Here is a 144,179-nt window from a genome sequence, read left to right as displayed (position 1 = left end):
GGCACTGTTCTCCCCCTTGAGATGGCCAAAAATGTCTCCAGACATTGCCAAATGTCCCTCTGGGAGCTAAACCATACACTCCCTCCTCCAGTTTGGTGAATATCCAAGTTTGATGATTATTACCACTCAAACACATCTTCATCCTCTCATATTAATACAGATATTAATTCTCTAAGGCAGCCCACTGTGTGAGCATTCCCATCATGGGAGCAGGGCTCGGTGAGGATGGAGAGCAGTCTTTCCTCTCTTGGTTCATCCTCTGGTTTCCAGGGTGGATGGAGGTACCTGCACTTCTAGACCTCAGTGATCAGGACTTGAAGCTGAGGCCCAATGTGACTTTACAATTTGTTCCAGAAAATTTTTCCCCAGAAAGATAAAGCTGCAAACCAGTAAATAACCTCATTTAACCTCAGCAGCTTATTCTGCTCAGGATGATTGAATGCTCACCTGGGCAAATATCACCTTTCTCAGGACAGTAGATTACTCAACAGGGCAAACACTCTTGCTCATCAAACAACTGTTTACTCATGAACACACCCTTCAGGACTTTCCTATCCTACACTGTTGACTACACCCTTGACCTCCCCTTTCTGAGATACACTAAAACCCTCTCAAGGTGATGTTCTCCCTTACGTGACGAGTAAAAACTCAACTTTGCCTGATAAATGGAGGTCTCTTTGGGGGAACTGGCAGTCCCCCAGAACCTGTCTACTTTAAAGAAAGGGGTACCATCATAAAGCATGGACCCAGTGATGCTTACGAAAAGACCAGGAGGAAATTTTGAAAGAGCAGCTTTTCGGCATCTTTGGCCAGATAAGATTCCTAGTCATGGTGTCCCCACACTGCACTCTATAAGTAGAAAGGAGGTAACAGTAGGATTTATGATTCTCCTGCCCACAGAGTGTGAGTGTAAGTGGAATAGAGTCAGGGTCACAAGTTTTGTTTTGTTTTGCTTTTTGCGGTTCGCGGGCCTCTCACTGTTGTGGCCTCTGCCGTTGCAGAGCACAGGCTCCGGACGCGCAGGCTCAGTGGCCATGGCTCATGGGCCCAGCTGCTCCGCGGCATGTGGGATCTTCCCGGACCGGGGCACAAACCCGTGTCCCCTGCATCGGCAGGCGGACTCTCAACCACTGCGCCACCAGGGAAGCCCAGGGTCACAAGTTTCATAAGCAGAGAAAAGAAGGAAAGCACAGAAACACACATACACACAAACATACATACATACATACTTTGGAATTATGGAATATTTCGTTTTTATACTTTTCCGTATTTAACATGTTTTTCTTAATGAAGATGTCTTCCTGTTCATCAGAATACTTGCTGTTTTAATTTTAGATGAAATAATAAGTTAATATAATTCTCTCCTAGCATATACTGGGATATCCAGGATCTTGGCTTCAAAAACTACTACAGAGCTGGGAGTGTATCATTTGTAGCAAGTGTTAACATGAAGTATGAATTAAAAGAATTGTGATTACTTCTCCTTTTTTTTCCCTTTGCATTTCTTTAACAATCTCATGGCTACTAATAAATGCACTTAGCAGTGAGATGGGATGGGTAACCTGTGGGGCATATGACAGGACACAATGACCAGGCACTAAAATAAGTCATACTGCTGATACCCAGAGACATGGATGGATATAAAAACTGAGGATACCCTTGACCCAATATGTCTCTATAAAGATGAACCCTCTGGGTTTGGCTTCACTTCTACTACTTACTAATTTTGTAACCGTGAGCAAAATGCTTCACTTTTTAGCTACAGTTTCTTTACCTGCTAAGGTGAGATACCTGTACCTGCCCAGTGAGCCTCATGAGTTTTTTGTAAAGACCAAAAGAGATAATGGATATATGCATGTTTAGGAGACAGTTCAAATACATGGTATTATGAGAATACCTCTCAATTTTTCAAACTGATATTAGCATCTATTAACATAAACTCCCACACCCAATTAGAATGCTGGAGCTATTCAGCTCGATGGGATTGCCTGCGGCAGAGATATAGGCGTTTGGGGATCTCCACCTTATCTTAGAGTACCATGGCCTTGCACAGCACCAGGGACCTGGCTGGAGACCCCAACTTGCAGCCTAGTTCCCCCAGGGCTGCGTGGGTGATAGGTACACTCACTGAGAGCATCCCCTGGGGGAACATGTAGGAATGCTTGCCACAGCTACTCACCATCCCTCATGCCTAGCCTCTAATCCACAAATTGGATTTTCCAGGGTGGAGTCAGAGGAATGCAGGAATGAGGGAGGAAAAGATGGATAAACACATCTCCTGCATCCACTATTTACTGTGTTCCCACCACCTTCTGGTAAGTGTTATCTCATAAAATACCCAGAACTGATATTGCTAGTATAAAGTCTGTGTGATTGTACCCATGACAAGCTTCAAGAGTTTACGTATTTTGCCCCAGGTCACAGAGCTCATCAATAGCAGAGCAAGACTTCGCATTCACCTGCATAAATTCCATTCTGCCTTACTCCATCTGAGCAAGGAGAGCCTTCTGGGATTTGTAGATTAGCCCCGTCGGGTAGGATAGCATCAGTACTAGAAGTGAGTTCCGTTAATATCAGACAGTTCCTAGAGCTAAATGCTTTCAGCTTATTTTTTCCTCTGCCACTTCCATATTTTGATTCCAAGGATCAAATAATCTAAGAATGTCATAATCCAATGTTAATTCAATGAGACATGCATGAAATTCACAAAAATAGGTAAATATATTTTTTTTTTCTTTTTTAAGGCTATCTTTGGGTGGTGGGTGAGGATGGCTTTAGGCAATGGCTTCCCACTTTTTTTGATTTTCGAAATATGAACTGGGGAAAGTACGTGAAAATAGAGTTTGATAGACTGGAGAAAAGGTTTTTCTAAAATCCCTACAACCTGTGATGGATATGAATAAGGTCACACTCATTATTGCTTGTTAGCCTACATTCCCACTAGAAGGAAAGGAAGTATTTCCTTTTCTTTTTTTTTTTTTTTTGCTGTACGCGGGCCTCTCACTGTTGTGGCCTCTCCCGTTGTGGAGCACAGGCTCCGCGGCCATGGCTCACGGGCCCAGCCGCTCCGCGGCATGTGGGATCTTCCCAGACCGGGGCACGAACCCGTGTCCCCTGCATCGGCAGGCGGACTCTCAACCACTGCGCCACCAGGGAAGCCCTCCTTTTCATTTTAGTACTCTTGCCACTTCTCCAGATTTTCTAGGAACCTTAGATACTTACTCAGTTCTAGGAGAATCAGTTCTTTAATAAATTTCAAGCCCAGAGAGAAAACTGGGTTCTGAGCACCTGCTTCTTCCTGCCACACAGTGAAGCTGTTGTAGATCAGTCCTGCAGAGCCCTGTGGCTAGTTTTCCTGTCTGCAGTAATGTGCTTGCTGGTCCAGGTCCTTGTCCAGGCTGAAAATCTTACTTGGTCTCCAGAGTAATGGTTCTTTTTAATTACATTCTTAAGCCCAGGCAGTTGTGCCCACCTCACTTCACTCTGCCTGAGTACTGCACTTGAACCAGCTTTCCCTGTGTTGCATGCTAGCTTGTGTTTCCTTTTCCTAAAGGTAATTTTATTCCTGGTGTCTGTTGCCTTTCCCTGGATCTCTGATCAAATCTCAGTGAGCAGCAGTGGAGTCCTCTTGTCACTTCTCTCCCAGAAGACCCACCCTGTACCCCTTATATAACTTGACCCCTCTTTCTCAGCAAGCTGCCTTGTATACAATTGGTCTGCGGAAGTAACAGCTCTGGTGCAATAATACAAGATGCAGTTCCTGACTCTCCTTGCCCCTGAGTATCACCTACATTTACGTAACTCAGGGGTCCCAGAAGGTGTTTTTTCTAAGCAATTTCTTTTTCCATATCTAAATAGAAGAATGACTAGCATAACTTTAAAATCCATCCCTTCAACAGACACCCTGTTTGCTGTCTTGACAGGCACCCTATTGCTGATATATTACATGACATCCTGAAAAAGAGCTTGGGGTTTGCAGTCTGAGCAAAATCGGGCTGTGAAGCCTGGCTCCCGGTCATCACTTGTGTGACGAGGTTATTGTTAACTCAAACCAGGATTGTCTCTCGCCTCCTGTTTCTGCCTCACCAATCCAGCCTCCACGCTGCAGACTGCTTCTAGGATTGATTCGTCTAAATCACCACTCTGTGTAATAGGCTTTAAAAAATCCCCTCTTTTATATTCCAAGTTCTCTGTATTGATCATCCATTCCTTTTGTAGTTTAGAAAAAAAGAATAAAGGAATGCATAAATGAAACATGATGGCATATCCTATAGCAATTAAAACTGAATGAACTAGGTCTAAGTACGACAGCAAGGGCAAATCTACAAATCACTCCAACGAGTGAAAAAACCATGCTGCAAATACGTTCTGAATGTAAATATGTCCTATTTATGTTCAATTTCAGACATACGAAGTATAAAATAAGTTGAGATTTGAAGGATCCAGTAGGTAGTTTTCCCTTCCCTACCAGAGTTCAAACCCATCACACTCCAGGGGCCTCGGGTGGAGCGTTCTGTGTAGCCTCTGGAAAGACCCTTCATTTGGATTGAGGTTGGGGGAAGTGCGTTCCCCTCCCCTCCCCTGTGATGGGATGAGGATGAAGGAAACCAAAGCACCCCGGCAAATTCTTTCTCTATAAAGGCTCCAGTTCTTTGATCTCTTCATCCTCTGGAAGAATGAATCGCAAGCCCTTTCTTAAAGCCTGCAGGTGAGTGACGGGGTCAGTCTGGCCACCTGCCCTCAAGTCTTGACATAGAATGTTCATGCTTCAGAATATGAGGTATTTGATAGGTACTGCTTTGTAAGTGGTCTTTGTGGGGGGTTTTCTACACAAACTCCAAGGTAGTGGTAGATGACGTTGTTCACACTCTTACATTTCATTAAGGCCCGAAGGTTCCACAATCAGGCCCCAATGCTGTTCGTTCAGTGCCTGGTTCTTCTGTGCCCAGCCCTGTACTGGGCACTCGGACATGAACGAGGCCAGGTTCCTGGCTTTGGGGGTTTCAGGGCTGGTTGGAATTACCTTCCTAGTTAGTTCTCTGCAACTGTCTCCCGCAAACAAGCTAAGAGTCATCAGAGCGCTGACTCACCAGTATGTAACCGCGTACTTCCCCGCCTTGAGGCCTTTGCTGTGTGTATCCCTCTGCTTGCAGTGACTTTTCTTCCTCCAGTGAACACACGCTCACCCCAAAGGCCAGGAGACCTTTTTTGATTCCCAGTCTACCATATCTCTCCCATCCTCACCCTCCATGCTTCCTCTGTGCCCTTCTAATCCTTCTCCCAGTGCGCCTGGCTGGCTTGAGCTGTGCGTGTAGCTGTCTCCCCCACTGGATTGGGAGCTCTGTGAGGGTAGAGCCCTTGGCTTTTTCATTTCTGTGTTTTCTAAGGTGCCCGATGCAGTGACTGGCACCTGGTAGAATGGAGGACATCTAAGTGCACTTTGCCATGAGCTATGTGGCCCTCAGTGCATGAAGCTGCCTCCCCTCCTTCTTTGGGGGGTCTCAGGAAAAGTGGCTGTCCAGATGTGTGGAAAGAGCAGTGGGCAAAGCATCACGAGGCTTGGATTTTTCTTCCTGCCTCTCAGCCTCCTGGTCCACGGGCAGTCACTTTCCCTCTCTGGGCCTTGCTCTCCACTTCTCAGAAGGGGGCTTGCGTCTCACTGCTCTGAACATGTAAGAACCTGGTGTTATTTGCTGTGCTTCTTTCAGATCAAACGTCCCCTGTATCTGTGTCTCTTTCTTTTCCCCGTCCTTCCTCTTAGATGCGTAATAAACCAAGAGTTTACAGTAAAATCACAGGAAGAGCTAAATGATGTGTTCTTTTCAGGAAAGTACCTGGTCCCCTAGGTAGCCAGCGGCTGCCTCAGGAACCCCGAGCCTCCCTGAGCTGTGGCTCCCGAGGACTTGCAGTGTAGACCTGGCAACCCACCTCGAGCCTTTGATGTGGCTTTGACAGGGCATGATGCAAAGGCAGCCCTGATTCAGAGCTGCAGAAAGCCTTGCTGCTTTCTGCCACCAGCTCCGGGGATCGAACAGTGGTGGGGGACAGTCAGGGCAATGGCAGAGAGCAAGACTCTCAGTAATCACACCCACCTGATCCCCAGACTTCAGGCGGGACCAACCTTTTTCCACCAGAGCTCTCCTAAAGAGGGAAATAGACATGCCCTTAGAATCGGTTTGCACCCTAAGAAGCCAGGTGGTGCTCAAAGGAAGTCCCTGGAGAGACAACACATTGAATAATCAGCCCCCGAATCTTCGGAGCTCTCTGTGCTCTTATAAAGAACCAAGGACTCTCCAACGTGTTTATCCATGTTTTCTCAGTAGAAATAAAGGAAATGGAGGAGCCTGAAGATATCGTTTCTACTCATAACTTTCATTCAATACATTCATTCATTTATTCACTTACTTAGCAAAGACTTGAGGACTTAATGCCATACATGGCACTGTGCTGGCACTAGGGACACAATAGTTTTAGATAGATAGATAGATAGGTGATAGATATGTGGATATTGATATGGATATAGATAGGGATGTGAATGTGGATATAGACAAATGGAGATAGAGATATCGACTAGACCCTTGCAAAGCTCAGAATCTGGTAATGGACACAGGCATTATACAAACAGTGGCACCAGTAATTGTGGTAACTGCCTGGGGGAAAAGACCCGTGAGCCACAAACCTACAAAATGGGGGCCTCTTGATTTCTTCTGGGGCTCAGGCAAGGCTTCCTACATAGAGTCATTCGAGAGTTGAGCTCCAATGAAAGGAGACCACCCTCCCCCAACCCCCTACCACAGACACTGGTCAAATTAATTGTAAAGTGGGTTCTGGAGTCAGACTACTTGAGTTTCCATCTGTCTCCACTATAAAGTAAGTAGTTTTACAAAGTCATCGAGGACCCAGGCTCCTTCCTTCTGCCCTCGCATCTGCAGCTCTAGAATATTGCTTTCAATTTCAGGTGACAGGATGGCTGCTCCTCCTATAGGCGTCACAGCTGTTTTCAGGTGCCAGGAAAGGAAAGACCAAATGCCAAAGGGGGCATTTCCTTTCAAAGAGGTTAGCCACAAGCTCCAGCCATTGGATTCTGCCCATGTTTCATGGGCCAGAACTGGATCTTACAACTACTTCTAGTTGCAAGAATGTCTGGGAGGGGGCGGGGGGATTTTGAACTGGGCACTTTGCCTCATTGAACCAAATCAGAGGACACTGGGTGGTAAACTAGCTGTGTCTGCCTCCATCTGCAGGGAGCCATCCTTCATACCCATCTGTCTCTGCTCCACTTCCCTCACGTGAGGTGCTCATCCTACCACCGCTTGGTGGACCAAGCATGCACTGTGCTTTCCCATCCCTGTGTTCTCTCCAGATGGAACGCCCTTCCCCAGTCCACCTGTACCAATCATATTCTTCATTTAAGACCTGTGTCAAGTGGTGGAGGCACATGAAATCCTCCTGGATCTACCCCCCTTGTCAAGCTCCTCCTTCTCTAAACCTCCATGGAACCTCATATTGTCTTCTTGGGGTCTAAGGAGTAGTGGGAGGGAGTGGGAAACTAAGGCTTTGGAGACAGACACACTCTGTGAAGTCACTTTTCAGCCTCTCACTAGCTTTATGAATAATTTTGGCAAGTTACTTAGCCTTCTGAAGTCCCTTAGTGTCTGTAAGAAGGATATAGTAGTATACACTTCAGGAATATGAGACAACTCTCATAAAATGACTTATGCCCCTGCCCCTCCCCCGACCACCACTTTTATTACATCTACCACCCACCCTTTCTCTGAGGCAAAGATGGTAGGCAACCTACGGGCCTGACTTTCTATCACTCTTAGTGATCATCTTAGTGATTATGCATTAAGAAATGACACCCTTGTTGGTTATCACTTCTGTCTAGTCTGCAAGGGTACTCATGGCCCCCATAGCAATTTCCTGGCCTCCTGATGTCTGAGTTCCCCAGGGGCCGGTGAGCAACACCCTAGATGTGAATATCTGCCCCATCAACATGGAAATTCTATCTCAGCAGCCTTGCCACTGGTTTATATTGGTAGGTCAGATAAAGGGCATTGCAGGCCGTGTGTGGAAGGGGGAGGATGTGTGCATGTACGGAAGGAAAACAGCCTGGTTCTAGTCATGGAACTGCCTCTTACTCATTGTGCGATTTCCTCAAGTCTCTGGCCCTCTCTGGCCTCAGTTTCCCACCTGTAAAATTTGATAGTGGGAATCAGTCCCTAAGCAGTGTCCACCTGGCTCAACTCTTAGGTCTAGAAGTCTGTTTCAGGGAAGTCAGCTTGGCTTCAGATACCCCATGGTGCTGGGGAGGGGTGATTGTTGGTCATGGGTCATCCTGAACTAGAGGAGTCCAGGATGTGTGTGTGTGTGTGTGTGTGTGTGTGTGTGTGTGTGTGTGTGTAGGAGTAGGGGGACCAGGACCAATCCAGGGGGCTACTCAGAGGATGTGTGACATCAACCTAGAAACAGCCACTGAGAGTTCAGTACCACTTGGAATTCTTGAAGGCACGCTAGACAGTCTTTGTAGATTATCCTAAAGTCAAGCAATTAGCATCCATTGCATGCCTACTGTATACACATATGATACTGACAGGAGTTTTACATTTAGAGTTATATTTTTATAGGGATAGTTGAGTTATATACTCTGTCTCAGAGCATAGTATCATCATTGGAACAACAGCCTCTTGTTACATTTTTATTTTATTAATATTAGTTTCTTCCTTGCACCCTTGATCCCCTCCCTTATCCTCCCCCCACCCCATCATAAGGATATGTGTATACTTTTTAAAGTGTGTAGTAGTCACGGTGAATGTGTAAGCTTTTAATTTATACATATATGGTGCCATGATATATATTTTACTCAGTTTCTTCTCCCTTCACTCAATATTTTATTTTAAGACTCTATCCACCTCCATGATGTACTTGTAGTTGACTTTTCTAACTGCTACATAGTATCTCTGTGGACCCACTACACTGTACTCTTCTATCCTGCTAGGGGTGCTAAGTGTATCGCCTCCAGTTCCCAGAAGCAGTGAGGCAAGTCTTGTCTGCTAGGGTACTCATTGCTTTTTCCCAGGTGCTTTTTAAAGGCAGATACTTGCTGCTAACGGAGACAGCTTTAGGTGCTGCATAGCATAACTATCAGCAACATGGACTTATATACTATATTTCATCATGAAGCTCCTATCAGTTTAGTGCTAGTAGGTCATTGCTAACCCTCTTTGCTCACTAAATTTCTCTTTTTAAATAGATTAGGAGCAGGTCTCAGGCTAACATATTTGCAGGCAGCGCGCTTTAGCTGCAATTTAATTCTGTTGGAAATTCAATTAAAGTGTAATTTAATAAAATCTATTCATTTAAATTGTTCCTTCTATTTTTAATAAGCAACCTAGTTTTTTAAAGAAGTGACATTCCATATATAATAGAATCTAAATGCTGCTGGTTATACAAACATCATTATTGTATATTCCATTAAGAAAGAAATATCATTCTACTAATTGACCATCATACACCATTGAGTATAAGCATGCTGCTTTCAAAGATGTTAAAATGTGAACAAACAGGCATCTGTTTATGTTTTCTTTTACAAACAAGGGTAGTTGGGTAAACAGGAAGGTTGATTTAATGAAAAAAAAATGAACAGTAAATAATTGACAATTCTGGAGTTAAGTGAATTTGGTAGAAATGAGGATGCTGGTGCCAGAATGACTGAAGCTTGGGAAACACTGAATTATCTCATGTGGGTGGTCCTCAGACCAGCTTTGTAAGGCAGGCATGGTTATTCCTGCTTAGCAGGCAGGGAGGGGAAGTGGTCTTCCCCAGGCCACAAGGTTAAGAGTAAACTTATATTCAGGCACATACGGCAAAAGTCCCAGCCTCCAGGTACTAAGAGTCCATCAAACTTGTGACCTGGTTCCAGGGTGGCTCTCTCCTGCCCCTCCTTTTTGAGAAGTCTTGAGGAGTACCTAGATCTTGGCCATTTCCTCCCAATCTTGAGCCCTTCAAAGCACCTGAATGCTTTCATGTTAGCAACCACAATCACTCCCGCCTGAGTATGAATTAGTGTGTGTTCTGGTATCTTTCTCACAATGGCTACATTATCAACAGAGAAGTCAGATGATGATGAGTGGACGTTTCTGATATTGAGATATCCACTAAGGGATGTATATTGAGGACAGAGAATATTCTAGTAATAGCAGAGGTAGTTGTAGTAGCAGTAGTAGTGGTAGTAATGCTTCATTAGTTACGAGTTTTTTTCACTTTTATTTTTATTTGATTCTTACCACCATCCTGAGTAGATATTATCCCCATTTTACAGGTGGAAAAACTGACAATGTTAATTTGCCCAAAAATCTCACAATAACTGGTAGAACTGTAAGTAGATCTGTGAAGGAACTGCCTTTCTCTCTTTTTTTAATTAAACTGTTATTTTGAGATAGTTGTAGATTCACTACTATTAGAGATAAGGTAGACCGGTCCAAGAGATCTGGTGTATTACTGGATTTATCACTTTTCCCCATTGGTAACATCTCACAAAATGGTAGCACCATGTCACAACCAGGGTGCAGACATTGATATAATCAAGATGTAGAGTGTTTCCACGGGTCTGTCCCCTGGTGTTGCCCTTTTATAGTCACATCCACCTCCCTCTCCTGCACCCCATCCCATTCCTGACTCCTGGCAACCACTGATCTGTTCTCCATTTCTATAATTTTGCCATTTCAAATGTGTTACATAAATATCATTATACCGTGTACAACCTTTGGAGGTGGTTTTTTCACTCAGTTTAATCCTCTGGAGATTCACACAAGTCAAGTCGTTCAGTGCATCAGTAGTTTGTTCCTCTTACCACTGAGTAGTGTTCTGCGGTTTATCCATTCAGCTTTTGGATGGGTTGTTTTCAGTTTCCAGCTGTTACAAATAAGACTTCTGTGAATAACCTTGCACAGGTTTTTGCGTGAACATAAGCGTTCCTTTCTCTGGAGTAAATGCCTGAGTGTGATTACTGGGTTTTAGGGCAGTTGCATGTTTTTTTTAACAAGAAACTGGCAGACTGGTTTCCAGAGTGCCTATGCTGTTTACATCTCTCACCAGCAACGTATGTGACCCAGTTTCTCTGCATCTTCACTAACATTTGGTTTTGTCATTAATTTTTATCTTGGCCAATTTGACAGGTGTGTAGTTATATCTCATTGTAGTTTTAATTTACTTTTCCCTAATGGCTAATGATGTTGAACGTCTTTTATGTGCTTGATTACCATCTGTATATCCTCTTTGTTGAAACTTTGCTGCTTTTTTTTTTTTTTTTTTAATAGGAACATAGAGCCACTGAAGCATGCTGTATTCCTGAAAGGCTTTAAATTGCTGTCTGAGTAACACTCTTGAGATGCATTTTATTTTTATTTTTTTATTTTTTTAATTTTTTTTTTGCGGTACGCGGGCCTCTCACTGTTGTGGCCTCTCCCGTTGCAGAGCACAGGCTCTGGATGCGCAGGCTCAGCGGCCATGGCTCACGGGCCCAGCCGCTCCATGGCATGTGAGATCTTCCCGGACCGGGACATGAACCCGTGTCCCCTGCATCGGCAGGTGGACTCTCAACCACTGCGCCACCAGGGAAGCCCTTTGCTGCTTTTTTTTTTCCCCTAAATACCCTTCCATTTTCCCCAATATTCTGTCTTTCAAAAAATCTAATTTTGTAGGTTGTAACTTCATATGCCATTGTTAGAAATAATACAGAGGTCAATAATAATAATATGAAGAACTCAAAAAGTGGGCAAAAGATTTGAAAAGACATTTCTCCAGAGAAATCATACAGTGGCCAATAAGCACATGAAAAGACGGGCAACCTCGTTAGCCATTAGGGAAATACAAATGAAAATTACAGTGAGATACCATTTCACACCCACCAGAATGAACATAATACAAAAAGAGAGAAAATGACAAGTGTTGGTGAGGATATGGAGAAACTTGAACCTTCCCACACTGCTGATGGGAATGTAAAATGGTGCAGCTGTTTTGAAAAACAGTCTGGAAGTTTGTCAAAAGGTTAAATGTAAACATATAATTCAGCAATTCCATTGCTAGGTACACGTTTAAGAGAGTATTTATAGTAAAAGTGTCCATACTAGCCGAAAAGTGGAAACAACCGTATGTCCATCAACTAATGAATAGATGATAAAATGTGGTGTATGCATACAATGGGATACTGTTCATCAATAAAAAGAAATGAAATATCGATACATGCTACAATAAGTGCTAAGGGAAAGAAGCCAGTCACATATTATATGAAATATCCAAAACAGACAAATCTATAGAGACAAAAAGTAGATTAGCAGTTTCCTATGGCTTAGGGGTATGGGGGCGTTGGGGAATGATAGATAACAGAGGCAGGGTTTCTTTTGGGGGGATAATTAAAATGTTCTAAAACTGTGGTGATGGATGTAGAACTCTGTGAATATACTAAAAGCTGTTGAACTGTACACGCTACATGAGTGAATTGTATGTTACATGAATCATACCCCTATAAACTTGTCTTTTCTTAAGGAAATAGTATGGAGAGATTCTGTGTATCCTTTACCCAATTTCCCCCAATGGTAATATTTTGCAAAACCATGGTATGATAGAATATTGACACCAGGATGTTGAGATTGATACAACCCGCTATGTTATTTAGATTTCCCCAAATTTACTTGTACTTCTCTCTCTGTCTCTCTTTTTCTCATTCCCTCTGCCTCTGTGCCTGTGTGTACTGTGTGTGTTGTTCTGTACATTCTACCACGAATGTCACTTTGTGTATCCACCACTGTAGTCAAGACACCAAACTGAACATTGCCTCTTTTAAAGCTCCACTCACCTTAGATTCTGTCTGAGGACGTGCTCTAAAGACCTTTAATTTGTCCTCACTGTTAATAACCCAAAGCAGAGCAGATGCCCCCTTGCCTCCAAGCATACTCCTCCTCGCCATCAAAGGGCAGAAGTCATAGAGGAGCATGAATTCCCACCCACACCGGAGGGACGGAAGGTTGGGATTGCAGGCACCATTCATCTAGATTCTAGAATCACCCACACTTCTGAAAGAGTGTGGAAATTATCTTACCAAAAGGAGGAGCATGAATTCGGGAAGGGGGATACGCCCCCACGTCTCCACTCCCGCTTCCTCCTCCCACCAAGTTCGGAGGCGAGCTCTCTAACTCCCAGGCCTGGTGGGTGACTCGTCAGCGCTTTTGGAGATCCGGTATTTATTGGGTTGCCACTAGCAAACGGTCTCAGGGAGAGGACTGGCAATGATTCATCTGTTCTAATCCCTGTGTTTTCATCAGCCTTGCTTCTGTGAAAGGGGACAGCCCCGGTCGCTCTTCCACATCATCATTGCTTTGGTTTCTCTCAAAATGTTTGCTCAGAAAAAGCCCAGAGTTTGACCCAGGTTCATTCTGGGCTTCCAGGGGAATTTCCCATCGTCAAACTCCATGGGTGAATTTGCTAGAACATCCGCTCCTTACTTGGCAGGGCAGAAGGTAAATCTGGCTCTATCACAGATGGTTTTTTTGGATCAAAGACAAACTTACTAGGATCCCATCTTCTAGGACAAGAGATGTGGGAAGAAATAGCTATTTTTACTCTCTGTCTCTCAACTGTGATCCCACTGCTTCCACATCACTGGTCCTATCACAGCTGACCACGTGCTGGTCTCAGCTCTACCCTCCACCTGGATCTTATAATCCAGCCATGACTTGGTCATCTAACACTTACCTTGTGTCCATCTGGCCTTTACAACCCTAACTGTGACCCTTGAGTGCCAACTTCATCATCTGATCCCCACCTCTGCAAAACCTCAAACTCCAACACTCACAATCCCAGGATCCCAGTTAAATTTTGCACTGTGACTGGTGCTTGGTAGAACCTCCAAAAACAAGTACTAACACTAAGGATGATAATATCTTGATTAGTTGAGGAACTTCGTGAGACTAATGGAAGCTCAGAGATGTGAAATGACTTGTCCAAGGTCACATAGTGTAATAGCGATGAAAATTTGTAAGAACAAATTCACATGTTTCTCCTTTCACCATGGTTTCCTTGTAGTCTCCTACCTCCTTCAAGTTCATTATCTCAGATTACAGGTACTTGTCTTCCTTAGTAAGACCATAGCCTTGAAAACTAGAGGAAAAAAAAGGGTGATCAGCGGGCTGGAGACCCAAGGAACAGTTGGTGTTGTAGCTTGAGTCTGAAGGCAGACTGTTGGCAGAACTCCCTCTTCCTTGAAGGGGGGTGAGTCTTTTCCTTAAGACCTTCAAATGATCGGATGAGGCCCACCCACATTATGGAGGGCAATCTGCTTTACTCAGAGTCTGTTGATTTAAATGTTAACCTCATCTAAAAAATACCTCCACAGCAACATCCAGACATGCTCGATCAAATGTCTGGGTACCATGGCCTAGCCAAATTGACACATAAAATCGGCCATCACATCAACTAAGGCTTTGATGGAAAGGAGACTGGGTGGGAAGCAGAGGGGATTGAAACATCCTGTGTGGGCATTTGACCAAGAAAAGAGAAGTCGTTTAGATAAATGAAGGAAACATCTAGAACAGAAGGTGGTTCTTATTTCCACTCTGTGGTAGTGGAGCCGCCAGGCAGAACTGCTTCACAGGCTATCATACAAATGTAAGGGCAGCTATCTAAGAGTAAACATGGCAGGGAAGCATCTGTGAGGCCAAGAGCCCTAGTCCTTTCAAGCTGCCTTTGGTTCCCATGTGCTGTGCACAGCTGAGTGCTGGGGTGGGGTACTGGTTAGAAGATCTTTCATAGCAAGACCAAGGTAGTTCTGTGGAGAAGGCTGCAGACATAACAAACCAGTTGGTCTGAGGTCAAAGGGACTCACAGCCAGACCTCAGAAAGGTGTAGAAGTGGCAGGGCTGAGTTAGCCAGGGAGCACCCAGACTTTGCCCAAGCAGAGAGAGAAACACAGCAGACCTCAATTTCACCTGTTGCAGACTTCAGTTGCAAGCACTAGCAGGTCAGTCTGCAATTAGGTAGATCAAGGTTGTTACTTCTGACACCAGCCTCCAACTGGCTTTGTGCCTCAGGGCTCCAGCATTTCCCTTCCATCCTAAGGTTCCATAAGCTGGAGGGGCAGGTGAAAACCATCGCTTTCGAGATTGGACCTTATTCTCCTAGAGAAACGGAGAAGTTTCTAAAGAGTTTATTTAAATTATTGGCGTAAGTTAAGTATAAATCATATAAAATTTAAAGTCCACACTTTATCTGCTAACTGGCATGAAGATTAGGCCTCTAGATTCATTAGAGAAAGTAATACATTTCAAAGTTGATGTGGGATTGCATTTGTGACCTTGTTATATTAGTAAGTGGTAAGGAGTGAAAACTAGGTCTTCATCTTTCAAAGTTTTCTGCTGACTTCTAGAAAGTGTTAACATGATGCACCAGAACTCTCCACGGTCCTCCATTACCTCTGACTGACCCCTACCAGCCTTGATCCCGCCCTCTGGCCGTGGCCTTCTGACATCCACTCCAAGGTCAGCTTAGGCTAACTGAAGGACGGATGCTTCTAACACTCTTCTTTGTACAATGCATTGCTATGCTTTCATTACTTTTATTTTGAGAAATAAAAAAAATGTAGAAAGGTATAAAGAATAATATCATGCACATTACCACTATCCAGGTTAACAAATGCTAAGGCCCTGTCATATTTGTTTCTAGTTTTTTAGACACGTGTTTTAGTGAAACACTACAGATGAAATTACAGTCCCCTTTGACCATTATCCCCAGACCCGTTTTCTTCCTACCTTCCCCAGAAGCAACCAGGTTCATGAGTTTGATATGTGTTCTAGTCCACTGGAAAAATACCTTTATATATACAAATGCACACATCCGTGAAAAATACAAAATATTTTGTGTGTGTTTTAAAATCTAATCAGGTGGTACCCACCTGTATCTATAATCCAATAACTGCATTTTTCATTCAATCTTCAGGAGACCACATGCTAATGATTCTAGTTATTCATCTGCTACATTTTATTTACTCTCCTGTTGATAGGCATTTAGTTTTTTTCCCTAATTTTTAGATTTATAGCGAGATTTCAGTGGACAGCTCTGCATGGTAGTCCCCCTTTATCTGTGGTCTTGCTCTCCATGGTTTCACTTTCTGCGCTTTCAGCTACCTGTGCTCAATGACAGTCCAAAAACTATTAAATGGAAAAATTCCAGAAATAAACACTTGGTAATTTTTCAATTGCTTGCTGTTCTGATGGAATCTCGTGCCATTCTGCTCTGTCCCACCCAGGATGAGAATCAGGCATTTGTCCAGTGCTTCTTACCCATTAGTCACTTAGTAGCTGTCTCAGTCATCAGATTGACTGTTGTGGTATCTCAGTGCTTGTGTTCAAGTCACCCTTATGACCCCAAAGTGCAAGAGTAATGATGCTGGACAAGACATAGTGTATAGAGAGTTCGGTATGACCCACGGTTTCAGGCATGCACTGGGGGTCTTGGAATGTATACCCCGAAAATAAGGGGGGAACCGCTGTCCGTGTTTTTCATGGACACACATGTTTATCTCTCTATGGCATGCTTCTAGAAGTGGACTGCTGTATTTCTTGTACTTGTATGCAGTAGTTCACACTAGGGGATCAATAACCTATGTGTGTGTCTGTCTTTCCACCTAGAAGCTGAATTCCTTGAGGTTGGGGGCTGTGCTTTATTCATTTCTGTATTGCCAGCTCCTGACACATGATGTTGAGATAAATGAATAGATACACGAATGAATGAAATGCTCCCCCTGTTTTCCCAAACTAGCTTCTTCCCTCACCCTAGCATAAGAGTAAAGGGAAGTTCCTGCCACGACTTAACAATATGTGTTACTCAAACTAGCTCATTTAATTACCACGACTTTCTGAGATATACTGTTTTACAGGTAATGAAACAGAGGCTTAGAAACGTGAAGTGAATTCCTGCCATCACAGTCAGTTAGGAGTGAAGGCAAGATTTGAACCCAGGTCTGTCCAGATCCACAGCCTGGGGCCTCTCCATTCTCTTCCGCTACCTCTCCAACACTGGGACTTGCTACTATGGAACTGGTCTGATCTTTTGCCTTCATAAACATGTCATCAACTCGACAGTTCTCTCCACTTCAGTGAAATCTTTTTTCCTTCAGAGTCTGGGGAAATCACCTTTGTGAATTATCCCGCAGCTTTGACTAATTAACCTACATCCTTCTCTCTTGGGCCTTGAGAGATCTACTTAGGATTTTAAAATGTGAGCAGGGGCTTCCCTGGTGGCGCAGTGGTTGAGAGTCCACCTGCCGATGCAGGGGACACGGGTTCGTGCCCCGGTCCGGGAAAATCCCACATGCCGCGGAGCGGCTGGGCCCGTGAGCCATGGCCGCTGAGCCTGCGCGTCCGGAGCCTGTGCTCCGCAATGGGAGGGGCCACAACGGTGAGAGGCCCGCGTACCGCAAAAAAAAAAAAAAAAAAATGTGAGTAGGATTCTTTGGTATCAGTGAGGCTGACCCTGTAATTCTCATAATAATGGGAAATCTAGACCAAGGAGCCGAGGAAACGTGCTCAAAGTGACAGTGAATTGGAAGCCAAGCTAAGTTCAGTACCAGGTCTCCTGTGCCTGTGTCTGGAGCCCTTTCATCTGGCTTTTGACTCTTCTCTGACAGGGAGGAGAGCTGGGTGGGGTATGGCTTTGCTGTCTAACTGATTTCAGGGGCAATGCAGAAGGGCAGGGGGCAAGGGCTGGGGGCAGGAACGAATATCCCAGAAGCCAAGGAATGCACGTACAGTGAAGTCCAGCTTGGTACATACCAGATGGAGATGCTGAATCCGCTGGACTCAGGTCAGAGGAGAAAGCCGTCTTGGCTTCATGGGACTGTACTGGCCAGGGCTGGCTAACTGCCGCAGCAGACAACCCCATACGCTCTGTGGCAGAGCACTATACCAATTGATTTCTTGCTCACATCACGGCCCGGTGCTGTTGGGTTTGATCTCTGCTCTCCGGGGTTGTCTGGGGGAGTCAGCCTCCTTGCATCTGCAGACTCTTCCCTCTTCAACCCGCAGCCTGCAAAGTCAGTGTCCAAGGCGAGTAGGGAGCTGTGAGCCAGAGCCAGTCAGGGGCATAGCCTGGGCTAGAGTGGACATTCCTCGCTCTGTGGCCGGGGGCTGGCATTTCTACCACACTGTCTTGCCTCTCAACGTCTCTGATCCTGTTTGCTCCTCTCAGGAGTGGGAATCATGCAGTCTGCCCGTGCTCAGCACTGAGACTTCACTCCCTGGAATATGTTTTATAAATGGGCGTGTGCCCTGCAGAGAGAAGCATGGCGGTGGTTTATTTTCTAAGTGTCAAAGAACTAAGCAGTCTGCCCACCCCGACCTGGAATCCTTTTCTTTAAGGCCCTAAAAGTAGATGACAAATCTGAGGAACGTTCCTCAAGGATGGAAAGACAGCTGCAGTGTGACCGCCTAGGACACGGTCACTGCCGCTGTGATTTAAGGCACAGGGAGCATCTCTCCCCAGGTGGTGTGGTGAACACGTGCTGTGTGTACATGTTGACGCTGGGAAACAGTTCCCACCTCTCCCAACCCCTCCCACCTGCAGCTATCAAGCTTATAGCCGCAGGGTCAATGGTTGACATTGAACCCGGGCTGCAGCACCATTGGAGCCTGGCAGGGTAGTTGGTTGGCCAGAGCATGGAATTTGGAACCTAGAACGTCTGGTTCGAGTCTTGGTTCTAGGGCTTAGTGGGCTCACTTTCCTCATCTATACAATAGGGAGAATGCCTTACACGGTCGTTTTGAGAACGAAAGGGCTCATTATGAAAACTGCTGAGCAGATTGAAAAGAGACAGCAGTCAGGAAAGCTGCGGTTATTTTCATGCCATGTCCAATGTGCTAGAGAGATGAATTCTGGGCACTCGTATAAGGGTTGAGTCAGAACGTTACCTTGCGGCTTCCCAGGTGGCCCCATTTCAATAAGCGGACTTTTGCCTCAGTGTCCCCTCCCTGCCTCTCCCAGTCACTTCCCTGAATCTTTGCGGGCTTCACGCAGGCCAGGTCCAGTCAGGCCAGATCCCCGGCCACCACTGCCACCTGAAGGCCCATGGGCTGGATTCCCGGGCTGGGCTCCACCATCTTGGCCACTGGACAGTGCAGTCTAAAATCTAAAGTTTCTCCATGGCCCGTTCATGGTTTGGCTCGGACTGACCTCACGGACCTGGTCTTACATAGCCCTCCTGTTTCTCACTATAGCCACGATGAGCTTCCACCTCAGCTTATCAGGCCTAAAGCACAGCCTGAGACAAGAGCTTGGCAGGTAGTCCTAGGATGCAGGAGTGAGGGCGTGGGCAGGGTGAGGCAGGGAGCGGGGCAGGACCAGTGTGTGCTTTGGTATTCAGTTCTTGCCGTGGGCAGCCATGGCTCCATCCCACTGGAGCTCCTGCGAGAAGGCCTGCGGGACGTGCCTCGGAGTTGTCCCGTGGAAGGAGAGGAGCCCGGGCGTTCATCCAGGCCTCCCATCCCTCACTAGTTGAAGGATCCCAGGAATGTCCCACCTCCCACTTTGGAAACGTTCCTGAGTTAGATCTGAGTGGGCTTCCCAGGCTCTGAAGGAAAGCCCTGAGGCAGAGGATGGAGAGACTTAGAGGCACGTGCTTGAAGGACAACCTGTCCACTGCAGCCACACTGATGGCAGAGACGATGTCGGATACAGGAAGTGTCTGCTGGACCCATGCTCGGCAAGCTGCAAGCTGCTTCTCACTCGGGGCCTTTCGCTCTTCCTGCCCACACTAGTGGTCCAGGTTCAAAGGTCGCCTTCTCCAAAGGGGCTTTCCTGGCATCCTATCTGTAGACACCTACCTGTGATTACTCCATCCCAATATTTTTCTTTCCATGACTTCTCTGGCAGCCTGGACAGTGTAGCTTAAAATCTATCAGCCGGTACATGGGTCTGGGTGTTGGGATAGGTTCAAACAGGACCTGCACCAGGCTTGGGTTGGGGTCATTACAGAAAACTAGGGGCCAAATGCCAATGCTGGTGCAGGGAGCAGGTGCCAAAGGAATGCTAAAACTTTGGTTGATTATCAGATATTGGGGTAGAAAATGTCAGTCAGGCACAGCAGGCAAGGTAAGCACCAGCAGAAACTAACCAGGCAGCAGGAAGTGGGGACTTAGGAGGAAACCAGAAGGAAGATCCAGTGTTATTTCTGCAGACAGTGTCAGGCTAGCAGGAGTCTCTTGGGAGTGGACAAGATGCACTTCCTGGTCCTGCTTTGTCATTTAAACAGCACCTTCCTGCCTCTGGGTTTCTCTCCCTCAGTGTGGCCACACCAATGATGTCACTAAAGGTTGGGAGAAGTGACAACTTGTGTACACACCTCAATGAAGATGCATTTCTATCCTGTAGGTCATTTTGAAGCCCTGAAGGTGATGGAATTTTAAGACCAGGAAAGAATCTCTCTTTGAGTCTTGGTCCAAAGGGGAAGCATGCTGAAGTGACCCCTAGAATTCTGGAGGCTCTGGAATGCAGACCAGCAGGAGACTGCCTTCCACTGACCATAGTTTTCCGAGCCGCAGGTGAGAGCAGCCACTTCAGCAGCACCAGCTTGCCTGAATACAGTGTGAGTCACAGACTGTGGTCAGAAGCTGGGGAGGCAGGTGTTCCTTTCACAATGACCTCGAGCACCCTGTCTCAATTCTCCACACTGGGGGAAAAGCATCAAGTCAGGAAGAGCCTGCAGAATGATGTGTCTGCCTTGTAGGCAGAGAAAACATTAGGTTGTGTGCCCTTATGTGTATGAATCTTCTTCCCTTCTGACTCAGTTACAGCAAACAACCTCTTGGCTTTTGTTGTTTGTACAGTCAGGTTCCGCAGTTCCTGAGAGTGAAACTTGAATGGTAGAGGAAAGACTTATTCCTTACCCTTATCACCCGTGTCTGTACTGTGTGGGCAGCCTCCACTGCCAGCCTTTGCAGTGTATTAAGTGTCCAGTTGGCCCTTGAACAACACGAGTTTGAACTGTACAGGTCCATGAATACATGGATATTTTTCAGTAAATATGTACTATTGGATCTGTGGTTGGCTGGAGCTGCAGGTGTGGAACCGTGGATATGGAGGGCAGCCTGACTGTATCCACAGCTGTCTTCATGGTTCCCAGTTCATGAGGTTCTAAATTAAAGTGTTCCATTTAATCCTAATTGCATTAAGTAAAGCATCTCCTCAAGAGTGTAGTTTTGAAGTTATCTAACCTTTCTGTGCCTCAGTTTCCTCCTTTGAATAATGGACATAATGGCATTTTTTACCTCCTAGGATTTTTGTGAAAATTACATGAGTTTCTACATGGGAAGCACTTATAACAGTACTTGGCATATATCTGGAGCTGTTTTAAGTGTTTGAAGTTATTATTTTTTAGTATCATCACTCATTTAAAGATGGTGACTCGGAGGGAGAGAAATCAGATATTGTTTTCAAACTAGGGGAACCCACACTGGGAACCTGTGTGCACTTTCTTATTTTAAAGATCTGTCTTACCTTTTTGCAGAAAGATTTGCGATGGTTTATGGATTAAACAGAAGCAAAATCAAATCACTGGGATGAAAAAGAGAACAGAGACCCTTAGAAGGATCTAGAAGGAATAGTTTATGCCCCAGACCTGAGCTGTGATGACTGGAATAGTGGCCAATGAATTGGCCCTTAATTTCCTTGCAGTTAAGGCGGTGAGGGGTCAAGCTGGATGACATATGTTTCTCCTCCTCATAACGGCATCAGATACACATTCATTTGCAGAAATAAACTCAGCGGGGGCAGGGAGGGCGGACCAGACACAATAGGAATTTATTATGTGGTTCCTTTAAGTATAAGTGACTCTGAGTGGAATTTCCTGTGGCTGTGTACCCAGTTTTACTAATGAAAAGCTGTCAGATGTGTGACTCTTATGTGAATCCTCTGGCAGATCCAGGGACTTTGCTTTTTAGAGCTGAAACACTAAATTAAAAAATCATAGTGTGGACGAAAAACACATCATGAGTGTTAGCTGCCTCTCACAGTTAGCAGAGGTATCCTTAAATTTAGGTTTCCTTCTCTCCCTCTGCCCCAGACTCTTCCACGGAGCAGCTACCTGAACCCAAGGCACATGAACTCACCTGTCTGCTCTTCCTAAATTAACTGCAAGCATTCACATCAGCTCCGTCTATACATCAGCCAGGCAAACATTCACTGGTCAGTCAGTGTGTGCAGTGTGGATCTAGGGAGTAGGGAGAGGATACCATTTGCTGAGCCCTAAGTCTGTGCGAGACACTTTCTGGGACACTTTATGGCATACACATTATTATTATTATTATTTGCCTCTGAGTCCTTGTGGGATTTTTTTTTTAATTCAAACAGAAAGTCACAAAAATTATAATCATCCTCATCAGTTCACTCAGTCCCATGTAATTAATCTTTTTTTCATCTTGATCTTCTGTTAGCACTTTTATGAATTCATCAGTTTTCCATTAGAGTTCTGAAAATGCTTACTCATTCAGTTCAGCAGTATAGTCAGTTACCAGAAACCTGTACTTGTCAGAGTCTTTTCCATGAATTCCTTGAAGATGAAACCCTCTTATAAGAACATATTTGCAAAAGCATCAGAGTACACCCAGAACTGTCTGTAAATGACAAAAGACTTAAAAATGACCACGGTTAAAGATTTGATGAAAGTTCATAATAATGCAACTGAGAAGGAAATTTAGTTATTTCTGAGATATACATTTTAAAGTAATAACTAGAATTATGACTTATAACATTATACAAGAACATACAAGATTTTTAGAAATTTCATGTAATGTCTGAAACATTTATATAAAATATTTCCATACAAATAACCCAATGAAAGTTTAGTATTAGTTGTTTTGTTTGTTTGTTTATACTGCAGGTTCTTAATAGTCATCAATTTTACACACATCAGTGTATACATGTCAATCCCAATCGCCCAACTCAGCACAACACCATCCCCACCCCACCACAGTTTTCCCCCCTTGGTGTCCGCATGTCTGTTCTCTACATCTGTGTCTCAACTTCTACCCTGCAAACCAGCTCAGCTGTACCATTTTTCTAGGTTCCACATACATGCGTTAACATACAATATTTGTTTTTCTCTTTTTGACTTACTTCACTCTGTATGACATATGACTGTATGACAGTCTCTAGATCCATCCACGTCTCAACAAATGACTCAATTTCATTCCTTTTTATGGCTGAGTAATATTCCATTGTATACATGTACCACAACTTCTTTATCCATTTGTCTGTCGATGCGCATTTAGGTTGCTTCCATGACCTGGCTATTGTAAATAGTGCTGCAATGAACATTGGGGTGCATGTGTCTTTTTGAATTATGGTTTTCTCTGGGTATATGCCCAGTAGTGGGAATGCTGGATCATACGGTAAATCTATTTTTAGTTTTTTAAGGAACCTCCATACTGTTCTCCATAGTGGCTGTATCAATTTACATTCCCACCAACAGTGCAAGAGGGTTCCCTTTTCTCCGCACCCTCTCCAGCATTTGTTGTTTGTAGATTTTCTGATGATGCCCATTCTAACTGGTGTGAGGTGATACCTCACTGTAGTTTTGATTTGTATTTCTCTAATAATTAGTGATGTTGAGCAGCTCTTCATGTGCTTCTTGGCCATCTGTATGTCTTCTTTGGAGAAATGTCTATTTAGGTCTTCTGCCCATTTTTGGATTGGGTTGTTTGTTTCTTTAATATTGAGCTGCATGAACTGTTTATATATTTTGGAGATTAATCCTTTGTCCGTTGATTCATTTGCAAATATTTTCTCCCATTCTGAGGGTTGTCTTTTCATCTTGTTTATGGTTTCCTTTGCTGTGCAAAAGCTTTGAAGTTTCATTAGGTCCCATTTGTTTATTTTTGTTTTTATTTCCATTACTCTAGGAGGTGGTCAAAAAAGATCTTGCTGTGATTTATGTCAAAGAGTGTTCATCCTATGTTTTCCTCTAAGAGTTTTGTAGTGTCTGGTCTTACATTTAGGTCTCGAATCCATTTTGAGTTTAATTTTGTGTATGGTGTTAGGGAGTGTTCTAATTTCATTCTTTTACATGTAGCTGTCCAGTTTTCCCAGCACCACTTACTGAAGAGACTGTCTTTTCTCCATTGTATATCTTTGCCTCCTTTGTCATAGATTAGTTGACCATAGGTGCGTGGGTTTATCTCTGGGCTTTCTATCTTGTTCCATTGATCTATGTTTCTGTTTTGTGGCAGTACCATATTGCCTTGATTACTATAGCTTTGTAGTATAGTCTGAAATCAGGGATTCTGATTCCTCCAGCTCCATTTTTTCCCCTCAAGATTACTTTGGCTATTCAGGGTCTTTTGTGTCTCCATACAAATTTTAAGATGATTTGTTCTAGTTCCATAAAAAATGCCATTGGTAATTTGATAGGGATTGCATTGAATCTGTAGATTGCTTTGGGTGGTATAGTCATTTTCACAATATTGATTCTTCCAATCCAAGAACATGGTATATCTCTCCATCTGTTGGTATCATCTTTAATTTCTTTCATCAGTGTCTTATAGTTTTCTGCATATGGGTCTTTTGTTTCCCTAGGTAGGTTTATTCCTAGGTATTTTATTCTTTTTGTTGCAACGATAAATGGGAGTGTTTCCATAATTTCTCTTTCAGATTTTTCATCATTGGTGTATAGGAATGCAAGAGATTTCTGTGCATTAATTTTGTATCCTGCAACTTTGCCAAATTCATTGATTAGCTCTAGTAGTTTTCTGGTGGCATTTTTAGGATTCTCTATGTATAGTGTCATGTCATCTGCAAACAGTGACAGTTTTACTTCTTCTTTTCCAATTTGTATTCCGTTTATTTCTATTCCTTCTCTGATTGCTGTGGCTATGACTTCCAAAACTGTGTTGAATAATAGTGGTGAGAGTGGACATCCTTGTCTCGTTTCTGATCTTAGAGGAAATGCTTTCAGTTTTTCACCATTGAGACTGATGTTTGCTGTGGGTTTGTCATATATGGCCTTTATTATGTTGAGGTAGGTTCCCTCTATGCCCACTTTCTGGAGAGTTTTTATCATAAATTGGTGTTCAATTTTGTCAAAAGCTTTTTCTGCATCTATTGAGATGATCCTATGGCTTTTATTCTTCAATTTGTCAATTATTGAGATGATCATATGGTTTTTATTCTTCAGTTTGTTAATATGGTGTATCACATTGATTGATTTGCATATATTGAAGAATCTTTGCATCCCTGGTATAAATCCCACTTGATTGTGGTGTATGATCCTCTTAATGTGTTGTTGGATTCTTTTTGCTAGTGTTTTGTTGAGGACTTTTGCATCTATATTCATCAGTGATATTGGTCTGTAATTTTCTTTTTTTGTAGCATCTTTGTCTGGTTTTGGTATCAGGGTGATGGTGGCCTCATAGAATGAGTTTGGGAGTGTTCCTCCCTCTGCAATTTTTTGGAAGAGTTTGAGAAGGATGGGTGTTAGCTCTTCTCTAAATGTTTGATAGAATTCACCTGTGAAGCCATCTGGTCCTGGCCTTTTGTTTCTTGAAAGATTTTTTTCTTTTTTTGTGGTACGCGGGCCTCTTACTGTTGTGGCCTCTCCCGTTGTGGAGCCAGTCTCTGGACGCGCAGGCTCAGTGGCCATGGCTCACGGGCCCAGCCGCTCCGCGGCACGTGGCATCTTCCTGGACCAGGGCACGAACCCACGTCCCCTGCATTGGCAGGCAAACTCTCAACCACTGCGCCACCAGGGAAGCCCTCTTGGAAGATTTTTAATCACAGTTTCAATTTCATTACCTGTGATTGGTCTGTTCATATTTGCTCTTTCTTCCTGGTTCAGTCTTGGAAGGTTATACCTTTCTAAGAATTTGTCCATTTCTTCCAGGTTGTCCATTTTACTGGCATAGAGTTGCTTGTAGTAGTCTCTTAGGATGCTTTATATTTTTGTGGTGTCTGTTGTAACTTCTCCTTTTTCATTTCTAATTTTATTGATTTGAGTCCTCTCCGTCTTTTTCTTGATGAGTCTGGCTAATGGTTTATCAATTTTGTTTATCTTCTCAAAGAACCAGCTTTTAGTTTTATTGATCTTTGCTATTGTTTTCTTTGTTTCTATTTCATTTATTTCTGTTCTGATCTTTATGATTTCTTTCCTTCTGCTAACTTTGGGTTTTGTTTGTTCTTCTTTCTCTTGTTGCTTTAGGTGTAATGTTAGATTGTTTACTAGAGATTTTTCTTGTTTCTTGAGGTAGGCTTGTATAGCTATAACCTCCCGTCTTAGAACTGCTTTTGCTGCATCCCATAGGTTTTGGATCATCGTGTTTTCATTGTCATTTGTCTCTAGTTATTTTTTGATTTCCTCTTTGATTTCTTCAGTGCTCTCTTGGTTATTTAGTAATGTATTGTCTAGCCTCCATGTGTTTGTGTTTTTTACGTTTTTTTCCCCTGTAATTCATTTCTAATCTCATAGCATTGTGGTCAGAAAAGATGCTTGATATGATTTCAATTTTCTTAAATTAACTGAGGCTCAATTTGTGACCCAAGATGTGATCTATCCTGGAGAATGTTCCATGTGCACTTGAGAAGAAACTGTAATCTGCTGTTTTTGGATGGAATGTCCTATAAATATCAATTAAATCTATCTGGTCTATTGTGTCATTTAAAGCTTCTGTTTCCTTATTAATTTTCTATTTGGATGATCTGTCCATTGGTGTAAGTGAGGTGTTAAAGTCCCCCACTATTGTTGTGTTACTGTCGATTTCCTCTTTTATAGCTTTTAGCAGTTGCCTTATGTATTGAACTGCTCCTATGTTGGGTGCATATATATTTATAATTGTTCTATCTTCTTCTTGGATTGATCCCGTGATCACTATGTAGTGTCCTTCCTTGTCTCTTGTAACATTCTTTATTTTAAAGTCTATTTTATCTGATATGAGTATTGCTACTCCAGCTTTCTTTTGATTTCCATTTGCATGGAATATCTTTTTCCATCCCCTCACTTTCAGTCTGTATGTGTCCCTAGGTCTGAAGTGGGTCTCTTGTAGACAGCATATATATGGGTCTTATTTTTGTATCCATTCAGCAAGCCTGTGTCTTTTGGTTGGAGCATTTAATCCATTCATGTTTAAGGTAATTATCAATATGTATGTTCCTATGACCATCTTCTTAATTGTTTTGGGTTTGTTTTTGTAGGCACTTTTCTTCTCTTGTGTTTCCCACTTAGAGAAGTTCCTTTAGCATTTGTTGTAGAGCTGGTTTAGTGGTGCTGAATTCTCTTAGCTTTTGCTTGTCTGTAAAACTTTTGATTTCTCCATCAAATCTGAATGAAATCCTTGCCAGGTAGAGTAATCTTGGTTGTAGGTTCTTCCCTTTCATCACTTTCATATATCATGCCACTCCCTTCTGGCTTGTAGAGTTTCTGCTGAGAAATCAGCTGTTAACCTTATGGGAGTTCCCTTGTATGTTATTTGTCGTTTTTCCCTTGCTGCTTTCAATAATTTTTCTTTGTCTTTAATTTTTGCCCATTTGATTACTATGTGTCTCAGCGTGTTTGTCCTTGGGTTTATCCTGTATGGGACTCGCTGCATTTCCTGGACTTGGGTAGCTATTTCCTTTCCCATGTTAGGGAAGTTTTCGACTTTAATCTCTTCAGATATTTTCTCTGATCCTTTCTCTCTCTCTTCTCCTTCTGGGACCCCTATAATGTGAATATTGTTGCGTTTAATGTTGTCCCAGAAATCTCTTAGGCTGTCTTCATTTCTTTTCATTCTTTTTTCTTTAGTCTGTTCCGCAGCAGTGAATTCCACCATTCTGTCTTCCAGGTCACTTATCCGTTCTTCTGCCTCAGTTATTCTGCTATTGATTCCTTCCAGTGTAGTTTTCATTTCAGTTATTGTATTGTTCATCTCTGTTTGTTTGTTCTTTAATTCTTCTAGGTCTTTGTTAAACATTTCTTGCATCATCTTGATCTTTGCCTCCACTCTTTTTCCGAGGTCCTGGATCATCTTCACTATTATTATTCTGAATTCTTTTTCTGGAAGGTTGCCTATCTCCACTTCATTTAGTTGTTTTACTGGGTTTTTTTTTTTGTTCCTTCATCTGATACATAGTCCTCTGCCTTTTCCTTTTGCCTCTCTGTCTGTGAACGTGGTTTTTGTTCCACAGGCTGTGGGATTGTAGTTCTTCTTGCTTCTGCTATTGCATACACATTATTGCAAACACATCGTTGCATTTGTTGTAATCCTTCGAGGTAGCTATTATTATTTCTTATTTATAGATGAAAGCATTTGTGGCTCAGAGAAGTTATGTAACTTAACCAAGGTCACACGGCGAGTTCTGCAGCAGAGCCAGAGCTTGAAGCCATCATTCATTGGTTGAGCATATCTCTATCTTCCTTGCCAGAGTTTGCCAAGGAATGATTCCTGCCCTCTCCACTCCTGCAGTCTGGTTGGAGAGGCACTCTTCTAGCTCCTTGCCCAGTGGTCTTGTTATGATTGATCTCAAGACTTAGTATTAAAAACGTGTATTATATGCTGTACACGAAGCCATTTAAATTCCATTTGAATGCTTGTGGTATTTAGCTTAAGTGGGGAAGAAAGGATGAAGTGGTGACTGAGATAAGGAGCTGAATGATAATATTATATATGTTTTACACTTAAGATCTCCTTTATGGAGACTGTGTCTTTGAGCAAACCTCCTATAATTTCCTAAGAGAAGTTTGGAAAGTGCAGTTTGGCCTTGAGCAGTCTCCTGGAGCAAATCCTGGCCCAGGGAGGCAAGGCAGTAAGAGTCTCTGGCAACAAGTCATGGCTGAGGCTGCATATTTCTTTTTCTGTAAGGAGCTTGCTTCGGAGAAACTAATTAAACCCAGAAATCTTAGGAGGTTCATGGTGTTGCCAGGTTGCAAATATGGCTCCTCCCCAGGGTGTTCCCCGGAGGAAGGGCTCTGTCTGAGCAGAGAGACAGGCAGCTCTCTGGTTTTTCTTCACCCCTCCTGTCTTCCCAGACGGCCACTTTCTTCTTAAGAACAATATCTGGGTTTTGTAGTGTCTTAACTCTTTCTTTCTTTTTTAAAATTTTATTTAGTTCTTATACAGCAGGTGTAAAATAATCTATTTTATATGTAATCTATTTTATATGTATTAGTGTATGTATGTCAATCCCACTCTCCCAATTCATCCCCCGCCCCGCTGCTTTTCCCCCCTTGGCGTCCATTCGTTTGTTCTCTACATCTGTGTCTCTATTTCTGCCTTGCAAACCCATTCATCTGTACCATTGTTCTAGATTCCACATATATGCATTAGTGTACGATATTTGTTTTTCTCTTTCTGACTTACTTCACTGTCTTACCTCTTTCTTGACAGCCCTTCCTCGTGTTGTATTAGAGACTCAGGATGGAGCCTGAAAGCCTGGAGTAGAACTACATTCTGGACGCCTTGTATGAAACAACTGACTGAACCAGAGGTACAGAGTAAGTCTGTTTTGAGGCTGGAAGGGAACTTATACCACTCTGTTTAATGTCTAACCACTACCAAGACCTGGGGTCCCTCCAGTATCAGGGGCTCGCTGCCTCTACGACTGCCTGTTCTCTGGATGGCTTTGATCACTGCAATTTCTTTTCTTATCTGAGTGCCATTTGTTGCCTTGTAGATTTAACCATTGGACCCTCGTTCTTCCCTCTGTCACCTAATAGAATGTCTGCCCTTTCCTTTCCATGACAGACCTTCAGAGATTTTGAGACAGAGGTTATGTACCTGCTTACTATTCCATTTTTCTCTCTCTAAAGAGCTGGGGATTGTCGTCTTCCCACTATCCTGATTGTCTAATATGCACTGTTCAAAGAATGACAAATATATTAATGAAACGTCTATTAATTGAACGCACCCTTCTTTTCGAATGGGCCTGGTTGTGACCTCACTGTCCTTCCCAGTAACGTCCAGGCAGCTATTATAAATTGACTTCTTAATAAATAAACATTAATTGTGCAGCTACTGTGTTCAAGCTCCATGTCCTGTGGATGTGAACGCAGCAGAACAGTCCATGCCCTCATGGAATTTGTAGCCCACTCTGAAGCTAACCCTGTGTTGCACTGAGTTGGAAGCTCTTTGCTACCCTGAACTGGGCTTTTGGGTGGAGACAGATGCCTTTTCATACCTGACTCTGATGCTCACCTGAAAGGTGCCCAGGTGGAGTGTGGTCTTCTGCCTCTACTGAGCTGGGTCTGCTATGTCCCTCTCTCCCAGATTTCATTTGCACACCTGGGGCCTGGTCTACTCTCTCTAATGCTAATTGCTTAGAAGACCTTGATTGTGGAGAAATATATACACGGAGAAGCTAAATGCCTCTGGGGATAATCCAGGCCTCATTTTGCACTGGAAAACAGAGGCACTTTTTGGAGAAGCTTTTGAACCCACAGCTAGGTGAATCCAGTTTAGTGATGTTCCTACCATACCTGGAAAATTCCCTTTCTCTCTTTCTTTTTCTCGGTTATTTTAGTAACCTTTCAAAGTTAACGCCTGCAAATAAAAGGCTTGAGCGGTCAGCTGCTTTTGCTCACTTCCCATCAATCCCTGAGAAATGAGGGTTCTCTGTGTGGTGAGGTGGTAGGACCTCTGTCCAAAACTGGAGGACGCTCTCCAAGAGACCACATGTGTGGAGAGTCCCTGCAGAAGTAATTTTCACTGGGCACATATTATCCCCTGTCTTTGAAATGACTGATACTTATGGTGTTTTTTTCCTCTAAATGTCCTATTGGATTTCTCCCTCCTTGGCTGTGAGACAATCTCCGCCCATAGCCTGTCCCTCCCTAGGAGAGGCTGCTGTCTGGGGCTTTTGATAGAGCGATTCCTTTCCTGTTTCTTTAAATCCCACCATTAGCTTCTGACCTGTTAAGGCAATGAGGTGGGTGAATGGGAACTGAGTGTAAATCCAAATTGACTGCATGGCCACTTTGGAGAAGTTACTTCTTTTCTGAGTTTGTTTCCATTTACAATGATGATCTGGGGACAAAGTCAATACTCAGTGAATTGAATAGAAAAATAAGGTGAGGCTAATAGACCTCTCCTCTCAGGTCTGATCATGTATTCCGTAAACATGTAATGACTGAGAAAAACAGAACAGGCTCCATTCTAGGTGCTGGGGATACAGCAGAGGGGAGACGCATTTAAAGTCCCTGTTATCACGGAGCTTGATTTCTGGAAAACATACACGCAATTAAGTAAGCCAGTAGTATGTCTGTCCGGTGAATTATGTGCTATGGAGAAAAATAAAGAAGAGTACTGGGGATGGGAAGGCATGTGTGCATGTGTTTTTGCACATGTGAGTATGCGAGTGTGTGTTTACGTAGGAGGTGAGGGAAAGGCTCATTGAGAAGGTGACATTGGGAGGACACCTGAAGAACATGAAGAAGTGAGCCATGCATGGGGGGGGAGGTTGGCGTGGTGGAGTGCTACAGGCCAAGGGTCTGCAGTGGGAGAGTGCTTGCTGGGTTTGAAGAACGGCAGGAGGCCAGTGTGTTAGCGCATCATGAGAGAGGGGTTGAGGTCAGGGAAGCAGCAGGGCACAGATCACTCGGGGCTTCAAAGGCCACTGTGACACCTTGGCTTTGCTCTAAGCCGGAAGGTGAGCTTTGGAGGCCTTTAAGCAGTGGAATGAGATGACACAACTCAGCATTTCAGGAGGATGGCTCTGGGGGGACAGAGGGTCCTTGGCTTCATTTTCAATGCTGTCCAAGCTGCTCAGGATAATCTGGAGGGATCGGCATCTAAACCAGGCTTTAGAGGTGAAGGGAAAGGAAAACAACAGCGACCCATGGCAATAGGAACTAGCCCCCAATTCTAGACGTGCCTCACTTTGTCTGCAGAGAGAAGCGATTGGGAAGGAGGACAGAGGTCTTGTTGCTGCGGGGCCAGGGACAAGCCAAAGGAACAGACATAGGACAGGAGAAAATGTGTGAGCTTGGCCTTCACAAGCAGCAATCGGGGTTAGCAGGCGAAAGTGAATTGGTGATGGGACTTCAATACAGTGGAGCAAGGGGGGTCCTCGCCAGGGGTCCTTGCAGAATCTGAGTGGGGACTGGATACGTTGGCCAGAAACCCTCCTTCCCTGTCCCCACTCTGTCCTCCCCTCCCCACACAGCGTACATTTGTAAGAGGTGATAAGCAAGAGGGTTTGTGGTTGTTGACAGGAGGCTTTGTGTAGCAGAGGGGGAGGAAAGAGCAGAAGAGGTGCTTGCCATGCCCTGCTGCCCTGGGCTGGGTGTCAGCCCCTCCTCGAAAGAGGGATTAGAGTGACAGTAGAGAAGGTGTTTTCCTGAAAGTGTCTGTGAGCCTGGGAGCCCCTCGTTCCGTCAACACATCCGCAAGGATGTGCTCTCCTAAAGCCGGGGTAGGCTGCCACCTGCTGGTTGACCTCAGTATTTCACCCGGACGCTCGGCTTTGGACAAAGGTCTTTCAACGTCAAATACAGATCTGCGCTAGCATTTTCTCAAGGCCAGGCGCTTCCCATATTCTCTTTTAAATCATCACAGATTCTCATCAGCATAGGTCCTCTTCATTCTCATTTTTAGGGATGCTCAGAAAAATTAAGTGACTAGACCCAGATCATTCAGTAATTGGAAAACTTGGAATTCGAGCTTGGCTCTGACTACAAACACAATTACTTAAAGAAGTTGGTATGATCACATCAGCTTTGCAGACTGTGAGTGTTGTGAGGGAACCAGCAAATGGCAGGTGTTCCGTGTGTGCTGAACAGAAAAGTGGGTGCAGGAATAGATCTGCGGATGGATGGGTGATCCTCAAGGCGGTGCAGGCCGGGGGTCAGCGGACCTAGGTTTTAGTCCCAGCTCTGGCATTTCAGGGCCGGTGAACTTGGGGAAGTCATCTCATTACTCTGATACACAACTTCTTTGCCTGTAACTGCAAATGTACTGGGCTAACGTGGGAGCTACTTATTTTGCCTGTGTGTGTGTGTGTTTTCTTTCTGAAGCATCTTGAAATGTATTTTCCAGTCTTGGTGGGGTTGGAGCGATTCTCAAGAGGACAGCTTTCCCTGCTTCCCTTCCAAGCTCTAAATTCTTTTGCAGGGCTCTCTGGGGAGGGAGGAGGACGAGGGAGTGAGCCCTGTGCTGGCCACTAATACACCACACCAGCCCAAATCCTGGCAAGACGCATGTGTGAGGAGTGCAGCACCCCACAGGCCAGAGGACACAGGTGCACAGGCAGATGCCTCTCTAGTGCAGGCGTGAGCTTTCTAAAGGGCAACGCTGGTGTCTCCTGGCCTAAATATCTCCAGCTCTCAGCTGCGCTCAGAGGATGCAAAGCCTTCAAGGCCAGGCCCTGCACCACCGTCACCCTTGGTGTCCAGCCACAGCTTCCCCTGGCATCGCCACAGTAACCTCCAGGGCCTCCCCGATTCTCCTGCTCACCCTACTCAAATTCTGAAGAGCCTAGCGCTCCTCGGCACCCTGTAGCCCCCCCTGTTCCGGAAGCTAATGGAGGCTTGACTTCAGCTCCCCACATCCCTCATTAGTCTGGCTTAATTGAGACGACAGGGAAAATCTCCCGTAGGAATTGAGAGCAGCTCAAAAATGGGGTGTAGACATGGAGAAGCTCTCCGAGACCTCAAGCCCTATGGGTTTTACCTTCTAAACGTCTCTCAGAGCTATGTGCTCCATCTCTAGGACCACAGATGTAAGCTCAGTCACCTTCCAACTGGACTCCTGCGGTGACCTCCTTACGGCTCTTTCTCATCTGTACCTCCCGGCCCAAAGACAAATTGCAACAAAAAGGTGGTTTTCTTTTTTAATTGAAGTATAGTTGAGTTACAATATTTTGTTAGTTTCAGGTGTACAGCACAGCGATTCATTCCTGTATTCATTCATTTACATATATATTCTTTTTCAGTTTCTTTTACCTTATAGGTTATTACAAAATATTGAGCAGAGTTCCCTGTGCTATACAGTAGGTCCTTGTTGGTTGCCTATTTTATATATAGTAGAATGTATATGATAATCCCAACCTCCTAATTTATCCCTCCCTCCACCCCCGTTTCCCCTTTTGTAACCATCAGTTTGTTTTCTATGTCTGTGAGTCTTTTTGTGTTTTGAAAATAAGTTCATTTGTATCTTTATTTATTTATTTTAGATTCCCCATGTAAGTGATATCATATGATATTTGTCTTTCTCTGTCTGGTTTACTTCACTTAGTATGATAACCTCTAGGTCCATCCATGTTGCTGCAAATGGCATTATTTCATTCTCAAAAAGATTTTTAAAAAAAAAACAACAAAACCAGACATGAGCATAATACTTCTCTGCTCAAAATTCCTTAGTTGCTTCCCATTGCATTTAGGAAAAAGACTAAAATCCTCATTCTGGATCAGAAGAACCTGCAGAACAGGGTTCCTGTTGCCACTGCAGCCTCTCTTTCTCCTGAGCCTCTGACTTTCTTTCTGAGCAGGCTAGCAGCCTCGGGGCCTCTAAAAACGTTCTGCCCTCTGCCTCCCCTGCCTCGATCACTGGTGAACTCCTATTTACCACTTAGACTCCCAATTCGTGTGCTCTTCCTCAGGGAAGCTATCCTGGTCAGGTCCTCAGTAGATGTTCTCCTAGCGTCTCGTATTCGCTTCCAGAGCATACCTTCAGTCTGCAGTTATACGTCCGCTTGTCTGCTGTGAATGTGTAACTCACATTGCCATCCTCTCCCCGGTGTGGAGGCTGCATGAGGGCAGGCTTGTTCACTTAGTGCTGGGCACATGGGGGTTACTCATGACTGACTTTCAAATGCAAAGGGAAATGAGAATGTTGGGAGAAGAGAGCCGCTCAGCACAGCCCACAGGGAGCCCCCTGGATACTCCGGAGTTGGCGAGGTGCGGTGAGAAGGAGAAAGGCTTGGGAGGGGCAGGCCGAGAAAGAGAGCAGGTGGGGTGGATGGTAGTCGCAAAGGACGGGGCTATGTGGGTAGATGCTGTGATGGTGGGTGTGGGGAAGCAGCCTCAGAGGCTCTTTGGTCTGCATTCTTTGCTGAAGTTTAGAAGTCCCTCCGCAGGTATCCAGCGGACCAAGCTCAAGTTGTGTGCCCGAGCCCGGCTACCATGGGGAAGAGGAAAGAGTATTTTCCCTTGTGGCTTCCATCGTGGGAGGAAGGGCCCTCACCCAATGGGAAATTCTCCAAAAGCAGAAAGGAGTTGGGATGCAGGGAAGCCAATAAATGACCAAACGTGTACTACAGGGAGAGAGGCATGAGCAGAACTGATGGGATAAGGTCAGCAGGCAACTGTAACAGTGGTGCCTAGTGCCTGGGTATCCCCGAGAATGGGCACGCCTGTCAGGGTCCCTGAGAAAAGTTTAACTAGAGGGCCTATTTCCAAAGGGGTGGGCAGGCTGGAGGAGAACCACAAAGGCCAGCACGGTTCCCCAGGTCTAGTAGCAGCTGATGTGCAGAGACCACCCCTGGCCTGAAGGGGCAAGTTGGGGGGGAGCAGTTGTGTGGAGACAGTCAGTTGACAGGTACTGTAACTCCTCTGAGGGAAACTCTCCCACCATGATGGCCCTCCCGCCATGATGCTGTAGAGATGGAGCTGGAAAAGGGGTTCCCCGACTCGCCCCCCGCTCCATCTCCATCAGTCTCTTCCCTTCCATGTCCCTGTGCTGCCTGCTGGAAGCCTGGGGGCATGGGAGTCCATTGGTCTAATTCATAAAGGGTGGTCTTAAGGATACAGAGCACGGAGAGGGGAGCAGAGCAGATAGGGGAGGGGCAAAAGGGGGACCAAACACCCTGGAAACGCACTTTCAGTGGAGAGCTACAGAGTGCATCATGGAGGTGGCAGTGGGCTTGGACCTTGAGGGTGGGGTAGAATTTCACAAGACCTTTCAAGATGGAGGAGGGTGCTTGAACAAAGCCACAGAGCCAGCCACTGAAAGATGTGTTTGAGGAATACCGAGCCCACACTTCTGACCAGAACTTGTGGAGTGTAGACAGTCTGAAACCCACTGTGGTGGTTTTGAATGCCATGGCCTCGGGCCTTTTGCCTACCCTGTCTCCATGTGGAGGCGTCTGCGATCTTCTGAAGGCCGTGATTAAGGACTGTTGTTGGATGCAGCGTCTTCACCAAGAGACTTCGATTCTTGTGTGGCTTCTGGGGAATACCTTACCCGCTTAGTGACATCTGTCTCTCTCGGGAGCGGTTAAGTTGGGGCTCGGGGGCTCCCACGTCAGCAGCCAGTAGGGGGTTAAGCCCCTCACTTAAGGCTTGGTTGTTGCAGGGAGCCAGTTTGTTTGAGTTTACACAGCAAGGCCAGTGTTGCTATGGCTGGATTGTAGGCAACGAGTCTTATGACCTGGAGCAGCGGATTGTGTATATAACACGTCTGCATTTATTAAAGCAGGATGAGCTCAGCAGCAAAGGATCTGGCTGGAGCCACGAATTCCTCTGATCCTTGTTTCGGAGCCATCGCATTCCATCTGAGTGAGGTCATCAGCCCAAACATTTTCATTAAATAAGTCGATTTGTTGAAAATCCCCAAGAGAGTGAACTGAGGATTGCAACGCCCACCACCATCCTTGTTTTAAAAGACAAATGTATAATGTGCGGTCCTGACTCACATTCTCTGAGTACAAACAGGTCTGCTTTTCCGGGCAGTGAGTTCGCTTCATCACTAGATGTAGTCGGACCAGACTGGGCGACACAGGCTCTCTTCCTTTTGGGGGACGCTGAGCAGAGGACAAGGAGACATTCCTAACAGACTTTCTCTCTAAGATTGCACGGTTGTGGGGGCCTGATGAAGGAGTCAGGTAGCCTCCCACACTCCTCATTCTGCACCGCGGCACACGTACGCTCAGGGAAGGAGAGATTTTCACCAGAGGCTTGGGGGAGAGAAAGAACCCTGGGGCCAGAAGGCCTGAGTTTAAATCCTAGTTCTGTTATTAACTGGGGAGATAGCCACGGGCAAGTCATTCCATCCTATGACGCCCCCCAGTCCACCATCTATCAAGTGAGAGTAGCGACAGCCCATGCTGATGAGCACTTGATATCTGCCACGCACCATGCGAAGGGCCTCATGGGGATGATATCATTTATTTTCCACAGAAATGCTCTGAAATTAAGAAGTCTCTGTATCCCCATTTTTCTGACGGGAAAACTGAGGCACAGAAAGGTTAGGGAGCTAAGGAATGGTGGAGCCAAGGTTTGAACACAGGCAGTCTGCTTCTGGGGACCTTAACCCTTGCACGATAACAATTGTCACCTCATCTATGTCATAGAACTTTTAGGAGACTGCATTAGAAAATGGGTATAAAAGTGCCTTTTTGGTTTTGTTTTTTTTTTTGCTCTACACGGGCCTCTCACTGTTGTGGCCTCTCCCGTTGCGGAGCACAGGCTCCGGACGCGCAGGCTCAGTGGCCATGGCTCACGGGCCCAGCCGCTCCGCGGCACGTGGGATCTCCCCGGACCGGGGCACGAACCCGTGTCCCCCACATCGGCAGGCGGACTCTCAACCACTGCGCCACCAGGGAAGCCCTAAAAGTGCCTTTTGAAGTGATAAACTGTTAGTCTTGGAAGTGTTGAGCAGGAAGCTGTATCTTAAGTTATAAGGTTTTCCCAAACTTATACAGCTTTGTTCAAAACTGTTTTCCTCTCTCCCAGCCTGTAGTCTCCCTTTCCTTCTTCCCCTCCTGCTTGGCCATCATCCCTCCTTTCCTCTCCCTTCCAACATCCCTCCTTTGCTCAAATATATTGGTGGAATTTGGTGGCTTTGGTGGAATCTAGGCTCGACAATGAAAGGAAAACCAATGGCCAAATTTAAAAGTACTTGTGCTTTTATTAAACAAAAAAAATAATACAATCAGGTACTGTCCAGATGTGTTTTGGAAAGGAAGATCTGTTTAAAAATCCTTAGTTTACATCATCATCATCATTATTATATTAATAACATTAATCATATCCTTAAAATCGAAACAGTATTGCTTTTCTGAAATGTAAAAAAAGGGACGGCTTCAAGACACACATTGAATCACTGCTAACAAAAATAATGATAATTAATTATACAGCTTTGTGTAAAATATAGCTGGTTCTAAAACAAACTACCACTGTACAGCCTACCCCGCTCTCATTCCCGGAGCCACCCAAGAGAAGGAAAATCATTGTGATGCTGTCACTGGAAGACTTTTGCTGAATCAAACAACAAAATGGAAACCTGTTGGACACTGTGGTCTTTGGTGTGAAGGGAAGTCATCGCAGAGTGGGTGAGGCCAGCGCTGCCGCCGCCGGCCTGGGTGATCCATGGTCAACTTTAGCTCCTGCCAAATGCCCAGGTGTGGCTTAATGGTCAGACTGCTCACATCGGTGCTTTGGTAACATTATTTTCGTTCTCTGGGCCCTACTCTTCTCTCCCCCAGTTGTCCCCAGAATTTATGCCCGTTTGCGCCTGCCTTCGAGGTTTCGGAAGTTGCTGGGTCTCAGCTTCATCTCAGCAAACTGGATTGAATACTCGTGGCCCTTCCAGTGGAACCAGTTAACACCCTGTGAAAAAGAGAAGACCTTCAGATTGGTTTCCACCAGGCAAGGTGTTCACCGACCATCGCTGTCTCGTTGACGGAACAAGACGAGTTCCGTTTCAACTAGACCGTTTGGTGGTTCCCAGCTGTCTCTTGCCGATCCGTTTGTTGATCTGTGTAGTGAAAACTTTCAGAGGGGCTGGCTGACTCAGACTCAGTTTTTTTACTTTAGGCAGAAGTCACCTGAGTTTGCATTGAGCTTTGATCTGCCACCTTGAAATACAGTGGTGGCTGATGAAACTTACCGTCACTAGGACTGGGTGCTGCAGGAATTCGGATCATGATTGGAGCTTACAGAATTGAGTAGCTATATGCAGGGGTGTCTACACTTCACAGGATTCCTATGGAGTGTTTTAATAGGGGTTCCTATGGAACGGCACAAAGAGCATATACATGGACACAAGTTTTGCAACCTGACATATAAGGTTAAATCTTAGTGCTCTTACTTGAGAGATATAAATGAACAAGTTATCAAAACATTCTGGGCCTCAGTTTCATTATTTTTTTCTTAAGGCCCAATAATGCTAACCTTGGCAGGATGCTGTGAAGATTAAATGGGTCAGTAAAGGAGCTGCCACAGTGCTGGAAACATCATAGGTGCTCCGTAAATACTCTTCCCCAATCTCAAGAAGGGAGAGATATTCTCGGAATTTTGGCCAAAGATTTTCCTCAAGGAAAGACTATATTTGCTTCCGGACCTCCTGGTTCGAGGTCTGACTCTTTAGCAAAGTCTACAGATGGTAGACTCTGCCCATGGAATCCCACAGACCCCTTGTCCTACTGGGCGTGGGGGGCGGCTTCAGAGAGTCCTCCTATAAGGCCTCCACCCTGCGCACTGACACCTCTTCTCTTTAAGCTTCATAGGGCTGGGAGGGAACACGTCCACAGAGGAGATGATGGCTGGTGCAATGAGGGAAAATATCGATGTTTTGTTTGATTGTAATTTTTTGGCATTGACTGGCATTGGACAGTCTCTGTGTCTGACAGGGGGATGGGATTTGAGAAGTGCTGACTCATTTTATGGGCAAATGTGTCTGTAATTACTCAACCTGGTCCTTGTGCTGCCTTCCTCTGCCCTCGTTCTCCCCTCTGATAGAGGTTCAGAGCTGGAAGCAAGCCCTCCTCGTACTATGGTGGAGACTGAAGGCAGAGGGGGAAAGTGACTTCACAGAGGCCACACAGAGCCAGAGCTGGGACTGAACTCCCATAATTGTTCTGTGGTCTTTAACGTCATCTCCTTCTTCCAAAATTGGATGGAAAAAGAAGTTTCCTCTTGGCATGTAGCTTTTTCTCCCCCTCCCAAAGGACTTTGTGTTACACTGGTGTTAGGGGACAAGGAGATGAAGGCAATACAGTAGCTCTCAGAGTGGATGTGTTATTGAGGCCACATGATAAGATGGAGAAAACACAGGACTGGTGTCCAGAGGTGTCCTTCAAGTCTTCCCTCCTCTGTAAAATAGGCATGAAAAGCCATGTCCTGGTCCCCTTACAGAGTAAAAGTGATGCACATGGGAGACAAGGCGAGAATGCTTTGAAAAGTGTCAGAAATTATGTCAAGGTAAGGTCTGCACTTAAGGTCATGACAGTCATTTGCTGGTAGTCAAGTCAACATAAACACATGTATCAAAATCATTAATAGCAGAGAGCAGCAGGTAAAAACAAAAGCAAAAAAAAAACCCAACAACAAAAGTGTAAATAAATAAGCAAGATGATGAGATGCTGCATCCCGCCCGGGACCACCCATCAGAACTCCTGGAGCTGTTTGGTGTTATTTGTACCTTTGCCTTTTTACAAAGGGATCCCAGGTTGCAGACTGGGTAAGACTTGCTGAGGCCCAGCCCAGGGTGATCAGTCTGGGTGAATACCCGTCCTTCCTCCCTGGAGCAGGGATGGCCGCTGAGAAGGACCATCGTGGTTAAGTAGCTGGGCCCACTAGACTTTGCCCACTTTTCAGGCACCTACTCGTGCAGGCAGGACTCGGTGTGAGATAGTGGTTGAATTTGGTTTTGCTCACTTATCTCCACAGGGAATCTAAAACATCCGTTTCTATGATTACAGAAATTGTGTCACAGCATCCTGTGTGGTGCAGGGAAATTTGGAGAGCTGGAAGGTTTGACTCTGCCTCCAGCTTTGCTCTGTGACCTCAGGGAAGTCACCTTTTTCTGGGCCTCGATCTTAGGAATCAGAAAAGGAAGGGACTTAAAATCTGTGGTCTTTGCTCTGAGATGTTCTTGGGGTGCTGGAGGTGCCTCTACGCCAGGGTGGGGAAGCAGCACCCTGGGCCTGCATCACACCTGGTTCACCTAGACGGCGTCTACTTTCATCTGTTTCCTTCTGGGGTTCAGACAAAGACTTAATTTGAGGAAAGCTGGCTACGCTTGGTGTCTCCCTGACCAGTGGTTCTCCTTGGGATCTTTGTGGGTTAAGACATGCTATCTCTGTGATCTCTCCTGGCCTGCGGTCTCATGGGGATTTCTCCCTCCTGGCCTGCTGGCCTCAGCCCTGCCCGGGGCCTCGCTGTCTGCTCACCTGACTGTGGTTATTGTCCCCGTATCTCCCCATCAGGTTGACGCGGTGGCAGTTCTTGTACCAGAAAGCCCCCTTGTAGGACAGGGCACAGTTGGTGATGGCCGAGTCTGTGTCCTTGTCAAAGGTGGAGAACGATCTGCCATTGTGGTAGGCCATGGAGTCACCTGGGAGAGAGAAAGCACAGACTGAGAGCCCAGCTGGAGCTCCGTGTGGGCTGTGAAGGGCAGCGCCAGGGTGACGACTGAAGGGCCCTGGGGTGGGCCGGCCTCAAACACTGGACCCCGAATTAGGATCCAGCGTGGGCCTGGATAGGACATGAGTGTCATCCCCGAGCCTCGTTTCTGATAGAAGCAGCATAAAGTGGTAGAAGGTAGAAGGTACAGGTGGCTTTGGAGGATCTAGCTCCAATCCCATCTCTTTCACTCTTAGCTGTGACCCTGCACAGGTCAAGCCTCTTGCTGAACCTCAGTTTTCCTATCTGTAGAATGGAACTAGCACATTGATTTGATCCACCTCAGAGGGCTGTTGGAGCAATGGATACGAAGGTGTACACTAAACAGGTAGTGTGGTGTGCAAACGGTCATGATTGTCGCTATTTTTTTTTTTTTTTTTGCGGTACGTGGGCCTCCCACTGTTGTGGCCTCTCCCGTCGCAGAGCACAGGCTCCGGACATGCAGGCTCAGCGGCCATGGCTCACGGGCCCAGCCGCTCCGCGGCATGTGGGATCTTCCCAGACCGGGGCACGAACCCGTGTCCCCTGCATCGGCAGGTGGACTCTCAACCACTGCGCCACCAGGGAAGCCCGATTGTTGCTATTTTTATGATTGTGTTTGCATTCACTGTACGTAAAGGAACTCAGAGAGTAAGGTGGGAAATTTGTATTCAGTAATGGTGTGCTTTCCCCTCAAATGCAAGTATTCAGAGCCATACTTTAAATCAATTCTTTTCATGCATTTATTTATTTTATTGTCTATTTATTCATTAACTCACATTCACTCACTTATTCACTCACCCATCTAATATTTATCAAGTTCTAGTATGAGTTTAGTTTTCCACTCTGCCATGCTGGTTTTCCAGAGCTATCCTGGGACAGTCTATCTTGAGTCTCAGCCTACAGAGCCATACTTATAATCAAACCTTTCGGGTTTTAGATGTCACCGAATAGCTTGTATATCGTACAGTTATTTTTCAAAGTGTTTATGGGACCAGTTTTCCCTGATTCTTAGACAAAAAGTCCATGTATATATAGTGCTATACGGGAATCTAGTTTGCAATTGAATATATTGAATTTTAGGAGCATTTAAGTGCCATTTCTTTCTGTGTCCCCTCACTCCCAGCCCTGGTCAATGCAGTGCAGAAAGATTTCAAGACATCAAGGCATTCTATCCTGATATTTTGGAGCAAGTTGTCAGAGGGACTCGGGTGCCTTGGTAACTGATGAAGCTATCAAGAGCATGAGGATGGCAGCTAGATATTGATGAAACAAGATGCTTTCCTGTGGAGGGGCTGCTTGCCACCGATACGCACAGGAGGATGTAGCCCCAAGGGTTAGCTCAGTGAAGGGGCATAACATGGCTCATTTTCTGTTGGAAATACAGAAAGCGGTGGGTGGAGGCCACCTTCCCGCCCCTCGGTGCCTGTGCTTGCCCTGTAACAATATCCTCCTTGCCTGAAGCCATCTCAACAAAAGAGGTATTTTTTGCCAGGTAATAAAATGTCAGAATTCTTTGAGAGGTGCAAGAATGAAAACAGTTTTCACCCCTGGGTCTCTCTCTTCATTTCCACCAGACAGATCTCTAAAGAGCTCAGTCTTTCATTAGGTTGAGCCTGGCTTTTGGCAAATCTTGTGTGGAGGCTTTTCCCATTATGGATGCATTCTTTCAGGGCTGAGAGGTTGGGAATGTGCTATAGCATCTGTCTCTTCTGTTTCAATAAACGTAACTGAAAACCACCCCAAAGTGGGCAAGGGGTGACATGGCGTGATCACGGTCTTACACCTGGTCCCCCTTGTTACCAAGAATACTCGTCAGCAGCCAGGCTTGTACCGTGGGCCCACCGTCCACAAGCTCCTACAGCTGTTCTCTGAGCCTCAGTTTCCTCATCTGTATAATAGCAATATCACCTGGAGATATATATATATAAAATTTGTTTTTTTTTTTGGTGAGACCTAAAAGAGGGTAATGATATGAAGTATCTGCAAAAGAAGCTGCTACCTGGTGGGCCTGAATGCATAGCGTTTCCTTATTTGTTTCTCCTATAATGTGGTGTCAGAAAACCACACAAAGGCCATTTCAAGTCAAAGAAACCTTCAAAACCCAAACCAGGTTATGTGCCAGTCAAGGAGTGAAGGACTGCTGGAGAGGTAGTGAGCTCCTGGTCATGGGGGTGTGCAGGCTGAGGCTGGATGGCCACGTGGCAGGAATGTCTTAGAAGAGATTCATCCAGCTGGGTGATGGAGTGGACTGTCTGCTACTCAAAGTACAGGCCACAGACCAGCAAAGCCACCAACAGTGGCATCATGTGGGAACTCAGCAGAAATGCAGCATCTTGATTTCACCCCGGACATACTGTGTCAGCACACTAACAGGCTCCCCCAGTGGGTCATATGTGTGTAATAAATTGAGAAGCACAGCAGTAGATGAGTATTAAGGCTCCCAAGAGACTGCTTTTTTCTCAGTCTAAAACGGATATCTAAACGTGGCTAAGAAAAAGACATATTTTGAGTGACGGTAGCTACAAGTCCATCCTGATTGTCCTAATTCCCAACCTACTCTATGTTTTGGTGACCAAAATATCTACCCAGCCTTGTTCAACTGTAGTTCTGCTGGTTGGCACCTAGTAGGGATTCAATTATTTGTCGATAAACGGATGGACCCATGAAGGAAGGAATGAGGAGTGGAGGAGCTGGCTGAAAACCCGAGAAGCTTTTGCAGTTCCCTGGGCTCTGAGGATGTCTGTCCATACCTGCTGTCCCGCTGTACCCCTCCACCTTCAGCCGGTAGCGAGTCCGGGCGTCTCCCACGCTGAACTTGTCGTAGACGGCGTAGGCTGACTGCCCGTGGTCCCGCAGGTCCACCCGGAGCTCGTACTGCCCTTGGGCTGTGATTTTGTTCAGGGTGTCCAGCCCTGTGGACGACAGGCAAGGGGTTGCCTAAGAAGCGCAGTGACCGAGGCCCTCATTGCTACGCACCCCGTAAGAGCCGCGGCCGTGTGTGCTCGAAAGAGGTTTGCGTCGCGCCTGGGCTTGCAGCTTGGTTTGCTCTTTGCTGCTGCAACACCAGGTGAGATATATACGGTTTCTGGCCTCAGCTAAAATTGTGTTGACATCTCTGCCCTGCCAACCGCCTAACGTATTATGAAGATAAAGGCGATAAGGTGGAGAGCGCACCTTTTAAACTCTACAGCTCCTTACAAGTGAAAGGCGATGGAGGACAGGGACGGACATTCCCTGGCCTGGGTGCTGGAACGTAGGACGGCGCCCTGTGCCGGTCGCTTGTGGCAGTGTGGGCTGCGTGGATGGATGGATGGGTGATGGCATTGTCGTGTTGGCTTGGGAGAGTTCACATTGCAGCTCAGCTCTTGATTGGCTAGATTCCTACGGCCAGCAGCGTAACCTCTCTGAGGCTCTGTTTTCCCAGGTGCGTGCAAGATAGGAATTTTGTACCTTGTGGGGTGCTATGAGACTTAGAGGTTGTGGCCCTGAGGGACTTAGCATAGGATGGAAGCAGTGAAGGACATCAGTGAGGATAATTCTCTAAATGGCCCAGTGATTGACTTGAGGCTAGGCTAGGCCTGGCTAGTGGCTCTCCTTTGGCTGGATTTTTATTTTTAATGACCCAGAGAATTTAAAGTCTTTCCATAGAGAATTTGACACCCTGTGTCGCCCACCAGAGCTATTGTTTCCTCGTAACCCATTTCCTCTCCCACAGTTCGCTGTGGGTTAGGACAGATGACGAGGAGGACAGAAATGGACATTTGGGACACAAACACGCAGGCTGTATTACCAAGCCAGAATTCTTCTCTTAGGTCCCCAAATCCAGCAGTGTAGGCCTTCCAGTTTCGATAGAAATCTTCACGTCCATTTTTGCGTCTCAGGAACACCTATAAACATAACCAGTGAATCTGGGTGCGCTTAAGCTATTGAAAGAAAGAGAAGACCTCTTTCTGAGAGGAAGAAACATCCACTGTATGAAAAGCAGCCGTCCCCACCTCTGTCCTCACTAGTTCGCCACGTGACTCAGTGCACGTTGCCTCCCCTCTCTGAGTCTCAGTGTTCTCACCCGAAACATACAGATTAGTAAGACCACCACCCAGCTTTGGGTGACTGTGATGTGCCAGTGTAGGTTCGTCACGTGTAACACACGAACCCCTCTGGTGTGGGCTGCTGACAGTGGAGGAGGCCGTGCCTGTGGGGGCAGGAGGCACACGGGACCTCAGCGAGCCTTCTGCTCCACTTTGCTGCCCATCTAAAACTGCTCTAAGAAAGAAAGTTTAATAATTAAAAAGAATACTACCCAGCTCATATGGCAACGGGATGGAAATAATTCATGTAAAACCCTTCGCACAGTGCCTGGGAGATGGCCAACGTTAAGTCATAAACGTAAGGGGCTCGTTGACCACTGCCATTTATAGATCACAGAGTTTTTTGAGGATCAAATGAGATAAATGACGGGGAAACAGGGGAGCTGGTTTTTAGGCTCAGCTGCTTTCCCATTACTTTGAGAGAGAATCCCTGAGTGTCTCCATGTGACAGGCGCTGTCTTGGAGAGCTCCTGCACATTAGCGTCGGAGGGCACGGGGAGGACCGCGGCCTCTCCTCTGCCCCCATCCCCCTGCCGGAGAGCTCTGGAGTCTGTCTCCATGATACTCACGATCCATCCACCCCCGTCAGAGGTCATGTCACAGAAGACTTCCTGCTTTTGGGTCTTGTCGTTGTTCAGATAAACGGTGTAGACGCCAGAGGTCGTGTCTCCATTCAGCATGGCTTGGGAGCAGTCCCTGGGGAATGGGTACAGGACTCCAGCTGCGGGATGAGAAGAAAGAGTGGCTCTCTCAGAGCGGGACTGGGGCAGGGGCTTTCAGGTCGCAGCTCGAGTGCTCACTGACTAGACGCCTCTGGGCAAGCAGCCCCACCTCTCTGAGGCTCTATTCTCTCACGCGCAAGATGGGGATTAAAGCTATTTTGCGGGGGGTGCGGTGAGGCTTAGAGGTTACGGATAAAAGGGACCCAGTTCAGTCTCTTATACTGATGGAAGCCACCAGTGATATCAGTGGGAGGAGAGCTGAACCGCTGTGAGGGCCATGTGTCAGGTAGCACCCAATGAACACCCAGGTGCTGGCCAGGATGGCTGCGTCTCTGGCACCCGGCTGGTGGCTCACTGTGGGTGAGGGCACTCTGCCAGGCTGGATGCATCTCAGGCTCTTCAGAGGATCCTGAAGCCAAAGACAAGGGTTCTAAGCCCTGAACTTGCCCCTGCCTTGCCTTCTGAGCCCGGGGCCCTGAGAGGGCTAACACAAGCCTGCCCGGGGAACTTCCACGTGTACAATGTGGTGCAAAAATTAAAAACTCGGCAGCAGTGAGTGATCTTGGGGCTGTGCTTAGCAGGTGGGCTTGAGAACCGGCGGCAGTAGCAGCTCTCTGTTCTGGTCCGACCTCCTCACTGTACTTTACCTTCACCTGAGGTTGTTTCGTTAGCAGTTTTCTTGTCTGTTTCACAGCCCTAGTCTGGGAGCATCTTTAGGGCACACTCGTATTTTTTGTGCTCCTAACACGTGCCGTGAGATCTGGCAAAGAGGTGCTTTTGCCCCTTACCCTCCCTCAGCAGGTGTGTGTAGAGTGACTAGAGTGAAGTGCGAAGGGCGGGAGACAGCGCCGGGATACACTCCATTTACCCAGGTTCAGGGCTCTGCAAAGACCCCCTCCTCCCTTCCTCAGAGAAGCATGCTTCCTCTTCACCAATGGAGCAGCTTGTCCATTTGCCACCTGCAGAGGAGACCTAGTGGCCGGGTGTGGAGGTGGTTCCCTGGTCCTGGGACACCTGAACCCAGATCTGACTCCAACTCATGGTGTAACCCTGAGCAGGTCATTTAGTCTCTGGGAGCCTCTGTTTTCCCACCAGAAAACGGGGCATGATTATCCTGGCCCAACGTACCAGCTTCGTGGGAGGACTGCTGGTGGTTCTGAATATGAACAGGCTTTGTAAATGCCTGAAGGAGAACACTGAGCTTATAATGAGCCTTGACAATGGCTACCCACTGGGCTGGGAGTTCAAATACAATACAGAGATTCTCACACGGTCCTTATGAAGAAGGGACAGTTATTAACCCCATTATACAGATGAAGAAACTGAGGCTCGTAGAATGGCAGTAACTTTCCTCAGTCACGCAGAGCAAATGGTGGAGATGGGGAATGAATCCAGCTGTTCTCACTGCTGGCCCTCCTTCCCTTTCACCACGAGGCCTGTAACCTCCTGCATCCGCATTGCTCTAGCTTTTCCGGTAATAGCGGGGAATTGATTCTTTTCAGAAATTTGATGGAAACATTTAAAGTAGCAGTTAGAGGAGAAGTGGAGGGTTGGTTCAGTCTCCTCCGGAGCCCCTTACTTGTGGTGAAGGTGGTCTTGATGATCTTGCTTCTCAGGGGCCCATTCAGTGCCTGGATCTTGGCCATGTAGTGGGTGGATGGGCTCAGCTCTGCCAGGCTATAAGAGGTGGTGTCTGGATCCACAACAACCTCCTAAGGGCAGAAGAAAAATATAATAGCTTTTGGCCACATAAATCCTCAGAGTACAGATGATGCATTCACTTATTCACCCATCCGTTAATTTCTTCATTCAGCAAGAATCCGCTGAGTCCCACTCTGTGCCAGGCTCCATGCTCACTTCAGGGCTTCAGACATGGGGAGAGTGCAGCATGAGCAAAGCTCCTGGGGCCAGAAGGGGCAGAGCAAATTCAAGCAATGTGAGGAGGCAGCGACCTACCTCAGCCACACTTCAGTTAGGGAAGCCGTGGAAGAGGTGGGCGAAGACCGGATTACAAAGGGCCTAAAGTGCCAAGCTATGGAATTTGAAGTTTATCATGGTAAGGAATGGAGGTTCCTGAAAGGTTTTTGAAAAAGGGAATGCCGTGATCTCAGCTTCATCTGGTAGGAAGATGAATCACACAAAGGGCAAAGGTTTAGACTTTGAGACCAGTTAAGTCAGTGGTCCCTAATATGGCTCTTTTTCATAGATCTCTGGGAAGCTTTAAAATAAAACAGTGCCTGGGCTTCATCCTAGAATGACTGGATCATAAGAGCCAGAAGTGGAGCCTGACCAGGTGCATATTTAAGAAGCTCCCTGGATGATTCTGACGCATAGTCACTCAGGGGGTCTCTTGAGTCAGGAGATGATTACAGCTGCTCAGGAGGCACGGCATGATGACAGCGCCAGCTGACCCAGCATGTCTCTTTTCTAGAACAGAGATGTCCAGGACAGGCAGGTGTGTACAGCTGCTGTAGACCTACGCTAACTACACCTGCTGTTTGTGACTGGTCACTGTGCTGCTGTCCGGACGAGGGGGATCGGTTTCAGTTCTGCAGGAGATCCTCTTGCTTTTCAAATCCTCTTTTTACCTTCCAGTGCCTGTAAAGTCACCTTTTTAGCAGATGACCTTGGTGTCAGGGATGGGAATGCAACCTGCAGTCCTAGTAAAGCAAACACAGCCCACTGGGTTTAGGCAGTAACGGATCAGTGTGGAGGCCCCTGGAAGGTTGTTCGGCATCCTCACAACCGGGAAGGTGAAGTTATCCTGGTTTTTCCAGTGCGGCAGGGTTTGGGGGGTGGGTGTTGGAGGTGTGAGTAGTTTCAAAGAAGCGAAAAGACTTGCACTCACTCCATACTTTGTTGGTGGCAGAGGATGGTCTTGCATCCTGTCTCCTAACATGCTGTCCAGGACTCTTGCCTCCTCTACCAGGTTGACTTTCTTGAGTGAAACAGATTAAGCTGGGGACTGGTCATGCAGGGAAGTAAACCCAGGTGAGTGCCTATTTGATACCAGTGACCCAGTGACCTTTGTGTGGCCCCCAGGTCTAGTCCTTGGGGAAGAATCAGGTACAAAGCTGGGTTCCTTGAATTACTTGGGGATAAAATTACCTCTCAGCTTTCTAAGCTGCTGTTCAAAGTTATTTTCTAGGCAATCAGGGTAGATCGAAATGAGACTCATGACTTCAGGTAAACAGTGAATGCTAGGATGCCTGACCAGGAAGGGCCCTTAGAGACTGGGGAGTTCAGTGCACTCATTTTACAGATGTGAACACTGACACCCAGAGAAGGCGAGGGACTTGCCTCTGTTCACACAGTGAGTTAGTTCATTGTTACAGCGACTCCAAGAAGGACCGTAAAGGTAACTAGAGATGTGTGTCCACTCCTGGTTAAACGTGGCCTATTGAACAAGACAGTTTATCTCTACTTGCTTCTGACACCCACTAAAATGAAAGTAAAGGAGATATAAAGTATAAATTCACAAGGATGAGGGAAATGGCAGAGGAGACAGGTACTTGATGTCACCAGAATCTTGATCAGTGGAAAGTGTGGAGTGGTGGAGTGACAGCTGAAGTGACAGAATGGAGAAAGCCAGGAGCTAACTAACTAGTGGGTGCAGCCACAATGCTGCAGAGCCCGGCAAGTTCAGGAATGAAATGTATGCGAAAGCAGAGATGCTTTGAAGGCCAGTGTGGGGCATGGCTGAACAAAGGTTTGTTTAAAACTTTGTATAATAAACAGATCCCCAGCTCTCTCCATCCCCCAACAGTCTGGGTGACTGTCCTTCCCAGCCCAGATGAAAGGCTGAGGTTTCCTCCCTGGAGAGGCTGAGCCAGAGGGGAGACTCTGGATTCAAATCCATCAGGCCCAGCTGCAAGGGAGGCTCGGGTGCTGCGCTGGAAACAGGAGAAGTGAAGGTGAAGGTGTGTACACAGTGGGAGCCCAGGCTCCTTCTCCAGCAAGGCTCCTGGCAGCCTGCTTCGAAGGAGGTAGAGGATCCTCCAAGGAGACTGATGAGCTCGAGAGAAATAGTTTAGAGTCCTGATGCTTGGGAGTCCCCCAAGAAAACTGCTGGGTATTTGCCCAATCGCTCTACAGCGAGCCCCATAGTTGGCAAGACCTGTCTGTGCAATTAGACCTCCCAATCGGCTATTTCATTCTTGGCTCCAGTACAAAAAGACCAACAGGCATTAGGTGGAAGTCTCCAACATGAAAGATGGAGACCCAAACCAAACCAAACGGCAGCAAACCAGAAAAGAGACCTTGGAGGAAACACTGTGTAGGCTGTGGAAGAAAAATGCCAAGAACACATATTCTTAGAGATAAAGAGAAGAAGATAACAGGAAATGCAAACGATATGGTAGCAAAAGATCAATGTGCAGAAAAGAAGTAAAAGATCTTGGAAGTGTACAGGATGGTGGCCAAAATTAAAAAGTCAAAAACAACTTTAGAAGGTAAAGGTTAGAAAATTTCTTTCGCTTGTGTGATGGTCTAACGTTATTTCAAATTAAAAAGTAGAAGAAAAAAAATCATGGGTAGGGAATATAAATAAAAATTGCTGTAAACAGTTGATGTCATAAGAACATGGTGATATGTATTTCATTATATAATGGAATGATGCCGTCTGTGAGATAAATGGCAAAGATGCAGAAGAAGCTTTTGGCCTTTGCTCAATAAAACATTTAAGGACAAAGAGTCCAGCTCCTAAAACGTCCTCAAGTCTTGTGAGCAGTGGTTCTTGACCCTGGCTGGCTGTCAAAACTGGAGTCTGGTTAAAATGAGACAGGGAGGCTAGAGCTTATGATTCAGAAGGTCTGGCATGGTGTCCAGTTCCTCCTAATTTTTTTCCAGCTCCCCAGTTGCACTGGGAGAGGAGAAACAGCATGCAGAAAGTTCTTCCCTCCTTTGAGGATCCCGTAAATGTTTCGACCAGCAGTGGGGAGTTTTTTATATACTTCAAGATACCTTGGTTGTACCGTCCACAGATTCATACACCAACAGGTAACCAGTGACAGATGCCCGGGGAGGTCTCCAGGTGAGAACGGCAGTTTCCGACTGAACCTCAGTAGCAGTGAAGTCTCTTGGAGAATCGAGGTCTGGAGAAGATAAGAATTTAATATCAGATAAGTCAGCAGGTGTAGGACAAAGTCCCCAGCTGGGTATCAGGAGGCCTGGGTTCACGTCCTTTCCCTACCATTGACTTATATGACCTTGGGCAAAACCTTCCCCATCTGTAAATGAAGAGGTTGAGCCAGGTGACCTCCAAAGGCGTCCATTCTCTGTGGTTCATCTCATGCCAAGGGCCACGTCTTCCTGAGCCCAACGGGATATTGACTGGCTTTAGCTGGATTTGGGCAGAAAGACGCAGCCACGAACGTAATCAGAAGCCCCCTTGTTTCTGAAGAAGAGGACAGCTGGGTGCCGGTAGCGGGCTTGCCTCTACTCGGAGGACGTGGCCTCTCTTTCTCTGCTTGCTGCAGTTTGTAAGAAGATCTCAGTGTATAAAAGCCCAGTGGGCATCTAGGAAAACTTGCCTTTAAAATCTTTCTCTTCAAGATATTTCCCTGCCTAGGCCATGGATCATTAAATACTGGGTTTAGGGTCAGCGGGGACTGGTTTTCCACTTCTAAAGCCCTCCTCTGAAAATCATGTCCTAGTCCATGGGGAGAGCAAGGTCATTTCAGTGCAAAAGGAAATGGTGTGTTTCTCAAGGTCTTGACGGAGTGGCACCGGTGACTTTAGCCGATGCTGACATCATCACATTACAGGGAGCTGACTGGGGAAATAAGAGTTGGAGAGGGATACTGTTAAAGATAGAGGCTGTGGGTGGGCATCGTCCAGCTCTCGATGTCTTTGTACCTGTCATGAACTTGGTGGTGATAGTTGAGCTCTTTTGGGGCCCCTTCTCTGCAAAGATCCTCAGCGTGTATTCCGTGGCAGGCTCGAGGTTGGTCAGCGCATACTCCACCGTGTTCCCGGACACCTTGCGGGTAATTTCTGGCTCTAAACAGGAAATATACACACCGTGGCAGTTACCAGTCTGCTGTCTGGGCCATCAGCGGACTTGGCCAAGAGCACACACACCTTCTAACATAGAAACTTTCAGTGACCCTACAGAAAAGCAGGTTTGTTTTCTGAGATGACTCACACTCCTGTCTCTCTCTCTTGAGCGATCACTTCATATACAAAGGATTTATCGTACGGTACTGGAGTTTTCCAGGCACCAAGTCAGAAGGAAGGGGCTCTGGGGGTCAGGAGACTTTTGCACATGGTGCCACTGGGACAGTGTTGCAGCTGAGGCACAGGACCCAGTTACAGGAGAGCTGCAGGTAACATCTCTAAGACTTGGGCTACTCAAATTTAATATGTCCCATTGCTTGCCCTCCCCTTTTTTTTCACTTACTCTCATGTCCTTTTATTTGCCAAATGTCAAATCATTAGGCTGGGGGATCACAAAAATCAGGTGGCGTAGACACACCAGAGCCTGATTACTGGCTCTCAAGTCCCACTGGGTCAGGACCAACAGTGGACCCCAAACCATGGTGCCCAGGGTATATGTGCTTACTTCTTAATCACAGGTGACCAGCTATCCTGACTGGCCAAGGACTAAGAAGTTTCCCAGGACATGGGACTTTTAAGGCTAAAACTGGGAAGGTCCAGGGCAGAGTGGAATGAGCTGGTCACTCTGTTCATCAGTCATGAGCCCACACCCCCAGCCTCACACACACGTCTGGACTCTAGGGAATTTCTACACTTGCATCCACAATTTCCATGATTCCCACGAACTATACTCTGATTTATTTTAGGTGAGCAACATCATCTCCCCTGACTTGGAAGAGTTTGCTCACAGGGAATATTTAAAAATAGAGAAGTAGAAAGAATAAACCCAAGCATCCCCCTAGCCCCGCCCCATCTTTGCTCTGTCCTCGCAAGGAGCTCTCGTAAGTGGTTGCCGGGGCTGAGTTAAGATTTTCAGAGGCCCCAGCACAGCTTATGGTGCCCTCTCGTATTGTTACTGAAAGTAGAACAATACTGAACCATAAAATATGAAACTCACATATACTTTGAGATTAAAATAACAACATATTTTTTCTAGTCTAGCTCATGACAAAAGTATGGATTTGTTCATTGAAAAGGAATCTTTCCTTCTCTCTTATTTGTATTTAATTTTACCTTCTGGTAGCCTTGATTTGCTGGTGCCCCAAACAAGTGTTTAATCTCCAACTGAGTGAATTAGCACAGATGGTTGCAAAGACAAGGAAAAATAATTTCTGATTTCTCAATCAGGTCTGCTCTAACGGGCCTTGTCTGTGGCATCCAAGAAGCCTGGGCTCCCCAGAGCTACCTGAAATAGTCTGTTTAAGATTTCAGATTCTGGACTCCTTCTTTATAAGAGGTGAGAGCTGCTGCCTGGAGAGGGTGACTCACTCTGACGGCAGAGAAACTAGCAGGAGAGGAGGAAGAGGCTGGAGATGCACCCTCTGCTTTTCCTTAAATGGCCTGCTGGCCTCCCGTGATACAACCATGGTTCTGATGCTCGTTCACTTGACAACAAGCAGGGGATATGGGTAGGACCTCTCTTGCCACCGCCTGAACCGGTGCCTCCACAGCCACCCACCCAGCCCCAGTCCCAGCCCATGAGTCTGTTCTGAGGGGGCAAGTCGAGAGCCACAGGGACGTTGCTGGACTCTCCAGTCTACCCATGCATTTTTGCTACCATGCACCAAGTGTGGCACAAGGAAGGGAGAACGGGAAGAGTTTACAGCAGGACAGACACTCCTCAGGGTGGGGAGGGTCTTGGACACGACCTTACCTCTCTCCCCTGTGTAGGAGATGACATAATTGTCCACAGGGGCGATGGCCGGCTGCCACGTGGCCAAGGCTTCTGAGTCGGTGATGTTGGCTGTCACCAGGCCAGATGGGCCATCCAGAGCTGCAAGGAAAGATGGTGATGTGTTGAAGGGATGGGCAGTCATGGGGTAGGACATCAGACCACAGCTGCTCTGCTGTCTACACTGCCCCTGGACTCCAGTACGGGTCCGCGGCCTGTTAGGACCCGAGCTGCCCAGCAGGAGGCGAGTGGTGGGCGAGCGAGCGAAGCTTCATCTGCCGCTGCCCATCGCTCCCCATCGCTCGCATCACCGCCTGAACCATTCCCACCGCCATCCATGGAAAAACTGTCTTCCACGAAACCTGTCCCTGGTGCCCAAAAGGTTGGGGACCGCTGAACTAGAGGATGTGTGTGAACTGTGTTAGGGGCAGCACTCAATAATTGCAGTTGTTATTAACATGACTATTAAAGCTATTTGGAGTTTTCAATATGATTTCCAAATGACTTGTACTGAGGAAAGATGGATAGTCCTAGAGCCTTGGCCCTTTTAATTCACCACTGCTACAACCCAACATCCCCTTTCTTAGAAACCAACCTAAATATGACTGGTTCCCGCTTTTGTTCACATTTATGGCTCAATTCTCCAGGATGACAGCCCTGGGAGGATGGGGGGTGCGGCAGCCACCATCAGCTCATTTTACAGATGAGGTGTCTGGGCCCCAAGAGATGAAGTGACTGGCCTGAGAGTCAGGAGGTGGTAGAGTGGTTTGGGACCCTCCCCGTCCACTCTGAGGTCCTTCCTGTCTCATCTTTCACATACAGAATCTCCTTTAACGGATGAGGACAGCGTGGCCTCCGGAGGAAACAGATCCAGACTTTGCAACCAGTTGCCATGGAGAACCCGTGAATGAAAGATTTCTAGGGGGGAAATGAGTCTCTGTGTGGCAGAGTGTGCAGAACTCTGGGTTCAGTCAGGAGGTTTAATTGCATATTAGCAACCCTTTTAAGACTATTAGGATATTTTTAAACTTTCCTGTGAGGCCCATTCTTTAAATCCTTTAACGGATTAGGCTGGATAATTGCTCATATATCAAAGGATAAATTGTTTAGGAACATGGCTGCCTGACGAGAAATTTTCCACTTCATTCTCCTTCAATGCAATTCATTATTTTTGCCTCCTTACAGTGTGTTGTACAAATCAGGTTATAACGGGAAAATCATCCTTTATTTTAGAAGAATACAGAGTTTGTAGTCAGACTGACCTAAGTTCAAATTTGCTTTCAGCATTTACTAGTTATATGGACTTGCCCAAGGCATTTAATCTCCCCAGGTCTCAGTTGTTTCGTCTGTAAAATGGGAAGGATAATAGCTATAGGGTTGACACGTGAAGGGTTTAGTAACAGGGCCTGAAATACAGTAGCTGCCGGATCCAGAGTAGTTACTTTAGAGTGTCTGCGTGAAGCACCTGCTTGGAGGGTTCCTCACACTGGTCCTGGCACTATCGGGGCAGGGAAGGAAGTGGATTAATGTGGACAGTCATGTTTTATATTTGCAGACGCTTTACATATACAGTTCCACGTGATTCTTACAGCTTCCTGCAAAGGAAGCAGAACTGCACCCATTTTACAGAGTAGGGAACTAGACCCTCGAGAAATTAACTGACAGCTCATGTATCTAGAAGCGGCAGGACGTGGGATTTCCACCAGGTCAGCATGACTCCCCAGCTTGTGCTATTTTTCCCCACAATACCCTGGGAAACGGTGGCCCAGGGAGGTTGAGGATGCAGCTCAGAAGAGGCTACAGACGGACCAGAAATGAGACCGCTGGTGCGCCAAATCCAGCCCACTTTCCCCGAGAATTTCCTAAAAAAAACACTTTTTTTCTAGCTTCTGAATCATGAGAAATAATGCTGAAGGTGAGAAAAATACCTGTGGTGAGCATCCCCGAGACAGGCGTGCTTTCTTCAAAGCCCTTCAGGGCGGTGACGCTGACGAGGTACTCCACTCCAGGTAACAGTCTCAGCAGCCTGGTCTGAGTCTTGGTCCCAGCCACAGTTACCACTGAGGGTGTACCTGGAACACAGTAAAAGCAAGACGGGGAAAGGTGAACCTCACTGAAACTTATTCACGGTTGTCTCAAGAATGGGTGTATCCGATTTGGCAGTGAAACTATATCCAACACACTTTTCTTGACTTCTCAGTTGCTCCTACCCTCTGGCATAAGAGAAGAGGTTTTTACTTTTTGTATAATGTTTTTTCCATCCATGAAGATGCCAAAAACTGAGCCAGGGGAGGAAAAACCGTGAGGTCACAATGTGCTAAAAATGGCAAGTTTCCATTCAGTAGAGAGCTGGCCATGTTGCACAAATTTTATTTACCTATTTTTCCCACAAAGAATATGGGAAGCTTGCTATATATAGCAAGTATAGCAAGTATATCTGATATATTTAATCCATTGTATTAGCTAAAGAATATATAGACTCATCCCTTACTAGCAGAGATTCTGTTATTGAAGAAAATGGTCATGGTCAAGCTTGTACTCTTACATTTATGAAGAAGTCCAAAGTTTATATTTCTTAGAACTTGGGGGCTGGTGAGGAGCGTGTATATCAGCTGGCCAAACTGCCCACAGAGATGCTACCGCATTTCTCTGAAGAGGTTATCAACTATCATCTTTGTGTACACTTCCACTAACAGGGAGCTCACTACCTCCCAGAATGTCTTTAGACATATTTGACTATGCTCCCCCCACCCCCTTGGTCTCTTTTATAGCCGGTGTGCTCTGAACTAGAACTCCCAACTCTGCTAAGTCACAGCTTCCCATCCTACGCTGAGACAGACAGATTTTGGGACCAAGAGGTAACACCTCACCTATATCCAGGTTAAGACCAGCTTTGCAGATGAGTGCGTTCAAAGAGAAAAAGGCCAATGGATTTAGAGTCTTCTGTCATTGTGTGAAAACATTATTGGGGATCTACAGCTCATAGAACTTTAAGACTATGAGCCTGGCAACGATCTTCATAACATGACCCTTCACAAAATAGTTTCTTCCAAGGGTCTCATAGGACCCTACAAATGAAGTCTATCCAGATGATCTCAACTATAAAGAAGCAGTTTTCTTTGGCCATGATGTTTGGGAGGATGGGATTATCAGGGTCTCTTCACTGTTCCACCCAAACCCTCCAGATCGTCCTCCTTCTCCCCTCCCCAAGTGCCCTACCTCCTGCGGTGGGTACAGAGGTAACCCGGAAGCTCTCCACCTGGGTAGTGGGTGCCTTCCAGCTGACAGTGGCTGAGTTTTCAGTGATGTCTGAGAAAACGATTTCCTTCGGGGAGCCCATGGCTGTTGAGGAAAGAGCACAGGAGAAACCCAGAAACGGTTAAGTATCTTGCTCATCAGCGATCCTTCCCAAATTCCTCATCCATGAAAACTCAGTCCCTAGTTTATGTCCCAGCCAAGCCTTTAGGATGGAGAATGTGGTGATCTGTGATTAGGTTACGACTTGATGGAAACAATTGTTCTTTCATTCAGGTACAGGGCCCAGAGCTGTAGAGCTGCCATTTGGTTTCATTCAAGAACGTTAGTTAGCACCATAGCTGACGTCTAAGGAAGTGAGGGTGGTTTCACAGCTTGGAATACACCCTCCTTTAAGTTTTGATGTTTAGCAATTTTTCATATCTTTGCTTTGTAGTTCCTTTTATTAAATGATACCAAGACTTGACAATTGTACAGTTCTTTGCAATTTGTAAGGATTAACCCTCATTTAGAAACCACTGAGGTGTGGTTGTAGGCATTTTACAGAGGACTAAACTGAGGCTAAGTTCTCCAATGAACATTCTTGTGATACGACCTTTCTAAGTCCCAGGAGCAGAGCTGAGCACAGCCCTGGGATCTTGGAAATAATGTTCACATGGAAACTGACCTCGACAAACCCATTCCCAGAACTGGATGGAGGTCCAGAGCCAGAGGAGCAACCTCACACCTTTCACCAAAGCAAACACCCCTTGGATATTGGGTCTACCTGGGGCAAAGCCATGCCTGAGGGGCGGTTCCTGCTACGTAAACGCCTCCCCCGCAAACCCGGTTTCCTTTGGTTTTTCCCTGTGTAGTTTTTGGCTTAGCTTTTTGTCCTCTTCAGCTGACCACGCTTAACCATAGAATTCAGGAAACAATTTTCGGGTCTCCAGGGAACTCATTTCCTCGTCTTTTCCCCTCTGCATCCCACATTGATCGTTCAGTTCTGAAACCCACAGCCCACTTTGGGGAGCTTTTTTCCTCTCTCCTCCTGTCTCTTTCTCTCCTCCTGCGGCGTTCTCCTGTGCCCTGCCAGCCACCCTCAGATTCTGTGGCTGCCTGGGGGTTTGCCCTCTCCTTAGAAGGCTTTGGAAGCCGCAGGGGCTCTGGAGCCCGGAACATCTTGATTGTCCAAATACCACGGAGAGGCTGGGCAACGCGCGGCAGTCCCCTTCCCTTCCGAGAGCCTCAGTTGCTCCGTCTCCATCTCTCCAGTGGGAAAAGTGGTGCCCACCTTCAGGAATGTTTTGAGGACCTAGCAGAGATAATGGATGTGAAACCCGAGCACAGAATCTGGCACGCAGTAAGGGTTCAGTAAACATGCTGGCCCTCTCTTTTTTCTTTCTTTCCCACGCGATTCTTTTTTCCAGGGGCCACCTGAGTTTTGCGGTAGCCCCCAGGAAAGATCTAGATGAGGCAGAATGAGAAAAAAAAACCCGTGGGGTGTGTAAACTCAGGCACTGGGGCTCTCCTTCTGCCAGGCTAGTCCACTCTGACCTTCAGTCCGACTGTGAACCTCGCTGGGGCAGGTCCTGGCACATTTTAGAAAGTGTATCTTGTGGCCACAGCTCTCCTCTCTCGATCCCAATTTTCTCATCTGCAAAATGGCAATATTATCTGCCCTGGCTGAAAAACCATAAGAATTAGTAACCTCATCTGTCATGCACTCCTGAGGGATGTGCTTGATGAAAGTGACAGTAGGAAGATAGATAGCCATGTGTCATCTGAAGAATGGCACAGTAGTGGTAGAATTCCAGGGTCAATGGCATTTTTAGGCAACAGACCTTCCTAGGTGTGGAAGACAATTTGTTATTTTAGCGTGTGTCCTTCTGCCATAAATAGGGCCTGCAGGTCTCCAGCACCACAGCGGAAGAGATGGTCAATAGGAACCTGAAGGCTGAGCCTCAGAGAACAACTAAATCATATCTATTGAAAAGTTAGGGAGACCCAGGAAAGGCAATGCCTCTGTCTCTCTTTCCAAGAAGACTCTTGGTTTTCAATAAAAATTCCATTAGGAAAACATTTGGAATTGCTAGAAATTCTCAAGGAGGATGAAGAGTACTTCTGTCTGTTATCTGCATAAAATGTTGCCTCCCCAAATCTGGAGCAAATGTCTTTAATGATGTGACCATTAATAATCATTTAAAAAATTCTCCCTTCGACATATTTTTATTCAATACTTAATATGTGAATCGTGATAAGCTCAGGGGACGATTATTGTAGCCAGTGTGATTTAAGAGCAAGGATTTTGGAGTTACACTGACCTGGGTTTGAATTCCATTCTGGCTTTCCTAGCTAAAAACACCTTAGCCGCTTAGGCCTCTGTGAAATGGGGCTGAATGTGATGCTTAGACTGTCTGTGTCACGTGAGTCAGTGAGGTAAAGTGTGTCAGTTGCCCTGCTGTGTGTGGCATGAAGTGCATGCTCTGTAATCGATAGTTTACACTTTATGAGAGTCAGAGGCAAAGGCACTAGGCATAAGGAGCCTGTTTCACTTAGAAGGGAGGATCTCTGAGCACGTGTCTCTGCAGACCCGCCGACCCAGGTCCCCAGACACGATGCCATTGCAGCTGTGTGGTGTGTGGTTTTAAGTCCATCTGAACTGCAACTGAGCGGGGGAGCTGGGAGGCTGCCTGGCTGGGAGAAGTGAGGTAGAGTGGGAGGGGGCACATTCTGGGAGTTGGGAGAGGGGCTGCCCCCTTGGCTTTGGGGGTGTTTGGGGGTGGTGATGATGCAGGTTAAAGAAGCGTTTCAGGGTCCTCACTACCCCCGAGGTGAGCCATCTTACTCTGGTTTTGGATTTTGAACCACTTTCTGTCTATTCTGGGGACCGTCCCAATGGTATACAGAGGCATGTTGGCATTTAACTCCCCAGAGGCAAAAGAAGCTCCTGGCAACTCTGGGCTTCCCAAAGCGGAGCCCAGGCTACTGTGAAGAAGTGGCTCAAACCACGGAGGGGAAGAGGAGCCACTGCAAATGCAGAGATTGACAGAGGAAAGAAACAACCCATAATCTAAGGGTCTGTCAGTAGGGGGTTGGTTAAATAAATAAGGCATATGGGATTATCTCTGAGATCTATTAATAAGCAAGGAACACACACCCACACACACACTCACACACACACACCCCCCCCCAATGTGTGGAAGAGTGGGTATGTTAACCGCCACACCAAAAGAAAAAGGTGAAAAAAAAAGGGAACGTAGACTTATGTCTAATCTTATCTGTTTGTATAGCATATTTCTGCAGTGATTCAGAAGAAAGTGGTAATACTGACTGCTTCTAGATAGAACAACTGCTTCTAGATAGAACAACTGGTGTCAGGGACACAGTAGAATAGAGACCTCACTATATATCCTTTTTTTTAACTTTTGAATTTTGAACCAACTGGGCCATTAAAAAATAAAATGTATGGGCTTCCCTGGTGGCGCAGTGGTTGAGAGTCCGCCTGCCGATGCAGGGGACACGGGTTCATGCCCCGGTCCGGGAAGATCCCACATGCCGCGGAGCGGCTGGGCCCGTGAGCCATGGCCGCTGAGCCTGCGCGTCCGGAGCCTGTGCTCCGCAACGGGAGAGGCCACAGCAGTGAGAGGCCCGCGTACAGCAAAAAAATACAAATAAAAAAAAAAAAATAAAATAAAATGTATGTTAAATCACCCAAACATAATATTAGCTAATATTGTTACAGTGGACAAGGAAACTAAATACTTGACATTTATGATGTGACATGAACCTCATGGCTGACCTTGGAGTTAAATTCTATTGGCCAGATGAGGGGACTGAGGCTGGGAGGGGAAGGAGACTTGCTCACGCTCACATAGCTGTGGGAAGAGGTAGAGCAGGGATCTGACTCCAGGGGGTCTGCCCAGAGGCTGCAGGCTTAACCTTTCAGCTACACTGCTTCTACCCACGCTCCCTGGCGCTGGGGCACTCAGGGCTGCCAGCTCATGTTCAGGGAGTGAGAGGAGAACCTGCAGCAGCTTTTACAGGGAAGAAGAGGAACAGAGAGAAGGGTTTACAAGGAGAAAGAATGAAAACACAAAAGGGAAACTTTACGAAGCTGATGAGGTAAATTGCACGTCTGCTGTGATCAAGAGTCACTTCTCCCGTCCTTGGCAGGTACCGGAGCACACGTGTGTACACGCATACACCAACGCACACCTCTCTTCGGCTGTGAGACACAAGGCCCCAGAGAAAAAAAATCAAAGAAAGGGCGATCCTAGAGGGCCTTTTCTTTTCTCTTGTTCTTAGGAAAAAAAAAAAAAAAACCTCATGATTATTCGTTTTCATTTTTGCTTTAGAACTGCAGAGCCTCTAGAAAAAAAGATCAGCAAAACAAAACCAGTGATCAGAAGTAAACTTTGAAAAGCAGTGTTTATAAACCAAGGGCAGAATCAGCCTCTGCCTCTGATCTGAAGTTGTTTTACGGGAAGCCACAGGGAAGAGGAGACAAGGACCCACGTCCCTGGGATAGGGTCCGTGTTAATAAGAAACAGGGTATTTCTTCTGGCTGAATTGCTGCATGTCGACAAATACTGAGTATGATTTCTACAGGTGGCTTCTCGGAGCTCATTAGGTCCTGAAATTTGGCATCAAAAAATACTCATCTCTGGACAAAGGGGAGGTTTTGGCTAGTGTTATGCTCTTTGCCTGTCAGAGATGGCAAGTGTGTCTATTCGTTGGTTATCTGTCACCTAGCCCACTTATACTTAATAATATTAAAATAACTTGGCATTTGGGTTCTACCCCAAATCTGGCTGTGTGACCTTAGGCAAATCACTTCACCTTTTTGGGCCACAGATTCTTCATGCACAAACAGAAGAGTCTGGGCTACATCATTTCTCAGGTCCCTTCTACCTCTGCCTGTGGTTCTGTGATTCTTTCCCCTGGTTCCTCTGAAGCAGTGGTCTCTAGCAAATGCTCCGTTTCTGTACCTGCCTCAGTTTCCTGAAGGAATTCACCCTACCTGTTGAAGGTCATTCCTTTTCTCTTTAAAGAGCCATATTAGTCTTAGTATTATCATTATAAACAGTCATGTTATAACCATCTGTTTTCGTTCTCCTTGAAACAACTCATATTGAAAAGGATTTTCATTTCTCCCTCCAGTGCCATTTAGAGCTGCTGTGAGTATCAGATAAAATGACGGAGCCTCGTGAGGAGCAGCCTGCCGACCGTGCCAGCCTCCTCTTTTTTCCTTCTTGATCAGGGTACCGACCATGTCACACATAGCATTTTATAAGTATTAATCTTTATAGGTGGAGGTACCACTTCTTCATTATTCCCTGCGTAGTTTGAACATTTGACCAAAGAACAAGGAAGTATACCTCTGGATGAAACATGATAATAGGTAGAAGGAAGGGCCTTTGGAATTAAAAAAAGGAGAAAAGCAACGATTGTAATGACTATCTTAATGACAATAATAAAAATGTTAATAGCTCTCATTTGCTCAGCCCTTGCTGCGTGCCAGGGCCTCTGTATGGGCTTTCCATGAATTATCTCATTTAATCCTCACAACACTATTAAGTAAGTGGCATCGTACTTTTTGCGTAAAGACTTAGCCACGGTCACCTAGTCTATACTCAGGAGTCAGGATTCAAACACAAGCTTGTCTGCATCCGAAGCTCTTGTAATTTCCCAGCCCTGTGAGAAGAGGAACAGAGAACTTTTCTCTATTCTCTGCCATTTATATACGGTACCTGTTGTTGCTATAGCACTGACTGGCTGGGATCGCCTTCCACTGCTTATTCCATAGAGTTCAATTTCGTATTCAGTGGCCTCTCTGAGACCTGTTATGTCCCTGGTACGTTCGGGGGCAAGTAGGGTTATTTCCAGTGGCTCAGACTGCTTTTTGATATCTCTGATTTTGAGAACAAAGCTGTCGAAGACCCCTTCATCAGCTGTCCAGGACAGACGGAAGCCGTCTGGGGTGGCATCTGAAACCAGAAGGTTGTCAACTTCTGGCTCGGCTTCTAGAGGGGGAGAAAATGGTGGAAGGAGGAGAGAGAATATCATTCAGCAGCCCGTGCAATCTTCTCTCCAGCGGGGGTATCAATATGGAGTGATGCCCCAGCTCTCAGAGGTAGAAGTGTCCTGAGATACCGAAAATAAAATTATCAAACACGAACATGTCTAGTAGATCTAGGAGAGGGAAAGGATGGAGTTGACACATTCAATACAAGCCAAGTGGGTGCTTGCATGTGTGAGTTTTGTCTAAAAGCAATTCTGTAAATCCACATCTGGACTCAGCAGTGGCCCCTCCCATGCATTATTAAACAAGTTCAAAGTCAGTAATTTGTTTACATTTGCTCTCTGTCCGCCAGTGGCTGAGTGCCCGTGCTCTGTGAGACCCTCTTTTCTTTTTGAAAAGACACATAAACCAGCATTAATGATCTGTAGAGCTGCCCGTGATGATACTACTGATTATATCTCCCTTGATCCTGAGGAAAATGGCTTTTAAAATGTTACAAGTGTTATGTTCCTTTTGGTCTTTTTCTTGGAGCTGCTTTCCTAAAGAAGGCTCCTACTCTTGACTGGCCTGCTTTGTGTTAACCATTCAGTGAGTGTTCAGATGGTAGAACTAAGACTTGGAACCTCTTGTGCTACGTACTTCAGACCCAAGGTATTATCTTGAATTGCCTTAACTAGACAAAACTCAATGTCAAGGTAAATTTAGAGCTGAGTTTCCCAAAGTACACTTAGAGCAAACTATTCCTGTTTGATCATAATCCATTGTAAAATAAGTTTGGGAAACATTGCCTGGGTAAGTCCCTCTTGGAGAGAAGCATGCACATTCGAATGTTCTCTAAAGCCTTGTGGCCAAGGATCCTGTTAAACTATGTTTAACTCCATGTTTCCAAAACTTATTTGAACATGGAACTTCTTCACTAAGTAGTACCTTTGAATATGGAGTTAGTAATCTCTAGAAAGACTTTGGGAAATACAGATTGTGGACTGTTAAAGTTGTTCATGCTATATTTCTCTAGGAAGTATTAGTGTTGAGAAAATGATGCATTTAGTCTGTACTGAAGAATCTCGATGATATTAGTGTTTACCAGTATAAGTTCACAGTTGGTTTTCCAATGACAAGCCCACCTGGGAAGTTTGTCAAGACCACAGTTGAGGCTTTGAGGTGACAAACGTAGTAAATAAGTTTTTGAAATATACTCGTTGGTATATTTCTTTTGAGAAGGCTGAAATGTAGCTGGGGACCAGCCATGATGAACACAGAGGAGGGTGACGTGGAGTAAGCACGCAAGAGCTACAGACAAGACATGGCCTAAAGGATTTGGGATGCCTAGTGGAAACATTTCGACCTTCTCGTATCTGGAGTGGGAGAAGGGGAGTGCTTGTTAGAGACGTAAGACAAGAGAAAGTGTTGGGGGGGGTGACATAAGGAACAGGCCACATCTATGGATTAAGTAGGGAACATGGACAGGGGTGTTAAAACCGTGGTGATCTCGTAGATGGATTACATGGAAGGGAACCAGGAAGAGGAGAAAATGGCTCACTTGAGCCAAAATACCTGTAACAATCTCAGCCCTCAAGGGCTTGGTTTGGCGCCCTTGGGTGAAGCCAGAGACCGTGACCTCATAGCCAATGCCGGTTATGAGGCCTCTAAGCTCCAGCTTCCTCTGGGTTCCTGAAAGTGTGAATTCCTGGGGGTCCAGCAGCTTCCCAGAATCCACCACCGTTACTAGGAATCTGTCAAAGGCATTCTCCGATGCCATCCAGGAAACTGTGAACCCGTAGGGATTAATGTCGGAAATGGTTAGGTTTTCCAGAAGGGGCAGGGCCTCTGAAAGAAGGGAGGGGTGAAAATAACTCAGGTTAGCAGCACTGACTCTGCTGGGAAAGCACAAGTCTCCACGAGCACTGGTAGATACCCACTCAATCATTAAACATGTTACATACTCAGAAAGTGCATATTTCATAAGAGCTTATTGGGTGCCAGAGGATGTTGTCTTGTGTAAATCTCTCAACCAGCCTATGAGATAGATATTATTCCCATTATACAGGCAAGAAAACGGAGCTTCAAAGAAGTTGACTGACTTGGCCAAAGTCACAGAGCCTAGTATGTGAGAGAGCAAGATTTTAGCTGGGTCTGACTCCAAAGACCATGAATTTTTCCTGATAAAATCAAATATCCTGTGTTGGGTTTGGACTCCTTTGTCTATTTCCCACTAACATGTAATCTTGAAGGACATCAGCTTTTTAATTTTATTTTTTAAAGTATACTTCCTTTTTGGTATACTTTGTATGTTTCTATTCCACTTCTAGTTCCTATTTTGAATTAAGTTGAATAGGCCAGTTAGTGACATACCTCCTCACCAGCTGAGATAAAGGGATGAGGTAAGATTTTTCATGCGTCCGAATGTAACCACTTATGATTATGGCCCAGTAAGGAATACTAAGATTTGCTAATTCTCTTGCTGTTTATTTTCCTGGATAAAGTTAGGCTCTTCAGTAAGTTCTGTCACTATTTGTTCATTCGTTCACCAGACATCTGTGTCTCAGGCACTCTTATTTCATAGGTGCCAAGGGATGCCCCAAAGGAATGACCTTATATCAGCCTGGTTTCTGTCAATACTTCCCAGTTGACAAGGCTTCACATCCATCATCCTACTGAGTCCCCACAATGACACTGTAAGTAGATATTACTACCCCCTCTTCTCCCCCGTGGCAGCAAAGGAAGTAGAGAGGTCAGTGATTTATCCAAGGTCACATATCCACTAGGCGGCTGAGCTGGGATCCAACCCACATCATCTGACTCCGGGTTCAATGTTCTTTCCACACCCTAAGCCAAAGTCTAATAATTAGTCAACCCCATGGGTGCTGGCAAGACCTGAGGCATAAGCAGGGTTAGTGGAGAAGGTCCAGTGGCTCCCCTCTAATAAAACAAAACACAGTCATGGTGCATGTGTTTGTTTTTCATCAAAGTGGGCCTGGGGATGGGAATTCCATGGCCAAGGCTGCTTTAGCCACATCTAGGTTAGAGCCTGCTTTTTCACTGAAGCTAAATGGAAGCATTCAAAGAGATAAACGACCTTACACTAATGCCCGGAGTCTAATCCATGGAATGTAAAGAAAAATGTTTAAAAAGAGATGTTTGGTGACTGAAAGAACGAGTAAATGAATGCCCTAACCCCCTAAGCGGAGATTTAAATTTTGCTGTGGCTTGGATTTCCAGTACTTATTTTGAACCACTTGGTGTTTGTCTTGAAGCTTTTTTTTTTTTTAAGCAAATAAGGATCTCCCCCAAATCATAACTCTATCAAAGACAAAGATGAAATCACACATACTGTGCAAACAGGCCTCTTTGTCTGCAAGGCAAGGGTTTCAAATTCTGTTGCAGAGCTTTGTTTAGATAAGTGGCGCCTTTCTCTGATAACTGGCCTCCTTGCACTTCCATGCCATCAAAGCGGAGAATTCTGATGAAAAGGAGGGCGCTCAGGCTACTTAGCCCATCGAGGGCTTGTTATCTATAGTCCCTTATGTTCAGTTTTTTTTTTTTTCTTTTCTCTTTTTAAAATGTGCTTCTTTTAAAATGCAGAGTCTTTTCACATCGAGGATTAGCTGAGACAATGCTGTAACTGGATCTAGGATTCCCAAGACCAGCCTCCCTTTCTTCTCTCTGTTCTGTGGGAGGTCCTGCAAGAGGCTACAAATAAGGGCCTGATGGGATCCGCGGCCGGCCATGCTTCCCCTCCTGGGCAGTGAGGTTCTTAGTCATGGCTACTCCTCGCCTCTCACCCCACTAAGGAATTACTTGTTCTGCATCTGAAGACTGAACAATTGAATTCACATTAGCTAACTGGACAGAAAGCACAACTACTCTCTGATCTTACCTGAAAACGTGTAGTGTTCTCTTAAAAATAATAGGAGAGGGCTTCCCTGGTGGCGCAGTAGTTGAGAATCTGCCTGCCAATGCAGGGGACACGGGTTCGAGCCCTGGTCTGGGAGGATCCCACATGCCGCGGAGCAACTGGGCCCGTGAGCCACAACTACTGAGCCTGCGCGTCTGGAGCCTGTGCTCCGCAACAAGAGAGGCCGCGATAGTGAGAGGCCCGTGCACCGTGATGAAGAGTGGCCCCCGCTTGCCACAAGTAGAGAAAGCCCTTGCACAGAAACGAAGACCCAACACAGCAAAAGTAAATAAATTAATTAATACACTCCTTCCCCCAACATTGAAAAATAATAATAATAATAATAGGAAAGTCATGATTGCAGAGGTCTATTGTTTCTATCTAGGCTGTTGCTTTTCCTTTTCTTTCTTTTCTCTTCCTTTTTTTTTTTTTTTTCTTATTGCTTATTTTTGAGAACACTACTTTCCTCATATTGTTGGGAGATAGAGGAAAGGACCCAGCAACTGTAAAATGCCTCCGGGATGCCAGGCAGTTAAATTGCACCACATCCATTTAATACCTGAGGAGAGGCTGCCAGAGGTGCCTGTGAATTGAATATCTTCTCTTCATACATAAAGGAGTGGGGTTCAGAGAAGTTAAGAACTGGCCAAGGTTATGTAGCTAAAAAGATGTGGGAGAGGATTAGGAACCACATAGCCTGATCTGAAGATCCCCACTCTTCTGGGAAACCATGCTGCCTCTAGTTAAATATGTAATTGAACTTATTAATGTATTTTACTTATGTAGATAAATAGCAATTTATAGCAATTCAGACCTCAAGAGAGGCCTGGTTTAAAGTGAAAATCAGCCAGCAAAGTTGGTCTCCTAAAAATTATCATTAGTGGAAGGCAAGAGACTTCTAAATATTTTCTGAGGCTTTTCAGGCTAGAGACTTGGTAAATTGACACCATTTGCATCTTTTGCCATGGATTTAGGATAATTTCAGGAAAGGAAATAGAAAACCATTTGTTTTTGTAATTCAAAGAGAAGTAAGAAGTCGAGTTTAATGAATGGTTAAGGTTTAATTAAAATTGAGATTTATTTGCTATCTTAGATTGAACCTTCCTTAATCTGTTGTAGATGTCAATCTTAAGAAGTAACTTTTTTAGAAGAAAAAGACAAATTATTTTATTTCTGGGGCAGGTAGTTCATGGGCTGCTTTACCTAGCATGACTTATGGACAAAATCCTGCCTTGGGCCATTTGTAACTTAGAACTCACTCTTCAGCCAGGATCTCCAAACCGTGACTCAGAAAACCTATAAAACTGGGCACAGGATTCCCTGGCAGTTTTATACAACTGTTGAGTCTACTGGCTCCATTTCCTAAGAGTGGCTGTGAAAGGTCTCTCTTTGCAAGAGTATTTGCTTTCTTTTCACGTAGAAGTTTACATGTGGAATGAAGGCTATATTTGGGGTTGAATTTCCCTTTAGAATGCCTATCCTCTTTCTTTTCCCCATTTTAGAATTCTGAACAGACAAGCGAGAACCTCTGAATGAGTACCTGTCACGACAAAGGCAGTGAGGGGTCTGGTGGGGTCCCCAGCCCAGGTGGTCCCTGCCACACTAACGTCACAGCCAGTGTTCTCCACCAAGCCTGTGATGTGAGCGTGCTGTGCGTCTCCTGAGACTGTGAACTGCCGGGGCTCCTGCAGCGAGGGAGAAATCCTAACACTGATAACAATCTTTGCAAAAGGCCCGGCTTGAGTGGTCCATGACACGGTGAAGCTGTCAGGGGTAATATTGCTAAGGATTAGCATACGCCCAGCAGTGGCTCTGGCTCTGGGCAGAGAGAAAGAGAGACACATTATGAGAGGAAGCAGAGGATTTCTACAGAACGTACCCATAGAATATGAAAGTATCAATCCCTCCGAATATTTGCAGAAAGGTAGTGCATTAGGTTGTGTCCACACCTGCGTTGGTTATAATGTTAGAAAATACATTGCTTTCTCTGCAGGTGTGGACTTGCATTTTTTTTTTTTAAGTAGAGACGTGACCACTTGCTGGTCATGTATGAAGAAAAGTGAAGAAGCCATTATAGCAGTAGATGAATTATTGTAAAGATGTATTAAGAGTACATTTTCTAAGGTTTGTGATGGGACACTAGCTCTGTAAGATGTTCCAAGAAAAGATAGCTTCACATTATATTGAATATTATATCTCACCCTAGAGATTCACGAAGCATACTAGCATTTTAAAGGCCTCAGAATGCTGGTTCTGTAAAGAAGCCTACTTAATTTTGTTTAGCCCAGCATTTCATAAGCTTATCAATGGATACCTTTCCTGAGGAATATTCCCTGAACATCTCAAGTTGCTGGTGTGCCACTGAACATGCCTTAGAAAATGCTACTTTGGAGTTTCCCGATTTAGTCTTCTGTGATCTATTTGGATTGTAGAAATTAAAGGTTAATATCCACAGAAGAGAAATTCTTTGTAGTAGTCAAAAACCCAAATGTATGAACCATAGGAAAATCCACATCTCACTCTAAACACTATAAAGGTGAAAATGTCCTCTATTTAAAAATTCCTGGTATATGTAAAAGTTAAAGGAAAACTTGAAGTTAGACTTTGCATTTTCTGATTTTGAAATTCACTTATTGGATAATTTGGAAAGATGGATGGTTCCCCTGAGGTTAAGTTTCTCTTGTCCCTTAAAATCTAGATAATCAGTGATGAGAACAATTCATTTTTAATGTAGGGGGCCTATACTGCTAGTTTCAACTGGGATGTATATGGTCTGGCCACCTACATGCACATTTATCAAATAATACTAACATTAAAATAAGTTCAACCCAGACTGTATTTTAGAGAGAGGCAACAGTCCTGGAGGATTGAGATACTAGGATCAGGATTTAGGGTTGGGAAGAAGCAGACTCTTTCTTCCAAGGACTTGGGTGTTGTTTTGCTGCAGCTCCAGTATTTGGAGGAAAGAAGGAGCTCATCTGGATAAACTTTAACTGGACAACTGCACAGCATAACTCAATGCCATAAAGTCTCTAAGGACAAATGAATCTGGCTCAGAAGCAGAGGACAGCCGTAAGTAATGGCATGGGATTTCCTCCTTAGCAATTAGTTGGAGAAGCTAATGATGCTATAATTTTCAGGTACAGCATTGGCAAATTACCTCAACCACAGAAAAAGTGAAATCCTTCAAATGGGACTCTGTCTGCTTTTTCCTTGTATTTTGCTGTGGAAGGAATCTCCCGAATTAAGGACGCACGTTAGGACTCTTTTCATGCTACCAGACAGAGACTGGCAGTGCCAAAACCCAATAAGACCTGGGTTTGCAAGGTTAGCTTAACCTCTAGCTGTCTCCCAAATGATGCAACCAAGCTGAAAAGCGAGTTGCAAGAAGAGAACTCAGAGAGTGGTAGTTAGGGGCCGGTCAGTGTTGCGTGCAAGCGAGGGGTGTTTTTCTTTTACCACTTCTAACCCTCTGAAACAGTTTCTTGACATGTTGTCTGCTTCCAGGAAAGACAGACATTTTCAAAAACTTAATACTCTGAATGCTCACCACGTGCACCAAGATTTGAACAAGATGATAGATGAAAGGAAGACTCTGACACTTTGTGACAGATGTCAGTGGATGACAAAACATGCTTGATAGAGTAAATGTCAAAAAAAGAGCAGTCTGTAGGGAATGCAGACAAAAGTCTCAAGAACAAGATGAGACCACTGGGTCCTCTCGTGTGGGACTTGGGGTGTGCTTTGGGGTCTTTTTCTCTGCATGCTAGTGACACTACTTTTAAAATCTTGGTGGAGAGAAAGAGAATGTAGGTCGTTCTGGCCGAGGAAAACAACAATGGCATGCACACACCCCTTTGAATAAGACACATGGGCAAACTTTGATTAGAAAGACCACAGGCAGACAATAATGGGAACTGGAAAAGATTATTCAAGATCAGATGAAAGGATGGCTTGGAAATTCAACCAGAGCACATCAGGTTAACTCTATACAAACAAACAGAGCAACTCCAGATGTGAGTGGGTATTTAGAAAAAAGAGGTTGACACAGAAGTTCCTTAATTTGGGGTGAGAATTTTTCTTTTTAAAGTTTTCAAGCTCTGATTTGGATGTCTCTCTCAAATTTGAGAAGGATCTGGAGGGACCAGGAGGGTGAAAAATGGGTAAAGGTTGATTTTTTTGGAACGCTCTTCAGGGGAAGTTCAAGGGAGAGTGAAGAACCCATCGTGGGGAATACCTGTGGTTGCTTGGACCATCAGGGTCTGAGCACACTGCCTGCCAGTCAGCCCGTGAAGGTGGACAGTGTAAGCAGAAGAAGCTTTGAGGTTGGTGATGACAAAGCTGCGAGACGCCGCAGGTACAGAACGTACCACCATTTCCTTGAGGTGGTCAGAATTCCTAACTTCTATAAGAAAGCTATCAAAGGCAGACTCCTGAGCTACCCATGAGATGCACACACTGCCTGAGGTCACATTTGAGACAGTGAGGCAGCTAAGGAGAGGTTCAGCTACTAAAGCAAGAAGAAAAAAATACGAAAGTGTGTCAGTTCAAAACACTATTAGAGGGACTTCCCTGGTGGCGCAGTGATTAAGAATCCGCCTGCCAATGCAGGGGACAAGGGTTCAAGCTCTGGTCCGGGAAGATGCCACAGAGCAACTAAGCCCGTGCGCCACAACTACTGAGCCTATGCTCTAGGGCCCATGAGCCACAACTACTGAAGCCTGCATGCCTAGAGCCCGTGCTCCTCAACAAGAGAGGCCACCGCAATGAGAAGCCCGAGCACTGCATCGAAGAGTAGCCCCTGCTCGCCGCAAGTAGAGAAAGCCCACGCGCAGCAATGAAGACCCAACACAGCCAAAAAAAAACAAAAAACAAAAAACAAAAAAACAAAACACTATTAGAGGGTCAAAATCAAAACATGTAAGACTAAATCCATAAAGTTTTAGCCTTAACCCTCTGGTAAAGACACTTGCCTTTTTTTGAAAACCAACTGGAGCCGTGAGGAAGAAATATATGTGTTTGACTAATTTCCCTAGGTTTTGGTATACTTTCATCTGGCTGGGCTGGGAACTAGATATTGCTGGCTCACTGCTTTTCCTGTGGTCCATGCTGATAACACTTTGTGGACTCATGTGGAATGAGGACAGACTCTCCCTCAGCTGTGAGTGACTTAAATGATAGATGCTTTTGATACTACAATGTTAACCCTTTTCTTAAATTGCCCTAGAATATGGGACCCCTTTTTGTGATCAAGAAGAAAAGACTCTCCTGTGCTTACTCCACAAATAACTTTAAATTTCAGTTTGTGATATCTAACTTTATCTCTCAAGAGAAGGCATTGTCCAAAATGTGCTAAGAACGCTATTTTGAATGGACAAGGCTCTCCTTTCTGAATTCACATAGAATTGTCTTTTGCTGCATTCCAGAGAGCATTTCCCATAGTGTGTATGTCACAGATACCGCGGATTTAGTGAAAGCGGTTCACTCTTTTGTTGACCAAATTCCTTATTTAAACTCTACTCTACTTTTATTTTTGCCATCTGCCATTCACTGTTCTGGAAGCAAGCCAGCATGTTCTGGTCTTTTCTCCTAGAGGTGGCATTGGAATTGGAGTGGTCTGAATGGCATGATTTCCTCGTGAACTCATGTGGTGAATAATCTTTGCTCTTTCTCATCACTTGCCCAATTCAGTTTCATTAAATCGTTGGAATATTTGGGTATTAGGAAGTCAAAGGCACTAGGAAGACAAAGACAGTTGGATAACACACAATATAAGTTTTAAGACCTCTCTGACCAATATAGACGTCTTTCCAAGTCAAGGACAGCTCTCATCATGGCTTTTTGGCTACCGATGAGGAGAATTCTTTTCTCCAGATTCAACTTGGCATTCTGGACCAAACTACATTTTATGCTGCAAATGTCCTGGTCAGGGACAAATTAGGAAAGTCACCATTTGGGCTGCTGCTGGAAGAGAGTTATGTTAAATAGCGCTCCAGCCTAGTGTCACGGAACAGTTAGTGCCCTGTGGCCTGTGCTTCAATGGGCAGGAAGGAGTGGCTTTGCCCTGCAAAAAAGATTCTGGAGAGAGGGTGTTAGGAGCGGGCGAATGTGCATGTACCTGTGGTGGCCGTGGCACTGATGGTTTTGGTCCGGATGCTGGGAGTGAGTCCAGAGAGGTAGACAATAAAATCATTATTAGGGCGGAGCCCTGAGATGTGAGCAGTTCGTTCAGCACCAGAGATGTTATATTCCATCGTTTCCAGGAACCTATTGGAATCAATAATTTCAATGGTAAAGGTCTTGAAGGCCCCATCGGTAGCTGTCCAGGAGAGATTGAAGCTCTCAGGAGTGATGTCGGAAACATTTAAGTTTCCGATTTCAGGTTCTCCGGCTGAAAAAGGAGGGGTAGGAGAGAAGAAACAAATAAATCTGAGTTAATCATTGCGTTTGGGTTTTAAGACTGCAGTTGTTAACAGAACCATAGCCAGCTAGAAAGATCCGACAGTTCAGGCTTAGGGTGACATGAAGAGATGTTACCAATCAGTGCCAAAGGGAGAGAAAAAGGGGATTTATTAAAAGAAAAGTACAAAAAGGAAGGTATGGCAATTAGATTTCCCCGCTCCCGAGCTGCCACACAAGATCAGGGCCTGGCCGAGATCCGGCGTGTGTGAGGAGACATGCCCAGTGACGGCAGCAGGACCTGTTCTGTCGAAGCCCAGATGCTTCTGGGAGCCACACCTCAGGGATGCTGGCCATCGGTCAGAAGATACGAGCGCTGGCGGCTTCTAGTCTCTTAAATTGCACTCAGGAGACCACAAGTACTTGGCTGCAGCCAGCAGACATCCTTTGCTTTGAGGGAGCTCTCATCTGTTCAGATGACGACCAAATAATTCCGACGCCATTACCCTCCCAAGGTGGTACCTTGAGGCTTCTGGTTTTGTGACTTAAAGGGAATTGGCAATTTGTCAATGTAAATCTTGGTATTTTCATCATACTTCTGACAAGGGCCAGCTGTTCTCATATTCTGTTAAAATAGCTTGTCTTTTCTTAACTGCTTCTGCATGGGCCAAGAAAGCTAGTATTGCATTGCCAACCAAGAGAGCTGAGCCAGGACAAGGCCTTCAGGCAACCCTGTTTGGCCAAGAAGTAACATTTTGTCTCAGAGATGATCCTACCAGTGGTTTTCCAAGCAACAGGAATAAAATGTGCAGAAGGCAGGCAGAAGCAAGATTTGAAAAGCTAGTATTGTCTCTCTAGCAAGGCAGGAGAAACTTCCCATCACAAGAGATCTGGTGAAACGCAGGTCAGATGGAATTATGGCCCTTCTTCCCCACAGACCAACTTGTCAGGAGCAAGAATGTTGCTATCATTATAAAGAAAAAAAAAAAACATATGAAAATACTAAGAACACCCAAACCGCAAGATCTTCAGGAAAGATCAAAAGTGGCGGGTGATTTCTTTGCCTTCTGAGACGGGATTGTTTATGGATGTTAGATAAAAGAGCCCTGAGTCCATCCAGGGCAGCCCCAGCTGCAATTTTTAGGCATTTCAGGGTCACCATTCATGCAGCCGTTGTCTGTGCTGTGTGTTTATCTCAGCGAGAGTTACTGAAATGATTGAGGCTAAAATGCAGAGCTTTTGCCGGAATCCACTAGGACACACAGGTTTGCAGAAAAGTTTAGTTGCAATAATTATAGGAAGATGGGGCAGGCATATGCAAAACCAAACCTGACAGCCTCTGTTCAGTTTCACACCAGTGGAGGCACATGGGAAGATGAAACATGGAAACCAGTGCTGGGGAGGGCTGGGCTCTTGAGCGGGCTGCAGGGAAACACTGAGTGCCCTGTCACTGGAGCAGAGTGATGAGTAAACTATAGTGCACCCTCCTGGGTCCGGGCTGGGAGTGTGCCATGCAAAGGCCAACAGTCCAGGGAGCAACTCTCCATTAAAAGAACAAAAAGGGCATCAGATCTTTGACATTCATAGCCCGGGACATTCTTTGTTTCAAATGCTGCTGTGTGTACTTCTGCTAATGAATGGCTTGTTCTTTGGTACTGTCTCCAGTCATAATTGTGTGATTTTTTGTTTTTTTTCTTTTTTGGTCTAGCTATTTGCTAATTTGATGTTCTAACAGTGACTTGAGTATCTGAGAGAATTGCCCAGAGGAGGAGGGTAATTCAGTTCTCGTATTATACTCAGTGCATTTTAAAGAAACATTTAAATTAAAACATTTCTTTTAAATGCAAAACCACATGCCCATACCCTTGAGGGATCTGGGATAGTAAAGCACCATTGGCAGCTAGGAAAAAGACTCTCTAAGGTAAATAATCTGTGCTCCACCAGAACTCACACATCGGAAGGGTCGGCTTTTAGTTATAGCCAAGCACTGGAGAAAAGAGTTAAGACCATCGGGCTGTCTCGTGAAATGGAAAGCCATCCTTTAGAAGAGATGTAGTTATAGGATTGGATAGGTAAGGTCTGGGAGAGGCTAGAGGTCAGAAGAGGTAGCATCTGCACGTTCATTCTTGAGATGTCAGAGGCGTCTGGACCAAGGCGCAGCCCATAGGGAGGTGTGTGAGCATGCGAGTTCAGTAGCCGATGGGCACATGGGAAGGATTTAGATATGGACAGAAGCTGGCTCCCCACACGCCTCTTGGAGAGAAAGCATCATGGACAGGGAGAGGAAGGTACCTGTGGAGGCCTCAGCAGAGAGCATTGGTGTTCTATGGCCCCGGATCACCCCGTAGATGGTGACTCTGTAAGGGGTGGCGGCCTTGAGGCCCTGGATGTCCGCAGCCCGCAGGCTGCCGGGCACCGTGAGGTTCTGAGCTGCCTCCACCCTGTTGGCCTCCTGCACCTGAATGACAAAATGCTCATAGGCCTGGTCAGCTGTGGTCCAGTTGAGTTTGAGGCCGTCCCAGCCAGCCTCGGTCACGGCTAAGTGTCCCAGCTGGGGGAGCTCCGCTGAAGAAGGACAGAGAGGAATTTGTCAGTGCTGCAAACAGAAAGCGAAGAAACCAAACGTCCCACAGCCCAGCTCTAGGGAAGAAAGAAAGGGGCAAGAGATTTTCTTATGTTTGTGTGTGTGGTCATTCTTGGTCTCGGGGAGTTTCCTGTTTGAACTGCGGTAATCTGGCCACTGCTTTCTTCAGGAGTTGAAGATGGTCAGAAAAGGGAACATCTACACTGTTCCTCCTTGAGATGGCCATGCCGTCACGACCGCTGACAACCCACTGCTGGGAGGTCTCTGAGGATCATGCATGACTAGCACCCTAAAGGCCCAGGAAAAAGGTGGGATTGTGGGTCAGGGTAAGAGAAGTAGGAGTTGGTTAGAAGTACAGGCTCTGGAGACAGATGGGCCTTGGTTAGAACTCCAGCACCGATGTTTGCTAGCTAGCTGCGTAATCTTGGGCATGTCACCCAGGTCATCTCTGAGCCTTGTGCCCCTCATCTTCAATTGGAGCTGACAGTACCATTTCATTGGAATGTGTGATAATTGGATGATAATATTTATAAACCTCTGAGTTTATACCTGACAGATACCTGACGTCACACCTGATACATACTGAGGACCTGGTAAGTGGCAGCCTAACAGACACACAGCTGTTCCTTGGTACCCTTGGGGGATGGGTTCCAGGACCCCATAGATAACAAGCTGAGGATGCATATAGAATGGTGTAGTATTTGCATATCACCTATGCACATCCTCCTGTATACTTTAAAAAAATCATCTCTAGATTACTTATAATACCTAATGCAATGTAAATGCTATGTGTGTAGTTACCAGCACATGGAAAATTCCAGTTTGGCCTTTCGGAGCTTCCTGGAATTTTTTTCCCCTAGTATTTTCTATCCTCAGTTCGTTGGCTCCGAGAATGCAGAGCTGTGTATCACTGTTTCGATGTTTCTCCTTGGAACTTCTTGGTCACGTGGGAGAGAATTACCTGCTTTGTCTCAGTACTGGACTTTGGAGAGATCATCTCATTGTTGGCCACAGGCTGTCTGACGGGGTGTATAAAGCATGTGCTGAATCAGGTTTGGACAAGTCCGATGTTTTATCTCTGGACTTTTCTCATCCTTCAGAGATCAAAGTTTCCGTACTGTACTGGATTCTTGGCTTTGCATTTTCCCTCCCCCCTTCTCCTGATAGCACTTTGTGTCTGATTGAAGAATGTCTGCATCACAAACAAGGCCGTTTGTGCCTACTCTTCCTTAAAAGTGATTACGTTTTGCTCAGCAAATGGTGCAGAGCAGGGCCCACTATTCATTTTTCTACAAGGTAGGAAGGAAATTTAATGTAGTCATTGCTGATTTAGAAAGTTTGGGTTCCGGATATGGAAACACTCACTACTTAGTGGAATGCTGCTCAGGGTTAAGTGCAATCTCCCAGCCTCTCTTTTTAAGGCTGAAGTGGCCATGGATTTGAAGTCAGAAAAGAAAATATCTGCAAGATTTCCCCCAGAAAGAGTATGAGATATTCCAGGATGCAGTGCACAAGGCGAGTGTGGGCAGCCCTCTCCTCCTTCCCAGCTCACCAAGAATAGCTGTTCATTTATCTGTCATATAGTGGGGCTCCTTGTAAGATTTCACGTGCAAAAGGAATTTGCTGCTAAAAACAAAACCTTTACAAAACGTTTACGAACCACAGATGCAGATCGTTAGCACCCTGCTCCCAGATCCCAGGTGTCTCAAAGACCCCTTTTGCTCTTGTCTGGTTTGACAATCTGCTGGGAAACACAGGCCGTGGATAATCGGGCCAGTTTAGGTGTGTTGCAACATTGCTTTTCTTATTTGGGGAATTGTGTGTCGTTTCTAGCAAGGGCCAGGCTTATTTGGTATGTATGAGCAAGGAAAACAATTCATTTGATTAGGTTATTTGGGCGGCCTTTTCAAAACACAGTGTGTGTAGAGAAGGGCATGGGCTTAGGGCCCAGCATAAAAACCCTGTTCCCCCAAATCGGGCTCACTCTCCCATGACTTTTTTTAAAGTTGTTTCTAGAAACCGCATGACCAGCACAGAGTTTTCTATAACAGATGGAGTTGCACATCTTCAGGGGACAAACTGAGATGAATTGTTTTTCCTCTCCAAACTGAATCAAAAACTTTGAGGTCAAACGTGACTGTCCTTTCTTAGAAATAGCCCTGCCTTGAGGATCTGTTAAGGAGAGAGAGACTTGGCTAACTTCAGCAGAAGATGGTAGATCATTTCAAAGGTTATTCTGTGGAGGTCTGACTACCAGATGGATGGCAGTAAGTGACTCTAAGGCCACTTACGATAAGATTTCTCTAGAAAGTTCTGACCTTATTCTTGTGTCACAGCCCTACTGTTTATGCTATTTATATTATGATACGTCGCTATCTGATAAATTTAGCTATTTGGCATTCAAAATTTACTACGGGAGGGGTGCTTTGCTATGTACTTTTGTTCATTATCTCATTCACTGCTCAAGACAGTGTTCTGAGGTAGGAGTATTACCTCTGATTTGAAGGTGAGAAATGAAGGCTCAGAGGTGTACAATGAGATACCCAAGAATATTCGGCCAGAAAGGTGGAATTCCAACCCACACCCTCCGGAGTTAGAGCTTGTGTTCACGCTGCCTGCCAACAGCTTTGAGAGAGGGCCCTGATACATGGGGAATTTTCTCTGTTCCAATGAATTGGCTGACACAATCAGGCCCCTGGTGTGGGAGGAGGGTCATGTACCTGTGACGACCTCCACAGCAAGGGGCTGCGTGCTGCGGCCCCTGACCTCGCCGCGCAGGGTAATTGTATAAGGGGTACCAGCCCTGAGGCCTGGGATTTCCGCGGAGCACAGGCTGCCAGGAACCGTGAGACTGTGAGCTTCTTGGGTCTGGTCAGCCTCCTGGATCTCAATGACAAACTGCTCATAGATCTCATCTGGGCTGGTCCAGTCCAGTCTGAGGGCATCCCAGCTAACCTCAGTCACGGTGAGGTTCCCCAGATCTGGAACCTCCTCTGCGTAAGAAGACAGAGTTGCTGAGTTACTAAAAAAGGCAGTTGCATGCTGGGATTCAGGCGAGATGGCATTTTGGCTGAGGTTGGGGTGAGTTGTTTGGTGAGTGTTGATCACAGACGCGTGATTTACAGCCGGTGTTGAGGACACTCTGTTGGCACTAAAGCCAGGGCTTTTCTAGTCAGCCTTTGGAAATGAAAGATAGTTCTCAGAATTGTTCACAACTTCCATTCTTGGCATACAAATGGTGCTTTGGGGAGTCCTCTGATGCATTCTTAAAATGAGCTCAGATCAACGTTTATTTTTTCCCCACTCGCAGAGCGTGCTTTCCAACTTCTTAGCTATTACGACTGAAACTTGCTTTAAAAGAAAAGTCACCTCAATTTATATAAAAGAAGAGTAGGTGGAACTTTCCATGGAATTGGCTGCCACGCTAGGACTAGGACGCGGCCAAATAAGGGACAGGACCTTTGTATGGAAGCAGGGATGATTCACCGGTTATTTCCCACTGGGGTAGGGGCTGAACCCAGTTTAGAGGAGGGAAGAGCGTTGATGCCTCCTGAGCAGAGACAGTGGGAGGAAACAAATTAATGAAGTAGCCTAGAATACCTGTCAAGACTTCAACAGAGAGAGGGGTTGTGCTGAAGTCCCGAGTCACCCCGCGGATGGTGACGCTATAGTGAGTGTCTGCCTTGAGCCCAGGCAGGTCCACGGACCTCAGTCCTCCCGGGACAGTGAGGTTTTGGGCTGCCTCCTCTGTGTCAGTTTCCTGCACCTGAATGAGAAACTGCTCGTAGGCTCCTTCCGGAGCTGTCCAGTGGAGTTTGAGGGCATCCCAGCCCACCTCGGACACCGTGACCTCTCCCAAATGGGGAACTTCTCCTGGAGAAGGAGAAAAAACCAGGGAGATCAGCTCGGTGCTTTGAGACCACGTGGAGGGGTGGGATAGGGAGGGTGGGAGGGAGGGAGATGCAAGAGGGAGGAGATATGGGAACATATGTATATGTATAACTGATTCACTTTGTTATAAAGCAGAAACTAACACACCATTGTAAAGCAATTATACTCCAATAAAGATGTAAAAAAAAAAAAAAACGAATGGGCAAATGTTGAGATAGCAAATGCAAATAAAAAAGATAAAATATTTAAAAAAAGAACTAGTTCAACGATCAAATCACACACCAAGATCCAGGGACTCCTTAAGGAAAGAATAGGCTTTATATTACTTTTTTTTTGTTTTTAAATGTGACTCTTTAGATAACCATGCAGCTTCCTAAATTTGAGAAATAGAGCCAAGGGGGTGAGGCGTAGGAGAACATTTGTGATCTTATTTCATTAAGGAATTGCCCTAGCCTCCGGCAGACAAAGAGATTATTATTATTTTTTCCTTCTAAATATAATGCCTTAACATCCCTCACCAGGAGGGAGCCTGTTTGTGAAGCCAAAGGTCCCTGCCATTGGGGCTGTGTGTATAGTCCCCAGGCTGGGCTATGCACAGCCCCAGAGGCTGTGGTTCACGTCGGGTGCAGTGAGAAAGCTACCCCAGGAGTTGTGCGGCTTGATATCTTCCCATCATTAGGCACCATCGTGCTATTACTTAAGGTACTCAAATCTATTCAGAAACGAGTTGCGGGGCTTCCCAGGTGGGAAGTGGTTGAGAGTCCGCCTGCCGATGCAGGGGACACGGGTTCGTACCCCGGTCCGGGAAGATCCCACGTGCCGCGGAGCGGCTGGGCCTGTGAGCCATGGCCGCTGAGCCTGCGCGTCCGGAGCCTGTGCTCCGCAACGGGAGAGGCCACAACAGTGAGAGAGGCCCGCGTACCGCAAACAAAACAAAACAAAAACAAAAACGAGTTGCATCTGATTATCCTTGGGCGGGTTCCTGTTGGGAAAAACAGAAGCTATAGACAGAAAGGTAGGAGGTACCTGTGGAGGCCTCAGCAGAGAGCATTGGTGTTCTATGGCCCCGGATCACCCCGTAGATGGTGACTCTGTAAGGGGTGGCGGCCTTGAGGCCCTGGATGTCCGCAGCCCGCAGGCTGCCGGGCACCGTGAGGTTCTGAGCTGCCTCCACCCTGTTGGCCTCCTGCACCTGAATGACAAAATGCTCATAGGCCTGGTCAGCTGTGGTCCAGTTGAGTTTGAGGCCGTCCCAGCCAGCCTCGGTCACGGTGAGGTTTTCCATTTCAGGGGCGTGGTCTGAATAATGACAGAGACGGGGTCAGTTAAATCATTCCTGAAATGCTTTCCATCTGGGAGCTCAGAAATGGCAAACCCGCTGCCAATGCTGCGAGACCACGGGGGCCCCAAGGGCCACCTGCATCCCTGAGCCATGCTGTCGCCATCAGAACACCAACAGATAAATCAATAGAATACTTATTTTGCCTTGTTGTGTGTTTGACTTTTGAATACGGTGTTTTTCTACTGAGCAGTGTCCTGTGGATTTGGAAAATGCTACACGTCTGTGTTAGTACTGCTCTGGGCTGCAGTTTCCACTTTGGAAAGCGGCTCTCATCTTAAAGGTGAGATCATAGGAACAGCCTTCGGCTACGCTCGGGATCCTTGGCCTGAGCCGTCCAGCCTTCTGTGTTTTGAGGAAATTGCCTCCTCTTAGATTCTCTTCCTTTCCGTGCTTCCTCAGTCTCTCCTGGAAGGCATGTTTTAGTCTCTTTATGTTGGGATTTTTGTCAGTTTCTGGGGCTCAAATCAGTTTACATAAACCACTTCAGAAAGATCAGAGATAAATTAACACAGTACAAGTAAGACTGTCCAGAGGAAGTCACTGAGTCTTTGCAAAGCTGTCCCTCATTGGATAGAAAGAAAGACTGAGGCCCTGGGAGAAATAGCTTATTAAGCTCAGTTAAAACTTGCCGTCTTTATTCATCTCTAGAATGAGCAAAGCACAGAACGTTCACTTGTCTGAATGCATATGCCTTCAAGGTGATAATTTGCCCAGGGCAGAGCCTAAATGGACTTTGCATCACCTAGGAAGAAAGGATTTTCTCTGGAAACAGATCCTCTAAACAACAGAGTAAGAACTGCCTTGAGCTCATTTAGGTGAACAAATTGTTTCTCTCTATATGCCTCACATTGGCTGCTCCTTTCAAATCAGCCCTATCTGTCCATTAAAGCAGACGTCTCACTTGAAAACCTTAGCTTGCAGTTGGATAGAAGATATCCTTTCAGAGGGGAAACTGTTTCTTTTCAAGAATCTGTTTGATTCAGACTTTTCTACGTTCTGGGGAAGGTTCTTCCTAATTGTTCCATTTTGGCAAAGCTGACACTCCTTCAAATCTTGTTTGATCTAGAACAGCGGTCTGCCAACTATGATCTGAGGGTCAAATCCAGCCTGCTGCCTCTCTTGGTAATAAGTGAGCTGACGAGTTTTTAAATTTTTAAATGGTTGGAAAAATCCAAAGAAGAATACTTCATGACAGATGAAAGTATATGAAATTCAAATTTTGATGTCATAAGTAAAATCTCATTGGCGCTCAGCCGTGCCTGCACAGTTACACATTGCTGATGGCTGCTTGTGTGCTGCAGTGGCACAGTAGAGGAGTTGAGACCGAGACCATATGGCCTGAAAAGTCTAAAATACTGTCTGGCCCTTTCAGAAAACGTTTGCCATACCTGACCTTGACCTTCATTCTACAGATCCCTCATTCAACCCAAATCTGTGTCCTGGAGCCCTTATCCAAGACCCCATAGCAGTTCTTAACCACACAAACATGATCTAGGTGAGAAAAAGAGGCCCCCAAGCTCCAAGTGATGTATCTACTTGTGGGGAAAGAAAGGGGAAAAGCTCAGCTATCTTTTAACCCAGTGGCCCTTGTGAGGCCAGGAGCAGTGCTCCAGTTGTAGCAATCATCTCCTTGACCTTGGGATTTCAGCACAACTAAACTCAGGAGTGTGTCCTTTTCAAAGATTCCAAGAGCCCTCATGCATGAAGAGACATCAGACAAAAACCAACCTAACCCAAACTGTAAAGTTAAGGAAATGAACTCTGTGGCCCATAAACTCTCCTTTTTATCCCCCTTTCTTATTTTTTTTCTCCTGCTGCTGTCAAAACTTCTTGTCAAGAACCTAGCTGACATTGATAGTTGACCCCCCCTTGTGTGAATTAAGTCAGTGTTTCCTCTCAGGTAACTGCCTTTTAAGTTCTTTCTCTAATTATGACATAAAGCATATTTTTTTCCATGAAAGAGATTTCAGGTACCAGGTTGCAAGAGATGTGGGGAGAATTACCTAACTGGGGGAGGGAGGGGTTATGGAGGGGTTACAGGTCGTCTATTAAGCTGTTGTAGTAAAGATGGTTGGAGAGAGGAGGAGATCCACATTAGAAAATGTCTCTTCCTCACGAGAACCATTGTTTTCTTTAAATCAGCTTTTTTATATGCCACGGATACTTTATACAATGTCCTTCACATCCTGCTTCATCTCTTCTTACAGTGGATAGAGTAATTTTCATAAAATGTCATGTTGCTCAGTAAATGGTAATAGTCATGGTGATGATACTTCCACCAAAATTTTTGGCTATTCTTCCACTTTTGTGTGTGTGGGGGGCGGGGGGGGGTTAGGCAGATCAAGAAAAAAAAAATAGTTATATTTAGTGCTGTGACCGTGACCACTGCTGGGTGGGTGCTTTTGGTGCCCGACCCAAAACCCTTCACTAAACAAATGCTAGACAGATAAGTAAAAGGTGTAACTTCAATGAATAAAATCAGTAGATAAATTAAAGGGAGGCAGGTAAGAATTATGAAAACAGAGGGAAAAACGTGAATAAAAATACAGCAGACAACAGTCGAGATCGAGACCAGAGGCTTCTCATTAATGCGGACTCTGCATTTCAACAGCAAATGACACACTTGTGGGCTTACGGCCCCAGAAGCCCAGTGTTTCCGTTGTATAGTTCCATAGTGAATTTCTTGGCCTTTCTTTATGAAAAGGCTGTTGTCTTTTTCTTCCAGCTGTGCACTGGCATCTACCCTCTGAACAATGTCAGTGGGCCTGGGAAATCAGAATTTCAAAATCCCATTTCTGTGCTCATGGTGAGTTGACCAGCTGGCCTGGGGGAATTTCTGGCTGTGCCAACTTTAAATCTTTAGATTTCCACCATCTTGTAGATGGTAATTACCAAGTGCTGACTGATGAGGAATCCACTTTTAGTGCTCACCGATGGGGGAGAGAGTGATTCTCCAACAGCAGCGGGATGGCCAAATTCAAGCCTCAGGACCCCTAAGGGTAGATTAAATTGCTTGGATCTCATCTTGTAAAGTTAATTGAAATTAAAAGCCTTGCCTTAAAACTTTCTGGTGACTCTTCACACTGTCAAGAATGAAACCCAAGCCCCTCGGCATGATATTCACTGCGCTTTGTAGATGGTACTGATAATGTCTGTAACCCTGTACCCTGTTATCCCCAGCTCCATCATACAGCAGGACTGTATGGCTGGTGTTTCACTAACATGAAGTTTCTCATGCCTTTGAGCTTCTCACATACTGTTCCTCCAGCTGGAAATGTCGTCACTCCCTTCTCCACTTGCCCAACTCATTTTCCTTTTTTAGGATTCAGCCAAGTATCACCTCTTCCAAAAAGCCTTCTCTGATACGCTGCCTTCACTTTGCTCAGGTCTGGGATGGGTATCTGCCTCTGTGCTCCTGTAGCTTCCCACACTTTCCTCTAAGCAGACTAGTTACGTTCCTATAATTTTGGTTTTGGTTCTGTCATTCTCACTGCAATGTGTGTCATTTCCTGAGTGGAGGGGTTGTGTCTTTCTGTTCTCTATACCAGCACTGCCTGACCCATGGCAGGTAAGAAATAAATACTTGTTGCATGGATAGATATTTGACTAAATTTCAGTTTGCTCCATGAGAAAATCAAAATGGAAAATTAGAGCAGAATGTTTTCTATTACTTGCAGCTGTGGCTAAAAACAAAATTCCACCTCTCTGCTTCCCAAACCCTTGAGAATTACTGGGGTATCACTGTCAAGTCTTACGCGGTGTGGGAGGATGCTTTATTGGCCTTGGGTTTCTGCATATCCTCCCTGCTTTATGGCCCTTACTGCTCAAAGAAAATCATGGCCTCCACTTCAAGCAGGGTGTTGTTGAGTTTATTAGAATACAGATATGGGGCCAGAGGGGGAGATGCCTGGCACAGACTCATTTTGTTCAATGCTAACAGGGATAGTACCTTTTTTCTTTCTTTCCTTCCTTTTTCCCCCCTCCATCCCTTTCTCCTTCCCCCCATCCTTCCTTCTTTCTTTCCTTCCATTTTTATCCAGAGTAAGCTTAATTAAAGACTCCAGGAGAACGACTTCCCTTCCCTTAATCCTTAAGAGAGAGAATTTGGGCCTTTGATACAGAGGTGAAAGAAAAAGACCAGAAGATTCAGTGGAAATACTGCCTCTGGAGGAGCTGGAGTCCCCAGATGCTCGTGAAGCACATGCCCCGTGTTTGGCTGTGTTCAGGGCACTGGGGCTGCAGCGCTGGATGAAGGAGACAGAGTCCTTTCTGGCTAGAAGTAGGAGGCAGGCCGTAGGTGAGTAAACCAACGAGTGAGTGACGTCAGGCAAGTGTCATGAGGGACTCTGGAGCAGCATGAAGGGGTAAATCAGGATAGGGCACCGTTTTAGACTGGTTGACAGAGAGGTCTGTTGAGATGAGACTTGAGCTGAATGACATGAGGGAGGTGCTAGGTGTAGAACTGGGAGAAGAGTGGTATCTAGGCAGCAGGAGTAGCATGTGCAAAGGCCCTGAGGTAGGAGCAGGCTTGGCATGCTTAAGGAACAGCGAGAAGGCCAGGGTGACCATGGTGAAATGAGCAAGGGGACAAGTAGTGGGAGTGAGGTCAGAGAGATGGGAAGGACCAGACTCCGCAGGGCTGTGTAGCCTGTGATAGGGTCTTCTTTGCATTGTATTTCAGGTGTGATGGGCAGCTAGGTGAAGCATACTTTTAACTTAACTTGGTGCTGCCTCAAGGAAAAGGCTTGGGCTTTGGCTCAATGCCGCGACTAGAGCCCTGGAATTCTCTGGGAAGAACGCTTTGGGGCAGCCAATTTCACATCTTCTCTGTAAAACCCACAGACAATGAGCGACACTTTGCAGACTTCTGCTATTCAGAGTCGAGTAATGCAGAGCTGGGAATCCCTTTCTTCTGACCTTTGAACCTACAACCCTTTGACATTTCAGGACTCATAACCACATGGTACCTTCCTCTAAGCGCTCCCACTTTTCCTGTTTCTTTTTTCTCCCCATGTGTTTACCAAGGCCGGGTGCCTGGACTTCTGCTTCTTTACGCCTTCCACAGCATAGTCCTGCTTGCCTAGTTACAGCAAGTGAAGGTGTCTGTTTACTAGACAGTTACCTCCTTGGAAGCACAGACTTGTCTTCATGGCTGTAGTTTCCCCGGGACCTAGCACGGAGCATGGTTGTAGTGCATTACTGACTGAGTAAATGAAGGAGATATTTACTGGGAAGATATTGTAGGAGATATTTATTGGGAAGATAGACTTCAGGAGATGGAGAGAAATGTCCACCTCACTTTTAATAAAATAAAATCGTTCTATGGAGAAAGCCATAGAGAGAAATATTCTAGAGACAATGGGGGAAGAGCCCATAGAAGGGACTTTGCACATTTTTCCTGTAATGAAGAATGTCTTTAAATATGCAACGTGATTTCTTTGAAACAGTGTTAAGGAGGCACGGCTGGGGAAAAGAAACCACTGAGCCCTTGGGATGCCAAAACTGGGCTCTTAGTTAGAGACAAAGGAATTCCAGCCTGTGATTCACTTGAAAGCTTTCATCTCCCTGAGCGGCTAAAGCCTGGGGATTCCCTGCTGGAGATAGGAGATAAAGTGGCTATAGCCAGAGGGTAAGATGATTGAGTGGAGATAGGAAACTGTCTTTAATCTAGCATTTGTAAAACTCAGGGAAAAGTGAAGAGAGAGGGAAAGAGAGAGAGAGGGAGGGAGGGAGAGGAGGAGGGAAGAGAAGAAGAAATTCCCTCTCTTGTTTCTCCGATTCATTTGTGGTCCCTTCGCATCTTATAACAAACCCATGTTTATAAAGCTGAACCATTGAAATCTCTACCGTAGATTTATTTCTTCCCCAATTTATCCTCCCCTCCCCCCGCACCTATGATCAAGCTACCCACCCCCCACCACCACGCATCCTTGACGATCATCTCATAGCTGCGTGGGAAGCAGTCCATGCACAGAGTCAACAGAATTGAGCACCTGAGCTCACTTTAGACTTTCTGAAGAGGCTACTCTTTGTCTACTAAATACCCCTTCTCTCTCTCTCCCTTACAAACTACCACAATTTTATGTGGGCAGCAACATGCTCCACCAGCAGACTACCTTCCCTAGACTTACTTATAGCTAGAAGTGGCCAGTGAAATGCAAGTAGAAGTCATTGGTGAGGTTTCCAGAAAGACTCTCATCTAGAAGTTACTTTTTTTTTTTTGGTTTTGGCTCTTCCTTCTTCGTGCTGCCTAGAGCACAAATGTGAAGGCTGTACTGAAGTAGCCGTATTGTGACGTGGAGGCGACTTTGCAAATGGAAGCCAAGAACTAAGACTAGTGAAACAGAAAGCTAGAAGGAGCCCAGATCCCCGATCATTTGGAACTGCTGTGCTATCCCTGAGCCACCTATAACCGCAGACTGACTTTATGAGAGAGGAAACCAACTTGTATCTTGCTTAAGTGACCGTTATTTGAGATTTCTGTTATATGCATGTGAAAGTATCCATAAACGACAAAGACGCTTCAAGGCATTTCCAAATATGCCCGTCAGTGCAACACATTTTCTGCTTATGGAGACTCAGCTGGAATAGCATCTCTGCCAAGACACCGTCCCTGGCTGCTCCTGCCTCCCCCATTCACTCCCTTTCCTCGGCTGAGTGCTGCCCAGTCACTCCCTTTCCTTGCTTGAGTGCTGTCTGACATCCATCTGGTCTTCCCCCAGGGACTGTGAGTAAGCGCACATGAGTCAGAATAGCAGTGCTAAGTACATAACCCATTTTTTTCCCCTCCAGTATCAGCATACCACAATATATTCAGTGGGTTCTCAATACATACTTACTTATTGAATTGAAACTAAAGACTATTACTTGTCAGACCCTGAAGAAGTAACATTTTTCCCCTGAACCTCTTGAATATTTGGGGGCCAAAGTTAAATGTGTATATTTTCATATAGGAAGAACTGATTTTTTTTCTCAATTTAGCCATTGAGAAAATATGGAAGCAGGTACAAAGAACAGGATACTTGGGCTAGAAGGGATACTGGAGGTCAGGATTAAGCTGTCGTGGAAAAACAAAGTTCACCTCTTAATGACCAAGAGAAAATGAGAAGGCCACCGTGGAAGGCTCAAAGGACCGTGTGCAATGTTTCAGGTAACCTGAGAGGAAAGCAAAAGACCTGGAATAAAAACAATTAATGGGAAAAAAACAAGGAATTATTCCCAACATCTTGGTCATCTAGAAAAGAAATAAAATGAAAAGTTAATTAATTGTGCTAAAGAGGGAGGAAAATGAGAAAAATTTAAAAGATTCTGTGAAATGCACAAAATTAAAGAAAAGAACCAAAGACAAACACAAACTTTGATGCTTTAAGTTCTCCTAGGAGGAGATATTTAAAAACCACTTTGCTTGCCCAGCTAGGCAACTTTGCTGTTGATGAGTTGACAAGAGGAAAAGATACGTAAGTAACTCTTTCAAATGGGATTTAGAGCAGTCACGAGTAGAGACATCCCCACGTCTTCCCATCTGGTCTTCTCATTTGAAGACAATCTGGCTGATGGGTCTGCAACCTCAGAATCAACAGAGGGTGCGGCGAGAGCTCAGAGGCTGACCTCACCTGTGGATGCCTGTACCCGTGCAGGCTTGCTCTTGTGCCTGCCCTTCTCTGCTGTAAGGAGGATGGTGTATTCCTGCCCAGGTTCCAGGCCTTTCAGGACGTAGGAGGTGGTGCCTCTGGGGAGCTGCACCTCCACTGGCTGGCCCGAGGGAAGACTGTAGTTTAGGCGGTAACGGTCACACTTGGCCAGTGGCGCCTGCCAGAGCAGGGTCAAGCTGGTCTCCGTAGTTTCAGAAACCCGAAGGTCCCTGGGCGCGTCCAGGTCTGGGAGGAAAACAGAGAGTTGAACACCCTTCAGGCTTCAGGGCAGGACTGCTTCTGGGGCTGAAAGCTGGTTGTGGGCTACAGTCCTAGGTCTGCCGTAGCGCTGTGTGGCTTCAGGTGACTCAGCTGTCTGAGTCTCAGTTTTCACCTTTGTGAGATGCTGTTATTGTACGGTACCTCACTGAGTTTTTGAAAGATTAAAAATAATATAGTGATATATCCATACCATGAAGGGATACTCAATCAAATGCCTTTAAAAGGAACTGATTATTGATACAAGACACAATTTGGATGGATCTCAAGAGAATTATTCTTAGCGAAAAAGCCAGTCTCTAAAGGTTGCATATTGTATGATTCCTTTTATGTAGCATTCTTGAAATAACAAAATTGGATGAAGCCCAGATCAGTGATTGCCAAGGATTAAGGTGAAGGGGAGGGTGGGAGTTGCCTTGGCTATAGAAAAGTGTATAGCAAGAGCGATCCTTGGGATTGGAACTATTTGGTGTCTGACTGTAGTGGTAGATTCCAAAATCTACAAGTGATAACAAGTGGTAGCTTCCAAAATCTACAAGTGATAACACAGAACTAAATACACACACACACACACACACACAGCTGAGTGAAATCTGAATAAAGTTGATAGACTGTATCAATGTCAGTTTCCTGGTTGTGATAGTGTTCTGCAGTTACACAAATTTTACCAACGGGGGGAACTAGACAAAGGGTACAGATCTCTCTGTATTCTTTCTTACACTGCATGTGAATCCACAATTACCTCCAAATGAAAGATAAAAAAGAATATGTATAAGTGCTCAGCATTGGATCCTACATAATGATCTCCCCACACCAGCCACCCTCATCATCACAGTCCGGGGGGAGATAAGCAGGAGGCTGGTGGAGAGGTAAAGGGAAGAGTTTTCTTTCTTTACAAATTTTCCAGAAAGAACAAACAAACTTGCAGAAAGAATCAGTGGCCTCAAATCATGTAGCCCCTCAGCATCCTCCCTCAGAGGCTGGAGCTGCAGGATGCAATACGTAAGAGCAAAGATTGCCTTAAACTACGCTCCTGCCACTTATAATTTATGTGATGAGGGTATGCAATATAAGTTAAGTGTTTGCTAAGAGAAAAGCCCCCAGATGTGTTTTGATTAGTCAGTGGTTTATAAAAAATTGAATCAGTTGCCAACTTTCAAAAGTTTGTAGATCTCTTATAAAGTCTGGTTCCAATTTTTTGTAAAATATCCCGTCCCCCTTCCTGCGTAGAGAGTAGCGTTAGGATCATTCACGTGGGGAGTGCCTATGCTACTTTGGAATGTGGACATCTGGGCTGGATGATCCTAGAAGCCCCACCTCCCTCTGGGCATCTACTGTTTCTTTTTAAGTAGGTTTCCTGCCTCCTGGACCCTGTTGTGTCTGCTGATGGTAGTCCCGTGGAGGTGGGAATCCAGGCGGGCCTCACCTGTGGCCGCATTGATGGTGGCTGGGTCACTCTCCTTGTCCCCCTTCACGGCAGACACTCCAATACCATATTCGGTTCCTGGCCTCAGACCTAAGAGAGAACATGCAGGTTGAGATTCAGCCCAAAACTGGACAGACTTTCAGAAGGCCATAAAAATGGCCCTGAACTAGTCCCTGAAGGCTACGATTTCTCAATGTCTGGACTGTTTCACAGCCTGACTCACTGATGCCCAAGTGAGATGGGTAGCTGGGAACCGTTTTTATTCCCTCTCTGGAGGGTTGCAACGTGGGGACATGCCCCCAGGGCCAGTTGGGTCAGGGACGCGGACCTCACCTGTGAGTGTAGTTTTGGTTGTGGTTTGTTGCCTCCTGGGGACTTCTACCTCGGCATGGTCACCTCCGGAGATGGGTGCGTACTTAATTCTGTAATTGTCGGCGGCCGCCTTGACGTTCCTCCACTCCAGGGTGATGCTGTTGTCTGTCTGGGAGATGCGGCGGAGGTTTCTGGGCGCATCCAGGCCTGTTTGGGAGAGGAAGGGGCATTGGTATTGAGAACACCAGGCACCAGGAGAGAGGGAGTCCTTGACAGTTCAAGGTGAGACATGAAAGGTGCCTGCCATTGGAGAGAAATGACAGAATTGCCCACACACTTCTCTGGTTCAATAGTTAATGCACACATCTAAACGAATACTACATACTTGACACTTTCCTGATTATTAAAGCACATGTTACCTCAATCATTCACGTTTTCCACCGATTTCGTGCTTAATAAAAACTGTACAGAAACTTGCAAATAAGCTCTGTGACTGTAAGAACAGGTTTGTTGTATTCATCACTGGATTTTTAATAACTCATACGGAGCTTACCGAGCTCTGAAAAACTATTTAGTGAATGAATGATTGACACTTTGGTACTTTTAAGATAGTGCTGTAGGCTAAGAGGTTAGAAGGCATCTTTGTCATTTATGTTTTCCATATACTGCATTTTATTATTAAAATATTTATTTAAATTTTGTTTTAACCAAAATGTCTGAGAATCTCAGACCAGAATCTTCTATGTAGGCAAAAATTTTCTTTTGCCTTAGAAGGTTATTTGGGGTAATATTAATCAATCAATTGCTACAGTATTTTAAAATAAAACTTAAAGGAATGAAAATCCCCTTTCCATTGTTTCCACTGTAAAAGGAGCCTGGAAGACACCCCGACATGTAGTGGGGATGGGAGTCTGGCAATCTTTCCTCTCCTGGGGCTGTTAGCAGGGGGAGGCCCGTTACCTGTTGTGAAGGTCTCTCTGGCGGGGCTGCTAGACATGTCGGCCCTGTGGGAGATGAGGGAAACCTCGTACTCTGTGTCTGGCTTCAGGTTCCCGATGGAGTACTGGTTCTCCTCGTGTGTGAGGTCGATGCTGGTTCGGTCGCCTGGCACATCTTTGATCCCGTATGTGAGCTCAATGCTGTCGATCTCGGCCAGGGGCTTGGACCAGGTGATCAGAGCAGTGGTGTCCGTAACGTCTTTCACTTCGATCTGGCTGGGGGCGTCCAAGCCTGTGACAGGCAGGGGACAGAGGGGTTTCAGAGGTCAGGGCCAGTGCCAAGGGCTGAGCAGAAAGAGGGCTTGTAGCCTTCCAGATCCGTGAGCGTACGTTCAGGTGCGTACTGGCCAACTGACCTTATTTTGTCTTTCGGAACCTCAATTTCCTGTTTGCTATGCTATGAGTAGGGATGATGACAATTATCTTGTAGGGTTTCTGTTTTTTCAAACATTAAAGGAAATAATGCATGTGGAGCATCTAGCGCATGGCCTGCAATGTAGTGGTTATATGATAAATGGTTGTGACTGTATTATCATCATCATCATCATCATCATCATCATACGTTGAAGAAACACACTTACGGGCTACTTCACTTGAAAAACATTGACTTAGCCTCTATGGTTTTTTAATTAGGCAGAACTCCCTAATTGGTAACTTCTCTATCCAAATAATGAAACAGAAAAGTGAGGCAATGACTGTCTTGACAATGCATGGAAAGTTAGTTTTGATGAAAATAATTCAAGCAAGAAAGTCACGGCCATCTCAGGCCTTGCGTGTCTCTGAGGCCGCATCTTGGCCCTTCCTCCTGCCCTGCTGCGCGCCTCCGGCCCCACCCGCTCTGGGCTTCCTGCTCTGACAGCATACTTCTCCGAGCGCGCCGTGTTGTTCCTCACCCCCGGCCTCTACACCTGCTGTTCCTCTGTTTCTTCTTCCTGAGATTGCTCCTCTCCCTCTAAAAATCTCCTATTCATCCTTCAAAATCCCACCCATATGTCACTTTCTAACAAGAACCATGGTCTGACCCTGTTGCAAACAGATAACCACATACTCCTTCCCCTAGGGGTATAAAGTTTCAGTTTGCAAGACGATTAAGTTCTAGAGGTCTGCTGTACAGCATTATGCCTCTGGTCGACAGTACTCTATTGTGCACGTAAAAACGTGTTAAGAGGGTAGGTCTTCGCTTAAGTGTTCTTACCACAATCAAAAGTAAGAGCTTCCTAGGATTGTGCTTTTCTCCCTATTCTGTAAGAAATTTCTCACAGTTTATTCAAACCGTATTATACAATCTAGATAGGGTCATTCAGAGAGTCGGTCTTTGACCTTTTTTTTTTTTTTTAAACTAGATCCTTACTCTATCTACAATTTCCCCTTTCTTCTTTGCCTTTAATATTTATTTATTTATTTTTGGCTGTGTTGGGTCTTCATTTCTGTGCGAGGGCTTTCTCTGGTTGTGGCAAGCGGGGGCCACTCCTCATCGCGGTGCACGGGCCTCTCACTGTCGCGGCCTCTCGTTGCGGAGCACAGGCTCCAGTCGCGCAGGCTCAGTAGTTGTGGCTCACGGGCCTAGTTGCTCCGCGGCATGTGGGATCCTCCCAGACCAGGGCACGAACCCGCGTCCCCTGCATCGGCAGGCAGATTCTCAACCACTGCGCCACCAGGGAAGCCCCGGTCTTTGACCTTTTTGAATCCCGAGTGTCGCATCAGGCTTTGCCATTTATCTTTACTCTTTTTTTTTCTAATTAGATAATTTTAATGCATTAAAACATTATATAGTAAAACATACCAGGCTGAAAATTAAGATATTAAAGCATTCAGTCAATGTTTCTTCATTTTTTTAAATAGTTAAGTTTGTGATTTCAGCACTGGTTGAGGAAACAATATCAAATGAAAGGAACTTGGTTTTATAAAGGGGAATGAGGAGGAGGAGGAATAATTCATAGCTGATTGTGAGAAACCTGCAGAGTCTAGTTTTTGAACTCTATGAGTTGCCACATTAGTCTCAGCTCACAGATGTTGAAGCCGTGAAATCCACAATGAAAATAATACTGCAATTCAGCAGTGAAGCCTCCCGTCCTATGATCTTCAAGGTGCTAGGAAACACCTGAACCATACCTACTACCTTTCTTAACAGGCTTTTCATTAAAGAAGTTGAGATACAGTCAAGGACACCGATCTCGCCCTAGGTTCAGAACCCTTCAATACAGGAGATTAACATTGTCTTGTGTTCAGTATGTGTCAAGCACAGTGCTTTGTCGTTTAAGTCTTAACTCTCGTGACTATGCCGTAGGAAGATATATGAACCCGGTTTCCAGATGGTGGGTCTAAGGCTTAAAGAAGTGGATCTACCCAAGGTGATGGTTATTGGTGAAGCTGAAATTCAAGCTCAGGACTGTTTGGATCCAAAGCCCAGGCTCTTTCTCCTTTAAATGATGGCTCTCAAAAATATTTACATATCAGAAATGGTTGTCATACAATCTCTATATAGAGCTGAGAGGGAAGGAGCTAAATATGAAATTTTTAAGATCCTTTAAATCTGGAAAAAGATCAGGTATCAGCAAAAGAAACAGGTAAGTATCTGCCTCTCAGTGTTGTTATTTATGTGATTATGAAACTTCAAATGTTGGGATGTTTGTCCTTCAAGAAGAAGAAAATAAAGCAGCCAGTTCCTAAATTTAGATTAAAAAGAAAAGGGCAGATGAAAGAAATGTCTTTTGTATTTTTAATGGGCCGTCTCTATAGCAAATAAGCATTTGCTTAATCTTTTCTATGGCTTTCTGGTGATCTAATGATTTTTCCTTGTTGGTACCCACCTTCTACCTACCACAGTGCGATGTTGTCAGGATGATGGAAAACACTTGCTTATAAAAAAGACAGTCTTATGAATTGGATCTGAGTTAAACAAAATGTGCAAATATTTAAATGCAAGATGTTCTTTCTTGTCATTAGTAAACAGATTTAAATTGTCCAATCACCCCCTGCCAAGAAGAGTCAGTACCTTAGATAGTTGGCACGTATACTATCTTGAAGAAGATAAAGAGATTTTCCCAAATGTCAGTGCAAATTTTATTTGCTTATTTATTTATAAAAATTTGCTTCTTGATAGAACAACTCCAAATTCAGGATTTTTATTCCCCCCACCAAATGATCTAGCAGTGCCAAGTCCTACTCTACACCCAAGAAGTTCTGATCTCTTTAGCACTGAGTCACATTTTATCTAAGTTCCTGTTGAAGACATGGAATCAACACTCTACATAACCCGGAGCCTAGTCAATGTTACCGGAAATGGGGTTAAAATCATAAAAGTAAACCCAGGCTTAAAATTCTGGCCCTGATAGCATTAACCGTGTGGTGTTAGTTAAACTGATTCAGCTTCTTTAAGCCTCAGTTTTGACTCTTGAAAAATAATAGCATTAATATTGTCCCTACCTTTTCCATAGGACTGGGTACTAATATTGAATCCGATAGTATGGTAGATTATTTGCTAGAGTCTCACTTATTTGTTTTCCTGTATCAGTGCCCCTTTGCAATGTCACTTTGAAGCTTCTCACATAAAGAGATGGATCTTTTCCCCCACCCCTTCAATCTGGACTGGCGTTGAGATTGGCTTTGATGGAAGTGACCCAGTGTCTTTTGTGAGCCTGCTCAGCTGCCGTGAGATCAGGCCCAGGCTAGCCCACCGGAGGCTGAGGGACCATGTGAGGCAGAAGGGCACCGTCCTGGCTGAGGCCATCCTGGGCCAACCAGCCCCCAGCCCATACAGATGCATAAGTGAGTCCAGTCAAGAACAGAAGAACTGTCCAACCCCAAACCACCAATGTGCAAAAGTATCATTTCAAGCCACAAAGTTTGGAGCTTGTTTTTTATGTAGCAAAAGCTAATTGAGGGCTTCCCTGATGGCACAGTGGTTGGGAATCTGCCTGTCAATGCAGGGGACGCGGGTTCGAGCCCTGGTCCAGGAGGATCCCACATGCCGTGGAGCAACTAAGCCCGTGCGCCACAACTACTGAGCCTATGCTCTAGGGCCCGTGAGCCACAACTACCAAGCCCGTGAGCCACAACTACTGAAGCCTGCATGCCTAGAGCCCGTGCTTCTCAACAAGAGAGGCCACCATGATGAGGGGCCCCCGTACCACAACGAGGAGTGGCCCCCGCTCACCACAACTTCAGAAAGCCTGCACACAGCTGCAAAGACCCAACGCGGCCAAAAATAAATATAAATAAAATAAATGAATTTGTAAAAAAAAAAAGCTAATTGATACAGATGCTCTGTAAGAGGGCACGTTATCAACCAGAGATGCTTTGCAGTACAATCAGCTTTATCCTTGTGTCAGTGGTATTAAAGGTGATACTCACGGGTCGTTGTCACCCTCTTCAGGCTTGGGCCCCGGGTATTGTTTTTCACGATGTGCAGAGATATCTCATACTCTTGCCCGGGAGCCAGGCCAGTTTGCCGGTACGTGGTCTCCGGCCTCCGCAGGCTTTTGGTGATCTCTTCCTCATCTTCTTTATTCTGAAATATAGAGGCACCTTTGTAAGACCTAAGGAGGTACCAGCTCCTTCATTTATGTGATTCATTCATTCTGTATTCATGCCTTCCTCTTTCATTCTTTCATCTATCACTAGGCACTGACTAAGCATCTGATCAGCATGGCAGGTGCTGAGGATATAGAGACATGAATACATCTCTCAAGTTGGTTTCTCCCTCCCACAGACCTCTCTACTCACCCCTTTGACACTCAAGTCAAATGACAGGCATGAGAACCAAAGGAACTCTGGAGCCACCAAATCAATCCTTCTTTTCATAGACGAGGAAGCCAGCATCCCAGAAGTCAGGTCATTGCCCCGTCTTCCACATAGCTAGTAAGAGGCAGAGCTTGACTTTGAGCTCAGGGACCACTTTCCTGCCTCACATGTGCTTTTAGGCACAGAGAGAAAGGATACTGAATCTCAGATATGCCTGGAGGCATTCTGAGACAGAGACCATTTCTTATCTTCTTTGCCTCTGAGTGGAGATTTGTAAGACTGTAATGGGTACTCGGAACATAGAGATGACTTGCCATCTACTTACTTAGGCTCTCAGCCCTAAGTGCTGTGCTTATTGACTTCTTAAGTCACTTAAAAATAGATGCAGATGCACAGGGGCTACTTAGAGCCTTGTCCCCCACCAGAAGCCAAGGAAGTGAGTTGATAGAAAAGTCTACAGAGCCTGTGAGCATCTTTCAGATTCTCGTGGTTGAAGGCGCCCACTCCTCTGTGCCCCTTACCATATTCCGGAAGATGACCTCCCACGTTTCAAAAGCGATGTCTACAGGATCCCACTCCACTTCCACAGATGTCTCCTTGATGGACTTGAATTTTAGACCTTCAGGGGTAGGCAGGTCTGTCAGGAAGAGCACAGAGAGGAGGTAGAGATGACTACATGTGTGATGGAGCAGACAGACATGATTCCACTAAACCCCGCAGGGCTGTCTGTCAGAGCTGGAGTCTATTTAAGGGTTCTCCTGGGATGCCGTCTACTATGAGGCGTCATGGAAATTAATATCAATATAAGGACCAACCATATGATTGACTACTGGCAATTTCACATGCTTAAACCTAATATGACAATAGACTTTGAAATCATACAGATGGGCTAGAATCTCGGCTTCATCATCACGACTTTTGTGTGCTTGGTTGAGTTAACAAAATGCCCTGAACCTCAGTTTCTTCATCCAAGAGAAGGAGCTAAGTATGCCTACCCCTTGGGAATGTGTTGAGACTGCTGAGTCCCACAGTGACTGCTGGCCATGGTCCCTGGCCTGAAGCACAAGTTTAATAAAAGCAGCCAATGTTACTATTACTAAGCAAAAAAGACCCAATTTCTAGCCACAGCTTGCTTTTTAGGAGTGGAGGTAATTATTCTGATGTTGAACTCTTAAAGGAAGAATAACGTGAACCTTGATGTCTCCACTTTTGTATTTTTTAAATATATAGACAGTGAGCTCCATAGAAAGGTAGTAGTAGAATAGAGTACTTCAGACTGCCAGGGTTCAAATCCTATCTCTACCACTTATTAACTGTGTGATATGGGATGAGATGCTTAACCATTCAGAGTCTCAGTTTCCTCATCTGTAAAATGGGTTAACAGTAGCTCCTGTCTCGTAGGGTTATTGTGAGTTAAATGAGTTAGTATGTGAGGACTTTCTTTAACAAATAATCAATGGGTTATAGGAAAAAGAATACATATATATGTATAACTGAATCACTTTGCTGTACAGCAGAAATTAACACAACATTATAAATCAACTATATGTCAATAAAATTTTTTAAAAATTCATTGGGCTTAACTGGATTCCAGAGTTTTAACTAGTGTAACTGCATAAAGACAGCCATAGAGCTGCAGGGGCAAAGGTGAGGCAGTAACTTATGGGGGGGCTGTGTACTGGACAGGAGGAGGGCAGAGGAGGCTGCCGAGAGGTGTTCTGCTCACTCACAAGTGGCCACCCTGGCGCTGACAGGAATGCTCTTCTTGTTCTCCAGGACGGCGAACACGCGGATAAGGTACTCCACGCCAGGCTCCAACTCCTGGATGGTGGTGGACGTCTGGTTTCCAGGGACGCGGAACTGCATTTCTAGGCCGTCTTCGTGGGTGGGCGTGTACACGATGAGGTACTCTGTGACCCGCATCTCATTTTCCCAGGCCAGGTTTATGGTCTCTTCTGTCACTTCTGTCACGATGAGGTCTCTGGGAGGGGACACTGGCAAGAATAAGGAAGGACAGTTTGGGTCAGATGGTGTCATAACGCACTCAATGAATTCCCTCTTGGTTTGTTTCCCTGGACCTGTCTCTTCCCCCAGTCACGGAGCCCTGAAATCCAGCTTCCACTTTCTAAAATGCAGACTCATCAAGGACCCTCCTGCTGTGACCCATCTTCAAAACCTTTGGTGGCCATCCCTTGCCTTCAGGCTAAAGTTCCAGGTCTGCAGCGTGGCCTTCAGGGCTCTTTGTGAACTGGCCCCTCCGACTTCTCCACTCCCTGGACCTTAGTTCACATTTAGGCCATCTGCATGGGAAAGTGCAGCCTGGGCTTGGCTTTCTGCTCTGAACTTCACGTCATACATTCTTAGCACTGGAAGGGTATTTTAGGCTCATCTGGTCCAACTCTTTCCTTTTCTGAGAGGTGAGTGAGGCAGAGGGACTTGCTCAACTTTGCTTACTCATCAAATTTGGAAGGTACCTCTCCTCCCGGCCAGCCTGGTCTTCCTTCCAACCAGGCTTCCCTGGCTTGGCCATGTCAAACACAGAGCCGTGTGTTTGTTTTTATGTGCCAATGGCTTTAATCAAGGCGGAAAGTCTCCATTACGACAGGTATATAAGGGTGGATGAGGGAAGTACAAAGAAGACCCTCGTTAAACATGAGCATTATCGGTCTTTGCTGTGTTTTCACTCAACCAGTGTTTACTTACTGAATACATGCCCTGTGCTAACTGCTGGGATAATGCTCCTTTAAGGCACTCACAGTCCTTGGGATAAAAGACAGCAACAAAAAGGTGATTAAGAGACGGGCCTGCTTCATAGGTGATCAGCACTTCATCTTTAGCTGAATGTGCATTTAAAACAGTTTGTTTTATGTAATCTCACTGTCCATTCAATTTAGCTGAGTTTTTACTTCCATTCAAATGAGGGATTTAGTTCATTATTGGTTCCATGTCAATACAGAGTAGGAAAGAAGGTTGATGTTTAGCAAAAGGGAGGTGAGCGTTTCATCTACCCTCTTCGTGGGCACTGGGTGTTAAACTCAGCGTAGATGAGTTACCCAGATTCAGGTACCAGCTCTGTGATGTATAAGCTGTGTGTCCTTGGGACAATTCCATAACCTCTCTGAGCCTCTGAGCCCTCAAATAGATAGCTCTGTAACAGGTAAGTCAAAGAGTCGGGGTGTGTGTGTGTGTGTGTGTGTGTGTGTGTGTGTGTATGTGTGTGTTTGGTATAACATGGAGTTCTCCAGCACACGCCAGCTCGATGATGGCTGTCATCACGCTAGTTCGCTGGAGCGCTGGTACTCACCTTGGGAGCAGTCTTCTCCGGTGTAGCCCTCATTGCAGATGCAGCGGCCGGAGATGCACTGCCCCCAGTTGCTGCAGTCGTTGGGGCAGGAGCGCTGCCCGCAGTCCAACCCAGTGAAGCCCTCGTGGCACACGCACTGGCCGTCCACGCAGCGGCCCTGGCCGTGACAGTCGTCGGGACACCTGCGCTGCCCGCAGTCCTTGCCCGTGAAGCCCTCGTGGCACACGCACTGGCCGTCCACGCAGCGGCCCCGGCCGTGGCAGTCGCCGGGACAGGAGAGGTCTGCGCAGTCGGGGCCGGCGAAGCCGTCCTCGCACACACACCGCCCATCCACGCAGCGGCCCCGCTGGCTGCAGTCCTGGGGGCAGCGCAGCTCCCGGCAGTCCTCACCCATGTAGGCGTCATCACAGACACACATGCCATTCAGGCAGCGGCCGTGCTGGTAACAGTCATGGGGGCAGCTCATCTCGCTACAGTCATAGCCCTGGAAGCCGAGTTCGCACTCGCACCGCCCCTGCACACAGCGCCCGCGGCCGTGACAGTCGTTGGGGCACCGCAGCTGCCCGCAGTCCTCCCCGGTGCGACCCTCGTTGCACACGCACTGCCCGTTGACGCAGCGGCCATGGCCGCTGCAGTCGCGGGGACACCGGAGCTCACCGCAGTCCGCGCCCGTGAAGCCGTCGTCGCACTCGCAGTGCCCGTCCAGGCAGCGGCCGCGGTCGTGGCAGTCAGAGGGACAGCGCTTCTCGCTGCAGTCCGCACCCGCGAAGCCCTCGTCGCACACGCACTGGCCCTCGTCGCAGCGGCCGCGGCCGTGGCAGGCGTGGGGGCAGGCGAGCTGGCCGCAGTCCTCACCCGCGAAGCCCTCGTCGCAGTAGCAGGTGCCGTTGACGCAGCGGCCGCGGTCGAAGCAGTCGTTGGGGCAGACGAGCTCGCCGCAGTCCTCGCCCGTGAAGCCCTCATCGCACACGCACTCGTTCTCCACGCAGCTCCCGCGGCCGCGGCAGTTGTGCAGACACAGGGGCTCGTTGCAGTCCTCGCCGGCGAAGCCGTCCTGACACACACAGCGGCCGTCCACGCAGCGGCCGTGCTCCTCGCTGCAGGGCACCGGGCAGGGCTCCTGGCTGCAGTCCACCCCCGAATAGCCTTCGAAGCAGACGCAGGTCCCGTTCATGCACTTGCCCTGGTCATTGCAGTCGCTGGGACAGGCCAGCTGGCCGCAGTCCTCCCCCGTGAAGCCCTTGTCACACACGCACTGCCCGTCCAGGCACTGGCCTCGCAGGTGACAGTTGCCTGGACATTCAGGCTCAGAGCAGTTGGGGCCTTTCCAGCCCGGTTCACACACACAGCCACAGCCTTCAGTGCTGAAGTTGCCCCGGCCGCTGCAGAAGGGTTTGGTGTCCAGGTGGCCTGCAGGGAGGGAAGAGAACAGAGGCTCTCCACTGAGCACCAGCAGCCCAGTTTCTTGGTTTGTAGCCACAAAACCCAAATTCAAATTCAGCCAGAGCAGGGTTGCACCCTCAGGCCCCATCTGGCTTGAAAACCACTTGCTTATTTTGTGAAATCAGTTGGGGCCTCATCTAATGGTACTAGGTGGGAATTCTTAACCTGTACTCTCTGAAATTGTAGGTTCATATGCAGATTCTGTGTGTGTGTGTGTGTGTATGTGTGTATATTTCCATCCCTGGGGAGAACTCCCATAGTTTTCATCAAATTTCCAAGTAATCCCGTGACCCAAAGGTTACGAATCACTGCCTGTGCAATGCATTATGCTGGCCTGTGTTGTTACTTTTCCCGTACCTAGCCAAGGTCAGACATACAGGAGAATAAGTGTTTCACCAAGAAATAATTGTTGAACTGAACTCAGTTCTGATGCCTCGACTCAATAGCTGTGCTGCATTTGCAAAAAATTTTAGACGCTCTGGAGCTGTTTCTTCGTCGCTCAGGTGGGACCAATGGCCCACTTCCCTGGGTAAATCAGGTTAAACGAGGACATTAAGGACCCGCTGTTGTGCTTACTGTGGTTTCCTTTTGCAGAGCGCTTTGGGTCGACTCAAGTTGTTATATGTGTTTATGTGACCAAAACCTTCTAACTTTTTTGTAACTGAAACGAGGCAGCTAAGGAGTGGCTTTTTTTTTTTTTTTTTTTTTTTTTTTTGCGGTACGCGGGCCTCTCACTGTTGTGTCCTCTCCCGCTGCGGAGCGCAGGCTCCGGACGCGCAGGCTCAGCAGCCATGGCTCACGGACCCAGCCGCTCTGCGGCATGTGGGATCTTCCCGGACCGGGGCGCGAACCCGTGTCCCCTGCATCGGCAGGCGGACTCTCAACCACTGCGCCACCAGGGAAGCCCAGGAGTGGCTTTCTAATTCTGTGAGGACAGCTTTGCATTGGGCTCAGCGCTCACAAAGCTCATGTGCCTCCATCTCTTTTCCTCTCTATCCTGAAAGCTGCGGTGGCGGGTGAATACGAGGAATACGTGGCCAGGGCTGCTGTGACTCTGGCTGTTTGAAGTCTCTGTAATGTCTTGGCTTAACTTGCAGCACTGGCTGGTGTGGTCTCCATGGAGCCGAGGAGAAGAAAGAAACAAAACTCACTCCATTTTCTCTGCATCTAAATACAGTTGAATAAATACGCTTTATCTCCTTCCTGACAACAGGAGGGAAGTCCATTTTAAGAAAAAAGTTGGCTTGGAGAGTGAGAATCTAAACCTATGTTGTCTAGTATGGTAGCCACCAGACACACGTGGCTTCTGAACAACTGAATTGTGGCTAGTCTGGATTGAGATGTGCTCTAACTGGGAACTACATACACACTGGATTTCAAAGACTTAGCATAAACGAAAAGAATGTAAAATGTCCATTAACAATTTTTGTATTGATTCCAAGCTGAAAGATTATTTACTTATATTGGATAGATGATTAAAATCATTTTTACCTGTTCCTTTTTTCTTTCACTAATGTGACTATTGGAAAAGTTAATTACATACATGGCTCAGATTACAGTTCTAATGGACAGCACCGCATTAACCATTTTTTTTTTTAACCCATTCTTTAGCATTAGTCCTATTGTGTAAGTGCCCCCTGCGTTTTGCCAGGGAGTTGACAGAAGTGGAAGATAAAGTCATTTGTGCGTAAAGAAAACTTTCTTGTTGCTGTTGCTTTTGCCTTGGAAACCTAAAGGATGTCCTATAGTATTCTCCACTTACAACAATTAGGGCTACTCTTGAAATAATCTGCCAAAATACTTTCTAGTATTTTTTATGAGCAGCAGAAATAGAGATTTTCATCTCTGATTTGAAGCTGTTGAAGCCCCTGTAGCTCTATCAACTTTAGGGGATGAAGATGAAGACAAAATTCCAAAGCGACACAATTCCTTAAAAAAAGATGCACCTGGAGACAGGGTATCACTGGGATAGCGTGAGCTGTGGAGACACACAGGCACCTTCAAAGCTCCTATCTCTTATCACTCTTTGAGTCATCTTGTGCCAGCTGTTTAACTTTTTTGAGTCTCATTTCTTAGATCTGTAGAGAGGGGGTATTAAACCTTGTCTCAAACGGCTGTTGGAAGGATTAAATGAGATGGTGAATTACAATTCCTGGTACATAAAGGGGCTCAATTCATATTGCGATCATCCTCGTTGCTGCCGTTAAACTGGAACAGTTTTTCTATTTCCCACAGATTTTGCATCACCGTAGGCAGCATTGTAACTTTGCAAGAACACTGGGGTGTGGAATACTGTAGTTTAAGTCCTAACTTGGCCACTTACGGCAGGACCTTGAGGAATCCCAACTTCCTTCTAGGCCTTAGTTTCCCTATTTGTACAACGAAGTGATGGGGCTACCTCACCACTTTTCAGAGAACGATCTTTGGGTTAGGGATTTCAGAATAAATTCATAGGTTTTAAGGGTAGAGAATGAGTAGATTTCATTGTCAAGTAAGTTTTAGAAACTCGTACTTAAACTAAAATAGGGTTTTTCAAAGCAGGAATTCTCAGAGGCCTGAAAATTCCTCTGAGAAACACTTGTCACCAAGACTCTCCAAGAGCAGAACGGAGATGATTACGTTCTGCACAATCATTTGTCCATAAAATCTCTTTTGAATGAACACCTTGTGAGGCTAGTTCCCCAGGGAGCCCACTCTGGAAAACAACCGATGGGTCCTGGCCTGCTCACATGTACAGTGAGGGGCTGGGCCGGTCACCAGCTCCTACCTTCGGCAGGCTGGAAGCAGCAGCCTGCTCCCAAGGTGCACTGCTCCCGCAGGGAAGACACCAGGTTCTCTAGCTCCTCCAGTCTGCTCAGAAGCTCCTTGATATCAGGAGCAGCGGCACAACCACAGGCCCGGCGGGGGATGTTGATGCGGTGTGTGAAGACGATCTGGTTTTCCCCATCTACCGTGTGCTCCTGGAAGCTCTCCCTGGGCTCTGACAGTGGGACCAAGTCTTTCTCCCCACTGGCTGATTCCAGATCCACCGAGCACTGGGACCCCACAGGCAGCTTGATGTTGTAGACGTGATTAAACACCACCGGCTGGTTCTCCTCTGGCAGGGTGACATTCACCCCACTCTGTCGCTTGTGCCGGATGACTTTCTTGAGGACGCCCCCTTCGGCAGGAAGGGCAAGCAGAGCTAGGAAGATGCCTGCCAACAGCCGAGTCACGACCCCCATGGTGGAGGTGGGTTTGGCTGAAGGTTCCCGAGGTTCTACGGTCCTAGGGTATCTCACTCTTAGGCAGAATTGGGGATTTGGAAGCTGAGAGTAGAATCCAAATCCGTTGTTCCTGATCTTCTTGAAGGAATTCTCTTCTACAAGTAAACAAAGGAAAACAATAAGCTTGTTAGTATCTGCTGGTCATTGGATATCTGCAATTCCAAGTGCATTTATATTTCCTGTGTTTGAAGGTCTCCTTTTATTCCTTCAGTGTGCACTGCGGTGTGGATATAAAATGGTCTCTAAAAGAATTTTGCAATCTTGAAGGAATGACTTCACTCATTATTCAATATTTGGAAATATAGGGAGACAGCAGAAAGGACAAGACAGATCAGATGCGGGTTTGGATCTCAGCTCTAGTTCTGGGCCTTTGGGCAAGTTATATAACTTTTATTTGTCTTATTTCACTTCTGTACAGTGAAGATCATAACGTCAAGGTTAAAGTAATGATGGAAGTGAAAACAATAAGTAGAAATCATTCATATAGTCATGAAGCCCTTCACTATTTACCGGATGAGCACGCTGAGTGATATGAAGGCCGTAGTCCCATAGATGTCCAGTAACTCCTCCCTCTTATTATTGACCCTCCAATCTAAGATTAACTCCATCTGCTGGTTTTCCTCTGCTGTGAGAGGCAGAGGTGAAAATGAAAGACTTTAGAAAGCAAACTGAGTTTTTACTATAACTGAGCATCTAACTAGTTATGTGGCTGTTGGAATAGTATTCTACCTCTTTGAACCTCAATTCCTCTTCTTTTCGATTTATTTCTAAAACCTTAAAAGGTCAAGTTTTTAGAAGAACCTGACAGAATGTTCCTGAACCAGTTATCCAAACTATGACCCAGGGCAAGAGATGACTCAGAAAGATGTCCATGAGCCCTCGATGTCTTCTGCAATCAACAAGTACTTATTCTTTTTTTTTTTTAAATTAATTACTTATTTTTGGCTGCGTTGGGTCTTCATTGCTGCGTGCAGGCTTTTCTCTAGTTGTGGCGAGCAGGGGCTATGCTTCCTTGTGGTGCACGGGCTTCTCACTGCAGTGGCTTCGCCTGTTGCAGAGCATGGGCTCTAGGCACGCAGGCTCAGTAGTTGTGGCTTGCGGGCTCTAGAGCGCAGGCTCAGTAGTTGTGGCGCTCGGGCTTAGTTGCTCTGCAGCATGTGGGATTTTCCCGGACCAGGGCTCGAACCTGTGTCCCCTGCATTGGTAGGAGGATTCTTAACCACTGTGCCACCAGGGAAGTCCCAACAAGTACTTATTCTATTCTTACTGAGCGTCGTACACTGAATCATATCTTCCCCTCCCCCCCAAATTCATACTTGAAGTCCTAACCCTCAGTGTGACTATATTTGGAGATAGGACTCTTAGGGAGGTAATCAAGGTTAAATGAAGGTCATGAGGGTGGGGCCCTAATCTGATGATAGTATTGGTGTCCTTATAAGAAGAGGAAGAGACCTCAGATCTCTCTCTGACTCTGTGTCTGTTTGTGCACAGCAGAAAGGCCATATGAGGACACAGTGAGAAGGTGGCCATCTGTATGCTTTATCATTCAAATTAGTTTCCTAATAAGAGTTTGTGGATCTGTGATGTAGGCAAGCCCACTGAATGAAAATTATTATGAAGAGGAGAACTTGGCAAGTTCTCTTCTTTCAAACTGCCATAGCCTATCTTAGTTGTTTACCGGACAAATATTTATTGATTGCGTATTCTACTGCAATTGTTTGAACTCTCTTTGCCTTCCACAAAGTCCTTCTTTCTCACCCTCTTCTCATCAATTCTTAGCTCTTTTTTTTTTTTTTATGAGAAAGGGCCATGGGCCAAGTTTGCAATGCTTTTGGACTTTTACCCAACACTTTTGTGTGTGTTGTTAAATGACTTAAATTTCCATCTAAAAGGCTGTTAGAATTGTTGGTTGAGACTTTAATGCAACAAATCTAGGGAAATAATGACCAGAGTATGGGTTGAGTGAGGATTTTTCACTCTGTATGTGCACTGGCACAGCCAAACGCTGCGTTGTTTGGAGGAAAGAAATGTGATTCTTGAGGGTTGTGGATTTTCCATATTGGCTCATGGTGGTCTGAGGGCAGGTGGATGTTTTTTCACTTTGGGAAGGACCTATTATACCTTCAGAGCGGTGGAAAATGTCTAGACTTTGGAATTAGACACACCTGAGTACAAATGCCACTCACTAACTCTGTGACTTGGGCAAGCTATTGATATTTATCCTCTCTAAACCATGATCTCACTTTCACAATGGGGTCAAAATCCTTCCAGAGGGAATTATGAATTAAAGATCTGCACAGAAAACACCCAACATAGTGTCAAGCCCATAACAGGCACATATTAAAAAGTAGCTGCTATTTCGTTATGCCCTGAAGAACAAAACCTAGCATGAGTCCAGGCCGATAGCCTCCTTTTGCTTAAGCTTGACCTCTTCATTGAATCCAGTACTAAACCCAACAGCAACTTGGATCTAGATCAAAGAGGAGCTGCAGAATCACTGATGGGTGAGGGGGTAAACCTTGTGAAGATAAATTTACTAGAACTGGAAATATTTACACCAGAGAAGCAAACATACAAAGCAAATAGTAATCTTTAAGAATGTAAAATTAAAAAAAAAAAAAAAAAAGAATGTAAAATATTCTTATGCAGACAACTGGCTGGTTAATGTCTCCTCTGAGGATAGACCTAGGGAAAATTACTTTAGATTACAGTTTGTGATATTTAGGTTAGACATGAAGGATCATGTTCGGACAGCAGGGCTTTTAAAATCGGAGAATGAGCAACTTATTCTGTAGAGATTCTTTAGAAAGCACAAGCAGATTCTTATCTTTATAGGAAGTGACCAGTTAATGGAAGGTCTGGAAACTATCTTGTAGGGGGAAGGAGTGTGGACCTGTACATGTTTATTCTGTAGCTGAGAAAGCCAAGATTGAGAGGAACAGGATTCCTGTGATTCCTATAAATCCTGGGGAAGCAGGAGCTGGCTTGTCCCTTGTGGCCTCAAAGGACGAAACAAGCACCAATATGTGTGTATGTTAGGGGTGGAGAGGAGGGTTGGCTACAAGAAGGCAAATTTCAGCACAACAGAAGAAATATGTTTCTAATTGGAATTATCCAATAGAAAGGGCTTCTTTGAGAATATGGCAAGCTCCAAGGCCCTGGAATGTAAATAGAAGAGTGTTGAAGAGCACAAGTTTGTGGACAAACTGTCTTGAGTCATTGTTCGACCACTTCCTCTCCCTTGGGCAAACTATCTATACCACAGGCCAGAGTCATTTCATCAATAAAACATGCTACGAGTGTCCTCGTAGGACTACTTTGGAAAGTGCGTGAGATAATGTGTGTGGTGGGAATGGTACAGTCTTTGGCAGCAGCAAGAGCTCAATAAAGGGGAGCTTTTGTTGTAAAAATATGGACTTCAGTTAGTATTTTTTCCAGGATTTTCTTCCCCCCAACTCTTGAAACTCCTACCTTGGCATATGCAGTTCTGTTTTTCTAAGCAAGGGTGAGTTCTGCAGTGAAGTGAAGGAATCTCTGTCTCAGAGCCCCCAGGCAAATATGTCCTGGGAGATATCTCTATATTTATCTCTTTCCCTATCTCCACATCTACATCTGTATCTACATCTTTATCTTTATCTACATCTCTACCTATACCTATGTCCATATCCCTGTCTACGTCTATACCTGTATCTATCTATCTATCTATCTATCTATCTATCTATCTATCTGTCTGTCTGTCTACATTCTATCTACCTAGTTATCTATCTTCTATCTTTTATGGAGAGATTAAAGGATCTGTTTGTCAATGTTTGCAAAGGTGAAAGGAGGGCAGCAGGAAGAGACACAGCCTTTGTATTGGCTCAATACATAGATTGTTGGGGTCACACATCCAGGACAAAGTGGCTATGTCCAGGCCATGCATGTTGCCTTGCTCTGTAACCTGCCTCGGCATATATGCTAAGTGCAGAAAAGTACACGTGTGGCTCAGACTCTACTTTCTGTTTTTATCAAAAGAAATTTTTGGAGCCAAATTAACTCTGTGATTGTGTTCGTGACTCTTTAGGTGCCTTCATTCCTGTTACCTTTTCAAGCATAATTAATCTGGAGGAGAAAAAAAAAAAACTACCTTAAAGATTTCTTCATGAGAGAGAAGGTTTAAGAAGAGGGAGAAAACTTTGAATTCTTTGGTCCAGAGCTGCATTATTCAAATTCAGTACGGTAGCCACTAGCTACAAGTGGTTATTAAAATTAAATACAATTAAAAATTCCATCCTCAATTGTACTGTTCACATTTCAAGTGCTTAATAGCAATGTGGCTAGTGGCTATAATTCAGACAGTGTGGATAAATAACATTTCCATCATTGCAGGAAATTCTGTTTAGCAGTGCAAGTTTAGAAGTCCGCTTGGTTATGTTAAGCCCATGGTACAAATGAGGAAACTGAGGCTCTGAGAGGTTAAAAGGAGTCTAAAAAAGAAAGGTAGGATATTGCTAAGTCTCCTATCTAATTAAAGTTGGTGAGTACCTCACCTGCAGATGCCAGGAGACTAGAGAAGATGACATCTTTTTAGTTAACATAAGCAAATAGTTATGTGCACTGTAACTTCCATACCTTACATGTTCAAACATATCCAGGTACAAGTGAGGAGTGGTCTTTATGGCTGTTGTCCTCCTCAGATATGAAGGGACATGGAGCTTGCCCCAGGTCATCATCCTTTCCCCCATCCTACACTTGGGATACGAAACCTTTTTTTCTTTTTCTCTCTGCATACCTTAGAACCCCAAGTTCTCCATGAGATTCTTCTCAAATAAAACCGAAGATAGGTTGCCCAGGAGCCACTCTGGCTACACCTAACATCTTGTTCTGCCCTGCCTCACCTTTCTCTTGGGAGCTGGTAGGTTTGTCGAAATTAACTCATGGCTCTCCTGCTTCTGTTGACTCTGTACTACTTTGCTGCAGACTTTTTGAGGGGACTCAGTCCATTTTCTTCAGTAGTCTGATGAAGTGGCTAGGTATGGGAGGAAGAGCCTGGTCTTTGCAGAGAAATAGACCTGTGTTAGAATCCAGCTCTTCCACTTGGTAGCTGCTACCTGTGGCCATTCACTTCCCCCTCTGAGTATCACTTGCTTCATCTCCTGCATGGCTATATATATATGCTTATTTTATAAAGTTATGAGAAGATGGGATAAAATGAGATGTATCTTAAGCTACCAGCACAGTGCCTGGCACCTAGTAGGTACTTAACATGGTAGCTAATGATAATAGAAACAATAATAATGACACTGGTCAAATAGAGAGTAGATTAGAAAGGAAAGTTTGCATCCAGAAGGCATGGGAGAATTAGGGAATTACGTCATGGCTATGACAATGATGTAATAGGTAACAAAAGAGATTGGCTAACCTGGGTCTTTTAAGGTTCAAAGTGGAGGGTGGCTACATTCTTTTGAGGGGCTGAAGAAAGACACCTCGAAAGAGGTGGCACCTGAGATGAGCCTGCAGGATGGGTGGGATTCTAAAAAGTGGTTGGTTACAACAGAGTAGGTGGATTGAATTTGCACCTTACCCACCTACCCTTCTAGATTAGGCATCTAGAAAGAGGCAATAGCGTGAGAAAAGGCAAGGAATGCGTGGGTGAGGAGGGGAATGAGGAAGGAGACAGTAATAACAGCAGCTTCCCTCTGCAGCTGCCTGATGTAGGCAAAAGTGGGGTAACACGTACGGAATACTGACGTCCTGGTTCTACTGGGGTGTATAAGATGTGTAGGGGAGTGGAAAGGAGAGAGCACGTGGAGTTGGTACAGCCAATGAGGAGAGCATGAACGGTCAATGTAAGGGCTGGTCCTGAGCCCGGGAAGCATTGCTGTGTCTTTCTAAGGCTAGGTGCCTAATTGCTCAGTGTCATCTGTGGAGAAGATTAGGGAAAACATAGGCTTCTGTATTTAGTCCTTTGGTCTGCAAATACCTGGCAAACTTATGTTGCCTCCCCTTTATAAAAAAAAAGGAAGAAAAGAAAAGATAAAACAATGGTCTTGAAGCCTTTTTTTTTTTGATGGAGGGAGGTGTTAAAATGTTAGGACTTCCAACAAGGACCTACTGTACAGCACAGGGAACTCTGCTCAATATTATGTAACAACCGAAACAGGAAAAGAATTTGAAAAAGAATAGATACATGTATATGTTTAACTCACTTTGCTGTACACCTGAAACTAACACAACATTGTTAATCAACTATACTCCAATACGAAATAAAAATTTTAAAAATGTTAAGCCTTCATCACTGATGAAAGATAAAAATTAGTTCTTGTTTCAGTTCCTTTGATATTAGCTGTGGCCAGTGTAGGATGATATCTCCAGATGTGGGCATTATAGATTTTTATTCAGAACATTACTGTGAAGTAACATTCATTTAATATTTAATGGGGAAACCTCGGTCAGGTCAGTGTCATGGCAGCCGTGTCCCAAGAGCCTTTTGGTTTACAGTTGTATACTCTGAGGTGCCTCTTGACTTGCTATCAGATCTTCCTTTTTTTTTTTTTTTTTTCTTCCAGCAGAGCTGTTTGATGGCTAACCTTTTGGAAGCAGCATGGAATAAACAAACAGGGTTATTTTTAGGCACTTCACCACAGGACAAAGACCGTTGCTTAGATGAAGGAATCAACAATCTTTGAATGTTTCCCGGTTCACAGCTGGAGAATAAAGTTTCATTTTTAGATTAAGATAAAATTTCCAACTGGCTAGAATCATATTTCAGAATACTTATGACTTCACTTTTAGTAACTCAGGGAATATATTTATCTTGTTGACTTAGGCATTTACGTCAAACAGCCTTGGCTGGGGGGCCAAGGAAGATTCCTACTGTTTAGAAATGCAGATGAATTTCTTTCCACATCATTTTGGCAACACCTGAGACAGATCACATTAAATTTTTCTTCCTGCAGGCAAAAGAATTTTATTGTGCACAGTCAGTTAAGCATGGAGTTACTTGCATGGGCGTTCTTAAAGGTTGTAGAATTCCTCACCCCTTGTCCTTCCCAACATCCATAAATTCCTTGTTGGAATGTGTCAGGAAGAGAGAGAAGCTAAGAAACAGCCTGAAGTGTGGATTTTTTCCGAGGATATCTGAGCCTTACACTTGATTGAGTCCAGCACCACCTGTGTCTTAAAAGAATTGAGCAAACACTGCCTGCCTAAGCAAAGCCCCTCCAAGCCCTGGGTGTTGGAGTGTTGGGTGTTGGAATTCCAGCACTGAGAAGCACTTTTCCATTTAGGTAGTAGGGTGGCGTAGCTGGCGCCCAGTTTAGATGCTTGTAGAGCCAGCAGTCATTTCAGAGTCCTGGGAATTAAGTCATTTTTAAAATCATTCATTCTTGCATTCAACAGATGAGTTGAATGAGTGTTAAGACCAGGCTATGGGGGCTTCCCTGGTGGTGCAGTGGTTGAGAATCCACCTGCCAATGCGGGGGACATGGGTGCGAGCCCTGGGCCGGGAAGATCCCACATGCCGCGGAGCGACTAAGCCTGTGCACCACAACTACTGAGCGTGTGCTCTAGAGCCCGTGAGCCACAACTACTGAGCCGTGTGCTGCAGCTACTGAAGCCCACACACCTAGAGCCCGTGCTCCGCAACAGGAGAAGCCACCGCAATGAGAAGCCCGTGCACCGCAACGAAGAGTAGCCCCCGCTCGCCGCAACTGGAGAAAGCCTGCGCGCAGCAACGAAGACCCAACGCAGCCAAAAGCAAATAAAATAAATAAATTTATATATATATATATATAAAGACCAGGCTATGGGATAGATCAAGGGGTAGTGAGGTGTTTCAGAGACCAATGATGGGTAGTTCCTGTTCTCAATCAGTTCGTAGTCCAGTAAAGGAAACAGACAGGTAAACAAATACTTATAGGGAAGAATGGTAGATGCTAAAACTGACAAATCTCCAAGGAGGGTCTGTGCAATGTTTGTGAATATCTGCTCTAGAATCAGCCAAACACTGTGGATTCTGGTCCTGCCACTTGCTATCAGTTTGAATCCTATGGAATTGCCATTTTCGTAGGTCAAATATGGTTGGATAGGGGCAACTTCATAGAGCTCCATCTAGAAGCTTTGACCTTAGATGTGTAACATTGCCTCTCTGAGCCTCAGCTTTCTTGTCTGTAAAATGGCAACACTCATAAAAACCCCACAATAAAGTTCTTTCAACTGCAAGTGAGAAAAAAATGAGATCAAATGAGATAACACATGGAAATATTTAGGACAGTGCCTAACAGGAGGGAGGTCTTAGTAACCGGTTTATTGTTATTGTGTGATGATTTGTGTCTTTTGTTTGAAGAAGGCAGTTCGTGGAAGGCTAGTCTCTGAAGGATGAGGGATTCCTAAGAGAATTTTGGGGAGCCCCCTTCTGCCCACTGTTGCTTTTTCCATAGAAGTGTAAAATTCTTAGTGTTTTCAGTTTGTCAAGTGACAGAGACACTCCGAAATCCTTAGGAGAAGAGGAGACTGTGTCTGTAGTCCTGGTTTTCCTCCTAGCCTACATATTCTCATTCAGTAGCAAGAAAAGCAAGCCTGTGAGCCCAGGGTGGAGCTCTTTTCTGGCAGGTCAGTCCCCTGGCTAAGAGGCAGTGCTGCTACTGGGTGGTTGTCCATGCTGCTCAGCCAGGTCTTTCTCCAGAACAGGCTGCCTGTGGTTTAGTTTTTCAAGACATTGCTTCTGACGGGAAATGTTTGGCTCAGTTTTTCAGTACTTTCGATAGACACAGACAGACATCGGATTATAGAATCAACATCAGACTTGAGCAGGCTTAGAATCAACTGTGGAAGATCGAGTCCAGGGGTGGCAAGCCTGTGGCACCCACACGCATCCTTCCAGTGTACATGGCAGACATTGCTAATTGATGCCTACATGCTTCCATGCCCCCAACCTGAGAGTTATTACGAATATATCGCTTCAGGCAGCCACATTGAATTGAGTAAAAGTAGTACATGACATGAAAGAGAATATCTGAACTGAAACACCCAGAGAAGGGTCACCGCCAGTTAGTAGTAAAGCAAATATTAAAACCCAGATATCCTACCTTTTTTGTCAGTGAATTTGATTAAGGTTTATCTCTTCCCCGAAACCACTGCGAGGCCTTCAACAATAAGTGCATATGAAAGGTTTCTAGTAATTCTGAGTCTGTGGTCATTGTATTGGTCCCTAGAAAGAAATATCAGCAATGGGATCTTGGAGAGCATCTGTGTTAAGAGATGTCCAGATTTCTTTGTGCTATAGGGTTTCTTCAGTTGCCACCATCCATCCATCCATCATCCGACTATGCATCTTTTCAGTATGTATTTATTAAATACCTACCATATGCCAAGCCCTGAGTTAAGCATAAGGGATACAAAAATGAAGGGGATAAGCATGTTCTCTATTATCAAAAAGCTTACAGTTTCCCCCGGAAAGGTCACAAAATAGAATTGACTTTAAATCCATGTATTGTGGATTGAACATTTGTGGTATACTTAAGTGTCCCTGCACACACTAAGCCAACAGCAGGCATACAAATGTTAAGGTTCTTTCAAGAGCTACCTGCTGTTTACTTACTATGTACTGTGTGTTGGGAAAACTTGGCAGAGTAAGGACCTATTCTCTGTTTCCAGAAATCTCAGAAACTAGAACATACACAAGCAAGGTTCAGTAGCAGTGCTAGTCTGAATGAAGGAACTAAGAGAAGTGTCACTCTGAGCTTGGAAGTTCACAGAGGGCTTCCTGGAGGAGGAAGTGCTTAGGATCCCCAAATATTGATCGAAGAGGCCTTGGAAGATCAGGAAAAGATTGAAATAATAACAAGGATAATAAAAGTAATGAAGACATCATTACCTATCATTCATTCAGTGCTTAATTGTCAGAACTTGTGCTAAGCATTTTAAATCTTCAATTTTAAATTCTTACAAAGTGATATGAGATGGTATCTTTCTTCTTATTTTGAAGATGAGGAAACCGAGGCATGGGATAATTAAGTGGCTTGTGCAAGTTCAGATATCCATTAAGTAGTGGAGTTAGGATTTGAACGCAGGTCTATCAGAGTCCCAAGTAAGTGTTCTGAGCCACCACCTTATAAAGCCTTTTGTGCTGGAGGACCAAGGAAAGGAGTTACGATTCAAGACCAGGCCCAAGCTCTGTCTATATAACTTCCAAACACTTGGCCTAAGAGGGAATACTATCAGTACCCCGGAATTAGGACCTTAAGAAGCCAGATATCCTGTGAGTGCTCTAGAGATGAAGCATGCTGACAGACACCTTGGAGAAGCTGTCAGAGCTCAGTTATCATTGAGGAAGGGTTCCAGATGCCTTGAAGTCTCCTCAGAAAGCCCCTTTGCCATCTGAGCGGGCAAATCTCTCTGTCCTTCAACATACAGTTCAAAAAAAATAATATATTGGACGTTTTCTCAGGTAACTTTGTCCCTCTTCTGAATTCTCTGAGTATTGATCTAATATTATTTTCATCACATGTCATTCTAAAGATGATTTGGGGCGGTTTTATCCTGTATGTATATTTTCCTCTTTTAGAGCAATAAGCAGATTCTATCTTGTATTTACGTTAAACTGTAAGCAGTTCATCTTCACATAGTTAGGCTGTATATAGACTGTAAGCTCCACGAGGGCAGGAACCATATCTGAGTCATTCATCTCTTAATACCCAACACCAAGCACTCTAACCTGATCATAGTAAGTGCACAATATATTTATATTTGAATGAGATAAAGCTAAGTATATTTTTTGATTTGAATTTACATGTAGCTGGTGCTCATTATGCATGGAATTAATGAATGGACAAACACTCTTATTTTCATGGTGGCCTTAATGTAATTAGCTCTCCTGTGATCTCTCCTAAGGCAAGATGTGTCAAGGAATTCGCCATTGCCGCTCTCCTGGAATGAGTTCTTTTTCGCTCATTCAACTCTTCAGCGAGTTTGTGCTATGTCCCAGATGCCATAAGCACAGGGGTTACAAAAATGGCCAAGACAGAACTTACTCCTTCCTCAGAGATTCTAGTCAACACCCCAAGAGCTCTTGAGAGCCCAGTACTGTCTGCTTTGAGACAAGCTTTGTGTCTGACTGAAGTATACTCAGCTGGACCTTTGGCAGGAGGTGGACTTCACCAGGCCTGTGAGTTAGTCAGTGTAAAACTCTGGTTTCAGTGCAAGGGAAGCATCCTGGGTTGTTAGTCAGGAATCCTTCCAATTTCATTGTAGTGTTTTTTGTTTGTTAAATTTAGGTCACTCTCTTTCTCCTTTTGTATCCTGAATGTTCATTACTTATTTTTAAGCTCCTGGAGATTTGGGGCTCTTGTGGGGCCATGTAGTAGAACATGCCATAGATTGAAGAGCTATAAGATGAGTCATGAGCCACAGTTCTGCCAACCACTGTGGCAAGTCACATCCACTCTTGGGGCCTCGGATTCTCCTGTAACATAAGCAGCTGTTTATGGTTTCAATTCTAGAGTCCCTTTCGTTCTAGTGACATGCGGTCCATTGCTGATTCAGCACTATTTCTGCTGAACTTAATTTTGGATTTCATTTTAGACCCAGGTCACGTGGCTGATGTTAAGAACACCCCCGCTCCTCGCGCAGTACCGAGTGTTTCTTTCTTTAGTGTTTGGCTTAAGCATCGGTAGTGCTTCATGGTTTCCTCCCTCCCATCCCTCAAACATACGTTTCATTACCAACCAAATTAAGCCCACAAATTTTAATCCATAAAGTATTTCCACCCAGACACAATAATGAGGTTCATATTTGTGGTTTGGTATACCTAAGAAAAGCTCAGATGAAACATGACTAGATCCACTGATACATTCAGACCACAAACTGCCCTGGTGTGGTCTGGTTTCAATTTTTGAAATAAAAATTCTGCAGAGCACTTGCTTTCTCTCTTCTATTTCTTTGCCTAGACAGAAAAGAAAATAAAAAAGTGGGCCTGACCAAGTGGCAACAATATAGGTTCCTGTAAAATTCTGGAAAATTGTTTCAAAAATAGATTTGAATTCATTTCCCAGTGAAACAATGACCTCCTCTGTTTCGGCCTTCATCCAGAATTTTAAGAAATCTAGTTGACTCTTTCACAAGTATTGGAACATGGATTCTTGAACTTTTGAACCAATATTAAAAAATTAAAGAGATTTATCTAAGAAGGACAGGTTATAGATGGACTCATAACCCTAAAAAAAGAGATTTTCTGAAAAAGGCGGTATGACATGGTGGCCTTTGTGAAGCTGTTATCAGCCACCCAAAACCAGAGAAGGGGCACTGTGATGGGAGAGGGAAGAAATAGTCCTTAGAGTCAGGAAGACCTGAAATCAAATCCTGTTTACCTGCTGGGAGCCTTGGACAAAGTCTTGCAACTTTTCTGAACTATGGCTTCTTTAAACTGTAAAATAGAGATCCTTCCAGATTTGTTGGAGATGGTGAATGTGATAAGGAGTTATCAATGCCTGGCATATTAATAATAAGTGCTACCCAGATGTTAGTATATATTCTCCTCCTCTCTCCTTTTCCTTCTCCTCCTCTCCCCTATCAGGAAGCTCTACAACATTGAACATATTTTTTTAAAATAGACAATAATATTGTAGAGGTCACTCAAGTATTGGTTAAGAGGTTGGATTGGTTTGGGATGACAAGTTTCAGTTTATGTGTCAACTTCAATTACCTGCTAATGGCTGCCTGGAGCTGCTTTTTTTTTTTTTTTTTTTTGCGGTACGCGGGCCTCTCACTGTTGTGGCCTTTTCCGTTGCGGAGCACAGGCTCCGGACGCGCAGGCTCAGCCGCCATGGCTCACGGGCCCAGCCGCTCCGCGGCATGTGGGATCCTCCGCGACCGGGGCACGAACCCGCGTTCCCTGCATCGGCAGGCGGACTCTCAGCCACTGCGCCACCAGGGAAGCCCTGGAGCTGCTTTGAGAAGGATTCTGTGGCCGTGTTTGGACTCAAGGCAAAAGGTGTTGTGATGGATTCGCAATGTCTGCTATGGGTACAGAAGTGTTGGTATGTGTGCCAGATGTTTGGTACAGCAAGACTAGATAGCTTTGGCAACCTTTTCCAACCCAATGTGCTGATATTTAAATGGATGGAATGCGGCTTGACTGATGCCTGGGTCTGAGGGAGCCAGATGGAGTCACTGACGGTTATAAAAGCCTGTATGAATCAACTTCAATAAAGTTTGACACATTTTGATGAAAGTTGACTCCTGAAATGAAAATATGCCTCTAAGACTGGAAGCAGGAAACTAGACTCTCAGGGAAAGCTAAGACTACTCCAGTAATTAATGTGTGTGACCCCAGGCAAGGCAAACATACTTTCAATGTCTACTTTTTCTTTCTCAAAAAGGGGCGATTTAAATGCTACGATAATAGCTAACATTGAGTGAACACATCTGCGCCGGGAACTGCTTTACGTATCTTACGTGGATTATCTTATTGAATCTTCTTCAAGACCTCTGAGGTAACTACGTTTTTCCCCTCAGTTTACAAATGAGAAAACGGAGGCTCGCACAGCTCAAGGTCACAGAGCTGAAAAGGAGGAGCAGGAATTTAATTCGGGGGGACTGACTCAGGAATCGGACGCCCCATGCCTAACCATCGGCTTTGCTGCCATCCTTCAATGATGTTAAGGAGTTGTTTGCATGACTGAGTTAAAAGGCCGAATTTCAGAAGGACTCAGTGATCAGGGTCCGGAATGACTATCGGCAATGAAAGACCTTTATGACTTACAGAGAGAACAGGAGAAGCTGCGCATGAGCCTGAAAAATAGAGACTATTTTCAACCCTTGCCTTGGGCTTAATTTAGCTGGGTAACTTTTTTTTTTTTTTTTTGCGGTACACGGGCCTCTCACTGTTGTGGCCTCTCCCGTTGCGGAGCACAGGCTCCAGACGCGCAGGCTCAGCGGCCATGGCTCACGGGCCCAGCCGCTCTGCGGCATGTGGGATCTTCCCGGACCGGGGCACGAACCCACGTCCCCTGCATTGGCAGGCGGACTCTCAACCACTGCACCACCAGGGAAGCCCTAGCTGGGTAACTTTAAGCAGCCTTTCCTAGGGTGTAAGTTACAACATGTTGTATTAATGCAAGGGGAAGAGATTACTAATTCAACATATTTGGAAAATGATATTTTGAACCAGGTGTTATTTATACCAAAGAAATTACCCAGCTTTCGTTACTTCAGGATTTTCTAGGGTCTTTAATATGTTTGTGTTTATCCGAAATCTCCAAGAAAGGGAGAGTTTATAGTGTTTCCCAAACTTACTTGTGTTTGAAGTATGTCACAGGATTAGGTTTGATGGCGCACAATGGGCAAAGTACAGATTTGGAAGAGATCCTAGACCCTTTCCTCTTTCATTTCCTTATATGTTAGATGAGAGTAATGGTATACCCAGCTATGACTGGTCTGTGATAATGTGAAGTTCCAGGATGGAGCCTCTCTAGCAACTTAAAGTAAGAGTGAGGCAAATGGTTGAACATGTATCCTGTGCCTGGAACTTTAGGGATGCCATTTAACTCTGACACCAACCTTACTAGTTAGGAAGCGCTGTTTTTATTTTACTGTTAAGAGAACTGAAGGCTTGGGACGGTTAAATTAGTTGCCTAGTCAGTGATCATTTGACTCAGAATTAAGAACCCAGTCTAATTCCAAACCCTTTGCTTTTCCTGCTATACCAAGTTATCTTTTGAAACAAGATTCATTGTTCAGTTTAAAAAATTAATATTTATGCAGTAAACATCGGCAGGACATCCACCATCATTGACATAAAGAGAGTTATTGGATTCCTAAAATGGGACCGCTTGGGAAGGTGACGTTGGGGTGCACGTAACCGTTTTAGTTACAGTTTTGAACTTGAAGGGAAGGCACGGAGCCACATGTGCTACAATATCTATGTGTCAGGCAAATCTATAAAGCCCCTGGAAACAGCTTATTCTCCATGAGTCTGGCCTGGAGAGAAAGAAAGTGAGTAAGTGAGAGGGAGATAAAGTGCGAAGTAGCAGACAGAGGAGCTTAAAAATTTCTCCTTTATGGAAAATTGGGCCTCATGCTAAATATAAATGTATGGCTTCCAAGAAATTAGTTAAGACATGAGAGCATTTTAGAGGGTCTAGAAATTACAACTTTCATTTTTGAAAGAATGGACTTACATGAGCAAACAAACAAATAAATAAGGAAGCAGGGGTGGGGGAGGGAATCCCTTCTAGACAGGATCATATAGTTCAGCATATGACAGGAAAGTCAAGAAATTTAGCCCGAGAGTGATAAAAGTCAGAGGTAGTCAGGAGCAAATCGAGGCTGAATCATACAAATGAGTAACTTTTCTATCATTTTTCTAAGCTTCTTTTAGGTATAGAGTTTGGCTTCATGTTTTTGGAGGAAGACTTACTAGATGAACCTTTATTTCTGCTTCAATCTCTTCATACATATAAGTATAATACTATACAACTTGCTAGGTTGTGATGATTGGAAATTACATACATAAATTTAACACACTGACTTGTGGGAGTCAGTAAACTTTTTCTTAAGTGACCAGACAGTAAATACGTTTGGCTTTGCAGCCAGATGGTCTGTCACAACCATTCAATTCTACAACAGTAGATAAAGTAGCCCTAAATATGACATAAATGAATGAGCATGGATGTGTTCCAATAAAACTTTATTTACAAAAATAGGCTGCCACCCCATGGTTTGCTGACACTTGCTGGAATATAGCAGTTAGTTAATAAATGATGATCTTATTATAAAAGCAAATACAGATTGAAATGGACAGGAAGGAAACTAACATTTTGTTGAAAGCCTACTGCATACCTATTTAGTGCCAAGCCTTATTATGCCAGATGCTTTTTTATACATGTTTTCATTTATCTTGTCATTTGTCATGACAACAGGTATCATTATGCCCATCTGGAAGTTAAATCTAGACTCAGGGAGGTTCTGCGACTGACGTAAGAGGCAAAGGCAGCTTTTGGACCCTGATTTGTGACTCTAAAATGTGTGCTCTAAACTACTACACTGGGATGACTCATCAAGCAACTTCCCGCTTTTCATATAAGGTGAAAACTAAAATGAGCGCTTCTTGATAAAGAGAGCAGACTCCTTCAGCTTCCATTTCCCAGAGCTGCACTTACACATGGTGGCTGTCCACGTGTAAGTGCAGAAATATTTGACCTCTGTCTTTCTCCCAGAGCCTCTGGCTGGACCTCAAGTTTCATACACTCCCCCCTTGGAGCATGCTTTAGCCAAGGTGTATTGTTTTCAAATGCTTATTAGATTCTAGGCAGATGTTGGCAAGTTTTATTTGGCCCGAGATGGAGTACCAGAGTCTGCTGAAGACTGGCTGTGCTCACTGATCATCTTAGCCAAAAAGAGCTGCTAATTAGGGTGACGCTCTCCTTGTCTCTACCTCTGGAGCTAGGTTTTCCCACTCTGGGCACGCCCGTTTCAGCTCAAATGGTTTGCCTGGCTTTTTACCATAGATGTAGAGAGCAAATTTACAGTCCTTTTAAAATCTATGAAGCCTTGTGCTCCAGTGCAGAATTTACCAGACTATGTTCCAAGACGTTCTTAGGTAGATGTTCTGTGGACAAGGGTGTTTGTGTTCAAATAAGTTTGAGGCTACTGGATTAAACAAAGCTGAACACTAACTGCTGTAGGATTTCTCAGATCACGCACTCTCCTACGTCAAATCTCCCTTTGGCTTCTAATCACACTCCGAATAAAATCCTAACTCCCCACCACTCCCTACCGAGCTCATTTCCTCATTTCATTCAGATCTCTGCTCAAAGGTCATCTCCATGTCTCATCCTAATTAAAAGAGCACCCCCCTCACCACCAGCCATTGACCGATCCCTTACCTCGTTTTAGATTTCTTCTTAGCAAGTATCTACCGGAGATTGTATTCTAAGTTTGATTCCTTTTTTGTTGTCTACCTCTTTCACCGTTAAGCTCCATGAATAAAAGGGCCTTGCATGCCTTGTTTTCCATTGTATCTCTAGCCCTTAGAATTACATATTGAGTGAGCATATGAGCTATGAATCTCCAAGAACAGGACAGTATCAAGTGTTCTCCACTCTTTTAGCCACCGAACACTTTTTTAGGTGCATCTCATGGGAAGGCTGTTCCACAGGACACACTTTTGGGAACTGCTTCTCTAGTGGAGTCGTATTGCCAAGAACTACTTCAACAACAGATAACAACAGCAGCAATAACAATAGAACACTGATATGGAGTGCATTTCTGTGCGAAGCAATGCACTTGCACTATGTTATTTAATCATCCCGACAGCCTTATGGAGTAGGTGTTACTATTTTGCCTTTAATACAGATGAAGAAAATGAGGCTTAGAGCAAACAGCAAGCTCTCAAGCCCAGAGCTTTCTGATGGCAGAGCCACACTCTTAGCCATTACGCAATCCTTTTCCTGGGCCGTGAATTTCTCCGTGCCCTAAGGTAGAGAACCCCTTATCTTCATCCCTCCTTTACCCTCTCCTTCCTCCCACTAGTTGTAGACAGATCTGTGTTATAACTGCCAGATTTTCCGCTGTCTCATGTGACTCAGCCTCAAATTCCCCAGACGGGCCTCCTCTGTCCTTGGTACTGGTTTTTCAAAATTCCAGGCAGTTCAAACTTTGATCCTAGGGGCCACCTCTGAAAGTAAGGGCATTCCTTGAAGTCTGCATCCTGAGATGGTTTCCTGTCTCAGGGCTGGGCTGCCTTTCCCCGTCACGCGTTATGACAGCACTCTGCACAGCTGAGAGCCTAGAGGACTAAGCATGAAAACAATGTCAAGTTCTGGGCTTTCTGAACAAACTCTGGTGAGGAAGGGTAAGTCCAAATCTGGGACACAGCAAGGACTCCTGCCCGTGGTTGAAGACAATGGGTTTTATTCCAGTTGTACTTGATTTTAGGTAAACTAGATACAAATTCCCCTTTTTAAATCTTTATTGGCAGGAGGAGTTGACCTGTGAGCAGACAGGCAATTCTAGAATGATGAAGTGATGAGAGAGAGACACACGGGGTGGGAAGGGGTGACATGAAGGGCCATCTACTCTGCTGCAGGAGGTGGATCCACAGGGAAAGACATTCTAGGAAGAAAGGAATGGCGTTTGGAAGGGCATAAAAAGCATGAAATGGTTGGTGTGGAAAGCATGAGTGAGAGCTGAAGTTACAAGGTCTGTTTGGAGACCAGGGCCAGATCATGGAGAAAACTGAGTGCCAGGCTGGGAATTTGAATTCTTCCTATGGCCAAAAGAGAACCATTTGGAAAACTTTATGCCTAGGAATGTTGATTTCTACAACCCAACATTGAGGGACAGATTGGAAGGGAAGGCTGTTGGATGGGGAGTAGCGGGGAAATTGTCGCAGTGGTCCATCTGTGAGATGCCGCAGCCTGAACTAGTCTGATGATAGGGAGGGTGAGAAGCAGTGAACTGTTTTACTTGTCAAGGCAGTAGAGTCCGCAGGTTTGGTGTATGATGAGGTAGTAACCAAAAGTTGGAAAAGGAGAGGGAATTAATCCTAGAGCATCGTCTTCATTATAATATCTGCTAAGAGAGGAATAGGTTGTGGAGGGGGGAACAATGGGTGAGTTTCAGGTTTGGTCCCTTTGAATTGTCTTACCCTTGAATAAAATACATTTGAAGTCATTGCCTTGGAAGATCCTACTCTGGGGTTATATTCAAGAGGAATCATGGCTCCCCAGTGAACTATGACATCTAATGCAAGATACCTGGCTCCACCTCATAAATGGATAGGAAGCTTAAATAAGACACAGTCCACCCTAGTGGTTGCCATAAGTACCAACTGCTAATCAATACGAGTGCAGTTGGGTTGGATGAACTGATTGATAAGAAGTTGTCAGAATCCGTGACAGTGGAGTGCTGGAGGCAATAGCAGGCAAATTCTAAGATTGGCGCCACCGATCCTACCTCCTGATGGTCACATCTTTGTGTAAGTCCTTCTCCTTGAGTGTGGGATGGCTCAGAGGCTTGCTTCTTTCCAATAGAATATGGCTAAGGTAATGGGATGTCACGTCCGCCATCAGGCTACTCAAGATTGTGATATCTGTCTTGTTTGCAAGCTCTCTCTCTCTCTCTCTCTCTGGTTTTGATGAAGCAAATGGCTATGTTGGAGAGGCCCATGTGGCAATAAACTGAGGGTGGCCTCAGGCCAACAGCCAGCAAGGAATTGAATCCAGCCAACAACCACACAAGTGAGCTTGGAAGCTAATCATTCCCCTGTTGAGCCTTCAGATGAGACCCCAATCCTGGCCAACTCTGTGACTGTAGCCTCATGAGAGAACGTGAAGCAGGACATCCATCTAAGCTGTGCTTGGAATCCTGACCTACAGAAACTGTAGGGTAATTAATGTGTGTTGTTCTAAATGATCCAAGTTTTGTGGGAATTTGTTGTGCAACAATAGATCGCTAATACAGAGGACTCCTTGGCTCAGTTCATGTGTGCTAAAGCTGTTCAGAGAATAAAAATCTGCTAATTTTTCCTTTCTAAAGAATGTATTAACGCTGATATTTTTTACACTGCCCCCATCTTCTAAGAGCACAAGAGAAGACCTAGGACTCAGTGCTGACCCTGTTGCCAAATGGCATGAGATCTTAGAAGGACTTTTTTTTTCCCTTCTCTGTGTCTCCGTTTCACCATTTTTAAAATGAGGGAAGATAAACTAGGCCAGCGGTTTCCAAAACTTTTTATTTTTTATTTTTTTTGGCCGCAGAACTCTTTCATCATATGATATTTCACGAGGAGGCTCAGTGCATGAAACAGATAAAAGAGGAGGGGCTTTAGTTGAAATGAGGTTGAGTGCTTGGCCTCCCCATCTCTCCACGGCAGCCCCCTTATATCTCGGAAGAGGCTTTTAAGTCTAGTCTCCAAGCCCCTGGCTTGGAGGTTACCAATGAGCCCTTTCAGTTTCAACATTCTATGGGTTGAAGGGAATTTTTTTTAAACACCCTACCTATAAATTGGAGCATTCTTCTGTGACATCTCCGCATAGAGCTACCTCTGTGTGACCATCCCAGGACCCAGGGCATAAGTGCCTCGGAGAGCAGGTCCCTTGCTTGGGGGCAGCACTAAAGGTGTCTCTGCCCACCATGAGCCACCTCCCCAGCAGGGGGAGCTGCTTAGGTATTTGCCTCTACTGGACGTCTCTTCCCTAGGTGGAAAGTCATGGCTTCCTCGTCTGGTTGTACTCATGGGCTTTATTATTGTTGTTGCTGTTGTTGTTGTTGTTTTTTATCTGGGTGCCTACCCTGGGTCCAGTGTTCCTGAGGGTCTCCGGCTGGCAGGGAGCTCCGTGCTGCTCTAGGTTCTGTTGCGCTGGCTGTGGTGTGTCGCTTCTGCAGTGAGGTTACGCGTGTGCATATTGCATGAAGTGCCTAGCAGAGTTCCCCAGGGCACTGCTATTAGCCAGGCTTTCCCTGGGTGGCATCCGTAGGCATAGAGCTTTCAACCAAAATATACTGACTTGCACTCAATATTCAGTCTGCCATCTTTTTTTCTACCTACCAAATATTTTACCCGGAACACATCCCTGGGTGGTTAAATTTAAGCTCTCCAAAGTATCCCCTTGCCTAATGTCTATCACTGGCAATTCTCGTATTTGTATTAATCATCACCCTTTTTACTGAACCACCCTTTAAAAATGTGACTCTTCCTCTGGCAAGTAGCCTGCTACCTCTAACCTCTTTTCTCATCTGGAAAATGGGAATAATACCTGAATACCCAATGACACAGCGGAAGAAGTACAGTTCTGGGAGTTAGGCAGTTTTGGGAGTGCCTGGAGAGGAATCCCAATGCCACCACTTTCTGCTCTGTGCAAGTGACAACCTTTTGTGGCCTCAGTTTACTTAACTGTGAAATAATATTTGGTTGCTGGGAAAATCTGAGAGTAATGCACAGAAAAGTTATTTTATACATTTATAAATTCATTAGAATCTTGCTTTATTAAAACTATCTGGGGGGCTTCCCTGGTGGCACAGTGGTTGAGAGTCCGCCTGCCGATGCAGGGGACACGGGTTCGTGCCCCGGTCCGGGAGGATCCCACATGCCGCGGAGCGGCTGGGCCCGTGAGCCATGGCCGCTGAGCCTGCGCGTCCGGAGCCTGTGCTCCACAACGGGAGAGGCCACAACAGTGAGAGGCCCGCGTACCGCAAAAAAAAAAAAACCTGGCACGTGAAAATGCTTCATTCACCATAGGACACAGTTCAGAAGCCAAGTTGTGTTGCGCTATTGTTCATTTCCGTTAGGACAGCAGAGTTTCTTCAACAATACCTTTCTGAGGACCTGATACCTGCCAGCAGGTAGCTAACCTCTGGGGAGAATGAGCTCCAGCACACAGGGTTCCTGCCTCACTGATATCTTGGCCTCAATGGCGTACAGTCAGGTGGGGCAGGGGAGTACATCGTCAGCGCAGTTATGATGTGCCGAGGTCAGTGGGGGGAAGCACAGAGCCTCTGCAGGAACTGTCAGAGGGGTGTGTATGCCCGTCTGCAGGGCAAGCACTTGCTTATGTGTGTGTCCATGCTTCACGTCTCAGGCTGGCAGGAGGGCTTCACCCTCCTGCAGCTTCCAGCCCAGTAGGGGAAACATAGTACACTTGAAATCATACACTACTTATTTAATTACAGTTTCTGCAGGAAGTGGGCCCTGAAGGAGCAAGTTGGAGAGAGCTGCAGTGGCCACCTGCTGGAGATAACACTAGGGTCTGAAAGACACGCCTCTGACTCTTTCTGGGCTCTGCTCTGTCCAGCCCCATCTGTTGTCAGAGATGAACAGAATTTCAGTGTGGAGTGTGACGGTTATAACCACTTGCTCAAGACTTGGAAGTGGGTTTGAGTTCTGGCTCCGGCAATCACCCTCTGAGCGGCCTTGGGGAAGCTACTTAAACTTTTCCAGCCCTAGGTCCCCTAGGTTTGAATTCGGGGGGCAGTTACACTTGCTGGAAGCAATTGTTGCTGATTAAATGGCATAATGCCTGTAGAGTACTCAGTAAATATTAGTTATTGCCATCAGCCCCTCCCTGAAAAACGTTTTAGACACGTTCACGTAGAATTCAGTAGCAGCCAACTCACCTCCTCCAGGGTAAGAGTTGGTCAGTGGTTAATTCTGAAACAAGCTGTCTACTTTCAGAGTTTATGAAATATCTCTGGCTGTTGACATAGGGGAAGTTCAAGGACCATACCAAAGCTATTTGAGTTACCATGGCTGCATAATTAAGGGCCTGTGAATTTCAGGATATTTCAAAAAAAAATCTGAGACAACTTGGCATGAAATGATTTTTTTTCATTTTCACTCACAAATAGACTAAAAATACACATGGAAGGGATTTTCCATTCACAATCTGCTTTCAATGTGGGCATTTGAATTTTTTTCCGTGATGGAGGGTCAGAGGGAGTGATGAAGTATTGAACTTAGGTTGTTGCTAAAGTTAAGGAGGGGCGGGAAAAATGAGACAACAGAGGAGGAAACAGAACAAGGCTTCAGGGCATAACTGAAAAAAGTAGTCTGGTCACCAGGGTTAGAATCAGGTAGGCGCATAAGCTTTTCTCCTCTACTGAGAAGGTCATAGGGTGTGTAGAACCCCTTATGGTAGGGAAGGCCACCGCTCTTTGTCTCGGATGGAACTATTGCCTATAGTTTGCAGGAGTTTGGAGGGGTTTCCTTCTTGGAAAGGAGGCTTCATCTAATGTTTCCCACATGTTGAAGGTGTTCCTACTAGCCTGGGATTAAATTCAAGGGGATTCCCTGTGATGTTAAAGTGAGAAGTGATTGAACCATAGCCCAGGGGGACTTGTGGCTCAGAGCTTACAACCATTTCCTGGCCATCCTGGGATTCACTGCCCCGAGGCTGGGCACACTGATTTCAATTTATCTCCCAATCAGCTCTTTTAAAACCAGATGCTCCATTCACCTGGCTCTCAGAGAGGGTGCAGGCACAGGTACAGCCCTGCTTTCCCAGTCAGAGCTCCCACGTGTCAAGCTCGGCCAAGGGTGGCATGAAACTCAGCAGTAATGACCTGACTGCTGCCTCTAGTGTCATTCTTCTCTCTCTCGGGGCTTGAAATTTGAACGTTTCTGTTTCCAGGCAGAGAATTTTGCCACCATGAGCTGACCTTTTCTGAGCACCATGAAAAGTGATATACGCAGGGCTATTCTGCAAAATCAATAGACACCAATGCCAGCTGAGGGCTTCTCTGCCATCTCGGCCAGCCACCGAAAGATATCGTTCAAGGTCCCATAGAGGTCCCAGCTTGACATCAGGAGACGATGCAGCATAAGGGAAAGAAGAGTAAGGTTTTGGTCCACAAGTTTGGGTTCAAAGCCAACTCTGCTTCCCTCTTATGGAAATCCTCAGACGCATCATTTCACCTCCTTGGGCCTTGATTTCTCTGGCCATAAAATGGGGCTAGTAATTTATAACTTGCAGTGTGAGAGTGAGAATTTGATGAGAAACCGTAGGCAAACCATCCTATCACATATGTGATATGTAGTTAACCTTCCACGTTAACTATTTTGAGTGTGTGTGTGTGTGTGTGTGTGTGTGTGTATTATCATCACAGAAGGGTCATGTATTGAATCAGCTAAATGTTTGTTCCCTACTCCCTGCATTTCAAACTGCTGTGACTACAGCATGACTTATGTATTAAGCCAGCTGGATATTTTTTCCTATAAGAAAACATGGCTATTTGTAGAAATCCAGGGGGAAGGAGAGAATAGGTGTTCATAGACCATTGTGAGCATTAGAAAGGGTAAGATTAAGGGGGATATGTTTTTCATTCCGACAGCTTGAATTCCCTCTCCAAATTCCATTCTGGTTATATGATCAGGCTACCGCTGCATTTAGGGGTGGCCACAGTCTGGCTGGAGGGGCGGATTTAGTGAGAAAGAACGTTTTCTTCCTTCTAAAGGCAGTTCACGAAGCGGCAGCATTCAGGAGCACGGCGGAATGGGCCCTGATTTGGGAGGCACGGGGACCTGGGTCTGAAAACCGGCCCCATCCCTCTGAGTTCTGTTACTCATTCTCTCTGCTTTTCAGCCTTTGTCAGATAGGTACGGTCCCTTTCTCAGAGACCTGTGGCTATTCAGTAAGATGAGGTATACAGAGATTTAGAGCGTGGGTTCTCCGTATGATTTGTCTATTGCTATCATTACAATTAATGAAAAGAATCATCCTTTGCTAAGCATTTTAAACTCCCCACGTATATGGCTGTCTACCGTACTACTTGGGAAATTGCTCGGACTTCCACTGGACATGGAGGGGGCACAAATCCTTGTCAAAGTGCAGAATTGCAGCCTGAACGCACACCACCTGGCTTCATGATTTTTAACTGTGTTTTGTGTGTTCAGGATTCTGGGGAAATGTCCCAGAGACTGAGAGCTGTGGGGTGAGTTTTAGAACCCTCCAGCCCCTGCTTCAATCAAATCGGGCCCACATTTACCTGCCATATATTAGGGTATTGCCAATTCATTTCCATTTCATTTAATGAATATTTCCACTGCTAAAAGTAACTTTGAAAACCACTGTCTTAGAACATTAATCTTGGATAAGTCCTAGTAAATTGATAAGTAGGAAAACCAAGGGAAATCTCCATTTATTGAGCTCCTACTACGTGCCAGGTTCTGTGCGAAGTTTGATATACATGTTATCTCACTTGAGGGTCACAAGCACCCTACGAGCTATAGATGGTCATCCTCTTCATATGGGTGACAAAGCTGCCGGCAGGAAAGTTGGTCACTTTGGGCGGGGGAGGCAGTTACTGGGAGACGAGATAAGGAAGCTAGGTTTTGCAAAGCATAGAAAAAAATAATCTTTAACAACTGTAGAGTTTGGCAACCCCCCTCTCAATCCTTATCCAATTCACATGGTTTGAGCAAATCAGAGAATATTCATATTCACTTTCTTTCCCCAAATGCCATCACCTCCCTGCAATGCACAGGTTCAGAGCACACTCACTTCCATCTCCTTCCAAGGGCTGGATGCACACAAGGCTAGCAAACATTTCACAGCTTTCAACAGCCCCGAACAAAGCTCTCCCCACTCCTGAGTTGGCCTTGCCACACTGCAGGACGAGGCAGGAAGCTGGCTGGGGTGGGCAGCAGGTTTTATTTCTAAAGCATATATGGGAAAACTCCATAAAAAAGGGGGAAAGGGTCCACAAAAACATGAAAAAGAGGCGTTCATTCTTCACATGGGGCTCCCTGTCCAGCTCTCCCTCTGGACGGAACGCATTTCCAAAGAGTCCCCCGGCAGCGTGGTACTTTAGAGCCGACAGCTTCAGAATCTGCAAATGCCCAAACTCAAACATTTACATCCAACCCAGGCTTCTCCCTTTTCTCGCAACCTGTGCTGACATAACCTCCAGCTTGTAAAATACAGCCAAGAATCTGACCTACCAGATAGTGAGATGCCCTCAGACCTGGTGAGATAAAAAGACAGGGAGCGGGGGTATGGGGGGTGAGGAACACAGAAGAAACAATCCAAGATTGGCTAAGTGCCTCTTTTAACTTCCAAAGTGGTAGCGGTTTGGGGCAATGACAGCGACTACCCAGACTTCCAGTTCTTGAGCCCTCGCTCTTCCAATCTCTTTATATTTCGTGTTCTCATAATGACAACAGAAGTTATTGTCCCCATTTTAGAGAAGTAAAAACTGAGGCTCGAAGAGGTCACATATTTTCATCAGGGTCATATGTGTGGTGGTGGTGGGGACACTAAAAGGATCCCTGGCCTCAAAACCCAAGTTCCTAATCCCCTTATAGCATGGCTGGGGACAAGAAACCCCTGCGTTCCTTCCACCGTCGGCCAGGGGAGGTGTGCTTCCCATCCCTAGAGGCAATTGTTTCTCAGGGCTTTCTGCGATGAGAGATGAGGAAGGAGAGGTGATTCTAGAAAAATACGGGGTACTGCTGGCTCTAGCACCCCAAACATGCCCAGGTACCCAGCCCAGGGATCAATGAATCAGGAGGCATCCCTGGGGAGTCCCCCGGCCCTTCAGAACAGAAGCCAGTGTCCACCACTCCCGTCTCCTAGTCTGCACTTTTCCACCTGGCCCTAGGAGTTACCTTCTCTGTTCTGTCCCCCAGCCCTCATCCCTTTCCATGTCTGACTACAAGGTGGCTATTGTGGAAGACAAGGATGGATACACAACTCTTTGTAAACTGTAAGGTAAAGGCTGTTGAGATGTAAAATTGTATTGTTCTTCTACCATCGTCTATCAGTCTCCCCCAACCCACCCCAAAGTAAGGCCATGAGCAAACTCCACTTTCAAACTCTACTTCCTTAACCCTCAAACAAAAATATTCACAGGTGAATCAGCCAGGTAGGGAGTTAAGAGTAAATTCTTACTTTCCCTCAGAAGAAGGACAGAGATAAAAACTTCCTAAAAAGTTCCTTGCACGTGGAACTATTCATAGAACTAAAACAAGCAGACAGAAATCTACGAGACTGGAAGGGGGCAAGTGGAAAACAAGTCAAGGTGCGTCCGATCACAGCAAATACCCCATTTTGCCAGCAGCCAAGATAAAGCAAAAGTTTCAGAATTAGGACACCACAACCTATTTGGTCCCGGAAATGCAAACAGTGTCTCACATCTTTGGAAATGGGATGAAACAGACTTACCTTTTTGGAGTTAGAAAAGACCTAGATCCTTGAGTGAACCAGCTCCATGGAATAAGTACCTGGATGTGAGCAGCGGGGCTCCCGGTGCGCTGCCCCAGTGTCACCCCGAGCCTGCTGTCTTTGTGTGGACAGGCGGGGGTGTGTGTCTGCGCGCGCGGGAGAGCTTGTGACAGTAGGCAGGCTGTGGCCAGTGCGGCCAGCTTTGGCTGGCTTATATAGCCAGCTCCTTCCTCTGTAATGGGACGCCTCGCCTCCAGACATCCTTTCCCACTTTTTCAGTTGGTGAATTAAAGGAACAGCCCTCCCAGCGGAACAGGGTTAGCTCATGAAAGACGCACTCACTCCCTGCTCTCTGCCAGGAAAAGAACTTATTTGCATACAATTTATTGCAAAAGTAGGAATTCCCTCTCCCCTCGCCTCCTGCCCCTGGCTGGGAGCAGCTGTTAGTAAAGTGGGATTTTTGCTTTGCTCCGCAAACGCAAACGGTTTGGTTTTTCTAATTGTGAGACAGAAGCCCAGGGAGCGAGAGGGAGAAGAATCAGCAGCTCTGGCTCTCTCACCAGGCAGGCTGGAAACATGGAAACGAGACCGGGACTAGCCTGCCTGGGCGCTGGGCAGCAGCTGCTCAGTGGCACCTCGGAGAGAGCAGAGGGGCTGAGCCGAATTCCTGGAAAGACGAGATAAAGCCTTTCGGAAGCCTGGGGTGCTTGGGGTTCCTCAGGGCCAGCAGAGAGATAAGGGATTAGTTCTCAGCAGGTGGGAAAAGCACTGGGAACACAGATCAGTCCGGAGTCTCTTTTGGGGAGACAGCCACGGTCCTGTCCAGCTGCCTGGAGGCGGTATTGTCCCAGCCCCGGCGCACTACAGGGGAGCAGCTTTTTGACACTGAACATGCCCTGTGCCTGGTCCTGTCTTCTAAGCTGCGTCTCCTAAAGAAAGGTCTCCAAGGTTTCTTCTCAATGCTGAAAGGTGCCCACCATAAGGAAAAAAAGTAACAAGTTAATCTTTGAAACATAAGCTGTGCCTTTGCTCTCCAGCCTGCTGTGGCTTCCTTCCAAGCTCTGAGTCATCGGTGAGTTTGGTGGTTAGCATGCATTGGGTATCCTCAGGGCACACACAGGCATGGGAGGGAGCGGGGGAAGAGGCCAGGCCAGGGCACCCACGCTTGAGCTTGTCACAGCACTTAATACTTTTTGGGATCCTGGAGGGAAATGAGGCATCATGTAACCTGTACCTACCGCTGGACCCTCCTTTATTAAGTCTGTATTAGATGCCACCCAAGGTACTTTATAGACGTTATTTCATTACATCCTCACAACCAGAAAGTGTGATAAGCACATGTGCTGTCCCCTTTTTACAGACGATGAAACTGAAATTCAGAGAAGTAATGGAACCTCACTGAGGGAATACACCTGGGGAGCATTTAAATGACAACACTGGGCTTCACAGTTCTTTCTGTTACACATTACTGCCCAGGAACATTGTAAGATGATATTTAAACAATGTTTTATGCCCTGTTAGATCGTAACACTGCTTGTATAAAAATCACTGCCATATTTGTATATGGAAGATATGTTTCCTTGTTCCACAGAGCTAATTCAGAGATCCTTGATTTTTAAAAAAATCAGGTATGAATAACAGAGGTTTCAATTATCTGCCTATTTTCAGTACTGAATGATATCGCCCCCATACTTATTATTATTGCTGTGGGCCTCAGTTCCCCAATCTGAAAAAAGGGGGACAAGATTAGGTCATCCCTATGGTCTCTCTGGCCCCCGTATCCTAGGATTCTCTGCTTAAGTGACCATCCCAGACAACAAGAAAGCCCATAGATAGTCATGTTATAAGACAGTTCATTTGAACTTTTCAACAATTTTGGCTGATTCAAATGTTGGTTGTTTTGAAGTTTTTAACTCTGTGTTTTAGCTAAAGCACATTGTAGTAGCATGAGGCCGTGTCTTTTTACCAGTAGTGAGTGCTTCCATGTCTCTTGGCTTCTCAAAATCTACTGAGTTTATCTCCTGGGTTAGGGAATAGAAATATTAGAATAGTATATTATACATGTCATATGGCATATAGACGTCATTTACGTATAATGCATAATCAATACATATTTGCAGTCGTATGTATATTTAAATGGAATAAGAGCACGTGGTAGAAAGCTGGGTGATAACATACGGCTTCTTCTGGGAACCTCCCAAACCCAGCCCCCCATCCTTGTAGTATTCCTACTACAAGTGGCTTAGCCAATCGCAGGGAAAACAAAGCCAAATATGACCAGGCTGGCCCTTAAGACAGGAAACAGTCCAATGGAACAAACAAACAAGAATATTATTAAGCATTAAGTTAACTATCATAGAAGTATATTCCAGGCTTCCCCGGTGGCGCAGTGGTTGAGAATCCACCTGCCAATGCAGGGGACACGGGTTCGAACCCCGGTCCGGGAGGATCCCACATGCCGCAGAGCAACTGGGCCCATGAGCCACAACTACTGAGCCTGCGCGTCTGGAGCCTGTGCTCCGCAACAAAAGAGGCCGCGATAGTGAGAGGCCCGCGCACCGCGATGAAGAGTGGCCCCCGCTCGCCACAACTAGAGAAAGCCCTCGCACAGAAACGAAGACCCAACACAGCCAAAAATAAATATAAAAATAAATAAATTTTAAAAAGTTACCATTCTTTAAAAAAAAAAAAGTATATTCCAGAGATGATTAGCTTTATTTGTGTATTTTTAGCAGAGGCTACTTGTAAAAGGAGTTTTCTCCAAAACCTATGTGTCATCTTAAGCCATACCTTGGCTTTTAAGTAAGAGGGGCCCAGATAAGGCACTTGTTTTCATCTATCTCTGGACTTTTTTCAGCCTCCCTTCCAGGCAAATGGGTCTGCATACACCTTGTGCTCTCCAATACCTGAACCTTTGCTAATGCCGTACTCTACCTGGAATCCTCACCTCCACCTTCTCACATCCACTTGGCATCCAATTCTGATCTAACTTCACCATGTTGCTTCCTAGATGTCTTCTGCAAGAAATGCTTCCATGCATGTTGTAACTCTGTTAGGACATTCATTGCCTCTACATGGTATAATTATACGTATGTCTCGTTTTTCTTCCTACATGCTAGGCCTCCAGAGGGCAGTGATCACACCTGCTTTTCCTTGCCTAGCACAGAGCCTTGGGTATCGTAGGAGCTCAGTAAATGTTTATTGAATGAAAGAAGTAATGAAGGAACAAGTGAACGTTTGACATGCTGTGCTTTATAATTAAACTCTTCTTTTTTCACCCTTAGAACGTAAGAGGGAAACTAGATTCCCCAACACATCCATTTCACAGGTGAGGAGAGGGGGCCCAGGGAAGAGAAACGGCTTACCCAAGGCCACCTCGGCTGCTTTCCATGAAGATGGTCATCAAGGTCAGAACCGAGCAACCAAACCACGTTAGACATTACAGCGGAGGATGCTTATGGAATCAATACCCATTCATCCTCCTGTCTGGCAGAGGCTGCACCTCTAAGCATCAGGTGTCTTATGGTGGCCCTCTGCTCAGTACGGTGAACACTTTTTCCCGAAGCTGTGTATTCCCTCTGTAACCTGCGTTAAGTCCTGAGACCCTCTGACTCACTTGCATTCATCACAGCAGCCGGCGCGCACACCAGTAAACATGACCAAAACCAGCCCCTCGGCCCTTCCACAACTCCAGACCTTCCAACTCAGCAGGAAGGTGAGAGGGCAGAGTGAACGCTTGCAAACTCCACCTCTGCACGGAGTTCTCGGCCAAAGCCCGATTTTGTTGTTGTTCGTTTGCTATCCTCATTTACAGGTTGCCAGTGGAGGGCATGGTTTGGAGGCCCGAGGGAGTGTGGAGGCTCACCTCAGGTGAGATCATTCTCATTACCTTGAAGGTCTGTTAGATGCAACACTTTTTTTTCTTTCCCAAGATAGATCAGCCAGGGAGTAGAATATCGGCCAGGACTGGCACTGTCGGAGGAAGCTGAGCGCCCATGTCTTTGAGAAGTCTAGCATTTACTTCCCACGGGACCCCTTGATTTCCACCCCACCCCCCTTGCTTACCCACTGCTCCCAACCTCTTCCTCCTCTTCTTGGGATTCATCTAGTGTGCTAACTCCCATCCAAAAGTCCCATGTGACTCTGTATTTGCCAGAAATCTCTCCCAAAGCAATGAAGGAGCTCAGGTCCAACACAGTGGGCTAGTCATTCAATTAGATGGATTTGTTTAGGGTCAACTTTCCCCGACTTGCTGTCTGCAAGGCTTTGTTCAGTACTCTTCTTCTCCATCTCTTCTCACTTCTCCTTAGACAGCAAAGGACAAAAAAGCTCAAAGACATCATTGGTCATTGAATGAGTGGCAAGATAGAGGAGAGCTTCCCTGCCAGCTGGAATAGGGTGAATCAACCAATAAGTAGGCTCTCTGGTCAATGTGGAAAAGTGGAAAGAACTTTGGTTTACAGTAGGTTTGAGTCCAGAGGATGCATAACTTACTGTGTGACTTTGGGCAAATCTCTTCTCTTCTCTGGCTCTTGGTGTACTGGTTACAAAATGAGCGATTCCTAAGGATCTTAGCAACTTAAAAATGCTAAGTAAAAAAAATCAAGAGAATAATTTAGAGGCCTCTAAGCCTTTGTACATTCCCAGTCCCTAGAATAACCCTCCCTGGACTTTATCCTCATGGCAAGTTCCTATATTATTTTTCAAGATTTACTTCTAAGACAGTTTCCATAACCTTACATTCAGAGAGAAGGGCACCTCATCCAGACTTCCTTTTTTTATTTTTAGCATACTGGATAATTGCCTTTTTAGCTCATTAGGCCGTGAACGCTTTGAGGGTAGGCACTGGCCCTTTTCAAGTGCTTACTAACAGATCTGTTTAGAGCCAGTGTCCGTTTATTGTTGGCGCCTATGCCATGCCACTAGTTAATTATTTTTAATACCGTTCCTGCATATCGTGGTTTTTAGAATGGCATGTGATCTGTGGCAGAATTTAGGTAAACCATAAAACTTCCTTGAAATGATTTATTAGATGATTAGAGTGTTTACTGTTATCACTGATTTACTCACCCAATTCCCCAAAGGGACTGTAAGAGTTCCCCGGGGCCAAGAACTGTGCCTTCCTTCTCAAAGCACCGGGAAGTCAATTAATGTTCCCGTGAAATGAGTGACTGATTGGCCGAATGATGGGGAAGATGGAAAAGGCATAAGACTGGCACAAGCAGTTTTGGGTTCCAATCATCTTGACCATTTACAAGGTGAATTATCTTGAGAAAATCATATCGCTTCTCTGAAACTCAGATTCCTCATTAGTGAGACAGATAAGAAATCCCTACCTCGAGTCCCTCCCAGAGTTGGTGTGAAGACCAAGTAGGAGAGTGGAAGAGAAAGTGCTCAGTAAACTGTGATGCCTTATGCAGATTTTTTTGATGATGAATGATCCCCCCCACCCCAAATTGCAGTCGAAAGCTCACACTCGGCACGGCTGTGTTGTGCATGAGTCCCAGCTTCCATCTAAAGTATTTCTGGGCTCTGCAGGGGTTAGCAGGGGAGAGAAGGGAGTTGAAACCACCAGGTGCTGTCTTGTTTGCTAATACTTTCTAAGGATGACCTCTTAGCTGGAGCCAAAGGGGAAGAGGGAAGGATTCAAACGATGAGCATTGACCAGTGCCGAGTTGGAAGGTCTAGAGTCGTAGAAGAGCTGAGGGGATATTTTTGGTCGTGTTTACTGGTGTGCACGCAGGCTGCTGTGATGAATATGAGTAGGCAAAGGATCTCAGGACCTAACGCAGGTTGTGGAGGGAATACACAGCTTTGAAGCCAAGGCAGATTGAATTTTTTTGACTGATTTGTCACAACTGAATTAGATACTTGTGAGGATGTTGAATTTGTCCCTTTTCTTTGTTTCTCTTCTCGGTTTTTCTTAGATTTCTTTTGTGGACAAAGATGGATTTGAGTGGCCCACATTGACTGAGTTGTTCCTGTTAGGCACTTTTCAAGTAGTTTGCATATATGAAGTTCAGCCATCTGTACAGTGAGCCCATTGGGTTGATACTATCATTATTCCCATTTTGCAGATGGGAGCGGTGAGGAACAGAGAGCTTAAGTAAATTGTCCGAGTCACGTGAGTAATAAATGACAGCAAGAAGATCCAAACCCAGGCTGTGGGCTCTATCCCCAACCTCCTGTGATTGGGGGTGCTTCCTCATGTACTTAATTTAACAGGTACCCAAAGGCAAAAATGACATCCTTGGACTCGGATGGACCACCCTGAGGGATTATGGAGTTTGTGCATAACAGTCTAATGAGGCAAGAGGGGCTTTGCTTGTGTTTCTTCGGGTAGTGTGGCAGCAAGAGGCCATGAGAAGGCCATGTCTGTCAGTGCTAATGCTGGAGCTGTGAAAGTACTGGTGTGGACTTTGTTCCCATCCTAATTCAACCACTAGCTAGTTAGGAAAAGAAGTGGGGCCTTGGACAAATTATTTTACTTCTTCGTTATCAGTGCCTCATTTGTAAAATGGGTACATTAATAACTGGTACTTCTTAGAGTTATTCTCAGGAGTAAAGGAAATACACTTAATCAAATGTTTATGCTTGCTACACTCTAAAATAATCTCAAAATGATGCCTATTGGCTATTCTCGGTAAGTCGGTTTTCTATTCTGGGCCTTTATTTTCTCATTTTTAAATGATGGAAAAGATAACCTCAAGCTATGTTCCAAAAATGAGCTCACTAAAATAAAAAGGGTTAAAGGAAAAAAAAAAATGTGTAAGCATGTAAAAAAATACATAGCACCTTTTGTTACAGGCCTTGGGATTCCCAGGTTGACCAAACTGAGTGTACTGGTTACTCTGTTTACTTAAACATCCTTCATAGACCCCCCTCCATCCTACTGTGCACATGCAATCAACAGCAGGCTTTAAGGGTCCTGTTCTCCCATCGTTTCCAAGTCTTTACACATTCTGTGTCTTCAGGTGGTGCTTGAAAATTCTCCCCTAGTCAGAGTCGTCGGGATGGTATTGCTTGCCTCAGAGCTAGAAGCTCCCCCAGCAGGGCCTAGAGGTTGATGTACAGCTATCACAGAGGTATGGGAATCACTTCCCTCCCTGGGGAGTTCCCCTGGGCTGGTCTTGGTACTGACGGAGCAGTCTCACCTGTACTCCTTCCCTACCCCACAGCCTTCCAATGGCAGGACTGATGGCAAATATACTCACTTATATTTCTAGTAACAGTTACCAAGCAGTGCCATTATTTCAGTCCTCATACCTAAGCTTCCCCCATATACAGGTGAGAAGAGATCAAGGGACTTGCTTAAAGTCACAGAGCCAATGCATGGTTTGGCAGAAGTCTCCATGTGCAAAATACTGGGCTCTTTGGTTTCCACCACGGAAACCATTTATAGAGTCTTGTGTTATTAGTCTTGTAGGGGAGCAAAGTTTGCCATCCCCAAACTTTGTCATAGAGATTATTTTGAGCTGAAAACAATCGAGGCCCAAAAGACTCAAGAATTCTTTCATTTTACCTATGGCTTAGCTGCCGAAAGAATTTAGGTAAAAGGCCTGTCCTAGCAGAGAGCTATCAGGAGAGGTATCTGCAAAGAATACAGGTTAGGCATGGTGGTGAAGGAAATTGAGCAGGGCCTAGAGATCAGAGTCTACTCTCTGTCCCATTGTCTCTGCTGAGGCCCAGCAAACATTTGTTTACCAAACATTTGCTTTTCCATTTCCATATGAATTTCCTTTTTCCCCTTTCAAGTCCCAGCTACTCCAACATGCTCTTGTGTCTTTAGAGGAAGATGGTATTTAAGGTGAGGGTGTCAGCCATTTGGAGAGTTACTCGGTTTCTCTGGGTCTCTGCCACGTATACATGTTATTAAAATTTGTTTGATTTTCTCTTGTTAATCTGCCTCATGTCAATTTAATTCTTAGAGCAGCCAGAAGGACCTGGAAGGGGAGAGAAAAATTCTTCCTCCCTGACTGTATTTTGGGTACAGTGGTATAAAATAAGAAGCCTGTGACTGGAAAATAGACAGACTTAGGTTTAATCCCCGCTCTGCCATTTACTAGTGTGTGAAATGTTTCAAATTCCTTCACTCCTATGAGCCCCATCTGTGTCTTTGACTGTAAAATGAGAGTGAGGGTACTCCCTTCATAGAGCTGACAGGACTGTAGTAGGTTGAATAATGGCTCCCCCGAGATAGCCATACCCTAATTTCCCAGAACCAGTGAATGTTACCTTATACGGCAAAAGGGACTTTTCAGATGTAATTTAAGGATTATGACACAAGGAGATTATCCTGGATGCAATCACAAGCGACCTTATAAGAGTAGGCAGAGGGAGATTTGCTTACAGGAGAGGAAAAGGCAATGTGACCAGGGAACAGAAATTGAAGTGATGTGGCCACAAGCCAAGGAATGGTGGCCATTACCAGACTTTAAAAGAGGCAAGGAACAGATTCTTCCCTGGAGCCTCCAGAAGGACCCAGCCCTGTGGACAAGTTGATTTTAGCTGAGTAAAACTCATTTCAGACTCTTCCCTCCAGAACTGTAAGAGAAAAAACTTCTGTTGTTTTAAGCCACTAAGTTTGTGGTGATTTGTTAAAGCAGCCGTAGGAAACTGATAACAAGGGCTAAATGGGCCTGCCTTGTGCGTAACAGGGGCTTAAAAATGGTAACTCTATCTCACTAGATTCTAGAATACTTTCTTTTTTTCTAATTTAATTTTTCTTTTATATTGGCATATAGTTGATTAACAATGTTGTGATAGTTTCAGGTCTACAGCAAAGTGATTCTTTCATACATACACATTTCTTTTTCCAACTCTTTTCCCATTTAGGTTGTTACATAATATTGAGCAGAGTTCCCTGTACTATACAGTAGGTTCTTGTTGGTTATCCATTACAAATATAGCAGTGTGTACATGTCAATCCCAAACTCCCTAAGTATCCCTTCCTCCCACCCTTCCCCCCACCCCGCGTAATCATAAGTTTGTGCTCTAAGTCTGTGAGTCTGTTTCTGTTTTGTAAGTAAATTCATTTTTGTATCATTTTTCTTTTTTTTTTTCTTTACATCTTTATTGGAGTATAATTGCTTTACAATGGTTTGTTAGTTTCCGCTCTATAACAAAGTGAGTCAGTTACACATATACATATGTTCCCATATCTCTTCCCTCTTGCATCTCCCTCCCTCCCACCCTCCCTATCCCAGCCCTCCAGGCAGTCACAAAGCACCAAGCTGATCTCCCTGTGCTATGAGACTGCTTCCCACTAGCTATCTACCTTAGGTTTGGTAGTGTATAAATGTCCATGCCTCTCTCTCGCTTTGTCAAAGCTTACCCTTCCCCCTCCCCATATCCTCAAGTCCATTCTCTAGTAGGTCTGTGTCCTTATTCCTGTCTTACCCCTAGGTTCTTCATGACATTTTTTTTTTCTTAAATTCCATATATATGTGTTAGCATACGGTATTTGTCTTTCTCTTTCTGACTTACTTCACTCTGTATGACAGACTCTAGGTCTACCCACCTCATTACAAATAGCTCAATTTCGTTTCTTTTTATGGCTGAGTAATATTCCATTTTATATATGTGCCACATCTTCTTTATCCATTCATCCGATGATGGACACTTAGGTTGTCTCCATCTCCGGTCTATTGTAAATAGAGCTGCAATGAATATTTTGGTACATGACTCTTTTTGAATTATGGTTTTCTCAGGGTATATGCCCAGTAGTGGGATTGCTGGGTCATATGGTAGTTCTATTTGTAGTTTTTTAAGGAACCTCCATACTGTTCTCCACAGTGGCTGTATCAGTTTACATTCCCACCAACAGTGCAAGAGGGTTCCCTTTTCTCCACACCCTCTCCAGCACTTTTTGTTTCTAGATTTTTTGATGATGGCCATTCTGACTGGTGTGAGATGATATCTCATTGTAGTTTTGATTTGCATTTCTCTAATTATTAATGATGTTGAGCATTCTTTCATGTGTTTGTTGGCAGTCTGTATATCTTCTTTGGAGAAATGTCTATTTAGGTCTTCTGCCCATTTTTGGATTCGGGTGTTTGTTTTTTAGTTATTGAGCTGCATGAGCTGCTTGTAAATTTTGGACATCAGTCCTTTGTCAGTTGCTTCATTTGCAAATATTTTCTCCCATTCTGAGGGTTGTCTTTTGGTCTTGTTTATGGTTTCCTTTCCTGTGCAAAAGTTTTGAAGTTTCATTAGGTCCCATTTGTTTATTTTTGTTTTTACTTCCATTCCTCTAGGAGGTGGGTCAAAAAGGATCTTGCTGTGATTTATGTCATAGAGTGTTCTGCCTATGGTTTCCTCTAACAGTTTTATACTGTCTGGCCTTACATTTAGGTCGTTAATCCATTTTGAGCTTATTTTTGTGTATGGTGTTAGGGAGTGATCTAATCTCATACTTTTACATGTAGCTGTCCAGTTTTCCCGGCACCACTTATTGAAGAGGCTGTCCTTTCTCCACTGTACATTCCTGCCTCCTTTATGAAAGATGAGGTGACCATATGTGCGTGGATTTATCTCTGGGCTTTCTATCCTGTTCCATTGATCTATCTTTCAGTTTTTGTGCCAGTACCATACTGTCTTGATTACTGTAGCTTTGTAGTATAGTCTGAAGTCAGGGAGCCTGATTCCTCCAGATCCGTTTTTTGTTCTCAAGATTGCTTTGGCTATTCGGGGTCTTTTGTGTTTCCATACAAATTGTGAAATTTTTTGTTCTAGTTCTGTGAAAAATGCCAGTGGTAGTTTGATAGGGGTTGCATTGAATCTGTAGATTGCTTTGGGTAGTACAGTCATTTTCACAATGTTGATTCTTCCAATCCAATAACATGGTATATCACTCCATCTGTTTGTATCATCTTTAATTTCTTTCATCAGTATCTTATATGCATACAGGTCTTTTGTCTCCTTAGGTAGATTTATTCCTAGATATTTTATTCTTTTTGTTGCAATGGTAAATGGGAGTGTTTTCTTGATTTCACTTTCAGATTTTTCATCATTAGTGTATAGGAATGCCAGAGATTTCTGTGCATTAATTTTGTATCCTGCTACTTTCCCAAATTCATTGATTATCTCTAGTAGTTTTCTGGTAGCATCTTTAGGATTCTCTATGTATAGTATCATGTCATCTGCAAACAGTGACAGCTTTACTTCTTCTTTTCCGATTTGGATTCCTTTTATTTCCTTTTCTTCTCTGATTGCTGTGGCTAAAACTTCCAAAACTATGTTGAATAAGAGTGGTGAGAGTGGACAACCTTGTCTTCTTCCTGATCTTAGTGGAAATGCTTTCAGTTTTTCACCATTGAGGACGATGTTGGCTGTGGGTTTGTCATATATGGCCTTTATTATGTTGAGGAAAGTTCCCTCTATGCCTACGTTCTGAAGGGTTTTTATCATAAATGGGTGTTGAATTTTGTCGAAAGCTTTCTCTGCATCTATTGAGATGATCATATGGTTTTTCTCCTTCAATTTGTTAATATGGTGTATCACATTGATTGATTTGCATATATTAAAGAATCCTTGCATTCCTGGAATAAACCCCACTTGATCATGGTGTATGATCCGTTTAATGTGCTGTTGGATTCTGTTTGCTAGTATATTGTTGAGGATTTTTGCATCTATGTTCATCAGTGATATTGGCCTGTAGTTTTCTTTCTTTGTGACATCCTTGTCTGGTTTTGGTATCAGGGTGACGGTGGCCTCGTAGAATGGGTTTGGGAGTGTTCCTCCCTCTGCTATATTTTGGAAGAGTTTGAGAAGGATAGGTGTTAGCTCTTCTCTAAATGTTTGATAGAATTCGCCTGTGAAGCCATCTGGTCCTGGGCTTTTGTTTGTTGGAAGATTTTTAATCACAGTTTCAATTTCAGTGCTTGTGATTGGTCTTTTCATATTTTCTATTTCTTCCTGATTCAGTCTTGGCAGGTTGTGCATTTCTAAGAATTTGCCCATTTCTTCCAGGTTGTCCATTTTATTGGCATAGAGTCACTTGCAGTAATCTCTTGTGATCTTTTGTATTTCTGCAGTGTCAGTTGTTACTTCTCCGTTTTCATTTCTAATTCTATTGATTTGAGTCTTCTCCCTTTTTTTCTTGATGAGTCTGGCTAATGGTTTATCAATTTTGTTTATCTTCTCAAAGAACCAGCTTTTAGTTTTATTGATCTTTGCTATCGTTTCCTTCATTTCTTTTTCATTTATTTCTGATCTGATTTTTATGATTTCTTTCCTTCTGCCAACTTTGGGGTTTTTTTGTTCTTCTTTCTCTAATTGCTTTAGGTGCAAGGTTAGATTGTTTATTCAAGATGTTTCCTGTTTCTTAAGGTAGGATTGTATTGCTATAAACTTCCCTCTTAGAACTGCTTTTGCTGTATCCCATAGGTTTTGGGTTGTCGTGTCTCCATTGTCATTTGTTTCTAGGTGTTTTTTAATTTCCTCTTTGATTTCTTCAGTGATCACTTCGTTATTAAGTAGTGTATTGTTTAGCCTGCATGTGTTTGTATTTTTTACAGATCTTTTCCTGTAATTGATACCTAGTCTCATAGCGTTGTGGTCGGAAAAGATACTTGATACAATTCCAATTTTCTTAAATTTCCCAAGGCTTGATTTGTGACCCAAAATATGATCTATCCTGGAGAATGTTCCATGAGCACTTGAGAAAAATGTGTATTCTGCTGTTTTTGGATGTAATGTCCTATAAATATCAATTGAGTCCATCTTGTTTAATGTATCATTTAAAGCTTGTGTTTCCTTACTTATTTTCATTTTGGATGTTCTGTCCATTGGTGAAAGTGG

At 45.2% G+C, this 144,179-nt stretch overlaps 1 protein-coding gene across 5 annotated transcripts; it reads right to left on the bottom strand.

The window, feature by feature from the left end:
* Positions 1-37,849: 37,849 nt before the first annotated feature.
* TNC (tenascin C) lies at positions 37,850-131,592 on the bottom strand. 5 transcript variants are annotated; one of them, XM_082842795.1, is made up of 28 exons: positions 131,379-131,592; positions 104,241-104,834; positions 100,031-101,440; positions 98,457-98,720; positions 97,248-97,363; positions 96,337-96,493; positions 91,946-92,215; positions 91,007-91,192; positions 90,674-90,763; positions 88,951-89,214; positions 81,022-81,294; positions 79,705-79,977; positions 78,825-79,097; positions 75,813-76,085; positions 73,240-73,512; positions 64,781-65,053; positions 62,955-63,227; positions 57,187-57,309; positions 55,896-56,039; positions 53,950-54,069; positions 51,996-52,139; positions 51,102-51,232; positions 47,719-47,851; positions 45,987-46,138; positions 45,120-45,216; positions 44,080-44,241; positions 41,116-41,279; positions 37,850-38,551 (listed from the first exon to the last, which is right to left on the bottom strand). In XM_082842795.1, exons 2-28 carry the CDS (start codon positions 104,695-104,697, stop codon positions 38,441-38,443), a joined length of 6,606 nt encoding a protein of 2,201 aa, XP_082698921.1. In that variant the 5' UTR covers positions 104,698-104,834; positions 131,379-131,592; the 3' UTR covers positions 37,850-38,440. The 5 variants fall into 5 exon arrangements, with proteins under 5 accessions (XP_082698921.1, XP_082698922.1, XP_082698923.1 ...); XM_082842796.1 differs by lacking the exon at positions 64,781-65,053; XM_082842797.1 differs by lacking the exons at positions 75,813-76,085; positions 78,825-79,097; positions 79,705-79,977; positions 81,022-81,294.
* Between the last annotated feature and the right edge of the window lie 12,587 nt (positions 131,593-144,179).

Source organism: Leucopleurus acutus (assembly GCF_964270905.1).
Source record: "Leucopleurus acutus genome assembly, chromosome: 7".
NCBI lineage: Eukaryota > Metazoa > Chordata > Mammalia > Artiodactyla > Delphinidae > Leucopleurus > Leucopleurus acutus.
Note: the sequence above shows the minus strand (reverse complement) of the source record. Positions and strands in the feature narration are given on the sequence as shown.

Excerpts from the sequence above, each read along its gene's own strand:
- TNC (XM_082842795.1), bottom strand. The coding sequence starts at position 104,697 with ATGGGGGTCGTGACTCGGCTGTTGGCAGGCATCTTCCTAGCTCTGCTT. Across the intron at positions 65,054-73,239 it reads CAGTGCCACGGCCACCACAG|AGGCCCTGCCCCTTCTGGAA; the intron begins GTACATGCACAT and ends CCCTTCTTTCAG. Across the intron at positions 54,070-55,895 it reads CTCGGGGATGCTCACCACAG|CTCTGGATGGCCCATCTGGC; the intron begins GTATTTTTCTCA and ends CTTTCCTTGCAG.